This window comes from Salvelinus alpinus, chromosome 20 (assembly GCF_045679555.1).
Source record: "Salvelinus alpinus chromosome 20, SLU_Salpinus.1, whole genome shotgun sequence".
NCBI classification, from domain to species: Eukaryota; Metazoa; Chordata; class Actinopteri; order Salmoniformes; family Salmonidae; genus Salvelinus; species Salvelinus alpinus.
This window is the reverse complement of record NC_092105.1, coordinates 14,878,391-14,991,741: the sequence shown is the minus strand read 5'-3', so window position 1 is coordinate 14,991,741 and position 113,351 is coordinate 14,878,391. Positions and strand designations below refer to the sequence as shown.

The window sequence follows — 113,351 nt, the reverse complement described above, 5'->3', positions numbered from 1 at the left end:
CATTCAGAGTATTTCTACCGCACCTGCTGTCTCTAGAGAGTTGAAAACAGCAGGTCTGGGACAGGTAACATGTCCAGTGAACAGGTCAGGGTTCCATAGCCGCAGGCAGAACAGTTGAAACTGGAGCAGCAGCACGACCAGGTGGACTGGGGACAGCAAGGAGTCATCATGCCAGGTAGTCCTGAGGCATGGTCCTAGGGCTCAGGTCCTCCGGGAGGGGAGGTAGAGGGAGAGAGAGAGAATTACAGGGAGCATACTTAAATTCAAACAAGACACCGGATAAGAAATACTCCAGACATAACAGACTGATCCTAGCCCCCCGACACAAACTATTACACCATAAATACTGGAGGATGGTACAGGATGGGTTGGGAGACACTGTGGCCCCGTCCGATCATACCCCCGGACAGGGCCAACCAGGCAGGATATAACCCCACACACTTTGCCAAAGCACAGCCCCTACAACACTAGAGGGATATCTTCAAACCACCAACTCACTACCCTAAGACAAGGCTGAGTATAGCCCACAAAGATCTCCCCCACGGCACAAACCCGAGGAGGGCGCCAAACCCGGACAGGAAGATCACGTCAGTGACTCAACCCACTCAAGAGACGCACCCCTTCTAGGGACGGGATGGAAGAGCACCAGTAAGCCAGGGACTTAACCCCCGTAATAGGGTTAGAGGCAGAGAATCCTGGTGGAGATTAGGGCACCGGCCAGGCAGAGACAGCAAGGGCAGTTTGTTGCTCCAGTGCTTTCCGTTCACCTTCACACCCGTGCCAGACTACACTCAGGCTAGCACTGGAGTAATATGATACCTTTTTTTGGTTCTAGTCAAGATTCTAGCAGCCGTGTTCAGCACTAACTGAAGTTTATTTAGTGCTTTATCCGTGTATCCAGAAAGTAGAGCATTGCAGTAGTCTAATCTAGAAGTGATAAAAGCATGGATTAACTTTTCTGCATCATTTTTTGACAGAAAGTTTCAGATTTTTGCAATGTTACGAAGATGGAAAAAAACTGTCCTTGAAATAGTCTTGATACGTTCGTCAAAAGAGAGATCAGGGTCTAGAGTAACGCTGAGGTCCTTCACGGTTTTATTTGAGACGACTGTACAACCATCAATATTAATTGTCAGATCCAACAGAAGATCTCTTTGTTAATTGGGACCTAGAACTAGTACCTCTGTTTTGTCCGAGTTTAAAAGTAAAACATTTGCCGCCATCCACTTCCTTATGTCTGAAACACAGGCTTTCAGGGAGGGCAATTTTGGGGCTTGACCATGTTTCATCGAAATGCACAGCTGTCTCCACAGAGACAAACTGATATCTTTCCGACAGTTAAGATCTAAACCAGGCCAGAACTTGTCCATGTAGACCAATTTGGGTTTCCAATCTCTTCAAAAGAATGTCATGATCGATGGTGTCAAAAGCAGCACTAAGATCTAGGAGCACGAGGACAGATGTAGAGCCTTGGTCTGACGCCATTTAAAGGTAATTTAAATCAAATCAAATCAAATTTTCACTTCCTGCTTGTTCTTGGGGCATTTTGCCTTCAGCAAGTGAAATTAATGCTCAATTGGATCCAGGTCAGGTGATTGACTTGCAGAACATTCCACTTCTTTGCCTTAAAAAAGTATTGGGTTGCTTTCGCAGTATGCTTCGGGTCATTGTCCATCTGAACTGTGAAGGACCGTCCAATGAGTTTTGAAGCATTTGGCTGAATCTGAACAGATAATATATCCCTAAACACTTATTTTGTCAGCAGTCACATCATCAATAAATACAAGGGAACAAGTTCCATTGGCAGCCATACATGCCAATGCAATAACACTACCTTCACCATGCTTCACAGATGAGGTGGTATGCTTTGGATCATGAGCAGTTCCCTCCCTTCTCCACACTCTTCTCTTCCCATCATTCTGGTACAAGTTGATCTTTGTCTCATCTGTCCACAGGACGTTGTTCCAGAACTGGACAGGTGTTTTAGATGTTTCTGGCAAACTCTAATCTGGTCTTCCTGTTTTTGAGGCTTACCAATGGTTTACATCTTGTGGTAAACTCTCTGTATTTACTCTGGTGAAGTCTTCTCTTGATTGTTGACTTTGACACAGATACGTCTACCTCCTGGAGGGCGTTCTTTATCTGGCCAACTGTTGTGAAGGGGTTTTTCTTCACCAGGGAAATAATTCTTCTGTCATCCACCACAGTTGTTTTCCGTGGGGTTCTGGGCCTTTTGTTGTTCCTGAGTTCACCAGTGTGTTCTTTCTTTTTAAGAATGTACCAAATAGTTGATTTGGCCACACCTAATGTTTTTGCTATCTCTCTGTTGGGTTTGTTTTGATTTTTCAGCCTAATGATGGCTTGCTTCACTGGCAGTGACAGCTCTTTGTACTTCATATCGAGGGTTAACAGCAACAGATTCCAAATGCACACTTGAAATCAACTCCAGACCTTTTGTCTGCTTACCTGTAAATTAACTAACGAGGGAATAACACACACCCGGCCATGAAACAGCTGAGCAGACAATTGTCCAATTACTTTTGGTCCCTTTAAAAGGGGGGCACATATGTGCAGTGCTGTAATTCCTACACCGTTCACCCTCAAATTAAAGCTGAAAGTCTGCACTTTCAGCTCATATTCATTATTTAATTTCAACTCCAATATGTTTATGGTAGACAGCTAAAATAAAATAATGGTCCATGTCCAAATATTTATGGACCTGACTGTATATAACCCAAGAAACTGCAATAACCTTTACCCCCTCCACACCTCACATAGTCAATTCTCTGTCAGATACAGAGGTACCATACTCTGAAACTTTTATTTTTACATTACCATCTCTCAATAACTTCAAGTGAAGACTGAGGGTCAGCCTGATGAACCAAACTACACAGTAATCTCCATATAGGCTAACTCTCACACACATTTAAACAACACACTTTTTTTGTGTGTGATTACTGCACAAATCATTTATAATTAGGTTTTGTTTTAACCATTTTTATTTTTGTACTTATGTATTGTAAAACAAATTGTGGGGGGTGTGGTTTTCAAAAAAAACCTTGGGCTTCCAACAACACCTGCACACCGTTTATACTTTTTGTATTGTTCTCGATCACTTGTTTATTTGGTGCAAATAAATTCAACTAAACTGTCTCCTCTCACACTTCTCCCCAGCCTAATCTAATGGCCCCCCGCTCCTGCTCCAGATCTGGCTTTTCTCTTCCTATCTCTTTACACCAGCTGTTGAGTTCTGTTTGTATTGTTTGTTTGTCTAGGATCTCTAGAGGATCAGTATAAATAAAGACTGACTCATTGCTCAGCCTCACATTATTGACTAACCTTCCCACCTCCAGATTGGAACTACCAGAATAGTAACACCAAGGTTTTAGAAGTGAGACACACACACGGGAGACATTTATTGGAAATATTTTATTAAAATAGCATTTTCACCTAAAATTGATTATATAAGATTTCTGGATTTCCGATTTGACAGTAGAGCTTTCACAAAGGTTATCCCAAAAGTTACTCAGAACCACAAGACACACACACACACAGTGACACAGAAACACACTCTTGAGTGGCGTGTGTGTGTCCAGGCTTACAGCTCACTGCACAGCACCAGAGCAAGTTTAGAAGGGGGCGGGGCCTAGCACACCCATCTGAGGCTTTGAACAAACGAACTCACTCTCCTTCACCTCTCCTCGCTTCTCCTCTCCGCCAATGTTGCAATGGTTGTAATACAAAAGAAGTCTTACGTAAGAGCCAGGAATCAATGCAGGTAATAAAATAGATCACAGCAACCGAACAAAACAAATGACACAAACTGCACAGTGTAAACAACGCAACAAAACACTTCACTCAAGCCTGATCTTAAATAACAGCCTGTATTGACAAAAACAAACCAGAGTGCAAGACTGGGTTCTGATCGTTGTCAGTTTTTTTAATTATCTGTTTGTGATTCTACTCTTGCTTTCAGGCACGTTTGTGACTGAAAAGCATCGCCCCGCGGGAGTGTAAAAACCACAGCAGACACAGGAACATTTCTTCTTCGCGTCAAACTCAAGAGAGTTCTCTGAGGGTCCTGGGTCCTCCGGTGTCCCAGCAGCCTTTGGGGATGGTGTGACCCTTGACCCCTTGAGCTCAATTGTGTTGTCTTGGTCGTCCTTTCTTCTGGCGGGCTGCCTTGGGCTTGGGGATGTACTGGTTGTTGGCCTGGTGCTCCAGCTCCCGGCTGAAGTACTGGATGGTCTTGTTCAGGCCCTCCTCTAACGGCACCTGGCAACACAACAACACACACGTCTTACAGAACATCATCGTATGTGTAGTAGACGTATGATTAAATGCATTGAGAGTGTGTGTCTGTCTAGCCGCATGTGTGTATTTGGCTAAGGCGTATGTAAACTTCCGACTTCAAATATATATATATATTACATACGCCTTAGCCAAATACATTTAAACTCAGTTTCACAATTCCTGATATTTAATCCTAGCAAAAATTCCCTGTCTTAGGTCAGTTAGGATCACCACTTTATTTTAAGAATGTGAAATGTCAGAATAATAGTAGAGCGAATTATTCCTTTCATCACATTCCCAGTGGGTCAGAAGTTTGCATACACTAAATTTGGTAGCATTGCCTTTAAATTGTTTAAATTGGGTCAAATGTTTCAGGTAGCCTTCCACAAGCTTCCCACAGAAAGTTGGGTGAATTTTGACCCATTCCTCATGACAGAGCTGGTGTAACTGGTGTTTGTAGGCCTCCTTGCTCGCACATGCTTTTTCAGTTCTGCCCACAAATGTTCTATGGGATTGAGGTCAGGGCTTTGTGATGGCCACTCCAATACCTTGATTTTGTTGTCCTTAGGCCATTTTGTCACAACTTTGGAAGTATGCTTGGGGTCATTGTCCATTTGGAAGACCCATTTGCGACCAAGCTTTAACTTGATGTCTTGATGTTGCTTCAATATATCAACATAATTTCCCTTCCACATGATGCCATCTATTTTGTGAAGTGCACCAGTCCCTCCTGCAGCAAAGCACCCCCATAACATGATGCTGCCACTCCCGTGCTTCACGGTTGGGATGGTGTTCTTTGGCTTGCAAGCCTCCCTCTTTTTCCTCCAAACATAACGATGATCATTATGGCCAAACAGTTCTATTTTTGTTTCATCAGACCAGAGGACATTTCTGCAAAAAGTACGATCTTTGTCCCCATGTGCAGTTGCAAACTGTAGTCTGGCTTTTTTATGGCGGTTTTGGAGCTGTGACTTCGTCCTTGCTGAGCGGCCTTTCAGATTATGTTGATGTAGGACTCGTTTTACTGTGGATATAGATACCTTTGTACCTGTTTCCTCCAGCATCTTCACAAGGTCCTTTGCTGTTGTTCTGGGATTGATTTGTACTTTTCGCACCAAAGTACGTTCATCTCTAGGAAACAGAACGCGTCTCCTTCCTGAGCGGTATGACGGCTGCGTGGTCCCATGGTGTTTATACTTGCGTACTATTGTTTGTACAGATGAACGTGATACCTAAAGGCATTTGAAAATTGCTCCCAAGGATGAACCAGACTAGTGCAGGTCTACAATTGTTTTTCTGAGGTCTTGGCCGATTTATTTTGATTTTCCAATGATGTCAAGCAAAGAGGCACTGAGTTTGAAGGTAGGCCTTGAAATACATCCACAGGTACACCTCCAATTGACTCAAATGATGTCAATTAGCCTATCAGAAGCTCCTAAAGCCATGACATAATTTTCCAAGCTGTTTAAAGGCACAGTCAACTTAGTGTATGTAAACTTCTGACCCACTGGAATTGTGATACAGTGAATTATAAGTGAAATAATCTGTAAACAATTGTTGGAAAAATTACTTGTGTCATGCACAAAGTAGATGTCCTAACCGACTTGCCAAAACTATAGTTTGTTAACAAGAAATTTGTGGAGTGGTTGAAAAATGAGTTTTAATGACTCCAAACTAAGTGTATGTAAACTTCCTGACTTCAACTGTATATATGAAGTTGTGTATGTACGCACGTGTGTGTCTAGTGTGTGTATCCAGTGTGTGCGTGTTTGTACTGACCACAGGTTCCCAGCCCAGCATCATCTTGGCTTTGCGAATGTCGGGGCGGCGTCTCCGAGGGTCGTCCTGCGCCTCTGGAAGGAACTGGATCTGACTGCGGCTCACTAAGTGTGTGTGTTTGGCGGGAGGAAGAAGGGAGGTAGAAAAGGGTACAGTTAGGTACAATCCAGACAGAGAACAGCAGCGATCTGGTATATTTGAAGAGAAAGGGGAAGAAAGAGTGAAAGAAAGAGTAAGAAAGCAAAGGAAGAAGTGGATGAGTGGTCTGTTGATCTGACACTCACCGACCAGACTCCTGATGAGCTCAGCAAACTCCAATATGGTGTGTTCTTCCGGGTTCCCCTACAGGCAGATTACATGAACCAACACAGAAGATCAACACACACAGGAAGACGAAAGTACACACACACCCTTTCAGAAGCAATTTAGCTGAGTGTTGCAAAAAACGTGTGTGTGAAAGCAGGACAATTTGGTGGATCAGAGCGACAGTGTGTGTCAGTAATGTACGTCAGTCAGCCTCTCTACAAGACCTCTCCTACTACTCTGAGATCTCCATCCATTCCATTTACAGACAGGTACTACAGAAAACTGGTTGGTTGTACTGCTACAGCATGACTGAAAAACATCAACTATTCTACTCTGGCCTAGCTAGTTCTGTGTGTGGAGAGGTCTTAGGTTACCATATAAATGTAGTCAATATCAAAAATGGATAAAAGTAGGACTCTAATATGGTATTGTTTTTTTTAGCCAATCATCAGACATGTATCAGTACTTTTTGACAATTTAAAATACATGTAATGACATAGAGGAAACCGGCAGGTTGGATTTACCAGGTTGACTGGGCTGCTGATGTTACTGTTCATCAACGACACCAGACCATTCACTAGATCACTAGAGAGAGGGGGGAGAGAGCGAGAGAGGGGGGGGAGGAGAGAGCGAGAGGGGGGGAGGGAGCGAGAGGGGGGGAGCGGGGGAGAGAGGGGGGAGAGAGCGAGAGGGGGGGGGGGGGGAGAGCGAGAGAGGGGGGGAGAGAGCGAGAGAGGGGGGGGGAGCGGGGGAGAGAGGGGGGGGGGGAGAGAGCGAGAGAGGGGGGGGGGGAGCGGGGGAGAGAGAGAGAGAGAAATAATCAGTTATAGAACCCATTGCCCTTTATGGTTGTGAGGTCTGGGGTCCACTCACCAACCAAGAATTCACAAAAATGGGACAAACACCAAAGTGAGACTCCGCATGCAGATTTCTCCAAAACATCATCTGTGTAAAACACCAAATAATGCATGCAGAGAAGAATTAGGCCGATACCCGCTAATGATCAAAATCCAGAAAAAAAGAGCCGTTAAATTCTACAACCACCTAAAAGGAAGCAATTCCAAAAATAGCAAAGCCATCACCTACAGAGAGATTAACCTGGAGAAGAGTCCCTATGCAAGCTGGTTCTGGGGCTCTGTTTACAAACAGACCCCACAGAGCCCCAAGACAGCAACACAATTAGACCCAACCAAATCATGAGAAAACAAAAAGAGAATTACTTGACACATTGGAAAGAATTAACAAATATACAGAGCAAACTAGAATGCAATTTGGCCCTAAACAGAGAGTACACAGTGGCAGAATACCTGACCACAGTGACTGACCCAATATTAAGGAAATATTTGACTATGTACAGACTCAGTGAGCATAGCCTTGCTATTGAGAAAGGCCGCTGAAGGCAGACCTGGCTCTCAAGAGAAGACAGGCTATGTGCACACTTCCTACAAAATTATGTGGAAACGGAGCTGCACTTCCTAACCTCCTGCCAAATGTATGACCATATTAGAGACACATATTTCCCTCAAATTACACAGGCCACACACAGAATTCGAAACAAATTCAATTTTGATAAACTCCCATATCTATTGGGTGAAATACCACAGTGTCGAATTACAGCAGCAACATTTGTGACCTGTTGCCACAAGAAAAGGGCAACCAGTGAAGAACAAACACCATTGTAAATTCAACCCATATTTATGTTTATTTATTTTCCCTTTTGCACTTTAACCATTTACACATCATTACAACACATTTCAAATGTCTTTATTCTTTTGGATCTTTTGTAAGTGTAATGTTTACTGTAAATGTTTTAATGTTTATCTATTTCACTGTCTTTGGCAATGTAAGCATATGTTTCCCATGCCAATAAAGCACGTTAAATTGAATTGAGAGAGAGCGAGAAGTGAGAGGTGTGACAGAAAGATGAATAGGCTGTGGTTTGAAAACAGAGATCACACTCAGTACAATGTTACATCAACTGCCATGGTGCTAAGATGAATACCCATTCACTGTTTCAACGCTCCTAAACGGCATTGGCTTCGCTTTGACCAGAAAGAATCTGTCAAGGCCGGTAAAAGCTTGTTATTATCTCCAGATAAAACATTCAGACATTAGCAGGTATGTAGATAGCACACAGTACATTCAGACATTAGCAGGTATGTAGATAGCACACAGTACATTCAGCCATTAGCAGGTATGTAGATAGCACACAGTACATTCAGACATTAGCAGGTATGTAGATAGCACACAGTACATTCAGACATTAGCAGGTATGTAGATAGCACACAGTACATTCAGCCATTAGCAGGTATGTAGATAGCACACAGTACATTCAGCCATCAGCAGGTATATAGATAGCACACAGTACATTCAGCCATTAGCAGGTATGTAGATAGCACACAGTACATTCAGACATTAGCAGGTATGTACAGTGGGGAGAACAAGTATTTGATACACTGCCGATTTTGCATGTTTTCCTACTTACAAAGCATGTAGAGGTCTGTAATTTTTATCATATGTACACTTCAACTGTGAGAGACGGAATCTAAAACAAAAATCCAGAAAATCACATTGTATGATTTTTAAGTAATTAATTAGCATTTTATTGCATGACATAAGTATTTGATCACCTACCAACCAGTAAGAATTCCGGCTCTCACAGACCTGTTAGTTTTTCTTTAAGAAGCCCTCCTGTTCTCCACTCATTACCTGTATTAACTGCACCTGTTTGAACTCGTTACCTGTATAAAAGACACCTGTCCACACACTCAATCAAACAGACTCCAACCTCTCCACAATGGCCAAGACCAGAGAGCTGTGTAAGGACATCAGGGATAAAATTGTAGACCTGCACAAGGCTGGGATGGGCTACAGGACAATAGGCAAGCAGCTTGGTGAGAAGGCAACAACTGTTGGCGCAATTATTAGAAAATGGAAGAAGTTCAAGATGAAGGTCAATCACCCTCGGTCTGGGGTTCCATGCAAGATCTCACCTCGTGGGGCATCAATGATCATGAGGAAGGTGAGGGATCAGCCCAGAACTACACGGCAGAACCTAGTCAATGACCTGAAGAGAGCTGGGACCACAGTCTCAAAGAAAACCATTAGTAACACACTACGCCGTCATGGATTAAAATCCTGCAGCGCACGCAAGGTCCCCCTGCTCAACCCAGCGCATGTAAAGGCCCGTCTGAAGTTTGCCAATGACCATCTGGATGATCCAGAGGAGGAATGGGAGAAGGTCATGTGGTCTGATGAGACAAAAATAGAGCTTTTTGGTCTAAACTCCACTCGCCGTGTTTGGAGGAAGAAGAAGGATGAGTACAACCCCAAGAACATCATCCCAACCGTGAACCATGGAGGTGGAAACATCATTCTTTGGGGATGCTTTTCTGCAAAGGGGACAGGACGACTGCGCCGTATTGAGGGGAGGATGGATGGGGCCATGTATCGCGAGATCTTGGCCAACAACCTCCTTCCCTCAGTAAGAGCATTGAAGATGGGTCGTGGCTGGGTCTTCCAGCATGACAGCGACCCGAAACACACAGCCAGGGCAACTAAGGAGTGGCTCCGTAAGAAGCATCTCAAGGTCCTGGAGTGGCCTAGCCAGTCTCCAGACCTGAACCCAATAGATAATCTTTGGAGGGAGCTGAAAGTCCGTATTGCCCAGCGACAGCCCCGAAACCTGAAGGATCTGGAGAAGGTCTGTATGGAGGAGTGGGCCAAAATCCCTGCTGCAGTGTGTGCAAACCTGGTCAAGAACTACAGGAAACGTATGATCTCTGTAATTGCAAACAAAGGTTTCTGTACCAAATATTAAGTTCTGCTTTTCTGATGTATCAAATACTTATGTCATGCAATAAAATGCAAATGAATTACTTAAAAATCATACAATGTGATTTTCTGGATTTTTATTTTAGATTCTGTCTCTCACAGTTGAAGTGTACCTATGATAAAAATGACAGAACTCTACATGCTTTGTAAGTAGGAAAACCTGCAAAATCGGCAGTGTATCAAATACTTGTTCTCCCCACTGTAGATATCACACAGTACATTCAACCATTCATATCAAAACACTACATTAAAAGGCCTGTCATTTTTTATATCAATATTAAACAATTTGTGGGTAACAATTAAGTACCTTACTGTAATACATTTCCATTCAAATGGGTAAAAATGACCTTTCTCAAGCAAGACTTTTGGACTATCTGGGAGTGGTCTGAGTGGGGAGGGGAAAACTGAAAACTAGCGGTTATTGGCAGAGGTTTGGAACTCTCTTTGTTATTGGTCTATTAACCACCATGATGTCACCATGGAAAGCCGAAACTCCCGCCCATACAAACCTGCTGATTAGAAGGTTCTGTGTAGATTGTATTTTCAACCAGCAACTATCAGGAATTAACACTGATCAACATTTTTTACACTTTTACAGTGTTAGTTTCATCATCTGATGTACAAAATGATACAAAACAATTTTGACTGGACTGGGCTTTCAATGAGGTCCTAATGATACACAGTGCCTTCAGAAATATTCACACCCCTCCATGTGTTGTTGTGTTACAGCCTGAGTTCAGAATGTACTATCTACAAAAAAATACCCCATAATGACAAAGTGCAAACATGTTTTTAGACATTTTTGCGTCTTACTACATTGTACAGTCTGAAGAATACCCCCTCACCCCTCTCCGTTCGCTCACCTCACCCCTCTCACCTCACCCCTCTTTCACCTCACCCCTCTCACCTCACCCCTCTTTCACCTCACCCCTCTTTCACCTCACCCCTCTTTCACCTCACCCCTCTCACCTCACCCCTCTCACCTCACCCCTCTCCGTTCTCTCACCTCACCCCTCTCACCTCACCCCTCTCCGTTCTCTCACCTCACCCCTCTCCGTTCTCTCACCTCACCCCTCTCACCTCACTCACCTCTCTCACCTCACCCCTCTCACCTCACCCCTCTCACCTCCCTCTTCCTGTGCCGGTGAAGGACAAAGGAAGATGCTATAGAAAATCCTCACACTCCATCTCTGTGCTTTGTCCACAGTAGAGATGAGAGAATAGCAGAAAAGCACAAAGACAGACAGACAGGAAATAGACTGAGAAAGAGTGTGTGTGTTGTCAAGGACAGTGCAGTGGTACAGTATGTCAGGAGGAGCCAAGAGACAAGACACACTGTATTGATTTATGCCAGTCATTAGTCTGGTTCCATTTTCACCCTGAGCTGCTCATTACCCTTAAAGGGATAATCCACCCTCTAAAATCAGAAACTCCTGTAAATTTTGTGAAAGCCCATGTTCTATCAGTGGGTAAAATAAAATGTTTCCCCATGATTTAACTTCTAAGTGGTCCATCTGTGAAATTGTGTAGGAATAGCTACATTGTTTTCATTACTGGAGATCGTGTATTATCCCCTATCACAACGCTTTTTAAAACAATTACCTGCACTCCATATTGCCAAATCAGCCAATAGATGGTATGGGCATACTTGTCCAGAACACATCAAATCAGTTTATATCATTGTGACAAAGTATATATTTTGCTCGGATGTGCTCAATCTAAACAGTGTACCGAATTATTCAATTCAGTTTATCCTACAGGTACCATCTTGCAATGCGCCAAGTGTGGAAAAGGGCCATTGTTGCCATAGCAATATAGTCTGCACTGGCTCTGGGCAGAGAGGACCTGCAAGCTGAACTCGGTGAGATAGACTCCTAAATTGATAGTGCAATTTGTTCATGCGGTTTTACAGCTAACTAGCTACTTTAGATGCTGATATTGACCTTGGTATTATTGTGTGTAACTAGCTAGACCAGCCAGCCCAGAGAGAAAGCATTGCATTGTGAGTTTTGCAGTCGACTTGAGCTGCAACAGATTTCCACAATGATTTTCACGTTGGTGCCAATCTTGTTAAAACGACAAAATGAAACATTTGTTGACCAAAAATACACAATATATACAAAAGTATGTGGACATCCCTTCAAATTAGTGGATTTGGCTATTTCAGCTAAACTTGTTGCCGACAGGCATATACAATCGAGCACACAGCCATGCGATCTCCATAGACAAACATTGGCAGTAGAATGGCCTTACCGAAGAGCTCCGTAACTTTCAACGTGGCACCGTCATAGGATGCCACCTTTCCAACAAGTCAGTTGGTCAGATTTCTGCCCTGCAAGAGCTGCCCAGGTCAACTGTAAGTGCTGTTATTGTGACATGGAAACATCTAAGAGCAACAACGGCTCAGCCACGAAGTGGTAGGCCACACAAGCTCACGGAATGGGACCGCCAAGTGCTGAAGCTCGTACAATGTAAAAATCGTCTGTCCTCGGTTGCAACACTCACTACCGAGTTCCAAACTGCCTCTGGAAGCAACGTCGGGATTTATGAAATGGGTTTCCATGGCCAAGCAGCCGCACATAAGCCTAAGATCACCATGTACAATGCCAAGCGTCGGCGGGAGTGGTGTAAATCTCGCCGGCATTGGACTCTGGAGAAGTGGAAACGCATTCTCTGGAGTGATGAATCACGCTTCACCATGTGGCAGTCCGACGGACAAAGGTGGGTTTGGTGAATGCTAGGAGAACGCTAAATGCCCCAATGCATATTGCCAGCTGTAAAGTTTGGTGGAGGAGGAATAACGGTCTGGGGCTGTTTTCATGGTTCCAGTGAAGGGAAATCTTAACGCTACAGTATACAATGGCATTCTAGATGATTCTGTGCTTCCAACTTTGTGGCAACAGTTTGGGGAAGGCCCTTTCCTGTTTCAGCATGACAATGCCACCGTGCACAAAGCGAGGTACATACAGAAATGGTTTGTCGAGATCGGTGTGGAAGAACTTGACTGGCCTGCACCGAGCCCTGACCTCAACTCCATCAAATATCTTTGGGATGAATTGGAACGCCGACTGTGAGCCAGACCTAACAGCAGTGCTTGACCTCCCTAATGCTTGTGGCTGAATGGATGCAAGTACCCTCAGCAATGTTCCAGCACCTAGTGGAAAGCCTTCCCAGAAGAGTGGAGGCTGTTATACAGTGCCTTCGGAAAGTATTCAGACCCCTTGACTCTTTCCACATTTTATTAAGTTACAGCTTTATTCTAAAATGTATTAAATTACTTTTTCCCTCATCAATCTACACACAATACCACATAATGACAAAGCAAAAACAGTTTAAAAACCCCCCAGAAATATCACATTTACCTAAATATTTAGACCCTTTACTCAGTACTTTGTTAAAGCACCTTTGACAGCAATTACAGCCTCAAGTCTTATTGGGTATGACGCTACAAGCTTGGCACACCTGTATTTGGTGAGTTTCACCCATTCTTCTCAGCATATCCTCTCAAGCTCTGTCAAGTTCAATGTGGAGCGTTGCTGCACAGCTATTTTCAGGTCTCTCCAGAGATGTTCGATCGGGTTCAAGTACAGGCTCTGGCTGGGCCACTCAAGGACATTTAGAGACTTGTCCCGAAGCCACTCCTGCGATGTCTTGGCTGTGTGCTTAGGGTGGTTGTCCTGTTGGAAGGTGAACCTTCCAAGTCTGAGGTCATGAGTGCTCTAGAGCAGGTTATCAAGAATCTCTCTGTACTTTGCTCCATTCATGCTGCTGCCACCACCATGCTTCACCATAGGGATGGTGCCAGGTTTCCTCCGGACTTGACGCTTGGTATTCAGGCCAAAGTGTTGAATCTTGGTTTCAACAGACCAGAGAATCTTGTTTCTCATGGTCTGAGTCTTTAGGTGCCTTTTGGCAAACTCTAAGCAGGCTGTCATGACTTTTTACTGAGGAGTGGCTTCCGTCTGGCCACTACCGTAAAGGCCTGATTGGTGGAGTGGTACAGAGATGGGGAGGCCACTGTGTTCTTACCTTCAATGTTGCATACATTTTTTGGTATCCTTCTCCAGATCTGTGCCTCGACACAATCCTGTCGCGGAGCTCTACGGACAATTCCTTCGACCTCATGGCTTGGTGTTTGCTCTGACAGGTGTGTGCCTTTCCAAATCATGTCCAATCCATTCAATTTACCACAGGTGGACTCCTGTCAATCATAGGAATTAGTGGTTTGGGGTGGATTATCCCTTTAATTCTTTCCCTGAGGCCTGGACAGCCCCGCCTCTTTCCCTGAGGCCTGGACAGCCCCGCCTCTTTCCCTGAGGCCTGGACAGCCCCGCCTCTTTCCCTGAGGCCTGGACAGCCCCGCCTCTTTCCCTGAGGCCTGGACAGCCCCGCCTCTTTCCCTGAGGCCTGGACAGCCCCGCCTCTTTCCCTGAGGCCTGGACAGCCCCGCCTCTTTCCCTGAGGCCTGGACAGCCCCGCCTCTTTCCCTGAGGCCTGGACAGCCCCGCCTCTTTCCCTGAGGCCTGGACAGCCCCGCCTCTTTCCCTGAGGCCTGGACAGCCCCGCCTCTTTCCTTGAGGCCTGGACAGTCCCGTCTCTTTCCCTGAGGCCTGGATAGTCCTCCCTCTTTGCGTGGATCACACATATTGATTACTACAACCATGGCGATTCAGAATAACTGCTTTCCATTCCATCGCGTGTGTGTACGATTACCCTGAACAGACTGGTGATGACGAGGTAACTGACATGTCGAGGAGACGGAAGTGGAAACCAACGCGAGTTTAACACACGTCTCAGAGTAATTAAGATTGATGAACGCATTAGGCACAGCTCGTTAAGGACACTGGTTTGCATATGGATAGAGCAGATGATGGTGACCCCTCACTTCCCCTCCACCACTCCTTTATTCATTAGGTGACTTCCTCTCCTGCTCCAGGTGCAGTTTCATAGTGTGACACCGTTGACAGCGGTGACAGAGGCGGCCTAGGGGAGCTGTGATGCTGTTTCGGCATATTGACACTGATGATTATCTCTCTGCCTCTCCAGACCCAGACAGCTAACCTCCAATGATAGTGTTTTTTAGTGTGCGTTTGTGTGTGTGTGTGTGTGTGTGTGTCCGTCCACAGGAGTCATGTGATTCTCTTTAAACTAAGCTGCTTCCGTCTTCTCCTCCTCTCAGCTCTCACGGGTCAGAGAGCCTGTCTAGGTCTGGCTCAGGTATCTGGGTCTGGTATCTGGGACTTCAGTGGTCCAACAACACAGCAGTCCACTGGCTGTTATGCCAGAAGAGTCATGAGATGAGCTGAGTGCATCAGGGGGAAGCAACTCAGGCTTATTACTGCACTCTATAACACACTCTCTTAATTTAGTAAACACTTACACCATTCTAGAACACACACAGACACAGTGACCCACACAAGTGCAAGCATGTGCTAACACACAAGTTCACAATGCACACACACACGTTAGTCATTTAGCGGACGCTCTTATCCAGAGACTTACAGTTAGTGTATTCATCATAAGATAGCTAGGTGGGACAACCACATATCACAGTCATTATCAGAGGGCACGCAAGTTAAGCATTTCACTGTACTTGTGCATGTGATAAATTAATCAAACTTGCACACACACACACACACTCAGCCTCGCTTCCAACAGATGGGGAAAAATGTGGAATCCTCTGAGGGGACAGTTTTGAATACAAATGTCTATCATTAAAGCCAGATTTATTAGTCTGATTTGTGAAAATCTACTGAGAGATATAAAACAGGATGGACCAGAGAAGTTAACAAAATACAGAGATAATAAACAGACACGTTCATCACAGAGATCCAACACAAACACACACAGTCAAAAGTACCATGGAGATGAGAAGTGTGTGTGCTCGCATATGTGGATCTATAAATGCTTGTGTGTGTGGTTGTGTTTATGTGGGAGAATGTGTTTGATGTGATTGAGTGTGATGTCACTGTTTGTGTGTGTGATTGTGTGTGTGTGTGTGTGTATATATATAAGCGCCCAAGGCCTGCTTCAGTTATCACACGTGGCCAAACACATGGTGTTGTGTCAGTGAGATAGAACACGCAGGTGGCAGACAGACCCTAAAGCACCAAGAGGCTTTGGGTGGAATTAGAACTCAGGGAACACACACTCTGTCGACGGGAGATAAAAACACACCCGGCAACACACAATCTAGACAACATTTACCTTTTGTCTGCTTCTTGATCCCAGGGCAAGAAAAGTACTGTCTGGAGATAAAGCTCACAATATGCTACAACACCTTGGAGCTGGAGGAAGAACCAACACCAGACAATATACCATAACACCTTGGAGCTGGAGGAAGAACCAACACCAGACAATATACCATAACACCTTGGAGCTGGAGGAAGAACCAACACCAGACAATATACCATAACACCTTGGAGCTGGAGGAAGAACCAACACCAGACAATATACCATAACACCTTGGAGCTGGAGGAAGAACCAACACCAGACAATATACCATAACACCTTGGAGCTGGAGGAAGAACCAACACCAGACAATATACCATAACACCTTGGAGCTGGAGGAAGAACCAACACCAGACAATATACCATAACACCTTGGAGTTGGAGGAAGAACCAACACCAGACAATATACCATAACACCTTGGAGCTGGAGGAAGAACCAACACCAGACAATATACCATAACACCTTGGAGCTGGAGGAAGAACCAACAACAGACAATTTGCTATAACACCTTGGGGATCAAATCAAATCAAAGTTTATTTGTCCCGTGCGCTGAATACAACAGGTGTAGACCTTACAGTGAAATGATTACTTACAGGCTTTAACCAATAGTGCAAAAAAGGTATTAGGTGAAAAATAGGTAAGTAAAGAAATAAAACAACAGTAAAAAGACAGGCTATATACAGTAGCGAGGCCATAAAAGTAGCGAGGCTACATACAGACACCGGTTAGTCAGGCTGATTGAGGTAGTATGTACATGTAGATATGGTTAGAGAGTTCATCATAGCCCCGCCTCTTTCCCTGGGGCCTGGACAGCCCCGCCTCTTTCCCTGGGGCCTGGACAGCCCCGTCTCGTTCCCTGGGGCCTGGACAGCCTCGCCTCGTTCCCTGGGGCCTGGACAGCCCTGCCTCTTTCCGTGGATCACACATATTGATTACTACAACCATGGAGACTCAGAATAACTGCTTTCCATTCCGTCACGTTGTGTGTGTGTTCGCGTGTGTGTGTGACGATTATCCTGAACAGACTGGTGATGACGAAGTAACTGACACATCGGGGAGATAGAAGTGGAAACCAACGCAAGTTTATCACACATCTCAGAGTAATTAAGACTGATGAACGCATTAGGCACAGCTCGTTAAGGACACTGGTTTGCATATGGATAGAGCAGATGATGGTGACCCCTCACTTCCCCTCCATCACTCCTTTATTGATTAGGTGACTTCCTCTCCTGCTCCAGGTGCAGTTTGTCATAGTGTGACACCGTTGACAGTGGTGACAGAGGCGGCCTAGGGGAGCTGTGATGCTGTTTCGGCATAGAGACACAATCATCAGTGTCAATATCTCTCTGCCTCTCCAGACCCAGACAGCTAACCTCCGATGATAGTGTGTGTGTTTGTGTTCTTTAGTGTGTGTATGTGTGTGTGTTTAGGCTCGGCCTATTTAGTAGGCTATTTTGCAGCATTAAGCTATACAATATTTGTAAGCATAAAGTTGAGTGACTCACTGTATTTATTTTGATCCAAAGCCACGAATGAGTATGTACCAACATTCTTTCTGATAGGCTTTAATAAAGGAATGTTTTGAACAAGTTAACCTGCTTATGCTGTGTGTGTTCAATTATTTGTGACATTATGGTTACAATGAATGTAAAATAAATAAATCCTGGCTTTTCTCTGAAACCACACATCCATCTGTAGGGGACGCCTTGTCCTTTAGAATCACAGTTAAACCACACATCCATCTGTAGGGGACGCCTTGTCCTTTAGAATCACAGTTAAACCACACATCCATCTGTAGGGGACGTCTTGTCCTTTAGAATCACAGTTAAACCACACATCCATCTGTAGGGGACGCCTTATCCTTTAGAATCACACAGTTACCAGGTGGACAGTAGGCGTCTTGAAGCAGTAGAGGAAATCAACAAGATCCACAAGCTTTCTTTCACAATAGCTGGCTTTATGTTATCTGCAGTTTTGAGCTGCAGTTTTAACTACCGATAGATGCTGTGGTCAGTCAGAGTTGAGTCCTATTGTAAAGTGTTGCCTAATGGACAAGAAAGGGAAAACTTTCAATGTATTCGATGCTTAAGACCTCTAAAGTTTTACATTTCTAACTCAATATCACATTCCATATATATTTTCCCTAATGAAAAATGCATCAACCCCTACAAATATATTAATTTATTATAATCCACATAATAATTGAAACAAAAGTATCTGTAGCGAGAGGAGAGACTGCATGCTAAAGATAATCACAAAGAAGTTGTCTTTAACCCTGCATTATAATGTAACTTATTTTGAATGAAAGCCAGGAATGAGTGAGTCACTCAGCCCTATGCTGTTCCTGCTTCTGCAACCTATTTGAGTGTTTGTTTAACATCCTGTGGATTCTGTGACCACCAAGCCTCATGCAACAGTAAAATGTTGGATAAAGCCATTTCACAAATCCAGCTGGTTTTAAACTTTGCTATGCTGTATTAAAGGCTTCACAATGTTTTTCATTAGAACAGACTCTCTGGTATTACTTCTACTGTATTTAGTATTGTTTACACTGTTCCAAACTGGCAGATCGATTACAATATCATTTAACAGTTTGTTACGCAACAGTATCTCTTGCGCTTTTGACAATGATTTTACATGAGGCTTAATTCACATGATATATGCCTAAAATATATCCACTAGCCTAATAAATAATAAAACATTTCCATTTGATTATTTAATTAACTTATATCAAGTTATCCCTTTGGAGCACATACGACAGTGATTTGGAGTTGTTGAATGGGACAAAATGTATTACAATTGAATTTGAATGAACTGAATGCTGAGGATGAAGAAGAGAGTGATTGAATTTAGAACAATAGTGTTAGAATTGTTCTTCCTCGGTCCCGCGTGTTTCTACTTTGTCAGAAGACGCCGTAACTGGACCGTAGCTTATTACTTACTAAAACGGTTGTTACACTGTAAGGTTTTTATTCTAAGACAAACGAAAATGGTCTGTATATTCCATTATATTCTTAAAATGTGTACTCAAGTGATGTCTGCTAAATTAACAAGTTGATGGCAAAGCCATAAAGCCTCAGCTACCTAGACCCACTCCAATTTGCATACCGACCCAACAGATCCACAGATGATGCAATCTCTATTGCACTCCACACTACCCTTTCCCACCTGGACAAAAGGAACACCTACGTGAGAATGCTATTCATTGACTACAGCTCAGCGTTCAACACCATAGCACCCTCAAAGCTCATCACTAAGCTAAGGATCCTGGGACTAAACACCTCCCTCTGCAACTGGATTCTGGACTTCCTGACGGGCCGCCCCCAGGTGGTGAGGGTAGGTAGCAACACATCCGCCATGCTGATCCTCAACACTGGAGCCCCTCAGGGGTGCGTGCTCAGTTCCCTCCTGTACTCCCTGTTCACCCACGACTGCGTGGCCAGGCACGACTCCAACACCATCATTACATTTGCAGATGTCACAATAGTGGAAGGCCTGATCACCGACAATGACGAGACAGCCTATAGGGAGGAGGTCAGAGACTTGGCCGTGTGGTGCCAGAATAACAACCTATCCCTCAACGTAATCAAGACAAAGGAGATGATTGTGGACTACAGGAAAAGGAGGACCGAGAACATCCCCATTCTCATCGACAGGGCTGTAGTGGAGCAGGTTGAGAGCTTCAAGTTCCTTGGTGTCCACATCAACAACAAACTAGAATGGTCCAAACACACCAAGACAGTCGTGAAGAGGGCACAACAAAGACAATTCCCCCTCAGGAAACTAAAAAGATTTGGCATGGGTCCTGAGATCCTCAAAAGGTTCTACAGCTGCACCATCGAGAGCATCCCGACTGGTTGCATCCCTGCCTGGTACAGAAGGCACTACAGGGTAATGCGTATGGCCCAGTACACCACTGTCAGAGGGAGGCCCTAAAAATTGTCAAAGACCTTGGCGCTCTGGTACCGCTTGCCAGAGAGATTTGGCAGAGAGATTTGCCAGAGAGATTTGGCAAGCGGTACCAGAGCGCCAAGTCTAGGACCAAAAGGCTTCAACAGCTTTTACCCCAAAGCCATAAGACTCCTGAACAGGTAATCAAATGGCTACCCGGACAATTTGCATTGTGTCCCACCACCCCTCTTTTACGCTGCTGCTCTCTTTTCATCATCTATGCATAGTCACTTAACTATACATTCATATACATATTACCTCAAATTAGCCCGACTAACCGGTGCTTGTATATAGCCTCGCTACTGTTAAAGCCTCGCTTCTGTTATTTTCACTGTTGGTTTTATTTCTTTACTTATCTATTGTTCACCTAATACCTATTTTTTACTTAAAAATTGCATGGTTGATTAGGGCCTGTAAGTAAGCATTTTACTGTAAGGTCTACACCTGTTGTATTCGGCACATGTGAAAAAATATACCTTGATTTGATTCTAAGCACAGATTTAAAAAAAATAAAGGTTTCGCATATTTTCCCGACCTGAGCTATTTAATGTAGGTGTTTTATTTATTACATTTACTTGTGGAATGTTACCGAATAGATAACAACAATAGAAATAATAATCTGGTGGCATTGGTAGAGAGTGGAGTGAAAGTGTACTGTAAGGACACAATGCCGTGGGCCTGGTGGACATGGTTTAGCAGCCTTAACACACTGGAATACAAAAGAAGCCATCCACACTTGATGGGCTATCAGCAAGACATAAGACTTGCCGAGTTTAGGGACTTTAAATGTATTAATGGATGCTTGCGAGGCATGTCACTTCACCCATCTCTTTGCATAGCCCACCACATGCACTGTTTCTAACCCTATCTGAATGGATCCATAATAAATTACTATGGGAAAAAATATCACGGAATTACAGAAATACTGGAGTAAAGTAGACTAATGCAATTGAAGACAACAAATGGTTTCTTACTGAAAAACCCAAAAGTCATCCAATTGTTCTAATAGGATTTGAAGCAATAGCCTACCCACGTGTGGTCAACTATTTCAGCAACGTTTCGCGCTGCTCTGAGACCAGCATGGGGACTGGTCTTGATAAATCAAATCAGATTTTTATTTTCACTGAACCTCCATTTGGGTATAGGTTAGCCTACAATTAGGGTGTGGAAATGTTCGGTTTATTTTGCTCTTCACTCGGAGTTGCTTAGTAGCCTAGGCCTACTCCCGAACCGGTCTCGTTGTGCAGCGCCATTTTTTCCTAAGGGAAACGCTGAGGCCTACATAGGCTACTGTAAAATGTTTGTTTTTCTTAGAATAGAAACACCATAATATTATTCAATTTAATTAAGCTATATTTCTAATTGTATAACCAGCACAACAAATACAATAATCATTTACAAACTAATTATAATCAATCCCATATAGTCTGTTCTAACAAAAAAGGTCTTAAAGTCTCTATTACAGCCAATATTAAAAACAGTCAAATGCATTCATAAAGTCAATCTCTTTAGCCGACATGTTGCGGCTGATTCAATGTTTAATTATTCAAGGCTCCATTTGTTATTTTGTTTTATAACTAAAATGCTTGACTGTATTTAAAGACATGGATGACTTGTATGCTGTGTGATGACATGCACAAATGAATGAATGGTTGATTGATATACTGTATATTGATGTAGGCCTTTATGACAATAAGTAAGTTACACTAAAACAGCTACAGTAAACAGGACTCTTAGGTCTACAGCTCCATGTTATTTCAATAACTTAACTTCTCAAAGATGCCCTCTGGTGGTCAAACTAGTATTAAACGGCAACAATGGCTGACAGTAAAATACTATGACTTCGTGCCATCCCTTACCGCAGCACCCTGCAAGCTGCGCTGCAGTATGACGCAACTTTTAAAGGAAGAACCACTGTACAGTATGTGCATGTGCCTGTGAGTGAGTGTGTGGGTGCGCCTGTGCACGCGTGCGTGTCTGCTCAACACATACAGTTCCAATCAAACGTTTGGACACACCTACTCATTCAACGGTTTTAATTTATTTTTACAATTTTCTACATTGTAGAATACTAGTCAAGACATCAACACTACGAAATAACACATATGGAATCATGTAGTAACAAAACAAGTGTAAAACAGAACAAAATATATTACTTCAAAGTAGCCACCCTTTGCCTTGATGACAGCTTTGCACACTCTTGGCATTCTCTCAATCAGCTTCACCTGAAAAGCTTTTCCAACCGTCTTGAAGGAGTTCCCACATATGCTGAGCACTTGTTGGCTGCTTTTCCTTCACTCTGCGGTCCAACTCATCCCAAACTATCTCAACTGGGTTGAGGTCGGGTGATTGTGGAGGCCCGGTCATCTGATGCAGCACCCCATCACTCTCCTTCTTGGTCAAATAGCCTTTACACAGCCTGGAGGTGTGTTGAGTCATTGTCCCGTTGAAAAACAAATGATAGTGCCACTAAGCGCAAACCACATGGGATGGTGTATCGCTGCAGAATGCTGTTGTAGCCATGCTGGTTAAGTGAGCCTTGAATTCTAAATAAATCACAGACAGTGTCACCAGCAAAGCACCCCCACACCATCACACCTCTTCCTCCATGCTTCACGGGGGGAAACGCATGCGGAGATCATCCGTTCACCTACTCTGCGTCTCACAAAGACACGGCGGTTGGAACCAAAAATCTCAAATTTGGATTCATCAGACCAAAGGACAGATTTCCACCGGTCTAATGTCTATTGCTTGTGGCCCAAGCAAGTCTCTTCTTCTTATTGGTGTCCTTTAGTAGTGGTTTCTATGCAGAAATTCGACCATGAAGGCCTGATACACGCAGTCTCCTCTGAACAATTGATGTTGAGATAGGTCTGTTACTTGAACTCTGTGGAAGGATGGCTACTTTGAAGAATCTAAAATATATTTAGATTTGTTTAACACTTTTTTGGTTACTACATGATTCCATATGTGTTATTTCATAGTTTTGATGTTTTCACTATTATTCTACAACGTAGAAAATAGTAAATATAAAGACAAATCCTGGAATGAGTAGGTGGGTCCAAACTTTTGACTGGTACTGTATGTGTGTCTCAGCCACTGTAGCATAATTAGCGGCGGTAGGTCCCCGTGGCTTGCTGCATGGAAAGGAATGTAGTGGCCTTTAAAAAGCCACTGAAGTTTACCAGGCTGTATGTTTGATCACACTAACAACCACTATGCTCCTACTGGGAACAGGCTCAAACTGGTCTGATTACATTAACAACCACTATGCTCCCACTGGGAACAGGCTCAAACTGGTCTGATCACATTAACAACACTATGCTCCTACTGGGAACAGGCTCAAACTGGTCTGATCACATTAACAACACTATGCTCCTACTGGGAACAGGCTCAAACTGGTCTGATCACATTAACAACCACTATGCTCCCACTGGGAACAGGCTCAAACTGGTCTGATCACATTAACAACACTATGCTCCTACTGGGAACAGGCTCAAACTGCTCTGATCACATTAACAACACTTTGTTCCTACTGGGAACAGGCTCAAACTGGTCTGATCACATTAACAACACTATGCTCCTACTGGGAACAGGCTCAAACTGGTCTGATCACATTAACAACCACTATGCTCCCACTGGGAACAGGCTCAAACTGGTCTGATCACATTAACAACACTATGCTCCTACTGGGAACAGGCTCAAACTGGTCTGATCACATTAACAACCACTATGCTCCCACTGGGAACAGGCTCAAACTGGTCTGATCACATTAACAACCACTATGCTCCCACTGGGAACAGGCTCAAACTGGTCTGATCACATTAACAACCACTATGCTCCTACTGGGAACAGGCTCAAACTGGTCTGATCACATTAACAACCACTATGCTCCCACTGGGAACAGGCTCAAACTGGCCTGATCACATTAACAACACTATGCTCCCACTGGGAACAGGCTCAAACTGGTCTGATCACATTAACAACACTATGCTCCTACTGGGAACAGGCTCAAACTGGTCTGATCACATTAACAACCACTATGCTCCCACTGGGAACAGGCTCAAACTGGTCTGATCACATTAACAACCACTATGCTCCCACTGGGAACAGGCTCAAACTGGTCTGATCACATTAACAACATTATGCTCCTACTGGGAACAGGCTCAAACTGGTCTGATCACATTAACACAAATCAAATCAAATTTTATTAGTCACATACACATGGTTAGCAGATGTTAATGCGAGTGTAGCGAAATGCTTGTGCTTCTAGTTCCGACAATGCAGTAATAACAACAAGTAATCTAACCTAACAATTCCACAACTACTACCTTATACACACAAGTGTAAAGGGATAAAGAATATGTACATAAAGATATATGAATGAGTGATGGTACAGAACGGCATAGGCAAGATGCAGTAGATGGTATAGAGTACGGTATATACATATGAGATGAGTACTGTAGGGTATGTAAACATAAAGTGGCATAGTTTAAAGTGGCTAGTGGTACATGTATTACATAAAGATGGCAAGATGCAGTAGATGATATAGAGTACAGTATATACATATACATATGAGATGGGTAATGTAGGGTATGTAAACATTATATTAAGTGGCATTGTTTAAAGTGGCTAGTGGTACATTTTTACATCATTTCCATCAATTCCCATTTTTAAAATGGCTGGAGTTGAGTCAGTATGTTGGCAGCGGCCGCTAAATGTTAGTGGTGGCTGTTTAACAGTCTGATGGCCTTGAGATAGAAGCTGTTTTTCAGTCTCTCGGTCCCTGCTTTGATGCACCTGTACTGACCTCGCCTTCTGGATGATAGCGGGGTGAACAGGCAGTGGCTTGGGTGGTTGTTGTCCTTGATGATCTTTATGGCCTTCCTGTGACATCGGGTGGTGTAGGTGTCCTGGAGGGCAGGTAGTTTGCCCCCGGTGATGCGTTCTGCAGACCTCACTACCCTCTGGAGAGCCTTACGGTTGTGGGCGGAGCAGTTGCCGTACCAGGCGGTGATACAGCCCGACAGGATGCTCTCGATTGTGCATCTGTAGAAGTTTGTGAGTGCTTTTGGTGACAAGCCGAATTTCTTCAGCCTCCTGAGGTTGAAGAGGCGCTGCTGCGCCTTCTTCACAACGCTGTCTGTGTGGGTGGACCAATTCAGTTTGTCCGTGATGTGTACACCGAGGAACTTAAAACTTTCCACCTTCTCCACTACTGACCCGTTGATGTGGATAGGGGGGTGCTCCCTCTGCTGTTTCCTGAAGTCCACAATCATCTCCTTTGTTTTGTTGACGTTGAGTGTGAGGTTATTTTCCTGACACCACACTCCGAGGGCCCTCACCTCCTCCGTAGGCCGTCTCGTCGTTGTTGGTAATCAAGCCTACCACTGTAGTGTCATCCGCAAACTTGATGATTGAGTTGGAGGCGTGCATGGCCACGCAGTCGTGGGTGAACAGGGAGTACAGGAGAGGGCTCAGAACGCACCCTTGTGGGGCCCCAGTGTTGAGGATCAGCGGGGTGGAGATGTTGTTACCTACCCTCACCACCTGGGGGCGGCCCGTCAGGAAGTCCAGGACCCAGTTGCACAGGGCGGGGTCGAGACCCAGGGTCTCGAGCTTGATGACGAGTTTGGAGGGTACTATGGTGTTAAATGCTGAGCTGTAATCGATGAACAGCATTCTCACATAGGTATTCCTCTTGTCCAGATGGGTTAGGGCAGTGTGCAGTGTGGTTGCGATTGCGTCGTCTGTGGACCTATTGGGTCGGTAAGCAAATTGGAGTGGGTCTAGGGTGTCCGGTAGGGTGGAGGTGATATGGTCCTTGACTAGTCTCTCAAAGCACTTCATGATGACGGAAGTGAGTGCTACGGGGCGGTAGTCGTTTAGCTCAGTTACCTTAGCTTTCTTGGGAACAGGAACAATGGTGGCCCTCTTGAAGCATGTGGGAACAGCAGACTGGGATAAGGATTGATTGAATATGTCCGTAAACACACCAGCCAGCTGGTCTGCGCATGCTCTGAGGACGCGGCTGGGAATGCCGTCTGGGCCTGCAGCCTTGCGAGGGTTAACACGTTTAAATGTTTTACTCACCTCGGCTGCAGTGAAGGAGAGCCCGCAGGTTTTGGTAGCGGGCCGTGTCAGTGGCACTGTATTGTCCTCAAAGCGGGCAAAAAAGTTATTTAGCCTGTCTGGGAGCAAGACATCCTGGTCCGCGACGGGGCTGGTTTTCTTTTTGTAATCCGTGATAGACTGTAGACCCTGCCACATACCTCTTGTGTCTGAGCTGTTGAATTGCGACTCTATTTTGTCTCTGTACTGGGACTTAGCCTGTTTGATAGCCTTGCGGAGAGAATAGCTACACTGTTTGTATTCGGTCATGTTTCCGGTCACCTTGCCCTGGTTAAAAGCAGTGGTTCGCGCTTTCAGTTTCACGCGAATGCTGCCGTCAATCCACGGTTTCTGGTTTGGGAATGTTTTAATCGTTGCTGTGGGTACGACATCGTCAATGCACTTCCTAATGAACTCGCTCACCGAATCAGCATATTCGTCCATGTTGTTGTTGGACGCAATGCGGAACATATTCCAATCCGCGTGATCGAAGCAGTCTTGAAGCGTGGAATCAGATTGGTCGGACCAGCGTTGAACAGACCTGAGCGCCGGAGCTTGTTGTTTTAGTTTCTGTTTGTAGGCTGGAATCAACAAAATGGAGTCGTGGTCAGCTTTTCCGAAAGGAGGGCGGGGGAGGGCCTTATATGCGTCGCGGAAGTTAGTATAACAATGATCCAGGGTTTTACCAGCCCTGGTAGCACAATCGATATGCTGATAGAATTTAGGGAGTTTTGTTTTTAGATTAGCCTTGTTAAAATCCCCAGCTACGATGAATGCAGCCTCAGGGTGTGTGGTTTCCAGTTTACAAAGAGTCAGATAAAGTTCGTTCAGGGCCATCGATGTGTCTGCTTGGGGGGGAATATATACGGCTGTGATTATGATCGAGGAGAATTCCCTTGGTAGATAATGCGGTCGACATTTGATTGTGAGGAGTTCTAGATCAGGTGAACAGAATTACTTGAGTTCCTGTGTGTTGTTATGATGATCACACCACGTCTCGTTAATCATAAGGCATACCCCCCCGCCCCTCTTCTTACCAGAAAGATGTATGTTTCTGTCGGCGCGATGCGCGAAGAAACCAGCTGGCTGCACCGACTCCGTTAGCGTCTCTTGAGTTAGCCATGTTTCCGTGAAGCAGAGCACGTTGCAATCCCTGATGTCTCTCTGGAATGTTACCCGTGCTCAGATTTCATCAACCTTATTGTCAAGAGACTGGACATTGGCGAGTAGTATGCTAGGGAGTGGAGCGCGATGTGCCCGTCTCCGAAGCCTGACCAAGAGACCGCTACGTTTGCCCCTTTTACGGCGTCGCATAGGGTCCCCGGCTGGGATCAGATCCATTGTATTGGGTGGAAGGCAAAACACTGGATCCGTTTCGGGAAAGTCATATTCCTGGTTATAACGATGGTGAGTTGACGTTAATCGTATATTCAGTAGTTCCTCCCGACTGTATGTAATGAAACCTAAGATTACCTGGGGTACCGATGTAAGAAATAACACATAAAAAAACAAAATACTGCATATTTTCCAAGGAACGCGAAGCGAGGCGGCCATCTCGGTCGGCGCCATCTTGTCAACAACCACTATGCTCCTACTGGGAACAGGCTCAAACTGGTCTGATCACATTAACAACACTATGCTCCCACTGGGAACAGGCTCAAACTGGTCTGATCACATTAACAACCACTATGCTCCCACTGGGAACAGGCTCAAACTGGTCTGATCACATTAACAACACTATGCTCCCACTGGGAACAGGCTCAAACTGGTCTGATCACATTAACAACACTATGCTCCCACTGGGAACAGGCTCAAACTGGTCTGATCACATTAACAACACTATGCTCCTACTGGGAACAGGCTCAAACTGGTCTGATCACATTAACAACACTATGCTCCTACTGGGAACAGGCTCAAACTGGTCTGATCACATTAACAACACTATGCTCCTACTGGGAACAGGCTCAAACTGGCTACCTGCTCATCAGCCATCCATCAATATAGACCTCCATCTTCTCTTCATGTTTTATTCATGTTAAATTGACTAAAGAAAATAGTTTTTAATAAAAAAACTAATGATGCAAAAATCATTCACAAAACGCTCCTGTGATATTATGCAAAGTGTTTTCTGAGCACCAGTACTAATGAACTCAGAAAGACTAAGCCCCTATAAATAATAACACAATAACAAATCTACGCTGGTGGGATGAAACCAGAAACTGCTACAACAGATAAATACCTCCGGGTTCATTGATGAAATACACAGACAATGCTGTAAGGATCTGTATAGATGAGAAAACTCCTCTGTAGATTTAGTTTGCAGGGCTACAGGGCAAGACAACATTCATGGATTATAAACTAATGCTTTAGTTTACGGCACCACCTAAAATAAATAATGGTCTTAAAGCAACAAGACAGTACTCACATCTAGTAGCAGACCAGAGAAAGGAGAGACAAAGACAGCACTAACAAACTAATTAAAAAGTGCTGTGATAAAAACAGTTCTTATTCCACCTGCCACCATCATATAAAAAGGTCCAAATATCTCCCACAATTCCAAGTGACACCGCGCCCAAATCAGCATTGTCAGGTGCTAAAGTATCGGAGTCAACATGGTCTCCCTCTGGCTCTCCGAGGCCTCAGCCGCGTAGGTGAAATGCATCGTGGGAAGTGACGAAAGGTTTGCCATCTTGAATTCGTGCTAGACAGAGGCATGTCTGCGAGGCACAATAAGTCTGTGAGGTAGGTCTGTGAGGGAGGTCTGTGAGGGAGGTCTGTGAGGTAAGACTGAGGGCCGACAGTCGTATGTGTAATAATGGTGGGTTACAATAGCATGCTATGCTGGTCTTAGACGTTATCAAAAGTTTGAACATGACTTTTACTTTGAGGGTGACATTTCATTGAAGAAGTATTTTTGAATAATTGCAGCGATGCTCTTTTTAACATTTCACAGCTACTTAGTGCTCTGCCCGTGTTCTTTCAGAAGAATAAAATGTTGCCCAGAGTCTTGGCTTGGCAATGTAACGCCGTGGGTAGGGAAATGAAGTAAGTCCACCAAATCCACTGATTCACAGACTATGGAAGTCATTAAGCAAAGTCAGGCTGTCATAGGACCTGGTTGAGAGAGGAGAAAACTTGGTAGAGGGGTTGCATCAAGCTCTCCCTCTGTGTATACAAGCCTAATTAAAGACATTCACGTTCCAGGTAAATGGCTGCTCAAAGGATGATAGGAGAGCTTCAAATACCCACCCTCCTCTGATCTCGCTCCTTCTAAATTGCAGCGCGTGTGTGTGTGTGTGTGTGTGTGTGTGTGTGTGTGTGTGTGTGTGTGTGTGTGTGTGTGTGTGTGTTGTGTTGCGAGATCAGACTGCACAGTCGATGAAAGCAGGGCTGATTAAATTATTCTCCAAAGATCATTCAAACACACACACACACACATGCACACAGCAATCTCCAAAACCTCTGAAATCTGAGGATGTGGATGAGGCGGTGTGTGTGTGTACGTGATGAAAAGAGAGAGAGGGGTGTTAGTATTTTATCCCACCACCTTTGTAATCTAAAGCAAATATTACCTTTCTCTCCCCTAAAAAAACTTGTGGCCGGAGTTCCCATGTCCAGCCAGCCGCCTGTCCATTGCCTCCAGATTCCTGCGAGTGTTACAACGTTGATATATGCAGACCCCTACGCCCCTCCAACCGAGCCCAACTATCAGTCTGTGTGAAAAGCAAACACTGCCGCCTTTCAAATGAACAAAGCCATTTCCACCTTTGAAATACTGTTCTTTGAATTCAATTACTAGAAAGAATTAGTGATATTTGGGAAGATTCCCTCCCTGGTTATCCATCCCTCCCTTAGAAGAGAGAACATGCATGCTTAAGGGTCTGGGCCTTCAGAGCCCATAGAATATTAACGCTACCACATACCACCACAATGTTCTGCTTAGAGACAGACAACTGCATGCACACACGCCCATATCTGCGCACACACTCATAGACACACAAAGTGATGATAACCATATTGCTCGGTCATTTATTTTTTCTTCCCCTTTCCATGAGCGACATCGTGTCTTCAAGAGAGAGCGACATTTAAGCTACCCAGCGGGCTGTCGGTCTTCTGCCCGTATCCACAGAATACAGAACCTGAACACACAATTCTAATCCAATCTGTCGGACACATTCACAGAAACAGCATGCAGAGATACACAGACATCAACAAATGGAGAGCAAGATAAAAATGTAAGCTTCTGTGAACAGTGTGTTAGATGTGTTTGGTCAGGCTTACCTCACATACTGGAAGGCCCTCGTCTGGGATCCACTACCATACACCTATACAAACAAGGTGATATGAAACAATCAGAATCAGATTCTTGACATATTCAGAGAAAGACAGGTAGGTGCTACATGACGGATCAGAGAGACAAGTCTGTCTGTCTGTCCATCTGTCTGACTGAGTGAATGAGTGATGGTAATACTACAACTGGTAGAGTGTGTGAGATTGAGAGCAAACGTATGGGTGAGGAGACAGTGAGAGTGGTAGAGAGTGATGGCGTGAGAGTGACAGAGAGAGATGGTGATTTAGAGTGAGAGTGACAGAGAGAGAGATAGTGATTTAGAGTGTCAGTGACAGAGAGAGATAGTGATTTAGTGTGAGAGTGAAAGAGAAAGAAGTAACAGTGGCAGCAGTAACCGTAGTAAGTGGCAGCAGTAACAGTGGTAACAGTGGTAGTAGTACCAGTAGTAACAGTGTAGGAGTAGTAACAGTGTAGTAGTAGTAACAGTAGTAACAGTGGTAGTAGTAACAGTGGTAACAGTGTAGTAGTAGTAACAGTAGTAACAGTGGTAGTAGTAACAGTGGTAACAGTGTAGGAGTAGTAACAGTGTAGTAGTAGTAACAGTAGTAGTAACAGTAGTAGTAGTAACAGTAGTAACAGTGTAGTAGTAGTACCAGTGTAGTAGTAGTAACAGTGATAACAGCAGCAGTAGTAACAGTAGCAGTATTAACAGTAGTAACAGTGGTAGCAGTAACATATGGCAAAAGTGTAACAGTGGTAGGCGTAGTAACAGTGGTAGGAGTGGAAGGAGCAGTAACAGTAGTAACGGTGGCAGTAGTAACAGTGGTAGAAGTGACAGTGGTAGAAGTAACAGTGGTAGTAGCAACAGTAGTAACAGCGGTAACAATAGTAACAGCGGTAGTAGTAACAGTGGTAGTAGTAACATCGGTAGTAGTAACAGTGGTAGTAGTAACAGTGGTAGTAGTAACAGCGGTAGTAGTAACAGCGGTAGTAGTAACATCGGTAGTAGTAACAGTGGTAGTAGTAACAGCAGTAGTAGTAACAGCAGTAGTAGTAACAGCGGTAGTAGTAACAGTGGTAGTAGTAACAGTGGTAGTAGTAACAGTGGTAGTAGTAACAGCAGTAGTAGTAACAGCAGTAGTAGTAACAGCGGTAGTAGTAACAGTGGTAGTAGTAACAGCGGTAGTAGTAACAGTGGTAGTAGTAACAGTGGTAGTAGTAACAGTAGTAACAGCGGTAACAATAGTAACAGCGGTAGTAGTAACAGTGGTAGTAGTAACAGTGGTAGTAGCAACAGTAGTAACAGCGGTAACAATAGTAACAGCGGTAGTAGTAACAGTGGTAGTAGTAACAGTGGTAGTAGTAACAGCAGTAGTAGTAACAGCGGTAGTAGTAACAGCAGTAGTAGTAACAGTGGTAGTAGTAACAGCGGTAGTAGTAACAGCGGTAGTAGTAACAGCAGTAGTAGTAACAGCGGTAGTAGTAACAGCGGTAGTAGTAACAGCGGTAGTAGTAACAGTGGTAAAAGTAACAGTGGTAGTAGTAACAGCGGTAGTAGTAACAGTGGTAAAAGTAACAGCGGTAGTAGTAACAGCGGTAAAAGTAACAGTGGTAGTAGTAACAGTGGTACTAGTAACAGCGGTAACAGTAGTAACAGCAGCAGAAGTAACAGTGGTAAAAGTAACAGTGGTAGTAGAAACAGTGGTAGTAATGTAACAATGTAACAGTGGTAGTAACATTGTTAGCAGTAACAGTAGTAACAGTGGCTACAGCAGTAACAGCGGTAGTAATAACAGTAGTAACAGTGGTAGTAGGAGCAGTAGTAACAGTGGTAGTAGTAATAACAGTGGTAGTAGTAATAACAGTGGTAACAGTGGAAGTAGTAACAGTGGTAGTAGTAACAGTAGTAACCGTAGTAAGAGTGGTAATTATAGTGGACGTACGGTGAGAGGCTCTCCCTGTAGAGCCTGCAGTATGAAGTTGCTGACCACGCGGCCATCGTTCATGTGCATCCGGGACCCAAAGGTGTTAAAGATGCGTGCCACCCTCACCTCCACTCCTTCCTGTGGGCACAGGAAGAGGAAATAGAGGGGTGAGTAGAAAAGTACACAAATCCTAACGTGGCACAGGACAAAAGGGGGTTATGGTTTGTGTCAAAGACCTACCCTAACGCAATGATGAAACAACCTCATAGGTCGAGGACATTATGTAATTCATGAGTTATTAGCATGTAATTACCATTGTGTTATTTCTAATACATGGTGAAGAGGAAACCATAAAGTAAACCAACATAACCAAAAAAGTCAGATTTGAGTTGCTCCTGGCTCTATGATTTACAGGCTTCAGACTAGTAAAATGGCAAATGTTTCACGGGCAAATCCATATCTTTGGGGGCTTAAAATCACCATGCACAACATTGGTACCCTTTCTAAACCTGTACGCAGAACATCAAAGATGGATAAACACAACCCAATCATTACATTAAGAAAACAACAAGCCATCTGTTGCGCTAGTTATGCTAAATTCTACTCGAAAAGCTGATTCTAACACGCTTGCGTCATTTGGCAGTTTTTAAAGTCAATAGAAAATAATAATGTCTTCGCGGGATCTGTTCTCCTCTCGGATCGGTCTGTCTAACGCAAAATGTTTGGTTGCGATCTGTACACCAGATGAATGTATGTAAGCAGAAGCAGAGCACATTATATTCTGAGGAGGTGTGTGGAGGGATTAGCAACATTTACACACAAAGCCCCATCGACTGGGCAAGCTTTATCGCTGGTACACATACACAGCTCCTTGGTCCACCAGGGGCCTGTTGCACAAAAGTAGAATTAAGACATCCGGGATAAATGACTCAGCTGAGCTCAATGAAGCCAAAACATGTGCGTCCAGGCTTAATTGGTTGCACAAAGACCAAGCCAGGATGAGCAGACACGGATTCATTAAGCCAGGTGAAACCAATCCTGGATAGGTGCGCGCTCACGGCTCACTCAAATAGACCCCGCCACAGATCACAGATTAACTGATTTACCATGGCAACTAGAGCCGCGTACTTTTCCCCGTCGGAAGCACAAATCCTCATGGAGGCATACGAGGAGGTAAAAGATATAATTAAGAAGAAAGGCAACACCGCCACAGTGATAAAGCAAAGAGAAAAAGCGTGGCAAAGTATTGCAGACCGCCTGAATGCGTAAGTAGTGCACAATTACACACTCACCGCTCCGCTGAAACATCACAATTACAATTCAAATATTTAATTCACATCTCCAAAAATGCAGTTGTACTGTAATTATGAAACGGTTAAATTTTTTATTGAAATGCACTGCAGATATGAGTGAAATTGTGTAAAGTAACTCCATCACACTGTATAAAGCTATGATACATTTTTTGATATTTTTACTGAAAACAAGACAAAAATACCAAGTAATTTTTTGCAGTGTGACTCCATTAAATGTGTGTGTGTGTGTGTGTGTGTGTGTGTGTGTGTGTGTGATTAAACATGAACGGGCCAAAACGGACATGGCAGCAGGTCAAAATCAAATACAAGAACATTCTGCAGAATGGTATGGTCCCTGACTAATATTTAACAAAGCACAAGCATATATTGTACCCAGAAGGTGCCTGCTCACACAGTCTGTACTGTTTTAGCAGTGAAAAAGAATACCCACAGACAAGGCACGGGTGGTGGGTCACCAAAGGCTGACCTTACCCCAGCAGAGGACATGGCCTTGGAGCTAAATAAAGGCAGGCCCGTCTTAGAGGGGATCCCTGGGGGGAAAGAGACGAGCATAGGTTCCTCCCAAGATGCCACCCGCTTCATTCAAGGTATGTCCTTCCATCTCTACATGGGATACAACCACATTCATATTGAATCAATTTGGACTGTCTGACTTTGGTTTACCTATTGCCTTGCAGTGTCTGGCAGCACTGTGTTCCTGTTAGAGCCACCAGCACAAGCACCAGACGATGCTGATCCAGTGAGTACTCCATCAAAGGCATACTGTAGGCCTGGCATGTCTTGTCTACTAGCTTCAATATGAATCCGATTAAATGTGATAGGGTGAAGGCCCCAGTGCAGCAGCAACAGCACATGATGGAGACGATGATGAGGAGGAGACCATCTCTCTGGATTCCAGAAGGCATGAGGTATCATGTTAAGACTGTGAAAGTACTATTTACTCTACAATGGTGAGGAGTCCTCATCAAAATCAAAAAATCTAATTTCTTTTACAGGACCCAGATGCTATACAGTGGGAAAACCAGCCTGGCAACATAGTGCGTATTAATAAAAGGACACCACATCCTGCCAAATTCCAGCTGCGCTAATTGTATTGTGTTCACAGAGCTCACAAGCTATCAGAAAGTTGTATGGCAACCACCTCCGGCGCCAAATAGAACTGGCAGACATAGACATTCAGTACAAGAAGAAAAAGATGGAAAATCTTGCACTGGAGTCCGAAATAAAAAAGAGGACAATTAGGAAACTGGACCTTGAAATAAAAAAACTTGAGAGGGAGGTGAGATATGCCTTCAATGTACACTGTATGCTAACTGTAACACAAATGTATTAATCATTATTTTTCTTTCCTCCCCCAGCTCCAAGAAGATGACACAGCTCAAAATAAAAATTAGGTATATTCTCGTAAAGTCAAGTGAGCCATGACATATGAGCTCTTATTGTGAGCACACAGGACGGTGGCATCTTTCTAAGGTTTTTTTTATTTTCCCAGCAATCAGTACAACCAAGTCATCGTTATAAGGCATCGCCCTCTTTTGCCCACCCCCCCAGCACCAGGTGTGGCCACTAGCCTATATGAAGGCCCAAAATTGTGTGTTCCTTTCTGCTCTGACAATGGCATGCCCATTCGTGCGAGATGTGGTGGATGAAGAAGCACTTGTGCTGAGGAGAGCCTTCAGGCGAGAAAGGGTCTTCAGGGACCGGTTGGACCCACTGGCCTTCCCTGATGACCATCTATATGAAAGATACAGGTTTTCTGCAGATGGCATCAGGTATCTATGCAGACTACTGGGTCCCAGGATTAAGCACCGCACTGCACGGAGCCATGCACTGAGTGTGGAGCAAATGGTTTGTGTGGCCTTGCGCTTTTTTGCTAGTGGAGCCTTCCTGTACTCAGTGGGGGATGCAGAACAGCTGAACAAGGCCACAATTTGCCGCACAATAAGGAGTGTGTGTCTGGCTATCAAAGCATTAGCAGATGTCTTCATCTCCTTCCCTGGCCACAGAAGACTCTGTGACATCAAAGAGGAGTTCTATAGGATTGCAGGTAAGAGGATCTACAAATTACAGGACAACTGTTAACACATAGTAGGATACTCATTACTTTGTGTGACAGGTTTCCCCAATGTCATTGGTGCAGTGGACTGCACACACATAAGGATAAAAGCCCCCTCAGGTGCCCATGAGGCCGATTTTGTGAATAGGAAATCCTTTCACAGCATTAATGTTCAGGTGAACATAACTTTTTGATATTGTCCATTGACGAACACTCTGCATTGCCAGTGATGTGCATTGATTGGTGTAATATTCCTCATCTTATGATTTCAGATGGTCTGCAATGCTGACTGTGTGATCAGCAATGTTGTGGAAAAATGGCCTGGCTCAGTCCATGACTCCAGAATCTTTCGGGCCTCTGAAATCTATCAGTGCCTATCACAAGGTAAGCCACACAACCCCTATTTATAACCATCATGGCTGTGTCAAGAATATCACTGTGTTTATGAGGTAGTAATGATGAGATTTTGTGTTGACAGGTGAATTCTCTGGTGTGTTGCTGGGAGACAGGGGGTATGGCTGCCAGCCTTTTCTCCTGACACCTTTCACAGACCCCCAGGAAGCACAGCAGGCCTACAACCATGCCCATGCCAGGACCAGGGCCAGAGTTGAAATGACCTTTGGCCTCCTGAAGGCACGCTTTCACTGCCTTCACAAATTAAGGGTCAGCCCTGTTAGGGCATGTGATATTACTGTGGCTTGTGCTGTCCTCCACAATGTGGCCTGCCTGAGGAAGGAGAGGGCCCCCAGAGTGCCACCAGCCATGGACTGGGACAATCCGGCAATCTTCCCTGATGACGACAGTGGTCGGCTGCTGAGGGACCAATATGTGTTGAATTATTTTAGTTAGTATGTGTGCTTTCAATTTTGGTTAAATATGTCCTGCGGTGGCAGAGGAATTTGGGTTTTTTTGGGTTCGTTTTTTGACGAATTTGGCCTCTTATGATGTTTGTGCGGTATACTGTGTGTAATACAAGGCTGCAGGGAGGCTACTGCATCCATTCATTTGTCTGTTCAGTTGATGTGTATGGATTTGTCCTGCATTTATTTTAGTGTGCAGACATGCAGGGTGTGTTATATACAGACCTTTGAATGTGTATGTATCATTTTGTATAATATGCTTGGATTCTGTGCTTTCCATCTTGTAGAGTCACTGTGACTTCAGTTTCGAAAGGAGCTGATGGTTTACCTGCTTTGTTTTGTCCTTATTCAATAAAGGAACATAATGTTACACATTGTGTTTTTATATTCATATGGAATGTGTATTTGTTTATATGACAGAGTACTAGGGCCACACTGAAGAAAAAGGATAAAGTCATAAATTTATGAGGCTGGTTCTTTCTGCAGAAAAGCTACATATTGTTTTTACAGTTTTGATACTTATGACAATGTGATACTTAATATTCTGGCACATCAGCATGTCTTTGTTTATGAAACCATACTGAAGTACAATTTCACGAAATGCCCCACATCTGTCATTTTAACAACTGTCCTCCTTTAAAACAACTGGTTACAATATTATGACTTGTGTTTTTTTCCCCTCTGTGGCCCTAATATTCTATCATTTTATATATAGCCTTATAGTCTATGGGAAACTGTAAATTATCTAATGATAGCAACATCATCTAAAAATCATTTTTTATCCAAAATCATTGAAATTAATGATCACAAACGTTTAAATAATAACAGTGGGTCTAGTTATATGTGATAACAATGTATAGTGAGCAGTGAAATAACTATTGGTTTCCATTTGTGGTGACTGCTGACTGACATTAGGGATGAGATTAAATAGATCCTGGAATTTAGCCTGGTCTGGAGCAGGCTAGCTCCACAGAATAAATCTCCATGGTAATTTATACCATAACATATCCTCCTGCCCCCTATCCATCTTTAGTGCAACCGGATTACGGATCAATTGAGCCAGGATCACCAAGATATCCTGGCTTAATCCCTTATCCTAGTTTTGTGCAACAGGCCCCAGGTGACAAACAAACAAAACGATTACAAAAATCTCACACAAACAAAAATACACACAAGAATTGTTAGTTCTGTGTGCTGGATGATTTCTCAGACAGGTTTGGAAAGTTTGGCCTACTGGAAGTACGTGCCTTTGCTCCAGCCCAACACACTAGTGTTGGGGAGGAACAAAACTCAGTAGCTCTTCAGGACCGGCACTGGCCACTCCCGGCCCACAATCTCATACTATCCCTGCATGGAAAATCCTGACCTAACCTGATGGATAGACAGTTGCACCTAAGTGATAACCAATCAATCACACAACCCAGGTCACACTCAGAGTGAGTACATATTGATCTGATAGCTTTTAAAAACTCTGTTTGGCCTCTTTTGGCCCATCCTAAGCATGGTCTGGACCAACTAGGGCAGTGTATGAAATGGCACCCTATTCCTTATATAAAAGGCGCATTACTTTTGACCAGCGCCCTATGTGGGATGTCAACTGAGGTCCTCTGTTCTCATTAACCAGGTGTTTTAACTCCAGCAAATCCATGACATTAGCCAGGTGTTTGGCCTCCAGCGTATCCATGACATTAGCCAGGTGTTTGGCCTCTAGCGTATCCATGACATTAGCCAGGTGTTTGGCCTCTAGCGTATCCATGACATTAGCCAGGTGTTTGGCCTCTAGCGTATCCATGACATTAGCCAGGTGTTTGGCCTCTAGCGTATCCATGACATTAGCCAGGTGTTTGGCCTCTAGCGTATCCATGACATTAGCCAGGTGTTTGGCCTCTAGCGTATCCATGACATTAGCCAGGTGTTTGGCCTCTAGCGTATCCATGACATTAGCCAGGTGTTTGGCCTCTAGCGTATCCATGACATTAGCCAGGTGTTTGGCCTCTAGCGTATCCATGACATTAGCCAGGTGTTTGGCCTCTAGCGTATCCATGACATTAGCCAGGTGTTTGGCCTCTAGCGTATCCATGACATTAGCCAGGTGTTTGGCCTCTAGCGTATCCATGACATTAGCCAGGTGTTTGGCCTCTAGCGTATCCATGACATTAGCCAGGTGTTTGGCCTCTAGCGTATCCATGACATTAGCCAGGTGTTTGGCCTCTAGCGTATCCATGACATTAGCCAGGTGTTTGGCCTCTAGCGTATCCATGACATTAGCCAGGTGTTTGGCCTCTAGCGTATCCATGACATTAGCCAGGTGTTTGGCCTCTAGCGTATCCATGACATTAGCCAGGTGTTTGGCCTCTAGCGTATCCATGACATTAGCCAGGTGTTTGGCCTCTAGCGTATCCATGACATTAGCCAGGTGTTTGGCCTCTAGCGTATCCATGACATTAGCCAGGTGTTGGCCTCTAGCGTATCCATGACATTAGCCAGGTGTTTGGCCTCTAGCGTATCCATGACATTAGCCAGGTGTTTGGCCTCTAGCGTATCCATGACATTAGCCAGGTGTTTGGCCTCTAGCGTATCCATGACATTAGCCAGGTGTTTGGCCTCTAGCGTATCCATGACATTAGCCAGGTGTTTGGCCTCTAGCGTATCCATGACATTAGCCAGGTGTTTGGCCTCTAGCGTATCCATGACATTAGCCAGGTGTTTGGCCTCTAGCGTATCCATGACATTAGCCAGGTGTTTGGCCTCTAGCGTATCCATGACATTAGCCAGGTGTTTGGCCTCTAGCGTATCCATGACATTAGCCAGGTGTTTGGCCTCTAGCGTATCCATGACATTAGCCAGGTGTTTGGCCTCTAGCGTATCCATGACATTAGCCAGGTGTTTGGCCTCTAGCGTATCCATGACATTAGCCAGGTGTTTGGCCTCTAGCGTATCCATGACATTAGCCAGGTGTTTGGCCTCTAGCGTATCCATGACATTAGCCAGGTGTTTGGCCTCTAGCGTATCCATGACATTAGCCAGGTGTTTGGCCTCTAGCGTATCCATGACATTAGCCAGGTGTTTGGCCTCTAGCGTATCCATGACATTAGCCAGGTGTTTGGCCTCTAGCGTATCCATGACATTAGCCAGGTGTTTGGCCTCTAGCGTATCCATGACATTAGCCAGGTGTTTGGCCTCTAGCGTATCCATGACATTAGCCAGGTGTTTGGCCTCTAGCGTATCCATGACATTAGCCAGGTATTTGGTCTCCAGCGAATCCATGACATTAAATCAGGGCCGGTTTCTCAAAAGCATCTTAAGTCTAAGTTCATCGCTATACATAGAATGAAGATGTTTATCTGTCTCTCTGTGACTGCCGAAAAAGTCATAGTTGAATATCAATAGCCTAAATAGTTTACAATGTTATAAACAAATAAAACCGAGGTAACCAAATTATATGACAGCTAGATTAGGCTACATATTGACATCACTTTCATGTATGTGCAATCGATAGACCCATCTAGTTTTAAGCTATTAGGTTACACTGGAGCCGCTTCAATATATTGATTAGACCAGTAGGCTACTATTATCTAACAGCTCACACATTTCACTGTAGCTCAACCAATAACCTAAAGGTCAACACATTAGGTCTACGGCAATTAACTTGTAGCCTAGGCCTAGACTAGGCTACTTCATGTTCAATTATTACATTTTATAATATTTTTAGGTCTACTTGTAGCTTATTTCATGGCTGCCATTAGGCTACAATCAATATTTCATTTTTCAATTACGAAGGATTTTGTCATTTTATTTTTAGGTCACGTTCATATTTTATAAATAGTGAAAAAGAGCGACTGACATTGGCTTTATTATTTCTTCCTCACAGTTTACACAATCTACATTTACATAATTCACACAATCAAACAAGGCATACAAAATAGCACGAGAAAACACTTAGAATAGATAACACTATTGGAAAACAAACTCTGCCCTTTTTCAGGACCCTGTCTTTCAAAGATAATTCGTAAAAATCCAAATAACTTCACAGATCTTCATTGCAAAGGGCTTAATTTAAACACGGTTTCCCATGCCTGTTCAATGAACCATAAACAATTAACGAACATGCACCTGTGGAACGGTCGTTAAGACACTAACAGCTTACAGACGGTAGGCAATTAAGGTCACAGTTATGAAAACTTAGGACACTAAAAGAGGCCTTTCTACTGACTCTGAAACACACTAAAAGAAAGATGCCCAGGGTCCCTGCGTGAACGTGCTTTAGGCATGCTGCAAGGAGGCATGAGGACTGCAGATGTGGCCAGGGTAATAAATTGCAATGTTCGTACTGTGAGACGCCTAAGACAGCGCTACAGGGAGACAGGACGGACAGCTGACCGTCCTCGCAGTGGCAGACCACGTGTAACAACACCTGCACAGGATCGGTACATCCGAACATCACACCTGCGGGACAGGTACAGGATGGCAAAAACAACTGCCCGAGTTACACCAGGAACTGGACTGAGGGCTTGTAGGCCTGTTGTAAGGCAGGTCTTCACAAGACATCACCGGCAACACCGTCGCTGGACCAGACAGGACTGGCAAAAAGTGCTCTTCACTGACGAGTCGCGGTTTTGTCTCACCAGGGGTGATGGTCGGATTCGCGCTTATCATCGAAGGAATGAGCGTTACACCGAGGCCTGTACTCTGGAGCGGGATCAATTTGGAGGTGGAGGGTCCGTCATGGTCTGGGGCGCTGTGTCACAGCATCATGTGTTACAGGGAAGATCCTCCTCCCTCATGTGGTACCTTTCCTGCAGGCTCATCCTGACATGACCCTCCAGCATGACAATGCCACCAGCCATACTGCTCGTTCTGTGAGGGATTTCATACAAGACAGGAATGTCAGTGTTCTGCCATGGCCAGCGAAGAGCCCGGATCTCAATTCCATTGAGCACGTCTGGGACCTGTTGGATCAGAGGGTGGGGGCTAGGGCCATCTCCCCCAAAAATGTCTGGGAACTTGCAGGTGCCTTGGTGCAAGAACTGGCAAATCTGGTGCAGAGGAGATGCACTGCAGTACTTAATGCAGCTGGTGGCCACACCAGATACTGACTGTTACTTCTGATAATTGACCCCCCCCCCCCCCTTTGTTCAGGAACACATTATTCAATTTCTGTTAGTCACATGTCTGTGGAACTTGTTCAGTTTATGTCTCAGTTGTTGAATCTTGTTATGTTCATACAAACATTTACACATGTTAAGTTTGCTGAAATAAACGCAGTTGACAGTGAGAGGACGTTTCTTCTTTTGCTAAGTTATAATACAATAATATAATATAAACACTTAAATACATAATAAGGCTACAGAACATTTCTTCTCTTGATGGGAAAACTGTATTGTGTAAAATAAAATTTAAAAAAAGATAACTGAATACATTGAACCTTTTACACTCGTGGGAATTGGCCTGTAGGGATAGGGATATATTGAAAGGTTTCTTACAGAAGAAATATGGAGGGCATATTCATAACCATGGTAGAAATGAAAAGGGAACAGTTTGGAGATTATGGGACATTTTCTAGACTAAAGGTGAGGACACAACAGTTCACCTGACAAGACTGAACCCAAACATTACATTTACTGTACTTTTCACTACACTTGATGACTAAATCTGAAAATACTCCGGATACATGATACGAACATGAAACGAACATGATACGAACATAACAATATTCTAGGAAAATTCGGGTTAGGTGCAACAAAAGACAAAAAAGACAACAAAACATTTTCCAATAATATTCTTATCATGTTCGTATCATGTTCTTATCATATATCCGGAGTATTTTCAGATTTAGTCATCATCAAATGTAGTGAAAAGTACAGTAAATGTAAAATGCACATAAAATGTCATGTTTGGATTCAGTCTTGTCAGAGATAGGTTAAACTGGTTTCTCCAAGTGGCCACACCCCTCTCCAAAGTGCTAAGTAATCTGAATGCACTTTTATGATTCAAAGAGTCTTCAACTATAAAATGTACTTTTTTTTTCTTTCTCTCTCCTAGCTGTGTCGTTGAGGAACTAGAGCAAGCACACCTGCTGTCGTTTTGTTTGGAACACAGCCCTGCATTACCGTCATCACACAATTACTGATATTGTTTGCGCAAGCCACAAACGATGCATTATAAATCGCAATCTGGGTCATGTGGGCATAATTCGAAAGCTTGTTTTATTGCCAACATGACTAGTTAAATAATAAAGCCTCCCGAGTGGCACAGCAGTCTAAGGCACTGCATCGCAGTGTTGCGGCTTCCAGACAGCCCGGGGGTTCGATCCCAGGCTGTGTCACAACCGGCTGTGACCGGGAGTCCCATAGGGCGGTGCACAATTTGCCCATACATTAATTTACAACATTTCCCTCACTCAGGCAACAAAAAAATTGTAAAAGTTGCCCAATTAGCGGGAGGGATGTGGGCAACTTCTTGTGACATGCGGTTCTAAAGTTCAGAACAGCTGTCAGTCAAAATCAGGCTGTATCCCATCTGGCCGTGATTGGGAGTCCCATAGGGCGGTACACAGCTGGCCCAGTGTTGTCCGGGTTTGGCAGGGGTAGGCCGTGATTGGGAGTCCCATAGGGCGGTACACAGTTGGCCCAGTGTTGTCCGGGTTTGGCAGGGGTAGGCCGTGATTGGGAGTCCCATAGGGCGGTACACAGTTGGCCCAGTGTTGTCCGGGTTTGGCAGGGGTAGGCCGTGATTGTAAATAATAATTTGTTCTTAACTGACTTGCCTAGTTATATAAAGGTTAAATAAAAAAGAAATACAAATAAATAGAAAAACATACAGAGCTTGATCTCTGACGTCATGTACAGTACAGCATGTTACTGCACAGCATGTTACTGCACAGCATGTTACTGTACAGCATGTTACTGTACAGCATGTTACTGTACAGCATGTTACTGCACAGCATGTTACTGCACAGCATGTTACTTTACAGCATGTTACTGCACAGCATGTTACTGTACAGCATGTTACTGCACAGCATGTTACTGTACAGCATGTTACTGTACAGCATGTTACTGCACAGTCACTGTGTTCCAATAATTAAGGCACTTATCAAAGACAAAATCTGCCATTTTCAACCCGTATACGGGAAGACGGGCTGTGAGTGGAAAGGGCACTAGCGAATTGATGACCTTAACCAGGTGTTTGGCCTCAAAAGCTTGTATGAAAATATCTTCTGGATAGTACAGACTAGATGGGAAGAATAGAAGGAAGGAACTAAAGCTGTGCACTTAACGTATTCTATATGGAAAGGAGATAACTCCTCATTCAAGAGAGGGATCTAGAGAAAACCAGAGATCCACACACACTGTCATCACCACCACACACACACTTTATATAAACCATTCAAATACAAGCAGACAACACACACACACACAACCAAAAACCCACATATAATTGATGATCTGTAGCCTATCTCGATACACCACCTTTATAACAAGGATAGTCACCCCTCTTCATCTCCAAAGCTACGACACCTACGAGTTCTATTTTTAGTATCAAAACATGAATAAAAACATGAAGACCTTATATAACAGGCTACATTGAAAATGTAGGGCATGCTAAAAGGCTGGTAATACAGTGGGGCAAAAAAGTATTTAGTCAGCCACCAATTGTGCAAGTTCTCCCACTTAAAAAGATGAGAGAGGGCTGTAATTTTCATCATCGGTACACTTCAACTATGACAGACAAAATGAGAAAAAGAAATCCAGAAAATCACATTGTAGGATTTTTAATGAATTTATTTGCAAATTATGGTGGAAAATAAGTATTTGGTCAATAACAAAAGTTTATCTCAATACTTTGTTATATACCCTTTGTTGGCAATGACAGGGGTCAAACGTTTTCTGTAAGTCTTCACAAGGTTTTCACACACTGTTGCTGGTATTTTGGCCCATTCCTCCATGCAGATCTCCTCTAGAGCAGTGATGTTTTGGGGCTGTTGCTGGGCAACACGGACTTTCAACTCCCTCCAAAGATTTTCTATGGGGTTGAGATCTGGAGACTGGCTAGGCCACTCCAGGACCTTGAAATGCTTCTTACAAAGCCACTCCGTTGCCCGGGCGGTGTGTTTGGGATCATTGTCATGCTGAAAGACCCAGCCACGTTTCATCTTCAATGCCCTTGCTGATGGAAGGAGGTTTTCACTCAAAATCTCATGGCCCCATTCATTCTGTCCTTTCAGTCGTCCTGGTCCCTTTGCAGAAAAACAGCCCCAAAGCATGATGTTTCCACCCCCATGCTTCACAGTAGGTATGGTGTTCTTTGGATGCAACTCAGCATTCTTTGTCCTCCAAACACGACGAGTTGAGTTTTTACCAAAAAGTTCTATTTTGGTTTCATCTGACCATATGACATTCTCCCAATCTTCTTCTGGATCATCCAAATGCTCTCTAGCAAACTTTAGACGGGCCCGGACATGTACTGGCTTAAGCAGGGGGACACGTCTGGCACTGCAGGATTTGAGTCCCTGGCGGCGTAGTGTGTTACTGATGGTAGGCTTTGTTACTTTGGTCCCAGCTATCTGCAGGTCATTCACTAGGTCCCCCCGTGTGGTTCTGGGATTTTTGCTCACCGTACTTGTGATCAGTTTGACCCCACGGGGTGAGATCTTGCGTGGAGCCCCAGATTGAGGGAGATTATCAGTGGTCTTGTATGTCTTCCATTTCCTAATAATTGCTCCCACAGTTGATTTCATCAAACCAAGCTGCTTACCTATTACTGTTGAAGGGGATTGCCAACCCATAACCCACCAAGAATCTGGGTGTTGCGGTTTGTACCATTGTAATTCAATACTTACAAACATTAGTTTGGGAGGGAAAGGGAATAGGGAAATACATCAACAAGTTATTGCATGACATTGAAATAAACTTTATTTTCTGTGGTACATACAGTGCCTTCAGAAAGTAGTCATACCGTTGACTTATTCCACATTTTGTTGTGTTACAGCCTGAATTCAAAATGGATTAAATACATGATTGTTTCACCCATCTATACACAATGCCCCATAATGACAAAGTGGAAACATGAGTCAATACATGTTAGAATCACCTTTGGCAGTGATTACAGCGCTGAGTCTTTCTGTGTAAGTCTCTAACAGCTTTACACACATTCCTTTTTTGGGGGGGGGGGGGGGTTCTTCAAGCTCTGTCAAGTTGGCAGCTGATCACTGCTAGACAGCCATTCTTCAAGCCGGATACAAAGGAAAAGTGCTCAGGCAGTCGGAGATGGTCAAGACACCATGATGGAAAAAAAGTCTCCCTCTCACCTGAGCTAACTGCTAAGAATCTACAAACAGCTGGGCAATTGGCAGTTGCTACAGGAACTTTTGGACTTCTAAATTAATGATATGTACAGTATGCACTGATTCTTGAAGAAAATAACTTTAAGTTAAGAACTAATAAGTTTTAGTTCAACTGTCACACAAAATATAAGCTTGTTTTACTCTGTAAACAAAGAACATTTTAATAAACACCGTATAGCCACAAAACATGGTTAAAACTATAATTTTGATATCTTGGACAGTCAGCGCTGGCATAAATAGTGCAGTCTATTCATTTTAGAGTGGTTACATTTCTACATCTCCATCCCTCAGCTTCTTAGCACAACAGTGGTGGGGCTTTGCTATACATTCCACGTTATATAGAGTGTTTCCCCCCTCCTGCATTTGTAAAATGGCTGGGTAGAGTTGGGTTTTATGTGCTAATAAAATCGCCACTATTCACTTTCAATTGTAGTTGCTCCTGCTGTCTTTTTGTTGTATTGCTCCTGTATTGGATTTTTAGACATTCTTCTACTTCCACTCTACCCATGTGTACCCCTCTGTACCATTGTGATGTGTGATTGCTAGCTGCTCTCTCTACTCTGGGTAATTACAGTGTACAAAGCCAGCTAAAAGGTGCCGCAGAATCACCTTTGACTCATCTAGAGAGGAAAAAGGATAGGAACTGATCATTTAAAAGCAAGAAAGAACACAGAGTACCCAAACAAATGGAAATATTGTCTTGTAGAACCAAACTGATAATGAGGTAGGTGCCTGTCATGCTGTGGCCTAAGAGCTAAAAGCCTGCCTTCCCCAGTATCTCTGAATATCATACCTGTCTGGCATGGCAACTCTGCACTGGGTTTCCTATCACAACGCAGGGAGAGATAACCTGTTTCTCTGGGGGGAGGAGAGAAAATCTCATTCTCTCAGAGAGAATAGAGTCAGGACATTGCAAAACATACTTTCTTTTCACTTCTGCTCAAGTTTTGTTCCGCCCAGCTTTTAGACCCTGCACTCTGATGTGGTGCAGTGTACACACACTGGCAAAACCCTGTCACCGTAATAACAGCAATAAGGTCTGAGGTAACTGCAGTGTTTTAATACCATCCTCCAAAACACACACCAATCCTAAAGTACCGGCACTTACACCTGAGGAATGGAAATGAAGGGGACAACACTGAGGGAACATTAATAGAACAACAATAAGAGTACAATCTGTCATTAACCATCACGCAAAAGCTAAGTCGCCCGCTTTGAGGAAAACATTGAGCCGCCGACCAAGGCCCCCTCCGCTCACGAGGATTATGCACTCTCGTTCTCCATGGCCGACATGAGTAAGTCATTTAAGCATGTTAACCCTCACAAGGCTGCCGGCCCAGACGGTATCCCAAGCATCGTCTTCAGAGCATGTGCAGACCAGCTGGACATATTAAATCTCTCCATATCCCAGTCTGTTGTCCCCACTTGCTTCAAGATGTTCACCATTGTTCCTATACGCAAGAAAGCGTAACTGAACTAAATGACTGTCACCCCGTAGAACTCACTTCATCATGAAATGCTTTGAGAGGCTAGTTAAGGATCATATCAACTCTACCTTACCTGACAACCTAGATCCAGTGTGCAGTGCAATAGCCATTGAACTGAACACTGCCCTATCCCACCTGGACAAGAGAAATACCTATGTAAGAATGTTGTTCATCAACTTCAGCTCAGTCTTCAACATCATAGTGCCCTCCAAGCTCATCACTAAGCTCAGGGGCCTGGGTCTGAACCCCTCACTGTGCAACTAGGTCCTGGACTTTCTGACAAGCTAACCCTAACTGGTGAGGGTAGGCAACAACACCCCGCGACGCTGATCCTCAACACTGGGGCTCCGCAGGAGTGCGTACCCAGCCAACTCCTATACTCCCTGTTCACCTATGACTGCGTAGCAACGCACGTCTCCAAATCAATCATCAAGTTTGCTGACGACACAGCAGTGGTAGACCTGCTTACCAACAATGATGAGACAGTATACAGGGAGGAGGTGAGGGCCCTGGTGGAGTGGTGCCAGGTAAATAAATAACCTCTCTGTCCTCACATTCCTGTTGTCCAGGAGGGTGAGGGCAGTGTGCAGCGCAATGGTGATTACGTCGTCCATGGATCTGTTGGGGCAGTAGGCAAATTGGAAGGTGGAGTGTGTCGGGGAGGGAGGTGGTTTTGTGGTCTTTGACTAGTCTCTCAAAGCACTTCATGATGACGGAAGTGAGTGCTACAGATTGGTAGTCATTCAGTTCAGTTGCTTTCCCTTTCTTGGGTACGGGGATGATAGCAAATATCTTGATAACGGCTTGAGCTAGAGAGAGATGCACACAGCAGCTAGGTGGTCTGCTCTGAGGGCGCGGCTAAGGATACCGTCTTGGCTGGCAGCTATGACTTACATAGGTATCCCCATTACCTTTCCTTACTTATGTCCTCTGTGGAGCCGGTAAGCACATAGCTCACGTGGTCCTCAAAGTCTCTCATCGGCAGCTCAGAGTTGTTATGTTTGAAGCGTGAGAAAAAAGGTGTTTAGCTCGTCCGGTAGGCCGTTATTGGTGTCCGTGGCTTTCTTTTTGTAATCCGTGATCGTTGGAAGTCCCTACCACATACGCCTTGTGTCTGACCTGCTGAATTGAACTGTTCTAGCTATACTTGTGTCTAGCCACCCTTGATCGATATGCGTAGGTCGTATTGGTGCTGTTTAAACATACGGCAAGGTGACCGGTGACAAATTGTGTTTATAAGCAGCATCTCTCTTCTACAGCTTCCCGACAAGGCTGCCATCAATCCACGTTTTTTGATTTGGGTAAGTTTTGAAAGACACCATTGGTATCATATCAATGCTTTTTTTTTTATGAATCCGATGACCGAGTCGGCGTATTCATTGATGTTATCCCCAGGAGCGACCCGGAACACGGTCCAGTCCACATGATGACAACAGTCTTGGAGCATGGATTCTGATTGGTCAGACCAGCGGTGTACAGACGCCAGAACATCCCTTGAGTATTTGTTTGTAGCCGGGAAGGAGCAAAATGGAGTTGTGGTCCGGTTTATCGAAAGGAGGACGGAAGAGGGCCTTATACCTGTGTAGAAAAGACGTGTAGCAGAGGTCAAGCGTGGAGTTTCCGCAAGTTGGATAGTCAATATATTGATCGTAATTGAGGAGCACAGTCCTCAAATTACTTTTGTTAAAGTCCCCAGAGACAATTAACGCTGCCTCCGGGTACGTAGTCTCTAGTTTGTTCAGGGTCCAATGAAGATGTTTGAGAGCAGTTGGGGTTTCAGCTTGGGGAGTGATGTACACGGCCGTGGTGATAATCCCTGAGAAATCTTGGAAGGTAAACTCTCCCGTAGGACTCCCAGGTGTCCCACCGAAGAGGCTAGACCATCCAGGAATTCTGGAAGGTCTGATGGACAGTGGAGACAGGAGGAGAAGACAAGTAGGAGGAGGTGACAGTACAGGTACATCAAAGCTGGGACAGAGAGACTAATAAACAGCTTCTACCTCCAGGGCATTAGACTGTGAAACAGTCACCGCTAGCCAGCCTCCACCCAGTTCCCTGCCCTGAACCTTAATCACTGTTACTAGCCGGCTACCACCTGGTACTCTACCATGCACATTAGCAATTGCTTTGCCCTATGTACATAGAGTCATTGAACACTGGTCACTTTAATAACGCTTACATACTGTTTTACACATTTTATATGTAAAGTATTCAGACACCATGACTTTTCCACATTTTGTTACATTACAGCCTTATTCTAAAATTGATTAAATCGTTTTTCCCCTCATCAATCTATACACAATACCCCATAATGAAAAACAGCATTTTTGAAATTGTAAAAAAAAAATAATAATAACAGAAATATGACATTTACATAAGTATTCAGACCCTTTATTCAGCCCTTTGTTGAAGCACCTGTAACAGCGATTTCAGCCTCGAGTCTTCTGTATTTAGGGAGTTTCTCCCACTCTTCTCTGCAGATCCTCTCAAGCTCTGTCAGGTTGGATGGGAAGCGTTGCTGCACAGCTATTTTCAGGTCTCTCCAAAGATGTTCGATTGTCTTCAAGTACGGGCTCTGGCCAGACCACTCAAGAACATTCAGAGAAGTCCCGAAGCCATTCCTACATTGTTTTGGCTGTGTGCTTAGGGTTGTTGTCCTGTTGGAAGGTGAACCTTTGCCCCAGTCTGAGGTCCTGAGCGCTCTGGAGCAGGTTTTCATCTAGGATCTCTGTCCTTGGCTCATCTTTCCCTCGATCCTGTCTAGTCTCCCAGTCCCTGCCGCTGAAAAACATTCCCACAGCATGATGCTGCCACCACCATGCTTCACCGTAGGGATGGTGCCAGGTTTCCTCCAGACGTGCTGCTTGGCATTCAGACCAAAGAGTTCAATCTTGGTTTCCTCAGATCAGAGAATCTTTTTTCTCATGGTCTGAGAGTCCTTTAGGTGCCTTTTGGCAAACTGTAGTGCCTTTTACTGAGGAGTGTCTTCTGTCTGGCCAATCTACCATGAAGGCCTGATTGGTGGAGTGCTGCAGAGATGGTTGTCCTTCTGGAAGGTTCTCCCATCTCCACAGAGGAACTCTGAAGCTCTGTCAGAGTAACCATCGAGTTGCTCAGTTTGGCCGGGCGGCCAGATCTAGGAAGAGTCTGGCCGCCCGGCATTAAAGGTCACTGTGTTCTTGGGGACATTTAATGCTGCAGAAATGTTTTGGTACCCTTCCCCAGATCTATGCCTCGACACAATCCTGTCTCTGAGCTCTACGGACAATTCATTCAACCTCATGGCTTGGTGTTTGCTCTAACATACACTTTCAACTGTGGGACCTTATATAGACAGGTGTGTGCCTTTCCAAATCATATCCAATCAATTGGACTCCAATCAAGTTGTAGAAACATCTCAAGTATGATCAATGCCAACAGGATGCACTGAGCTCAATTTCGAGTCTCATAGCAAAGGGTCTGAATACTTACATAAATATGGTATTTCAGTTTTTTATTTTTAATACATTTGCAAAAAATTATAAAAAGCTTTTTTCACTTTGTGATTATGGTGTATTGTGTAAAGATTCATGAGGATATTTTTATTTAATCCATTTTAGAATAAGGCTGTTACATAACAAAAAAGGCACTGTATAAGCAGTGGCGTAACACGCACCTACAACATTGTATATATTTTTTTCGGTATTGAAAATCATACCGGCCCTATTTCAAAATACTTCATCAGTATACGGTATATCACCCAAGCCTAACGCATACTCCCCTGTAATATCACACATTACATAATATTTACATTACACCAACCTGACACTAATGCTTTCATCTTATGCTATCTATTAGAGCCAATTACAGAGGTGACTGAGAAGTGAGGTTTTGAAACCCTGGGGGTCCAACCAATAAAAGTCCACACCCCTGGTCAATGTCTGGTCTGGTCAGAGTCTAACTAACCACCATCTACCATATAACCAAAAAGAGACCACTCGGCGACACGTCTGTCCAATCATCCTCTACCACTACCACTCAGTTGGTAGAACATGGCGCTTGCAACGCCAAGGATCCTGGGTAAGCACGCGGTAAGTCGCTTTGGATAAAAGCATCTGCTAAACGGGTATATATTATCACTGATAACCTTCTGTCCACGGAGGTAGAGAAACATGCCTCCCTGCCTCTTCCCAACCTATACTCATCTCGTCTAAAATGTCAACGCGTTTAAATTAAAAGGGGGCCGGCTGACAGATGTAATTTGGCATATTCAAATTCCACCTGCCTCCGAGAAGGAAGACAACATAATGGGAGGCCAGGGATGAGGAGAGGGATGAGGAGAGGGATGCAGGGACGAGATAAAGAAATATCACCTGGCCCACACGAAAGGCCAGCAGCATCAATGGAATAAGATAGTCAAAGGCTGGTGTCAATCAGGAGGGAAAGAGAAAGGGGAAATATTCATAAATATGTCCAAAGGATGGTGTGCTAATAGCAGAGGAAGAGTGGGGGTCCATCTATCCATCTATCAATACATCCGTCCATCTATCTACCAAAAACTAAAAACTTTAAGTGAGAAGTAGGCATTGGTCTGAAGCCAAAAAAGAAAGGAAATTCACGAGCACCACAATGCCTACTCCATCCATGCTCTTTCAAGGTTTGTTTTTAGCACACTGCTTTGACTTACAGTAGCTTTGTTGGTCTATGTCAGGCGTTTCCCAAACTCGGTCCTGGGGTCCCAAAGGGGTGAACGTTTTTGGTTTTGCATTACACAAATGATTCAGATAATTAACTAAATCATCAAGCTTTGGACATTTGAATCAGCTGGGTAGTGCTAGGGCAAAAAAAATAATAGGTGCACCCCTTGGTGTCTTGAGGACTGAGTTTGGGAAACGCTGGTCTATGCTATGTTTAAGAAAGTTTGAATCCTAAGCAACCTGCATACACATTGTTTTTTGGCTTCAGACCAATGCCTTCTTCTCACTTAAAACTTTGTTTTTTAAATGTCTATGGTCTTTACACCGGACTGTGATTTTCTGTTGAAAGGTGCATTATACAACATTTCCACATGCGTAGGCTGACTTTGTTTTAGCATCCAAAAGTCTGTCATTGGCAGTGCTATTGTAACCTTTACTTCGGCCTCTGTCAAAAGGTCTGGGGCCCCATTTATAACTGTTGTGTAAATTTCCCACTAAATATCTGCGCGCGCATTTCTGAAAAACACTGCGCACTTGCAAAAATATTGAGATTTATAAAAACTTGGCGCATGCCATACATACGCATGTTTCCAATTAAAAATCAGATCCGCCCTGAAACTGTGCGTGTGTGAACAATCATTATAACTCCACATCATTCCCCATTTATGATGACTTATTTGCTATATACTTTGAAAGCATTGGAAATAGGCCGAGGCAGTTTCTAAAGGAAATAGCAATGGCGAACTTGATCAAATGTCTTTGGAGGTTTGATGGCAGAATGTTAAACTTTTGCAGTGACATTTGCGGTTGGCCTATGTTATCTGACAGACAAAAAAACATCTGAAAAACAAAAACAATTGCAAATTGCTGTGGACCTGTGAACAGACGGTTTGATCGTTTGTAAGGGCATAATGTTTCACATTTACTTTTTCTCAAACATATATGCTGCACACTGCCCACGAATTCTGAAACATTGTCTACTTACAGTGGTAGCCTGCACACTTCAATGCAAAATATCAACTGTCTGTTCACCTGTAAAATTCAACTCTGTTATAAACCACGCTACCTATCTTATTTATAGAGAAAAATACTTGAAATAAATACTTTAATCTAATAGGCCCAATTAAATGATACATGTGTCTGGTAATTTGTTGTAGTATACATTGGGAATATGCCAGAAAATATTAGGAATTTATTCTGCAAAGGTTATGAAAATATGTATTATGTCTACAAATGAAATATTGTCTACTCGAGAAATGTGAAATTACAGTATTCTGACATACAGAAAGAAACAGTCTACTATCATCCGTTCTATCGTTAATAAACTGCGCTCCAGATCGGATGGCCTAGAGCAAAATGCCTGAAAAACTTAACTATTTACTACTGTGAAGTGGGTGCAATTAAATGAGAGACGGGAAGAATGGTATCTTAACTTGTTGAAGGCCTATAGGTTGCCTCGTGTGAAAAATGATTCTGCAATGATGGAACTTAAATAACATAGCCTAGGAAATAGATGCCCATTTCTAATTATTTTAGAATACAAAGAAAATAAACTGATGTTCTCTCTTCTCACTATGGCAAATTATTGCATTTTGTTATTAACCTGTTATTTGTTATGAACAAACGTGTCCATCTTAACCCCCATCTGCACAAAATACTAGACTACTTGCCTGGTTGCAATGCAATACTTAAACCACTAGAAACTGTGTGTACGCATAGAGTTTGAAATTCCCATTGAAAGCAAAGTAAAAGAAAATTGTTTTAAGCAATTTACTTTTGTAGGCCGTATAACTCAGCCATCAAATACAATTGTATTCGTCACATGATTCGTAAAGAGGTCTAGAAAACGCTGGTCAGCGCATGCTCTGAGTACACGTCCTGGTAATCTGTCTGGCCCTGTGGCCTTGTGAATGTTAAACTATTTAGCGGTCTTACTCACATGAGCTACAGAGTGCATGATCACACAGTCATCCTGAAACAAATATCTACATACGGTTAACCGTGGGGAAGACATCGTTGATGCACTGGAGTGGCCTAGCCAGGCTCCAGATCTCAACCCCATAGAAAATCTTTGGAGGGAGTTGAAAGTCCGTGTTGCCCAGCAACAGCCCCAAAACATCACTGCTCTAGAGGAGATCTGCATGGAGGAATGGGCCAAAATACCAGCAACAGTGTGTGAAAACCTTGTGAAGACTTACAGAAAACGTTTGACCTCTGTCATTGCCAACAAAGGGTATATAACAAAGTATTGAGATACACTTTGGTTATTGACCAAATACTTATTTTCCACCATAATTTGCAAATAAATTCATTAAAAATCCTACAATGTGATTTTCTGGATTTTTTTTCTTCTCATTTTGTATGTCATAGTTGAAGTGTACCTATGATGAAAATTACAGGCCTCTCTCATCTTTAAAGTGGGAGAACTTGCACAATTGGCAGTCTGGACTCGAACCCAGAATCTCTAGTGGCACAGCTAGCACTGCAATGCAGTGCATTAGACCACTGCGCCACTCGGGAGGCCAAAAATGTTTTATTTAATCCATTTTAGAATAAGGCTGTAAATGTAACGAAATATGGAAAAAGTCAAGGGGTCTGAATACTTTCCGAATGTATTGGCTTAGATATGATGGTAGGGAGATTTAAATGTAACATTGAGCTCGGCGTGACAATAATCCATCTATCTGTCTAGAATCAAACATGACATTTTTGGAAATGTTTGATTCTCCTTGACTGTCTAGTTTTTATTTAGGTGATTGTTAGTTCTTAAAGGTGATCTTATATATTATTTTAAATACTCCATTATCTTTTCTACATACTTTATATCTGGTTTTAGTCGTGTAAGTTTACATTGAAAATGTTTGAGCCGCTGCTAAATGCATATAGGGGAAACACTGCGTTTGTGTCAAGTCACCAAGACAGAACTGAGCAACTGACCACAGTCAGCATACATCTCACACAATCCCACACTGTGGCGAAGACGCACTGGCACGTCTCTCCACGTGTACGCTCCCTCGCCAGTTGAGAGTGCTTTGTTTCCACATTGAACATTTTTGCAAGTTAAAAATGATTTTTGATAAATCCATATCCCATATTATACTACAGCAGTTATGTGTAACCATTCCATTCCCTTACCGTTTATTGCAACATTTGAGACATTTCAGATTCATCTTTGATTCAGGCTTGAGATGCTCACGGGTCCAAAAAGTTGAGACAGAGAGATGAGACCAAGAGATCTGTCAATCACAGATCTGACAATCAGAGAGGGAGGAGGAAGAGGGGGAGGACTAGGAAGTGGAAGAGAGCAGTAGCATTCAGAGGAGTGTAGAGGACGACGATGGCATTACAGCCTTCTCATCCTACAGTATAGTTCCTAGTGTTCTACAACAATACAGCTTCTACATCTGCATTGCCCTCTGTTTGGGGTTTTAGGCTGGGTTTCTGTATAGCACTTTGTGACATCTGCTGATGTAAAAAGGGCTTTATAAATCAATTTGATTGGCTTTATAAATATTTTTCCCCTTATTTGATTTGTCCAGCTCTTCAGATTCAGTGCTCTATGCCAGACTTGAGCTCTGCAGGGACCTCCAAATCAAATCATACCCTGTGAAGCAAACTACTCATCTAAATCAGAAATGTAATGGTCATACAAAGACAGAACTTTGTCTGGGGGGAAAAGGAAATAACAGAAAATGATTGCCTTCTGCCAGTTTGTCAGCTCAATGTACAGTACAATAATACACTCCAATCACAATTCAATCATAGCCGAGTGCTCTGAAGGGTCATTAAAATGCACATACAAATATCCAGACATTTCATAGTCTGGGTAATAAACATAGAAATACCAATTTCATAGACTGGGTGGATGTTATCTTTCTCTAGACGTACCTGGGTTTACTGCCCACTCTATGTCATGAGAAACCACAGTAGAAGTCTGGACAGCAGTTGTTCAGTGTAGGTTTGTGTGTGTCCACATGCGTGCATGTGAACATGTGTGTGTATGTAAGTATGTGTGTTTGTATATGTACGTATGTGTATGTGCGTGCGTGTGTGTGTGTGGGGGGGGTCACATCCAGGCACAATGACAGCGGTGTTACAGGTTTGATATATTCTCCTCTGTGCAGTAATACCAGCCGTAGGATAACACATCAATTAGAACACTACAGTCATACCAGCCGTAGGATAACATCAATTAGAACACTACAGTAATACCAGCCGTAGGATAACACATCAATTAGAACACTACAGTCATACCAGCCGTAGGATAACACATCAATTAGAACACTACAGTCATACCAGCCGTAGGATAACACATCAATTAGAACACTACAGTCATACCAGCCGTAGGATAACACATCAATTAGAACACTACAGTCATACCAGCCGTAGGATAACACATCAATTAGAACACTAGTCATACCAGCCGTCGGATAACACATCAATTAGAACACTTAGAACACTATAGTCATACCAGCCGTAGGATAACACATCAATTAGAACACTACAGTCATACCAGCCGTAGGATAACACATCAATTAGAACACTACAGTCATACCAGCCGTAGGATAACACATCAATTAGAACACTATAGTCATACCAGCCGTAGGATAACACATCAATTAGAACACTACAGTCATACCAGCCGTAGGATAACACATCAATTAGAACACGACAGTCATACCAGCCGTAGGATAACACATCAATTAGAACACTACAGTCATACCAGCCGTAGGATAACACATCAATTAGAACACTACAGTCATACCAGCCGTAGGATAACACATCAATTAAAACACTACAGTAATACCAGCCGTAGGATAACACATCAATTAGAACACTACAGTCATACCAGCCGTAGGATAACACGTCAATTAGAACACTACAGTCATACCAGCCGTAGGATAACACATCAATTAGAACACTACAGTCATACCAGCCGTAGGATAACACATCAATTAGAACACTACAGTCATACCAGCCGTAGGATAACACATCAATTAGAACACTATAGTCATACCAGCCGTAGGATAACACATCAATTAGAACACTACAGTCATACCAGCCGTAGGATAACACATCAATTAGAACACTACAGTAATACCAGCCGTAGGATAACATCAATTAGAACACTACAGTCATACCAGCCGTAGGATAACACATCAATTAGAACACTACAGTAATACCAGCCGTAGGATAACATCAATTAGAACACTACAGTCATACCAGCCGTAGGATAACACATCAATTAGAACACTACAGTCATACCAGCCGTAGGATAACACATCAATTAGAACACTATAGTCATACCAGCGTAGGATAACATCAATTAGAACACTACAGTCATACCAGCCGTAGGATAACACATCAATTAGAACACTACAGTAATACCAGCCGTAGGATAACACATCAATTAGAACACTACAGTAATACCAGCCGTAGGATAACATCAATTAGAACACTACAGTAATACCAGCGTAGGATAACATCAATTAGAACACTACAGTAATACCAGCCGTAGGATAACACATCAATTAGAACACTACAGTAATACCAGCCGTAGGATAACACATCAATTAGAACACTACAGTCATACCAGCCGTAGGATAACACATCAATTAGAACACTACAGTAATACCAGCGTAGGATAACATCAATTAGAACACTACAGTCATACCAGCCGTAGGATAACACATCAATTAGAACACTACAGTCATACCAGCCGTAGGATAACACATCAATTAGAACACTACAGTCATACCAGCCGTAGGATAACACATCAATTAGAACACTACAGTCATACCAGCCGTAGGATAACACATCAATTAGAACAGGGATACAATTTCCAGAGAAAAAAAAGAGAGCGAGGAAAAGAGAGTAAGAAAGCCGGAACTGTTATGAAAAGTATATCAGTTCAATTCATCACTCGCAGCAAAGTGATGGAATATTACACAAGGCTATTTTCATAGATCTAGTCTTCTATTACACACACACAACCTATAATACTTAGCTACCAGTGCCAGTCTACCTTCTCGTAGTTCTGCACTACATATATTTCTTATAGCACACAGATCACACTCAGAAGTGGGAGTGTCTCCCATACCTGCTTCATGTAGGCGTAGCACATTGTCTCAGCGACGCGTTTACCCTCGTCGTAGCAGGCCCGGGGGCCGATAGGGTTCACATGACCCCAGTACTCCTCATTCTGGGGGTGCACTTCTGGGTCTGAGGGGGGGGACAGACAGAAATACAGGTGTAAGTCACCAGGAATACAGTCACCTGTTATATATGATGTCAAATCCACTGAAACACAATCCTCCCATTAGTAGTCGTTGTTCAGGATGAAAAATAAAGAAATAATTCTTGCAACAAGCTGAAATGTATCCCACATAAACAGTAAACAAGATCTATATGATTGAAGGACACGCTTAGGGAAAAGTAATTTTGTGAGAAGTTGCACACACTCACACGTACGCAAGCATGCATACAGTTGAAGTCGGAAGTTTACATACACCTTAGCCAAATACATTTAAAATCAGTTTCACAATTCCTGACATTTACCCCTAAGAAAAATTCCCTGTCTTAGGTCAGTTAGGATCACCACTTTATTTTAAGAATGTGAAATGTCAGAATAATAGTAGAGAGAATGATTTATTTCAGCTTGTATTTCTTTCATCACATTCCCAGTGGGTCAGAAGTTTACATACACTCAATTAGTATTTGGTAGCATTGCCTTTGTATAACTTGTTTAAAATTGTTTAAATTCAGTCAAATGTTTTGGGTAGCCTTCCACAAGCTTCCCACAATAAGTTGGGTGAATTTTGGCCCATTCCTCCTGACAGAGCTGGTGTAACTGAGTCAGGTTTGCAGGCCTCTTTGCTCGCACACACTTTTTCAGTTCTGCCCACATATTTTGTATAGAATTGAGGTCAGGGCTTTGTGATGGCCACTCCAATACCTTGACTTTGTTGTCCTTAAGCCATTTTGCCACAACTTTGGAAATATACTTGGGATCATTGTCCATTTGGAAGACCCATTTGCGACCAAGCTTTAACTTCCTGACTGATGTCTTAAGATGTTGCTTCAATATATCCACATAATTTTCCTACCTCATGATGCCATCTATTTTGTGAAGTGCACCAGTCCCTCCTGCAGCAAAGCACCCCCAAAACATGATGCTGCCACCCCCGTGCTTCATGGTTGGGATGGTGTTCTTCAGCTTGCATGCCTCCCCCTTTTTCCTCCAAACATAACGATGGTCATTATGGCCAAACAGTTCTATTTTTGTTTCATCAGACCAGAGGACATTTCTCCAAAAAGTATGATTTTTGCCCCCATGTACAGTTGCAAACCATAGTCTGGCTTTTTTATTGCGGTTTGGAGCAGTGGCATCTTCCTGGCTGAGCGGCCTTTCAGGTTATGTTGATATAGTACTTGTTTTACTGTGGATATAGATACTTTTGTACCTGTTTCCTCCAGCATCTTCACAAGGTCCTTTGCTGTTGTTCTGGGATTGATTTGCACTTTTCGCACCAAAGTACGTTCATCTCTAGGAGACAGAACACGTCTCCTTCCTGAGCGGTATGACGGCTGCGTGGTCCCATGGTGTTTATACTTGCGTACTATTGTTTGTACAGATTAACTTGGTACCTTCAGGCATTTGGAAATTGCTCCCAAGGATGAAACAGACTTGTGGAGGTCTCCAATCTAAGGTGTTGGCTGATTTCTTTTGATTTTCCCATGATGTCAAGCAAAGAGGCACAGAGTTTGAAGGTAGGCCTTGAAATACATCCACAGGTACACCTCCAATTGACTAAGATTATGTCAATTAGCCTATCAGAAGCTTCTAAAGCCATGACATATTTTTTTTTGAATTTTCCAAGCTGTTTAAATGCACAGTCAACTTAGTGTATGTACATTTCTGACCCACTGGAATTGTGATACAGTGAATTATAAGTGAAATAAATCTGTCTGTAAACAATTGTTGGAAAAATTACTTGTGTCATATACAAAGTAGACGTCTTAACCGACTTGCCAAAACTATAGTTTGTTAACAAGACATTTGTGGAGTGGTTGAAAAACTAGTTTTAATGACTCCAACCTAAGTGTATGTAAACTTCCGACTTCAACTGTACATACACAAAGTTAAGTGGGTGTAGTCGAGTGTGTTGTGTTCTCTGGCTTTGACAGCAGCGCAACAGCAGGCCGGTTCATTAGTTCAACACTGTGGGGAGCATGTGCTGTACACAGCTGACCTTTCTCACTACAACAAAACCCAACACACCATTTTAACCATATACTGGGGTATCTGGAAATAGCCACGGGAAGGTTTTTCAATACCATCAATACCATTGGAACTATTTTAGAGATGTGAATATTTGTAGCCACCTTTCAAGTAAATACCTGCAGTCAACTGTGCAATATGTTAGGAGACAAAGAAGATTGCGTTTTTCATTTCACCTGTCACGTAAATGTTCATAATGAAGCTTGCCGGTAGTCTCCAGTCACATAGTATTTGTTTACAAGGAACACAACAACGAGAGACCGGAGCCTTGCTAGTCACTCACTGTTGTGCAACAGTTGGCATGTGATCTAGTTACAGTAAAGAGTTCACAACCTAATGTTTGCCAGCTAGATATCACAATTCATTATTATAACTCTGGTACCCCAGGGAAGGCTCACACGAACGCATGCACGCGTGCAATGCTGTTATTGGTTCCTCAGAGCACTGTTGTCTTTATCCAGAGACGTGGTGAGCGGAGTTGAGGACAGTTACAAAGGAATACCGCGCTAACAAACAATAACAGCCGCAACAGCTTCTTCTTTCCTGTTACTGCTGTGGCTAAAGTTACTGAACTGTAGGAAAACAATACAATGTTAATTTGCATAAGAAAGAGACATGTTGGCAAGCTTTAACTAAGGTTTGAGGGGTTTCACAGTCATAACTCTATGAAACACCCAGTCCTCCAGGCCGAGCATTGCTGTTAATGTTAGCGCTTTCCGTCAACAGTTGGCACCAGTGGAGGAGGCTACTGTAGTGGTGGTGCGATAAAGGTCTGTCTCGCTAGCGTAGCCTACATCGCTAGCTTCACATAAATCATTAACCTCTTGAAGCTAGGGGGCGGAATTCTTATGTTTGGAAAAATAATGTTCCCATTGTAAGCTGCCTATTTCTCAGGTCCAGATGCTAGAATCTACATATAATTGACAGAGTAGGATAGAAAACACTCTAAAGTTTCCAAAACTGTCAAAATATTGTCTGTGAGTATAACAGAACTGATTTTGCAGGCGAAAACCTGAGAAAATCCAACCCGGAAGTGACTTCTATTTTGAAAAATCCCTGTTCCATTGCTTGCCTATCCTCCATTTAAAGGGATATCAACCAGATTCCTTTTCCTGTGGCTTCCTCAGGGTGTAAACAGTCTTTAGACATAGTTTCAAGCTTTTATTTTGAAAAATGAGCGAGATTTATCAAAACGCGTCAGTGGATACACGGATGTCCCTCCATTAGTTGATGCGCTCGACACTGTTTGCTCGATATTTTCTTTCTCTCCAGTATTGAACAGTTTACAGTCCAGTTGAGATATTATATTTTATTGATGTTAAAAACAACCTGAGGTTTGATTATTAAAAACGTTTGACATGTTTCTAAGAACTTTACGGATATACTTTGGAATTTTCGTCAAGCCTTGATGACCTGTCTAAGGCTGTGGAATACTGAACATAACGCGCCAAACAAATGGAGGTTTTTGAATATAAAAATAATCTTTATCGAACAAAAGGAACATTTATTGTGTAACTGGGAGTCTCGTGAGTGCAAATATCCGAAGATCATCAAAGGTAAGCGATTAATTTTATTGCTTCTCTGGCTTTCGTGACCAATCTACACTGCTGCTAGGTGTTCTTAATGTTTTGCCTAGTGATCGATAAACTCACACAAATGCTTGGATTGCTTTTGCTGTAAAGCATATTTTCAAAATCTGACATGACAGGTGGATTAACAACAAGCTAAGCTGTGTTTTGCTATATTGCACTTGTGATTTCATGAATATAATTATTTTTTGCATTTTTTTATTTATTTGGCGCTTTGCAATTTAGCGGTTGTTGATGAAAATAAAGGGATCCGTGCGTCAAGAAGTTAATAAAGGGGTCGGGCAGCGTACCTAAGCCTAGAGATCAATAAAGGGGGCAGGCGGAAGGCTCTGGCAATTAGCGGTGAACTCTCTAGGCAATGGGCTCATGTCAGCCACTCGCGTAGTCGACTTCGGGTGGTAGACAGAGGGAGAAGGAAATAGAGTGAGAAAGAGAGTGCATCGGAAGATTGACTAAATCGATCATTGTTTTTGTGTGTGTGTGTACTGTATGCTCATTGGTGCGTACATGCGTATGAATTCAGGGTGTTTATGGAGATAGCCGGTAGCTTGCAGACCCTGAGGACCTCGCTCCGGCCAGGAGTGGACAGCAGCCCAGCCCAGACACTTTATCCTCCCTCCCCCAGAGACATCCCGCTGACCTGTGGCTGAACCTCAATTAGCCACAACAACAGCAGACACTGTCTCACCAGTTGTCTGTACACAGAACACCAGTTGTCAGTCAGGGAGAGAAAGATGATGTCATAATAAAATGTCCACGCTGGGTAAACGGTGTGTGTGTGTGTGTGTGTGTGTGTGTGTGTGTGTGTGTGTGGTGTGTGTGTGTGTGTGTTACCTCCGTACACCTCAGACGTAGACGCCAGCAGCAGACGAGCTCCAACACGCTTCGCCAACCCTGGAGACATACAAGACAAGAGCAATAAGACCCAGAGCCAAAAACCCTGGAGAGGCAGACCAGATCAATCAAACCCAGAGCCTGTCCTGGGGAGAGCCACAGACTAGATCAATCAAAGCCAGAGTGGAGCCTGGGGAGAGAGTCAGGCAAGAGTAATAAAGCCAGGCGTCACACCTGTGGAGAGGCAGACAAGATCAATCCAACTCAGAGTGGATCCAGCAGCGGGACAGAGCAGAGAGAGCAGGATTAGTATAGAAGGAGAATCTGGGAGGGGTAATCAAACCAAAGCAGCGGGACAGAGCAGAGAGATCAGGATTAGTATAGAAGGAGAATCTGGGAGGGGTAATCCAACCAAAGCAGCGGGACAGAGCAGAGAGATCAGAGCAGGATTAGTATAGAAGGAGAATCTGGGAGGGGTAATCCAACCAAAGCAGCGGGACAGAGCAGAGAGATCAGGATTAGTATAGAAGGAGAATCTGGGAGGGGTAATCCAACCAAAGCAGCGGGACAGAGCAGAGAGATCAGGATTAGTATAGAAGGAGAATCTGGGAGGGGTAATCCAACCAAAGCAGCGGGACAGAGCAGAGAGATCAGGATTAGTATAGAAGGAGAATCTGGGAGGGGTAATCCAACCAAAGCAGCGGGACAGAGCAGAGAGATCAGGATTAGTATAGAAGGAGAATCTGGGAGGGGTAATCCAACCAAAGCAGCGGGACAGAGCAGAGAGATCAGGATTAGTATAGAAGGAGAATCTGGGAGGGGTAATCCAACCAAAGCAGCGGGACAGAGCAGAGAGATCAGGATTAGTATAGAAGGAGAATCTGGGAGTGGTAATCCAACCAAAGCAGCGGGACAGAGCAGAGAGATCAGGATTAGTATAGAAGGAGAATCTGGGAGGGGTAATCCAACCAAAGCAGCGGGACAGAGCAGAGAGATCAGGATTAGTATAGAAGGAGAATCTGGGAGGGGTAATCCAACCAAAGCAGCGGGACAGAGCAGAGAGATCAGGATTAGTATAGAAGGAGAATCTGGGAGGGGTAATCCAACCAAAGCAGCGGGACAGAGCAGAGAGAGCAGGATTAGTATAGAAGGAGAATCTGGGAGGGGTAATCCAACCAAAGCAGCGGGACAGAGCAGAGAGAGCAGGATTAGTATAGAAGGAGAATCTGGGAGGGGTAATCCAACCAAAGCAGCGGGACAGAGCAGAGAGAGCAGGATTAGTATAGAAGGAGAATCTGGGAGGGGTAATCCAACCAAAGCAGCGGGACAGAGCAGAGAGAGCAGGATTAGTATAGAAGGAGAATCTGGGAGGGGTAATCCAACCAAAGCAGCGGGACTGGAACCAGATACACTTACAGACAAGTGGGAAAAGGACAATCCAGCATAGTGTATCTAATCAAAGAGTTCAACTTCGCCAGCCTGGTCCCAGATCTGTATGTGTTTAAGCCAACTCCTCTGACTATACATGTTGGCAAAACACTTCCCAGCCCAGATCTGGGACCAGGCTTTCACTTGGCAAGGAAGACTTCCAAGTCTGTGGAGAGAGGAATCTAGGCCCCTCGTATGTCCTACTAACCTGCTGTATATCACACCCCAATTACCCAACAACCTCCGTTGCCACTCTAAAACACTGAACACTAAATTGGTGTGGGGGCGATGGCATGAGATGTTCAAAGTGAAAATGCATGTGATTAAAATGCCATGCTGATGACAAATACATCCCGGCGCCTCCAACCTCTCACACGCAATGCATTTCATAGTTTTCTGTGCCATAAATGTTTCTACTAAGATAATTACCAGACAGTTGTGGTCAGTAATTGTCCAAGGATGAATGACACCTGTAAATGCACATGAAGGTGCCACACAGTGCAGACAACACATCGAATGCCTCTTCACTCTCAACATGGCAATCGCATGTGAAATTACTACACACTCTCACGAAGAGATGGCTCTTGCAGTCTCTTTATTACCAGTGTGGATCATAAAGATGTGTGTGCGCGTGTCCGGTCTGTCTGTCAGCAATGGTACTGTAGGGCCTGCAGGGTTTTGTTCTATACCAGCACTAACAGATCCAAAACATATCATCTTGTTCTTGAAGCAGATTAGGTGAAAAGCGATTGGTCAATATATGGCGGTAACTCACACACACCAGAATGCAGCTGATCATGCTCTTCTCATGAGTCAGTGTGCGCGTCTATATGTGTGTCATGGCTGAGAGAGTAAGAGATCTACAAGCCTGCTCAGTCTTCACTGTGGAAGGTATGTGGACTGTAAGATAACTGGTGGCCTTGAGCTGATCTCATGCATTTACTCTGCTATGTGATGGAGGGATGTGAGCTTAATACAACCACTATCACACACTAGACAGAGGAGGAGGATCAGCTGCAATCTGGGGAGGAGGGGGCCAAGGAGAGAGAGGGACGGAGAGGGAGAGGGATGGAGAGAGGGAGCGAAAGGTGTAGAGATTATTGGCAGAGGTGGAGGGAGAGAGGTGAATGGAAAGGTAGGTGGAGGGAGAGAGAAGGTAATTAGAGGGACCAGTCTTCCGTGTTATTTGTTAATTTTCCTCCCTCATGTTCCGTACCCCTTGACGACTGACTGTCAGAGAAACCTGCCTCGTCACCAGTCCATTAATTATAATCATCAGCCTATCATATCTGCCTGTCAAACAGTGGCAAGGGAGTTTCTGTGAAGATGGTTGTCACCATCGTTTTGGAGATCAGATTCTACCATTCAATCTGTAGAAATTACAAAACCACAAAACAAAAACTATGCAAAGAAAAGTCCTTACTGTTACATCCAAACTAGTCTAAAATAAAAGACTGCACTGCTGTTAACCCAGTCTGTGTAATTCTTGACTCACCCAGCATGTTGAGGGTTCCTATAGTGTTAGTCTTCAGGGTCTTGATGGGATTGTACATGTAGTTGGGAGGAGAAGCAGGAGAAGCCAGGTGATAGATCTGGTCCACTATAGGGGGGAGGAGAAAGTGTGAGAGAGAGAGAGAAAGCGAGAGAGAGAGAGAGAGAGAGAGAGAGAGAGAGAGAAAGAGCGAGAGAGAGAGAGGAAGGGTGGAAAGAGAAAATAGGGGGGAGAGAGATGAATGTAATTATTTGCACACCTGCAGAAAGAATAAGTTAATGACATGGTACTGTAAAGGCACAATGAATAACAGTGGTTGGTGTCTGGTAGAACACCATACTGAAGGATGTTATGATCAGCTGCTACTGCACTAGAAGGATGTTATGATCAGCTGCTACTGCACTAGAAGGATGTTATGATCAGCTGCTACTGCACTAGAAGGATGTTATGATCAGCTGCTACTGCACTAGAAGGATGTTATGATCAGCTGCTACTGCATTAGAAGGATGTTATGATCAGCTGCTACTGCACCAGAAGGATGGTATGATCAGCTGCTACTGCACCAGAAGGATGGTATGATCAGCTGCTACTGCACTAGAAGGATGTTATGATCAGCTGCTACTGCACCAGAAGGATGGTATGATCAGCTGCTACTGCACTAGAAGGATGGTATGATCAGCTGCTACTGCACCAGAAGGATGGTACGATCAGCTGCTACTGTACTAGAAGGATGGTATGATCAGCTGCTACTGCACCAGAAGGATGGTATGATCAGCTGCTACTGCACTGGAAGGATGCTAAGCCGATGTGAGCTTAGCATCTGCTTCATCTGACCACTTTTTTATTGATTGAGTCACTGGTGCTTCCTGCTTTATTAACACTGAAACATGCATGAGAACACCAGCTGTTCCGGAAGACTGTGTGATCACGCTCTCCGCAGACGATGTGAGTAAGACCTTTAAACAGGTCAACATTCACAAGGCCGCAGGGGTTACCAGGACTCGTACTCAGAGCATGAGCGGACCAACTGGCAAGTGTCTTCACTGACTTTTTCAACCTCTCCCAATCTGAGCCTCTAATACCAACATGTTTTAAGCAGACCACCATAGTCTCTGTGCCCAATAACACTAAGGTAACCTGCCTAAATGACTACCGACCCGTAGCACTCACGTCTGTAGCCATGAAGTGCTTTGAAAGGCTGGTCATGGCTCACACCATTATCCCAGAAACCCTAGACCCACTCCAAATCGCATACCGCCCTAACAGATCCACAGATGATGCAATCTCTATTGCACTCCACTGTGCCCTTTCCAACCTGGACAAAAGGAACACCTATGTGAGAATGTTATTCAATGACTACAGCTCAGCATTCAACACCATAGTGTCCTCAAAGCTCATCAATAAGCTAAGGACCCTGGGACTAAACACCTCCCGCTGCAACTGGATCCTGGACTTCCTGACGGCCGCCCCCGGGTGGTAAGGGTAGGTAACAACACATCCCCCACGCTGATCCTCAACACAGGGGCCCCTGAGGTATGCGTGCACAGTCCCCTCCTCTACTCCCTGTTCATTAATGACTGCACGGCCAGGCACGACTCCAACACCATCATCAAGTTTGCAGATGACACAACAGTGGTAGGCCTGATCACTGACGACGAGACAGTCTATAGGGAGGATGTCAGAGACCTGGCCATGTGGTGCCAGGACAACAACCTCTCCCTCAATGTGATCAAGACAAAGGAGATGATTGTGGACTACAGAAAAAAGAGGACCGAGCACGCCCCCATTCTCATCGACGGGGCTGCAGTGGAGCAGGTTGAGAGCTTCAAGTTCCTTGGTGTCCACATTACCAACAAACTAACATGGTCCAAGCACACCAAGACAGTAGTGAAGAGGGCACGACAAAACCTATTCCCCCTCAGGAGACTGAAAAGATTTGTCATGGGTCCTCAGATCCTCAAAAGGTTCTACAGCTGCACCATCGAGAGCATCCTGACTGGTTGCATCACTGCCTGGTATGGCAAACAGCCATGCTTCCTGCCATCCTGACTTCTGTAATCGAAAAAGCCTTGGTTTCATGCATGTTAACATCAGAAGCCTCCTCCCTAAGTTTGTTTTACTCACTGCTTTAGCACACTCCGCCAACCCTGATGTCCTTGCCGTGTCTTGGCTTAGGAAAGCCACCAAGCCACCAATCAAAATTCTGAGATTTCCATACCCAACTACAACATTTTCCGTCAAGATAGAACTGCCAAAGGGGGAGGAGTTGCAATCTACTGCAGAGATAGCTTGCAACGTTCTGTCATACTTTCCAGGTCTATGAGCTTCTTAAAAATGAATCTCTTCAGAAATAAGTCTCTCACTGTTGCCGCCTGTTATAGACCCCCCTCAGCTCCCAGCTGTGTCCTGGACACCATATGTGAATTGATTGCCCCCCATCCATCTTCAGAGTTTGTTCTGTTAGGTGACCTAAACTGGGATATGCTTAACACCACAGCAGTCCTACAATCTAAGCTAGATGCCCTCAATCTCAAACAAATGATCAAGGAAACCACCAGGTACAACCCTAAATCCGTAAACATGGGCACCCTCATAGATATTATCCTGACCAACTTTCCCTCCAAATACACCTCTGCTGTTTTCAATCAGGATCTCAGCGATCACTGCCTCATTGCCTGCATCCGCTATTGGTCCGCGGTCAAACGACCACCCCTCATCACTGTCAAACGCTCCCTAAAACACTTCTGCGAGGAGGCCTTTCTAATCAACCGGGCCCAGGTTTCCTGGAAGGATATTGACCTCATCCCGTCAGTCGAGGATGCCTGGTCGTTCTTTAAAAGTAATTTCGTTAACCATCTTAAATAAGCATGCCCCTTTCCAAAAAAAATTGAACTAAGAACAGATATAGCCCTTGGTTCACTCCAGACCTGACTGCTCTTGACCAGCACAAAAACATCCTGTGGCGGACTGCAATAGCATCGAATAGTCCCTGCGATATGAAACTGTTCAAGGAAGTAAGGAACCAATACACACAGTCAGTCAGCAAAGCAAAGGCTAGCTTTTTCAAGCAGAAATTTGAAAACTCCAAAAAGTTTTGGGACACTGTAAAGTCCATGGAGAACAAGAGCACCTCCTCCCAGCTGCCCACTGCACTGAGGCTAGGCGACACGGTCACCATCGATAAATCCATGATAATCGAAAATTTAAGTAAGCATTTCTCTACGGCTGGCCATGCTTTCCTCCTGGCTACCCCAACCCCGGCCAGCAGCTTTGCACCCCTTGTAGCTACTTGCCCGAGCCTCCCCAGCTTCTCCTTTACCCAAATGCAGATCGCAGAAATTCTGAAAGAGCAGGAAAATCTGGACCCGTACAAATCAGCTGTGCTAGACAATCTGGACCCTCTCTTTTTAAAATTATCCGCCGCCATTGTTGCAATCCCTGTTACCAGTCTGTTCCAACTGTCTGTGGCTGTCCGTCTGTCCGTCTGTGGCTGTCCGTCTGTGGCTGTCCGTCTGTCCGTCTGTGGCTGTCCGTCTGTGTCTGTCCGTCTGTGGCTGTCCGTCTGTGGCTGTCCGTCTGTGGCTGTCCGTCTGTCCGTCTGTGGCTGTCCGTCTGTGGCTGTCCGTCTGTCCGTCTGTGGCTGTCCGCCTGTCCGTCTGTGGCTGTCCGCCTGTCCGTCTGTGGCTGTCCGTCTGTGGCTGTCCGTCTGTCCGTCTGTGGCTGTCCACCTGTCCGTCTGTGGCTGTCCGCCTGTCCGTCTGTGGCTGTCCGCCTGTGTCTGTCCGTCTGTGGCTGTCCGTCTGTGGCTGTCCGCCTGTGGCTGTCCGCCTGTGGCTGTCCGCCTGTGGCTGTCCGTCTGTGGCTGTCCGTCTGTGGCTGTCCGTCTGTGGCTGTCCGTCTGTCCGTCTGTGGCTGTCCGTCTGTACGTCTGTGGCTGTCCGTCTGTACGTCGGTGGCTGTCCGTCGGTGGCTGTCCGTCGGTGGCTGTCCGTCGGTGGCTGTCCGTCGGTGGCTGTCCGTCGGTGGCTGTCCGTCGGTGGCTGTCCGTCTGTGGCTGTCCGTCTGTGGCTGTCCGTCTGTGGCTGTCCGTCTGTGGCTGTCCGTCTGTACGTCTGTGGCTGTCCGTCTGTACGTCTGTGGCTGTCCGTCTGTACGTCTGTGGCTGTCCGTCTGTCCGTCGGTGGCTGTCCGTCGGTGGCTGTCCGTCGGTGGCTGTCCGTCGGTGGCTGTCCGTCGGTGGCTGTCCGTCGGTGGCTGTCCGTCGGTGGCTGTCCGTCGGTGGCTGTCCGTCTGTCCGTCGGTGGCTGTCCGTCTGTCCGTCGGTGGCTGTCCGTCTGTCCGTCGGTGGCTGTCCGTCTGTCCGTCGGTGGCTGTCCGTCTGTCCGTCGGTGGCTGTCCGTCTGTCCGTCGGTGGCTGTCCGTCTGTCCGTCGGTGGCTGTCCGTCTGTCCGTCGGTGGCTGTCCGTCTGTGGCTGGCTGGCTGCCCGTACGTGGCTGGCTGCCCGTCCGTGGCTGGCTGGCTGTGGCTGGATGGCTGGCTGGCTGTGGATGGCAGGCTGGCTGTGGATGGATGGCTGGCTGTGGATGGCTGGCTGTGGATGGCTGGCTGGCTGTGGATGGCTGGCTGGCTGGCTGTGGATGGCTGGCTGTGGATGGATGGCTGGCTGTGGATGGATGGCTGGCTGTGGATGGCTGGCTGTCTGTGGCTGTCTGTCTGTGGCTGGCTGTCTGTGGCTGGCTGTCTGTCTGTGGCTGGATGGCTGGCTGGCTGTGGATGGCTGGCTGGCTGTGGATGGCTGGCTGGCTGTGGATGGCTGGCTGGCTGTGGATGGATGGCTGGCTGTGGTGGATGGCTGGCTGTGGATGGATGGCTGGCTGTGGATGGCTGGCTGTGGATGGCTGGCTGGCTGTGTGTGTCTGGCTGGCTGGCTGTGTGTGTCTGGCTGTGTGTGTGTGTCTGGGGCTGGCTGTCTGGGGCTGGCTGTCTGGGGCTGGCTGTCTGTCTCGGGCTGGCTGTCTGTCTCGGGCTGGCTGTCTGTCTCGGGCTGTCTGGCTGTCTCGGGCTGTCTGGCTGTCTCGGGCTGTCTGGCTGTCTCGGGCTGTCTGGCTGTCTCGGGCTGTCTGGCTGTCTCGGGCTGTCTGGCTGTCTCGGGCTGTCTGGCTGTCTCGGGCTGTCTGGCTGTCTCTGTCTGTCTGGCTGTCTCTGTCTGTCTGGCTGTCTCTGTCTGTCTGGCTGTCTCTGTCTGTCTGGCTGTCTCTGTCTGTCTGGCTGTCTCTGTCTGTCTGGCTGTCTCTCTGGCTGTCTCTGTGGCTGGCTGTCTCTCTGGCTGTCTCTGTGGCTGGCTGGCTGTCTCTGTCTGTCTGGCTGTCTCTGTGGCTGGCTGGCTGTCTCTGTGGCTGGCTGGCTGGCTGTCTCTGTGGCTGGCTGGCTGGCTGTCTCTGTGGCTGGCTGGCTGTCTCTGTGGCTGGCTGGCTGGCTGGCTGTCTCTGTGGCTGGCTGGCTGGCTGTCTCTGTGGCTGGCTGGCTGGCTGGCTGGCTGTCTCTGTGGCTGGCTGGCTGGCTGGCTGGCTGTCTCTGTGGCTGGCTGGCTGGCTGGCTGTCTCTGTGGCTGGCTGGCTGGCTGGCTGGCTGTCTCTGTGGCTGGCTGGCTGGCTGGCTGGCTGTCTATGTGGCTGGCTGGCTGTCTCTGTGGCTGGCTGGCTGGCTGTCTCTGTGGCTGGCTGGCTGGCTGGCTGTCTCTGTGGCTGGCTGGCTGGCTGGCTGTCTCTGTGGCTGGCTGGCTGGCTGGCTGTCTCTGTGGCTGGCTGGCTGGCTGGCTGTCTCTGTGGCTGGCTGGCTGGCTGGCTGTCTCTGTGGCTGGCTGGCTGGCTGGCTGTCTCTGTGGCTGGCTGGCTGGCTGGCTGTCTCTGTGGCTGGCTGGCTGGCTGGCTGTCTCTGTGGCTGGCTGGCTGGCTGGCTGTCTCTGTGGCTGGCTGGCTGGCTGGCTGTCTCTGTGGCTGGCTGGCTGGCTGGCTGTCTCTGTGGCTGGCTGGCTGGCTGGCTGTCTGTCTCTGTGGCTGGCTGGCTGTCTCTGTGGCTGGCTGGCTGGCTGGCTGTCTCTGTGGCTGGCTGTCTGGGGCTGGCTGTCTGTCTCGGGCTGTCTGTCTGTCTCGGGCTGTCTGTCTGTCTCGGGCTGTCTGTCTGTCTGTCTGGCTGTCTCTGTCTGTCTGGCTGTCTCTGTCTGTCTGGCTGTCTCTGTCTGTCTGGCTGTCTCTGTCTGTCTGGCTGTCTCTGTCTGTCTGGCTGTCTCTCTGGCTGTCTCTGTGGCTGGCTGTCTCTCTGGCTGTCTCTGTGGCTGGCTGGCTGTCTCTGTCTGTCTGGCTGTCTCTCTGGCTGTCTCTCTGGCTGGCTGGCTGTCTCTGTGGCTGGCTGGCTGGCTGTCTCTGTGGCTGGCTGGCTGGCTGGCTGTCTCTGTGGCTGGCTGGCTGGCTGTCTCTGTGGCTGGCTGGCTGGCTGGCTGTCTCTGTGGCTGGCTGGCTGGCTGGCTGTCTCTGTGGCTGGCTGGCTGTCTCTGTGGCTGGCTGGCTGTCTCTGTGGCTGGCTGGCTGTCTCTGTGGCTGGCTGGCTGTCTCTGTGGCTGGCTGGCTGTCTCTGTGGCTGGCTGGCTGTCTCTGTGGCTGGCTGGCTGGCTGGCTGTCTCTGTGGCTGGCTGGCTGGCTGGCTGGCTGTCTCTGTGGCTGGCTGGCTGGCTGGCTGTCTCTGTGGCTGGCTGGCTGGCTGTCTCTGTGGCTGGCTGGCTGGCTGGCTGGCTGGCTGTCTCTGTGGCTGGCTGGCTGTCTCTGTGGCTGGCTGGCTGGCTGGCTGTCTCTGTGGCTGGCTGGCTGGCTGTCTGTCTCTGTGGCTGGCTGGCTGGCTGCCTGCCTCTGTGGCTGGCTGGCTGGCTGGCTGTCTCTGTGGCTGGCTGGCTGGCTGTCTCTGTGGCTGGCTGGCTGGCTGGCTGGCTGTCTGTGGCTGGCTGGCTGGCTGGCTGTCTCTGTGGCTGGCTGGCTGGCTGGCTGTCTCTGTGGCTGGCTGGCTGGCTGGCTGTCTCTGTGGCTGGCTGGCTGGCTGGCTGGCTGTCTGTGGCTGGCTGGCTGGCTGGCTGTCTGTCTCTGTGGCTGGCTGGCTGGCTGTCTCTGTGGCTGGCTGGGCTGTGGCTGGCTGGCTGGCTGTCTCTGTGGCTGGCTGTCTCTGTGGCTGGCTGGCTGGCTGTCTCTGTGGCTGGCTGGCTGGCTGTCTCTGTGGCTGGCTGGCTGGCTGTCTCTGTGGCTGGCTGGCTGGCTGCTGGCTGGCTCTGTGGCTGGCTGGCTGTCTCTGTGGCTGGCTGGCTGGCTGGCTGTCTCTGTGGCTGGCTGGCTGTCTCTGTGGCTGGCTGGCTGGCTGGCTGTCTCTGTGGCTGGCTGGCTGTCTCTGTGGCTGGCTGGCTGGCTGGCTGTCTATGTGGCTGGCTGTCTCTGTGGCTGGCTGGCTGGCTCTGTGGCTGGCTGTCTCTGTGGCTGGCTGGCTGGCTGGCTGTCTCTGTGGCTGGCTGGCTGGCTGGCTGGCTGTCTCTGTGGCTGGCTGGCTGGCTGTCTCTGTGGCTGGCTGGCTGTCTCTGTGGCTGGCTGGCTGTCTCTGTGGCTGGCTGGCTGGCTGGCTGGCTGTCTCTGTGGCTGGCTGTCTGGGGCTGGCTGTCTGGGGCTGTCTGTCTCGGGCTGTCTGTCTGTCTGTCTCTGTCTGTCTGTCTGTCTCTGTCTGTCTGTCTGTCTCTGTCTGTCTGTCTGGCTGTCTCTGTCTGTCTGGCTGTCTCTGTCTGTCTGGCTGTCTCTGTCTGTCTGGCTGTCTCTGTCTGTCTGTCTGTCTCTGTCTGTCTGGCTGTCTCTGTCTGTCTGGCTGTCTCTGTCTGTCTGGCTGTCTCTGTCTGTCTGGCTGTCTCTCTGGCTGTCTCTCTGGCTGTCTCTGTGGCTGGCTGTCTCTCTGGCTGTCTCTGTGGCTGGCTGGCTGGCTCGGTCTGTCTGTCTGTCTCTGTCTGTCTGTCTGTCTGTCTGTCTCTGTCTGTCTGGCTGTCTGGCTGTCTCTGTCTGTCTGGCTGTCTCTGTCTGTCTGGCTGTCTCTGTCTGTCTGGCTGTCTCTGTCTGTCTGGCTGTCTCTCTGGCTGTCTCTGTGGCTGGCTGTCTCTCTGGCTGTCTCTGTGGCTGGCTGGCTGTCTCTCTGGCTGTCTCTCTGGCTGGCTGTCTCTGTGGCTGGCTGGCTGGCTGGCTGGCTGTCTCTGTGGCTGGCTGGCTGGCTGGCTGTCTCTGTGGCTGGCTGGCTGTCTCTGTGGCTGGCTGGCTGTCTCTGTGGCTGGCTGGCTGGCTGGCTGTCTCTGTGGCTGGCTGGCTGGCTGGCTGTCTCTGTGGCTGGCTGGCTGGCTGGCTGTCTCTGTGGCTGGCTGGCTGTCTCTGTGGCTGGCTGGCTGGCTGGCTGGCTGTCTCTGTGGCTGGCTGGCTGGCTGGCTGGCTGTCTCTGTGGCTGGCTGGCTGTCTCTGTGGCTGGCTGGCTGGCTGTCTCTGTGGCTGGCTGGCTGGCTGTCTCTGTGGCTGGCTGGCTGGCTGGCTGTCTCTGTGGCTGGCTGGCTGGCTGGCTGTCTCTGTGGCTGGCTGGCTGGCTGGCTGTCTCTGTGGCTGGCTGGCTGGCTGGCTGTCTCTGTGGCTGGCTGGCTGGCTGTCTCTGTGGCTGGCTGGCTGGCTGTCTCTGTGGCTGGCTGGCTGGCTGGCTGTCTCTGTGGCTGGCTGGCTGGCTGGCTGGCTGGCTGTCTCTGTGGCTGGCTGGCTGGCTGGCTGTCTCTGTGGCTGGCTGGCTGGCTGGCTGTCTCTGTGGCTGTCTCTGTGGCTGGCTGTCTGGCTGGCTGTCTCTGTGGCTGGCTGGCTGGCTGGCTGTCTCTGTGGCTGGCTGGCTGGCTGGCTGTCTCTGTGGCTGGCTGGCTGGCTGGCTGTCTCTGTGGCTGGCTGGCTGGCTGGCTGTCTCTGTGGCTGGCTGGCTGGCTGGCTGTCTCTGTGGCTGTCTCTGTGGCTGGCTGTCTGGCTGGCTGTCTCTGTGGCTGGCTGGCTGGCTGGCTGTCTCTGTGGCTGGCTGGCTGGCTGGCTGTCTCTGTGGCTGGCTGGCTGGCTGGCTGTCTCTGTGGCTGGCTGGCTGGCTGGCTGTCTCTGTGGCTGGCTGGCTGGCTGTCTCTGTGGCTGGCTGGCTGTCTCTGTGGCTGGCTGGCTGGCTGGCTGGCTGGCTGGCTGGCTGGCTGGCTGTCTCTGTGGCTGGCTGTCTGGCTGTCTCTGTGGCTGGCTGGCTGTCTCTGTGGCTGGCTGGCTGTCTCTGTGGCTGGCTGGCTGTCTCTGTGGCTGGCTGGCTGGCTGTCTCTGTGGCTGGCTGGCTGGCTGTCTCTGTGGCTGTCTGGCTGGCTGTCTCTGTGGCTGTCTGGCTGGCTGTCTCTGTGGCTGTCTGGCTGGCTGTCTCTGTGGCTGTCTGGCTGTCTGTGGCTGTCTGGCTGTCTGTGGCTGTCTGGCTGTCTGTGGCTGTCTGGCTGTCTGTGGCTGTCTGTGGCTGTCTGGCTGTCTGTCTGTGGCTGTCTGGCTGTCTGTCTGTGGCTGTCTGGCTGTCTGTCTGTGGCTGTCTGGATGTCTGTCTGTGGCTGTCTGGATGTCTGTCTGTGGCTGTCTGTCTGGCTGTCTGTGGCTGTCTGTCTGGCTGTCTGTGGCTGTCTGTCTGTCTGTCTGTCTGTGGCTGTCTGTCTGGCTGTCTGTCTGTGGCTGTCTGTCTGTGGCTGTGTCTGTCTGTCTGTGGCTGTGTCTGTCTGTCTGTCTGTCTGTCTGTCTGTCTGTCTGTCTGTCTGTCTGTCTGTGGCTGTCTGTCTGTCTGTCTGTGGCTGGCTGTCTGTCTGTCTGTCTGTCTGTGGCTGTCTGTCTGTGGCTGTCTGTCTGTCTGTGGCTGGCTGTCTGTGGCTGTCTGTCTGTCTGTGGCTGGCTGTCTGTCTGTCTGTCTGTGGCTGTCTGTCTGTCTGTGGCTGGCTGTCTGTCTGTCTGTGGCTGGCTGTCTGCCTGTCTGTGGCTGGCTGTCTGTCTGTCTGTGGCTGGCTGTCTGTCTGTCTGGCTGTCTGTCTGTGGCTGGCTGGCTGTCTGTCTGTGGCTGGCTGTCTGTCTGTGGCTGGCTGTCTGTCTGTGGCTGGCTGGCTGTCTGTCTGTGGCTGGCTGTCTGTCTGTCTGTCTGTCTGTGGCTGTCTGTCTGTGGCTGGCTGTCTGTCTGTCTGTGGCTGGCTGTCTGTCTGTCTGTCTGTCTGTGGCTGTCTGTCTGTGGCTGTCTGTCTGTCTGTCTGTCTGTCTGTCTGTCTGTCTGTCTGTCTGTCTGTCTGTCTGTCTGTGGCTGTCTGTCTGTGGCTGTCTGTCTGTCTGTCTGTCTGTGGCTGGCTGGCTGGCTGTCTGTCTGTGGCTGGCTGTCTGTCTGTGGCTGGCTGTCTGGCTGGCTGTGGCTGGCTGAGGCTGGCTGGCTGGCTGTGGCTGGCTGGCTGGCGGTGGCTGGCTGTGGCTGGCTGGCTGTCTGTCTGTGGCTGGCTGGCTGTCTGTCTGTGGCTGGCTGTCTGTCTGTGGCTGGCTGGCTGTCTGTCTGTCTGTTGTTGGCTGTCTGCGGCTGGCTGGCTGCGGCTGTCTGTCTGTCTGTCTGTGTCTGTCTGGCTGTCTGTGTGTCTGTGGCTGGCTGTGTCTGTGGCTGGCTGTCTGTGTGTCTGTGGCTGGCTGTCTGTGTGTCTGTGGCTGGCTGTCTGTCTGTCTGTGGCTGGCTGTCTGTCTGTGGCTGGCTGTCTGTGGCTGGCTGGCTGTCTGTGGCTGGCTGTCTGTCTGGCTGGCTATCTGTCTGTCTGTGGCTGGCTGGCTGTCTGTCTGTGGCTGGCTGTCTGTCTGTCTGTGGCTGGCTGTCTGTCTGTCTGTGGCTGGCTGTCTGTCTGTGGCTGGCTAGCTGTCTGTGGCTGGCTGGCTGTCTGTGGCTGGCTGGCTGTCTGTGGCTGGCTGGCTGGCTGTCTGTGGCTGGCTGGCTGGCTGTCTGTGGCTGGCTGGCTGGCTGGCAGTGGCTTTCTGGCTGGCTGGCTCTCTCGAAGTATGCTCTCTCTAATTCTCTCTCTCTCTCTTTCTCTCTCTCTGAGGACCTGAGCCCTAGGACCATGCCTCAGGACTACCTGGCCTGATGACTCCTTGCAGTCCCCAGTCCACCTGGCCGTGCTGCTGCCCCAGTTTCAACTGTTCTGCCTGCGGCTATAGAACCCTGACCTGTTCACCGGACGTGCTACCTGTCCCAGACCTGCTGTTTTCAACTCTCTAGAAACCGCAGGAGCGGTAGAGATACTCTTAATGATCGGCAACGAAAAGCCAACTGACATTTACTCCTGAGGTGCTGACTTGCTGCACCCTCGATAACTACTGTGATTATTATTATTTGACCATGCTGGTAATTTAGGAACATTTGAACATCTTGGCCATGTTCTGTTATAATCTCAGCCAGAGACTGGCCACCCCTCATAGCCTGGTTCCTCTCTAGGTTTCTTCCTAGGTTTTGGCCTTTCTAGGGAGTTTTTCCTAGCCACCGTGCTTCTACACCTGCATTGCTTGCTGTTTGGGGTTTTAGGCTGGGTTTCCGTACAGCACTTTGAGATATCAGCTGATGTACGAAGGGCTATATAAATAAATTTGATTTGATTTGGCTGGCTGTCTGTCGGTGGCTGTCTGTCTGTCTGTCGGTGGCTGTCTGTCTGTCGGTGGCTGTCTGTCTGTCGGTGGCTGTCTGTGGCTGTCTGTCTGTGTGCATTATGTGTACGCCTAAAGCGAAAGGCATAAATGAATAGATCCTAACAGAGTAAAACAGTATCAATCCCCTTTCTATTTACCCTGTCGTTTGGTCTCTCTGTTTTACTCCACATTCTGCCTCTCTTTAAACAGCCCTCTAGAGAAAGAGAGGGGAAATGTTTTATTTATTTTACCATTATTTAACTAGGCAAGTCAGTTAAGAACAAATTCTAATTTTCAATGACTGCCTAGGAACAGTGGGTTAACTGCCTTGTTCAGAGGTAGCGTTCAGAGGCTCTAACCACTAGGCTACCTGCTGCCCCAGGTAGAGGGAGAGAAAGAGAGGGGAAATAGAGAGAGAGAGAGAGAGAGAGAGAGAGAGAACGAGACCTAGAGAGAGAGAACGAGAGAGAGAGAGAACGAGACCTAGAGAGAGAGAACGAGAGAGAGAGAGAACGAGAGAGAGAGAGAACGAGAGAGAGAGAGAACGAGAGAGAGAGAGAACGAGAGAGAGAGAGAACGAGAGAGAGAGAGAACGAGAGAGAGAACGAGAGAGAGAACGAGAGAGAGAACGAGAGAGAACGAGAGAGAGAACGAGAGAGAGAGAGAGAGAACGAGAGAGAGAGATAGAGAACGAGAGAGAGAACGAGAGAGAGAACGAGAGAGAAAGAGAGAGAGAACGAGAGAGAGAACGAGAGAGAGAGAGAACGAGAGAGAGAGAGAACGAGAGAGAGAGAGAACGAGAGAGAGAGAGAACGAGAGAGAGAGAGAACGAGAGAACGAGAGAACGAGAGAGAACGAGAGAGAACGAGAGAGAACGAGAGAACGAGAGAACGAGAGAACGAGAGAGAGAGAGAGAGAGAGAGAGAGAGAGAGAGAGAGAGAGAGAGAGAGAGAGAGAGAGAGAGAGAGAGAGAGAGAGAGAAGGAACTACGGAGGTCAAAAAGAAGCATTAAAGTTGTAATTGTAGTGCTTTGATGGTTATGAGTAGAGCGCGGCTGGCTCTGTAGGGGAGATGGGTGTGTAGTGACGTGTTCCTGATAAGACTTGAAGGCACAGCAGGGTAGGCCCTGTTATCAACGCTCCTTCTATCCCGCTCACCAAGGTCAATGAGTGGAGAAGTGGATCAGGTTTTAGGCTTCTTTTAAGGCCTTCTGTCAGGGGAAAATAGATTCCCCTCAACGTATTATCTCAGGGACACAAGTCATCTAACAATCAGCTTTGCCCAGCAGACCACTGTGACCTGAAAGCTCTGTGTCAGTGGGCACAATGTGGCCCCCTTATCTCTTTTTCATGACCTGATCAAGATGCTATGGGGATTATGTCATATTTTGGTTGTTATCTGGTCAGACTACAACCAGATAAAGACAATTTTGTTGTTGTTTACAGACAGACTATTTCACTGTATCACAATTCCAGTGGGTCAGAAGTTTACATACACTAAGTTGACTGTGCCTTTAAACAGCTTGGACAACTCCAGAAAATGATGGCATGGCTTTAGAAGCTTCTGATAGGCTAATTGACATCATTTGAGTCAATTGGAGGTGTACCTGTGGATGTATTTTAAGGCCTACCTTCAAACTCAATGCCTCTTTGCTTTACATCATGGGAAAATCAAAAGAATTCAGCCAAGACCTACAAAAATGTAGAAGTCCACAAGTCTGGTTCATCCTTGGGAGCAATTTCCAAATGCCTGAAGGTACCAAGTTAATCTGTACAAACAATAGTACGCAAGTATAAACACCATGGGACCACGCAGCCGTCATACCGCTCAGGAAGGAGACGTATTCTGTCTCCTAGAGATGAATGTACTTTGGTGCGAAAAGTGCAAATCAATCCCAGAACAACAGCAAAGGACCTTGTGAAGATGCTGGAGGAAACAGGTACAAAAGTATCTATATCCACAGTAAAACGAGTCCTATATCGACATAACCTGAAAGTCCACTCAGCAAGGAAGAAGCAACTGCTCCAAAACCGCCATAAAAAAAGCCAAACGACGGTTTGCAACTGCACATGGGGACAAAGATCGTACTTTTGGAGAAATGTCCTCTGGCCTGATGATACAAAAATAGAACTGTTTGGCCATAATGACCATCGTTATGTTTGGAGGAAAAAGGGGGAGGCTTGCAAGCTGAAGAACACCATCCCAACCATGAAGCACGGGGGTGGCAGCATCATTGTTTTGGGGGTGCTTTGCTGCAGGAGGGACTGGTGCACTTCACAAAATAGATGGCCTCATGAGGTAGGAAAATTATGTGGATATATTGAAGCAACATCTCAAGACATCAGTCAGGAAGTTAAAGCTTGGTCGCAAACAGGTCTTCCAAATGGACAATGACCCCAAGCATACTTCCAAAGTTGTGGCAAAATGGCCTAAGGACAACAAAGTCAAGGTATTGGAGTGACCATCACAAAGCCCTGACCTCAATCCTATAGAAAATTTGTGGGCAGGCGCCGTTACACCAGCTATGTCAGGAGGAATGGGACAAAATTCACCCAACATATTGTGGGAAGCTTGTGGAAGGCAACCCGAAACGTTTGACTCAAGTTAAACAATTTAAAGGCAATGCTACCAAATACTAATTGAGTGTATGTAAACTTCTGACCCACTGGGAATGTGATGAAAGAAATAAAAGCTGCAATAAATCACTCTATTATTATTCCAACATTTCTCATTCTTAAAATAAAAAGTGGTGATCATAAATGACCTAAGACAGGGCATTTTTACTAGGATTAAATGTCAGGAATTGTGAAAAACTGAGTTTAAATGTATTTGGCTAAAGTGTATGTAAACTTCCGACTTGTACCTCGGCGCCACAGGTAACTTCCACAAAGCTGTGAACAATCTGAGAGACAAAACAAGAGGGGCATCCTACGCCATCAAAAGGAACATAAAATTCGACATAACAATTAGGATATGACAAAAAATACTTGAATCAGTTGTAGAACACCTTGCCCTTCATGGTTGTGAGGTCTGGGATCCGCTCACCAACCAAGAATTCACAAAATGGGACAAACAACAAGTTGAGACTCTGCATGCTGAATTTGGCAAAAATATCCTCTGTGTACAATGTAAAACACCAAATAATGCACGCAGAGCAGAATTAGGCAGATACACGCTAATTATTAAAATCCAGAAAAGATCTGTTCAATTGTACAACCACCTCAAAGGCAGTGATTCCAATACTTTCTGTCATGTCTACTCCCCCTCACCTGCGCTCGACGTCGCTGGTCTAACCACCGGTCCTGGCAACAATCATTGCGCACACATAAGACCCTTTACACAGTACTTTGTTGAAGCACCTTTGGCAGCGATTACAGCCTTGAGTCTTCTTGGGTATGATGCTACAAGCTTGGCACACCTGTATTTGGGTAGCTTTTCCCATTCTTCTCTGCAAATACTCTCAAGCTCTGTCAGGATGGAAGGGAGCATTGATGCACAGCTATTTTCAGGTCTCTCCAGAGATGTTCGGTCAGGTTAAATTCCGGGCTCTGCCTGGGCCACTCAAGGACATTGAGACTTGTCCCGAAGCCACTTGAGCGATGTCTTGGCTGTGTGCTTAAGGTCGTTGTCCTGTTGGAAGGTGAACCTTCACCCCAGTCTGAGGTCCTGAGCGCTCTGGAGCAGGTTTCCATAAAGGATCTCTATACTTTGCTCTGTTCATCTTTCCCTCGATTCTGAATAGTCTCCCAGTCCCTGCCACTGAAAAACATCCCCACAGCATGATGCTGCCACCCCCAAACCTGGCACCGTAGGGATGGTGCCAGGTTTCCTCCAGATGTGACGCTTGGCATTCAAGCCAAAAAGTTCAATCTTGGTTTCATCAGACCAAAAAATCTTGTTTCTCATGGTCTGAGTCTCCTTTAAGTGCCTTTTGGCAAACTCCAAGCGGGCTGTCATGTGCCATTTACTGAGGAGTGGCTTCCGTCTGGCCACTCTACCATAAAGGTCTGATTTGTGGAGTTTTCCTTCTAGAAGGTTCTCCCATCTTCAGAGAGAAACTCTGGAGCTCTGTCAGAGTGACCATCGGATTCTCTGTCACCTTCCTGACTAAGGCCCTTCTCCCCTGATTGGTCAGTATGGCCTGGCGGCCAGCTCTAGGAAGAGTCTTGGTGGTTCCACTTATGACCGAAGTCAGTTTGCATGCGCCCGGCCGCCACAATGAGTCGCTAGAGTGCGATCGGACAAGGACATCCCATCCGGACAAACCCTTCCCTAACCCGGACAACGCTGGGCCAATTGTGCGCTGCCTCATGGGTCTCCCGGTCGCTGCCACCTGTGACACAGCCCGGGATTGAAACCGGATCTGTAGTGACACCCCTAGCACCGCGATGCCTTAGACCTCTGCACCACTCAGGAGGCCCTATTAATTTGGCACTGAATAAGCCGTTACTATAGTAATTTATTGAACCTCTTGATGGGAAAACCTCGAACATTTGCTCTTTATGACAGAATGTTAAAACTAGATGAAATCAAACTTATTTTTTCACCAAGTTACACATCTCGAAAGTCACCGAATTGGTGGAACAGCCCAGAAGTCTGTTGGACAGACTGACTGATCAAATATTGATCAAATGTTACAGGGGTGAAAGAGAGAGGTTTCAGTCTATCTAGTGGTACATTCTCACACCTGGTCTTCTAACACAAGCAGGAGATTACAGTACTGTGTGGCAATCAGTGTCTATACCGTGTCTATTCAGTGTCCCTATTATATGTGGCACTATATGTGATTGTACGTGTGTGTGTTTCTGTGCGTGTGTATCTGTGTCTGTGGGCGTCTTCACTCACCCTCGATGTAGAGCGGCTCCACCACGTCGTGGTTGATGAGCTCAAAGTTCTCGTGGCCGATCCAGTGCTCCACGTTCCTCTTGCGGCCCGTGAAGAAGTTGTCCACCACCGTCACCTCATGGCCGTCCATCATCAGCTTATCTGTCAGATGGGAGCCAACGAAGCCTGCGCCGCCCGTTATCTAGGGGATACAGGGTTACACCATGAGGGGGTAGGGAGAAAGACAGAGAAAGAGACGAAGACCACCCTGCCTATGATCTAGACCAGGGGATAGAGGACCACACCACGAGAGGGCGGAGGGGGAGATAGAGGGCACAGAAAACATCTAGACAGAGTAAGATGGATCTAGTTCAGGATAACCATAACAGAGTAAGATGGATCTAATTCAGGATAACCATAACAGAGTAAGATGGATCTAATTCAGGATAACCATAACAGAGTAAGATGGATCTAATTCAGGATAACCATAACAGAGTAAGATGGATCTAATTCAGGATAACCATAACAGAGTAAGATGGATCTAGTTCAGGATAACCATAACAGAGTAAGATGGATCTAATTCAGGATAACCATAACAGAGTAAGATGGATCTAATTCAGGATAACCATAACAGAGTAAGATGGATCTAATTCAGGATAACCATAACAGAGTAAGATGGATCTAATTCAGGATAACCATAACAGAGTAAGATGGATCTAGTTCAGGATAACCATAACAGAGTAAGATGGATCTAATTCAGGATAACCATAACAGAGTAACATGGATCTAGTTCAGGATAACCACGACAGAGTAACATGGATCTAGTTCAGGATAACCACGACAGAGTAACATGGATCTAGTTCAGGATAACCATAACAGAGTAACATGGATCTAGTTCAGGATAACCATGACAGAGGGAAGAAGGGAGAGAGAGCAAACTTTCAGTGTGTCCGAATTCTGGTAAAATCTTAACTTCCGATACAAGAGACAACTTGGGACATCTAACTTGGGGGAGCATAACATGGGGGAGAAAGAGAATAATAGTATAGGCTGAGGTTAATAGAAAGCTGTTTATATTGAGATTGGGTAAGCACCATTTCAGTCAGACAGACCTGCCCTGCAGCATAGGCCTAATCCCTAGTGTGCCTTCAAGCTAGTTGCAGTTGGTTGTCCATTAAAGAGCAAGTTTAATATGTTTGGATAAGGGTCTAGCAGCCAGCACGCTAGACAGACACAACAGACCTGTCCTAAAGTGTAATCCCTAATGGGAAATGATCAGGTGTATAAGACAGGATGTGTTTAGTATGGAACTCTGGATGGGGTTTGCCAGCCAGACAACTGTGGGGAGTCGACTCAAGTGTCCAGTGAGTGGTGGCTTACGCAAGCCCAGGAAATCATGACCCTGTTGGGGCTCTCAGCCTCAGAGCAGCACTACAGGCACTGAAGTTACTGCCACAGGCGTACAGTAACGTACACACACTCTTCTCACACAAGTCACGTCACACACACACGTCACACACACACACACACACACACGTCACACACGTCACGTCACACACGTCACGTCACACACGTCACGTCACACACACGTCACACACGTCACACACACACACACGTCACACACACACACGTTCCCTGACATGGTCCAGAGCAGAGATCTGATCAAAAAGTATGATTCTCCACAGCGCAATATATGTCTACCTCAGATATATATATAATTTTTTTTTCATTTAAAAAGAGTGTCAAGCCAGGGAAGAATTACAACCAGAGAGAAAACATTTCATTGAAAAGTAATTGGACATCTAAGAGGGCTGACTGACTGAGGGAAGCAGGAAAGGAGGATGGGTAGAAGAGGTGGAGATGGCACCGTGGAACAGATGAATGCTTTAAGTCCAGGGTTGTGACCTCAGAGGTAAGAGAGGAACGTGTGTGATTGTGTGTGGGGTGCATGCATTTTGAAACACTCACCAAAATCCTTTTCCGATCCTTCTCCGAGAGGAACTTCACAGGGGGGTATTTCTGAGAGAAACTGGAAATCAGGATAAACATTCCAGAAATTAAACCTTTGATAGGAGGAAAGTACATTAATACAAAATCAAAGCCATGAAATCCATCTATAAGTCATGTGTGAGCATCATGTTGATGAGAGCTGTAAGGCTACTGGGTCTATCATGCTGAGAGATGAGTAACAGTCCAGAACAGACAGTAGAGGACTTCTTTAGGGACATCATCTGGGCTTATAATTAGGCTTGGCCCCACTGGCCTGTGGGTTAATACTGATTGTGTCAGGGAGCAGTGTGTGTCGTGGCAGGGAGCCGTGTGGGGCGTGGCAGGGAGCCGTGTGGGGCGTGGCAGGGAGCCGTGTGGGGCGTGGCAGGGAGCCGTGTGGGGCGTGGCAGGGAGCCGTGTGGGGCGTGGCAGGGAGCCGTGTGGGGCGTGGCAGGGAGCCGTGTGGGGCGTGGCAGGGAGCCGTGTGGGGCGTGGCAGGGAGCCGTGTGGGGCGTGGCAGGGAGCCGTGTGGGGCGTGGCAGGGAGCCGTGTGGGGCGTGGCAGGGAGCCGTGTGGGGCAAGGCAGGGAGCCGTGTGGGGCGTGGCAGGGAGCCGTGTGGGGCGTGGCAGGGAGCCGTGTGGGGCCGATATGTTACCTAACAGAACAGGAGTCATTCCCCCCTCCAAGGACTGATTGAGGTCAGGGCAATGTGATGGCCACTGCAATACCTTGACTTTGTTGCCCTAAGCCATTTTGCCACAACTTTGGAAGTATGCTTGGGGTCATTGTCCATTTGGAAGACCTGTTTGTGCTCAAGCTTTAACTTCCTGACTGATGTCTTGAGATGTTGCTTCAATATATCCAAATATATATTTGTGAAGTGCACCAGTCCCTCCTGCAGCAAAGTGCAAGCCTCCCCCTTTTTCCTCCAAACATAATGATGGTCATTATGCCCAAACAATTCTATTTTTGTTTCATCAGACCAGAGGACATTTCTCCAAAAAGTACGATCTTTGTCCCCATGTGCAGTTGTAAACCGCAGTCTGTTTTTTTATGGCGGTTTTGGAGCAGTGACTTCTTCCTTGCTGAGCGGCCTTTCAGGTTATGTTGATATAGTACTCGTTTTACTGTGGATATAGATACTTTTGAACCTGTTTCCTCCAGCATCTTCAAAGTCCTTTGCTGTTGTTCTGGGATTGATTTGCACTTCTCACACCAAAGTACGTTCATCTCTAGGAGACAGAACGCATCTCCTTCCTGAGCGGTATGACGGCTGCGTGGTCCCATGGTGTTTATACTTGCATACTATTTTTGGTACAGATGAATGTGGTACCTTCAGGCGTTTGGAAATTGCTCCCAAGGATGAACCAGACTTGTGGAGGTCTACAACTTTTGTTCTGAGGTCTTGGCTGAATTCTTTTGATTTTCCCATGATGTCAAGCAAAGAGGCACTGAGTTTGAAGGTAGGCCTTGAAATACATCCACAGGTACACCTCCAATTGACTAAAATTATGTCAATTAGCCTATCAGAAGCTTCTAAAGCCATGATATCATTTTCTGGAGTTGTCGAGGCTGTTTAAAGGCACAGTCAACTTAGTGTATGTAAACTTCTGACCCGCTGGAATTGCGATACAGTGAATTATAAGTGAAATAATCTGTCTGTAAACAATTGTTGGAAAAATGACTTGTGTCATGCACAAAGTAGATGTCCTAATCGACTTGCCAAAACTATAGTTTGTTGACAAGAAATTTGTGGAGTGGTTGAAAAATGAGTTTTAATGACTCCAACTTAAGTGTATGTAAACTTCAACTGTATGCATGTATGTATGCATTGGTATGTATGTATGTATGTATGTATGCATGTGTGTATGTGTGTATGCGAGTGTGTGTGGGCGAGTGAGCAGTCTTTGTTGGGTCCTACAGTAGCCAGATAGTTTTTCCAGGAAAAAGAGGCAGGATCGAATCTGGGCAGCGCCTGCTATTCAGCACACCACTACAAGGCAGGAAAAAACCTGTTCTCAGTCCTTCTCGCTCACTACTGATTTGTCACCCTCACTACTTATCTCTGAAAAATTAGATTTCCATCCAATTTGGCCGTGTTTGGTCGAGACGGCATGGTGAGAGTCTTTAAGAGGTGTACCCAGGAAGCTGGGTGAACTTAAAGTGGGGCAGACAGGTGCTCAGAGAGGCAGTGATATGGGATTTAGTTCCATGATTAATCATGCCTGGGGACCTTCTGATGACTGTGTGTGTGTGTGTGTGTGTGTGTGTGTGTGTGATCATTTTTGAAAATTTGGCTGTATCTCCAACCCACCTCACGTGTATGGCGCCGCGTGAACAGAGTGCCCCATGGTGGCAGTGGGGTTATGGTATGAGCAGGCACAAGCTACAAACAACGAACACAATTGCATTTTATCGATGGCAATTTGAATGCAGAGATACCGTGACGAAATCCTGAGGCCCATTGTTGTGCCATTCATCCCCCACAATCACCTCATGTTTCAGCATGATAATGCACTGCTCCATGTCGCAAGGATCTGAACACAACTCCTGGAAGCTGAAGATGTCCCAGTTCTTCCATGACCTGCACACTCACCAGACATGTCACCCATTGAGCATGTTTGGGATGCTCTGGATCGACTTACACGACAAGCGTGTTCCAGTTCCCGCCAATATCCAGCTACTGCACACAGCCATTGAAGAGAAGTGGGACAATATTCCACAGGGCACAATCAACAGACTGATCAACTCTATGTGAAGAAGATGTGTTGCGCTGCATGAGGCAAATGGTGGTCACACCAGATACTGACTGGTTTTCTGATCCACGCCCCTACTTTTTTTTTAAGGTATCTGTGACCAACAGATGCATATCTGTATTCCCAGGCATGTGAAATCCATAGATTAGGGCCTAATTTATTTATTACTTATATGAACTGTAACTCAGTAAAATCTTTGAAATTGTTGCATGTTGCATTTATCTTTTTGTTCTGTATCTTGTCTTAGAAGTTTTTTGATTTTTTTTAATAAAATGTGAATATTTGTAGCTACCTTTTTAGTAAATACCTGCAGTCAACTTGTGCAACACATTATGAGATTGCATTCTTCATGTCACCTGTCACATCATTTTTCATAATGAAGCTTACCGGTAGTCTCCAGTCACATAGTGTTTGTTTACAAGCACACAACAATGAGAGACCAGAGCTTTGCTAGTCACTCACTGTTGTGCAGCACTCGGCAAGTGATCTAGTTACAGTATAGAGTTCACAAGGAAATGTTTGCCAGCTAGATATCTCATAACTATCAAGTTAACTGTCTAAAATGTGATAAATGCTCTGCAGTTGTGCATTTGGTATGCTAATTTAGTAGATAGTTAGATATCTAGCTAAGTGGATAGCTTCTTCTAAAACAGGGGTGTCAAACCCATTCCATGGAGGGCCTGGTGTCTGCAGATTTTTGGTATTTCCTTTCAATTAAGACAAACAACCAGGTGAGGGGAGTTACGTAATAATTAGTGACCTTATTAAAAAAAAATTAAAGTACAAGGAGGAGAGAAGACCGCAGACACTCAGCCCTCTGTGGAATGAGTTTAACACAGGTTCTAAACTCAAGCTTCAAGGTAACATCAGAGAACCCCCTCCTGGATCAAGAGCCTTGCGGTCTAATATTTGTTTTGTCCGTGCAGCAAACTGCGAGTAGCATTTTTTTAAGTTACTTGTATAAATTTGACCTGGAATGCCTGTCCTGCAAATACTTTAGGCCAGAGACTGTTAGCTTTTAGCGTTCTCTGTGGGATTTTACAAGTGCTTGTTAGCATTGCTAACCTTTGGATTTCGAAGGCTCATTGGTGGTTGAAAATAGCGCCTTCTGTGTTCAGTGCCGGTATTACCGAATATCCCGGTATGGCACAAGGTCATTATGAAGGTATGAAAATAATAAAGTAATCAAATAAAAACGAAGTCATTTACACAACTGAAATAGTGTGTTATTTCCTAATAATTTTTCTATTGATGTCTACCCAATGTTTAACTGACAAAGACAATGGAATATTTTCAATGTTTTGGGCAATTGAATGTTCACTATTTTGGGTTTTGGAATTTCCACTTACAAATATTTTTACTGTCATTATTTCATAATTCATTTAACCCGAACTGAACCAACCTCAAAAAACACTAATCGCTCAGCACTACCACCTGGGCGTCAGTAGTGAGGAAGGAGAAAAGTAGTTGTGTTATCCGGAAAGCAATGATGGAGCCGAGTGACTTGGTGTATAGAGAGAAGAGAAGAGGATAGGGCCTAGAACCGAGCCTTGGGGGACACCAGTAGTGAGAATACGTGGTGCAGACACATATCTTCTCCATGGAGCGACATGCCAGGTAGGATGCAATGCAAGAATGTGCAGAGACGCCCAGCCCTATCTGCGGATAGATCTAGGACAGGGGTTTCCAACCATTTTTTAGCTACTTAAAAAAAAAATGCGAGCTACTCATTCTTCTCTTCTCTACTGTTCATCTCTTCCCCAGGTCCTTGGTGTACAATATATGTGTTTTCTGTCATTATACCAGGTAATATAATGGTTAATAAACAGTATTTGGCATGACAGGCCCCATAACTTTTATTTTGTATTTTCTCGAATTCTGTTTTCTTAGTTGTAATTTTCGTGGTTTTGGATTTTTGCTCTGAATATACCAATTATTCATAAAGAAACAACAAAATTTTGATATTTTCTAGGTCTGGAAATAACCGAACAAATGTTTTTATTTTTTTATTTTTTTTGTTATTTAACTAGGCAAGTCAGTTAAGAAAAAAATCTTATTTACAATGACGGCCTAGGAGCAGTGGGTTAACTGCCTTGTTCAGGGGCAGAACATAGTTTTTATTTGATTACTTTATTCTTTTTCATTCCTTAAAGTCATTATCTCATCTCTGCTCAGGCAGTAGCAACCAGCCATCCATCCATGTAGGGTTACCTCCGTGCTCCCCATACTGTACTGTCTTTAGTCATCCTATTTAGCTAGCCTGCCTAAGTATGCTGCAGAGCTGTCTGACAAATTAATTTTATTAGTTTTTCAAAGAAGGCATACTTTCACAAACTCTCTCTATCCCTCCCTCTCGTTGTTGTGTTGTGCACGTTCCTCTCTCATGCGGTCTGTGTGTATCTAACCTAACGTTGCAGGTGTAAAAGTGTATCCATCTCTGTCAGAGCCTGAAAGAACAGGCGCAATGGATTATGGTCATTGTAGTTAATTACCACGTTTCTGCAAAGAGCTAGGTTGAATATTTTGCTTAATGAAAACTACAACTCTCTTCAGCCCAGCATCTTACATAGTTCTTGATTTGATTTCTCTCGTGAATGATCCGAGTTCTCTCGTGAATGATCCGAGTTCTCGTGAATGATCCGAGTTCTCTCGTGAATGATCCGAGTTCTCTCGTGAATGATCCGAGTTCTCTCGTGAATGATCCGAGTTCTCTCGTGAATGATCCGAGTTCTCTCGTGAATGATCCGAGTTCTCCCGTGAATGATCCGAGTTCTCCCGTGAATGATCCGAGTTCTCCCGTGAATGATCCGAGTTCTCCCGTGAATGATCCGAGTTCTCCCGTGAATGATCCGAGTTCTCCCGTGAATGATCCGAGTTCTCCCGTGAATGATCCGAGTTCTCCCGTGAATGATCCGAGTTCTCCCGTGAATGATCCGAGTTCTCCCGTGAATGATCCGAGTTCTCCCGTGAATGATCCGAGTTCTCCCGTGAATGATCCGAGTTCTCCCGTGAATGATCCGAGTTCTCTCCTGAATGATCCGAGTTCTCTCCTGAATGATCCGAGTTCTCTCCTGAATGATCCGAGTTCTCTCCTGAATGATCCGAGTTCTCTCCTGAATGATCCGAGTTCTCTCCTGAATGATCCGAGTTCTCTCCTGAATGATCCGAGTTCTCTCCTGAATGATCCGAGTTCTCTCTAGAGAAACAGAACATTGGGCTCTGGACAACAAATCAAATTTCATTGTTCACATACACATGGTTTGCAGATGTTATTGCGAGTGTAGAGAAATGTCATTCTCTGCAAACATCAAAGCTGTGACTTGCCCCTGCAGGTTCATGATCTACAACAGCCGCAGAGTATGACCCTACCTCACTCAGGAAGCGGCGCAGATTTCAATCAAGGCTTTTGTCAACTCCCGTCTAAACTATTGCAGCTCTCTGTTGGCTGGGCTCCCTGAGCTACCTTGTGCCATCAAACCTCTGCAACTTATCCAGAATGCCACAGCCTGCCTGGTGTTCAACCTTCCAAAGTAACCCCATGTCACTCTGCACACTCCACTGGCTACCAGTTCAAGCTCACATCCACAACAAGACCATGGTGCAAGAGAAACTAACCCTCCCTACCTTCAGGCTATGCTCAAACCCTACACCTCAACCACTTCGTTCTGCCACCTCCAGTGTCTCAGACACACCCTCTCAAACACACACACACCCTCTCAGACACACACACACACACACAGTCCCTCTCAGAGACACAGTCCCTCTCAGAGACACAGTCCCTCTCAGAGACACAGTCCTTCTCAGAGACACAGTCTCTCTCAGAGACACCCATAGCTCCATTTATGTATTATTATATATGAAATATTATAATAGCTGTTTACCAAAACTGAGGCGGGGTGGCCCGCATTATTATTGTTTGACCTGCAGATTGCCCGTTTAAGATATGGAGCATCTGCAGCACAGTAGACCACAGTTATGAATAAACATGCCACTGCATGTGTGTGTTTGCATGTATATACTGTATTCTTCTGTATTCTAGTCAATGCCGTCCTGACGTTGCTCGTTCTAACATTTCTATATTTCTTTATTCCATTTTTTTACTTTTAGATTTGTGCATTGTTGTGAATTGTTAGATATTACTGCACTGTTGGAGCTAGGAACACAAGCATTTCGCTACACCCGCAATAACATCTGCTAAATAGGTGTATGTGACCAATAACATTTGATTTAATGTGTTTGTGCGTACGTATGTACGTGCGTGCGTGTGTGTGCGTGCGTGTCTGTTTGCAGGTGTGTGATGAAGCAGACATACCTCAGCTCCAGATCCCGGATCTTCTCTCTGAGGGGAGCAACTGCCTGTGAGAAAGAGAGAGAGAGAGAGAGAGAGAGAGAAGAATATAAAGACAGATTAGACTGATCCTGCAGGGATAATGTGTTACCATGGGATTATCCTGCTGTAAGGACACACACAGTGTAAAGGTAATGCTAAATAGTCATTCAGAGCAGTTTGGTTTGGGCTGCTCATCTGCTGAGGAGTGTGTGATTTCATGTGGAACTGTTTTGCCTGCCGGGTTTACAAACGCACCCGATGACAAGACTAAGTGACACAACAATCATTTAGTTTGTTGTATTCCCTTAAGCTTGCAATGTACGCGCACACACACACACACACACACACACACAGTTGTGCTTGTTACATTTCTAGACAACACCTTCACCCCCATTGGTGTGAGACATCTAATCAGAGATCAGTGTGTCTGGGGAGAAATGTCACCCTGGATAAAAGCCTGCGCAGACACCCAGAAATGAGTCTTCAGAGCCACTTTGAACCGTAAGGTCAGCCAGATACAAAAGAGCCCTATTCTAATGAGGAAATTGACAGAGATAAAGACGCCATTTTGATTCAGTAACAGACTGATAATTCTCTCTCTCCCGCACAGTGATAGCCAATCCATATTCACTACCTTGTAGTAATACTTGTAGTAACAAACCGTCCACAATGCTAAACACATCCCAGGGTGACACAATGTCCAGTATACAGGACAACTAGAATCAGGTGTGTTTAGTGCTGAGCTGAACAGAAGCACAGTGCGGCCCGCCAGGAGGAGGAGGCTCTAGACATCCATTCCTGCTCTAAATCATCATTAGTAATGCCTCCCATTGTCAGTCTGTCTATATCGGCATCATTTACAGCTCTCCCTCAGCGGGTGTTTGGGCCTTCAGGATAAATATAACAAAGAGACAGATGAAGAGGATAAAAACTGAACTTCGCAGCACAACGAGAAAAGCGGCGAGATGTTTGAACACCTCAGGTGTCAGGCCTCTGACTGGGAGTATGAATTAAAATGCCTTCACACACAGCGACATGTCAGTGTGTGTACACTGTGTGTGTGTGTGTGTGTTGGACAGAGGATTTTGTGCTGGGGACATTATATTATTCATATTGATCATACATTGCATGATGGGAAAAACAGTGAGGAAGAGAGAACTCACCTCGTCAATCCTTTCCTCAATCTTCATCTCTCCATGTTCCTGTATGGATCTAGAGAGATAGACATACAGTGAGGCGCGAATGAAACTCTAATCTCTTCAGCCCAGAGTCAATAGCTTACCACACAAAGCCCGCTTTTAGGTACCCACGCTGCCTCCGTATGTCTATCTGTCCCCCACCTCCTCTCCCCCGTCTGTCTCCTCTCCCTCCAATCAACCTCTCTCTCCTTCAATCTCCCTCTTTCTCCTCCAATCTCCCTCTTTCTCCTCCAATCAACCTCTTTCTCTCCCTCCAATCTCCCTCTTTCCTCTCCTTTCTTGCACATTTTGTTACGTTACAGCCACATTCTAAAATGGATGAAATAAAAAATCATCAATCTATACACTATACCCCCATAATGACAAAGCGATGTTCTCAAAATAAAAAGATACCTTATTTACATACAATGGCTTGCGAAAGTATTCCACCCCCCTTGGCATTTTTCCTATTTTGTTGCCTTACAACCTGGAATTAAAATTATTTGGGGGGGGTTGTATCATTTGATTTACACAACATGCCTACCACTTTGAAGACACAAAATATGTTTTATTGTGAAACAAACAAGAAATGAGACAAAAAAAAAACAGAACACTTGAGTGTGCATAACAACTCACCCCCAAAGCCAATGCTTTGTAGAGACACCTTTTGCAGCAATTACAGCTGCAAGTCTCTTGGGGTATGTCTCTATAAGCTTGGAACATCTAGCCACTGGGATTTTTGCCTATTCATCAAGACAGAACTGCTCCAGCTCCTTCAAGTTGGATGGGTTCCGCTGGTGTACAGCAATCTTTAAGTCATACCACAGATTCTCAATTGGATTGAGTAGGCCATTCCAAGACATTTAAATGTTTGGACTATTTTGTGTATATCCATTACATGAAATCCAAATTAAAATCCACTTAAATTACAGGTTGTAATGCAAAAAAATAGGGAAAAAGCCAAGGGGTGAATACTTTTGCAAGGCACTGTAAGTATTCAGACCCTTTGCCATGAGACTCAAAATTGAGCTCAGGTGCATCTTGTATCCATTGATCATCCTTGAGATGTTACTACAACTTGATTGGAGTCCACCTGTGGTAAATTCAATTGATTGGACATGATTTGGAAAGGCACACACCTGTCTATATAAGGTCCCACAGTTGACAGTGCATGTCAGAGGAAAAACAAAGCCATGAGGTCGAAGGAATTGTCCGTAGAACTCCGAGACAGTATTGTGTCGAGGCACAGATCTGAGGAACGGAGCTCTTCAGACAATTCCTTTTGTAAACACAGTGTATAAGCCTATGCAGAAGCTCTAACATGCATATGGGTGTTTGAATTAGTCATCACGTTTGAAAGAGCTGTCTATTTGCTGTGTTAGGCTTTGAAACAACATCGACAATAACTATGTTTCAACCTCTTCAAATTGATCATCACAGTGAGGTTTTTCAAAGCATTATACTGTTTTGATGATAAGTGTTTGATGTGATTTTCCATTGATTTCAGAGTGGTTAGAGGGACAATAGAGTCCTGAGTACCAGGCAATTAGCGACCTGACGGTCGTTAGCAAGTTGGGTGCTACCAATGCATGTCCAGAGTGCATAAAAGGAGATTACCGTGACTCAACGGTCACGTGGAATTTTACTGCGGTCACGAATCTTGACTGCCAGGGTGGCGGTAAGATGATCACCACAACAGCCCCCTCCATGTCAATACAATCACAGTGAAAGACCCACATCACCCTCCCCTCAGCATGACAGTGCATCTTTCCATCCCTGACTTCGGACCGACCCACAGACACACCTAAGAATCAGACACACATAATACACACACAAAGGCTATGATGGATCAGGAGAGAGAGACAAAGAGTGAGAGACCCACAGTGAGACAGAGATAGAGAGAAAGAGAACATAAGAAGACAGAAAAACAGGGAAATCCAGAGTGCATGCACGCGTGTGCTTTCTACACCCCTGGTTATATAATCTGCACTGCTGGTCCTACATGGTTGCTCTTCTCTCTCCTTTGTCCATTTATATATCAAATAGTAGCACACCTGGTTGGTCACATCAACAACCAACTCAGTGATGTAACATGGTTAATTGGCTAGCTAAGCCAACTCATGTGCTGTTTACAGTCTGAATCCAACCCCGATTACAAGCTATAAGAATCAAAACATGAACACTAGCATCCAGGATAAAAATAATTGAAAGTGCTTTTGGTGCATTCCTTCTAACCTAACTAAGATTGTTGAGACTGAGTATAACTCCCTAACAGTCCTGAGTTGTTGAGTGTGTTTTGAGTTTATCCAATGTAATTAAGGGTGAAGGGAGTAAAGTGGGTAGGACAAAAAATAGCATGAAATATAAAAAAGGAACGGCATGAAAGAGGGGACTGACAGTGTAGTAATTTCATGGTATCCATGCATTTGTTTTATGAAGAAAGGAAATAGTCATTAAAGCATACTGTACCTCATATTGGTGTAGGTTCCCCAGACAGCTACAATGAAGGATGAGAGAAGGGGAAGAAAACATTAACTAAAAGGTGCTTTTCAAAATCTCTCATCATGGCTAGACAGCAGTTTTCAAGTCTTGCAATAGATATTTAAAGCAGATATAAGTCAAAACTGTAACTTTGGTGGTAAGCAACTCCAGTGTAGATTTGGCCTTATGTTGTAAATGACTGTCCTGTTGAAAGGTGAATTCCTTTCCCAGTGTCTGATGTAAAGCAGACTGAAGCTGGTTTTCCTCTAGGATTTTGCCTGTGCTTAGCTCCATCCCGTTTCTTTTTATACTGAACAACTCCCCATTCTTTGCCAATGTCAAGCATGCCCCAAAAATAAGGCTTTGTTTGCATGTCCTTTCCTGACTTGCCTAGTTAAATAAAGGTTGAAGAAAAAAAGAATAATTTGCATTTAGGGCAAAAAGTGTATTCCTTTGCCGTGCTTTTTTCCCCCTGCAGTAATAATTTAGTGCCTTGTTGCATAAAGGATTTTGCATATTTGTGTCATTATTGTGGAGTCACTAGAATGTTGTTGATCCATCCTGTTTTCTCCCATCCCAGCCATTGAACTCTGTAGCGGTTTTAAAATCACCAATCATCATCATGGACATCTCTGAGCAATTTCCTTCCTGTCCTGAGCTCAGTTCAGAAGGACGACTGTATCTTTGATGTATCTGAGTGGTTTAATACATCCTCCACAGCAACATTATTAACTTGACCATGCTTAAAAAGAATATTCAATGTCTGACTTGTTATTGTTACCCATCTACCAATCACTGCCCTTCTTTATGAGGCTTTCGAAAAGCTCCCTGGTCTTTGTAGTCAAATCTGTGCTTGAAATCCACTACTTGACTGAGGAACATTACACAGCTGTTGTATATATGGGGAAAAGAGGAAGAGGCAGTCATTAAAAAGTCATGTTAACCCCTATTATTTCATACTGAGTCCATGGAACTTATGTGATTTGTTTAGGCAAATTTTACTCCAGAACTAAAATAGGCTTGTCTAAACAAAGGGGGTGAATACTTATGCAACGACTATATTTTTGTTACTTAATTTGTATTATTTTGTAAAAATAGAAATAGAAAAAAAACTGAATTAAATGTAATTGAATCACACTTTGTAACGCAAAACAAAATGTGGAAAATATCTGAGGGGGGTGAATACTTCTGATACCCACTGTAATTGGACTCCTCATGTCATACTCATTATTAGGAATAATTATGGTCCAAATCAGATGTTAGGTAGTATATTTATTTACAATTATATGAATCCAATTAATTAAAATGGCCAATTTGGGTGCAATCAATTAGCTCAATATCTCAGATCAAATATATGTAATCAAAATAATGTTTCAGAAATGCTAATCTGTTTCTGACTACAGAAACAACTTCAGAACAATCTGAGATGGTGGGTGTCAAACCTCTGTAAATAAATCAATATGGCTAAGGCAAAGGAGAAATCTCCCCCAAATCTCTCTCTGGTTTGTGTATTTCTGAGTGTATCTTATAGGTACACACACATACACACACACACACACACACACACACACACACAACAGTATGACCTGCTAGTGGCCTGTGACAGTTTGATAGCCTTGTTCGTATAAACAGGGATACTCTGTATTCAGCTCGCCTGCAGTTCACTCTCCTCCTGTTTCCGATTCTAGCCTTCTCTTGTGCTTCTCTGCCTCACAAAACCAGGAGACACAGTCTAGTCCAGTCTTGGTGCCAGGGCATGCCTGAGGCAGGCAGGCAGGGAGAGAGGAGAGAGACGGAGCGAGGCAAACAGGGCACAGGGGAACATGAGAGATAGCAACAGCCTACTGTTACAAATAGCCAAACTCCAGATGTAATAAGGAAACTGTAGCAATAACTGTCACTTATACTTATCTGCCATACCCATCTATCCATCTCTCTCTCCAGTCATAAACAACCCAGGGCAAGTGTGTCTCTTCCCCCTCCCTGCCAAACAACCTGCCATCCAACTGGGGCTTATCTATCTGGCCTACTTGGAGTAGAGTGGCTGGCCCTGAACTTGATCTAACTCCATCTCTAGTCTCTACCATGGCCAGCGGCTAACCTAGCTTATGCTATATGTGTTGTCGCAGCCAGCCACTTAGTGTACAAGCAGCAGTTGGCCTTCAGGATCTCCACGCGAATGGACTAGAGCCTCAAAAGGAAAGGCAGAGACATGGAGAGGTAGGTGAGAGAGCAAGAGATGATATGGAAGGGAAATCCACACTTTGTACCCTGTGACAAACAACATACGCCATTGACTAGCCTAAGTCTTAGCGGTGTGTGTGTGTCTGTGTGTGTGTGTGTGTGTGTGTGTGTGTGTGTGTGTGTGTGTGTGTGTGTGTGTGTGTGTGTGTGTGTGTGTGTGCATGCATGAGAGAACGCAAAACAATAAAAGACAAAGCACTTCCAATGTAGTGCCAACTGGATCAAAGTGGCTTAGGAACACCCTCAATTGTGATCGATGTCACACATTCACAACCCATTCAACCAGTACGTGTGCAAGCAAATATTGATTGAAGCATACAATGTCTTTAATTGAAAGAGGAAAAATCCTTTGCGATGGGTTGTTGAATGAGACTCCCAAGGGCAGTAAGAAGCTGTCTCACATGAACACTGACTGACTGGGTGGGTGGGTGGCTGTTGGAGTGAGTAATGCTGAAAGTGCTAGCGGGGGTGTATGTTTTATGATTAAACGACTCATGGTGTAATTGTAACAACATACAGGAACTCAAGTCCTTTTGTTCACCTGACATAGAATTCCTCACAATCAAATGCCGACCGTATTATCTCCCAAGAGAATTCTCTTCCGTTATTATCACAGCCGTGTATAACCCCCCTCAGGCCGATACCACGACGGCCCTCAAGGAACTTCACTGGACTCTATGCAAACTGGAAACCATATATCCTGATGCTGCATTTATTGTAGCTGGGGACTTGAACAAGGCTACCTAAATTCTATCAGCATATCGTCTGTAGCACTTGCGCAGGAAAAACGCTGAGAACAAGGCTTGAGAACAAGGCTACCTAAATTCTATCAGCATATCGTCTGTAGCACTCGCGCAGGAAAAACGCTGTACCACTGTTACTCTAACTTCTGCGATGAATACAAGGCCCTCCCCCGCCCTCCTTTTGGCAAATCTGACCACGACTCTATTTTGCTCCTCCGCTCCTATAGGCAGAAACTCAAATAGGAAGTACCCGAGCTGAGGACTATTCAATGCTGGTCTGACCAATCGGAATCCACGCTTCAAGATTGTTTTGATCACGCAGACAGGGATATGTTCCGGATAGCCTCAGAGAATAATATTGACGTACACGCTAATTCGGTGAGTGAGTTTATAAGGAAGTGTATAGGAGATGTTATACCCACTTTGACTATTAAAACCTACCTTAACCAGAAACTGTGGATAGATGCACAAAACTGAAAGTGCGTACCACCACATTTAACCATGGAAAGGCAACTGGCAATATGGCCGCAAGGCAATAAAACAAGCAAAACGTGAGTATAGAGACAAAGTGGAGTCACAAGTCAATGGCTCAGACACGAGACGTATGTGGCAGGGCCTTCAGACAATCACGGACTACACAAGGAAAACCAGCCACGTCACGGACACCGACATCTTGCTTCCAGACAAACTAAACACCTTCTTTGCCCGCTTTGAGGATAATACAGTGCCACCGACGCGGCCCGCTACCAAAGGACTGTGGGCTCTCCTTCTCTCGTGGCCGACGTAAGACATTTAAACGTGTAAACCCTCGCAAGGCTGCCAGCCCAGACGGCATCCCTAGCCAGGTCCTCAGAGCATGCGCAGACCAGCTGGCTGGTGTGTTTACGGACATATTCAATCTCTCCCTATCCCAGTCTGTTGTCCCCACATGCTTCAAGATGGCCACCATTGTTCCTGTATCCAATAACTAAATTAACTGAACTAAATGACTATTGCCCTGTAGCACTCACTTCTGTCATCATGAAGTGCTTTGAGAGACTAGTCAAGGTTCATATCACCTCCAACTTACCTGTCACCCTAGACCCACTTCAATTTGCTTACAGCCCCAATAGGTCCATATACTATGCGATCGCCATCACACTGCCCACTGCCCAATCCCATCTGGACAAGAGGAATACCTATGTAGAATGCTGTTCATTGACTACAGCTCAGCATTCAACACCATAGTAGCCTCCAAGTTCATCATTAAGCTTGAAGCCCTGGGTCTCAACCCGCCCTGTGCAATTGGGTCCTGGACTTCCTGACGGGCCAACCTGAGGTGGTGAAGGTAGGAAACAACATCTCCACTTCGCTGATCCTCAACACTGGGGCCCCACAAGGGTGCATGCTCAGCCCCCTCCTGTACTCCCTGTTCACCCATGACTGCGTAGCATGCACGACTCCAACTCAATCATCATGTTTGCAGACAACACAACAGTAGTAGGCTTGATTACCAACAACGATGAGACAGCCTACAGGGAGGAAGCGAGGGCTCTTGGAGGGGGGGGGGTACTATGATATGGAATCATTAAGGTCATACCAACATTAGGTGTTCCTAATGTTTTGTACAGTCAGTGTTTTTTATATACATGTATATATATTTATATTCCAGTCTCTGACATTGCTCATTCTGATATTTCTTCATTTCTTTTTTGGGGATCTATTTGCTTGCTAACAAGGTAGAACAGTCTAACTGTTATGAATACACCCTCCTGTCCGTCTTCAACTGTTTGAACAACACGGCCTGTTCACTTTGTATAGACGTTGAAATCATGTGACCTACCTGGATAAGAAGATGCTTAATTCTCAGAACAAAAACGAGTTGCTAATTCCTCATATGAAAGCGTATTTTTATGCTCATTGCACATTTATATAACACAGACTAGACAGCTAGCACATAAGTCTGTGGCTAATGCTGCAAGCGGTAAGTACATTGTAGTGCAGACCTTTAGTACATGGTACCGTGCGCGACAGAAACTGAGGCTTAATTTTCCACAATCATGGTTATTGACACTCCCGCTTTAGTAGGATCAGCCCTGTTCTAAATTTTAGGAGTTGAGACATAAAAAGGGTACTGTTAGACAAGTTAACTTCTCCTCTACTACAGTAAAATAATGTCTTAACTTCTTATGGCCGGGGGCAGTATTGAGTAGCTCGGATGAATAAGGTGCCCAGAGTAAACTGCCTGCTACTCAGTCCCAGAAGCTAAGATATGCATATTATGCATATATTTGGATAGAAAACACTCTGAAGTTTCTAAAACTGTTTGAATGATGTCTGTGAGTATAACAGAACTCATATGGCAGGCAAAAACCTGAGAAAAAAATCAAACCAGGAAGTGGGAAATCTGAGGTTTGTAGTTTTTCAACTCATCGCCTATCGAATATACAGTGGGATATTGGTCATATTGCACTTCCTAAGGCTTCCACTAGATGTCAACATTCTTTAGAACCTTGTTTGATGCTTCTACTGTGAAAGAGGGGGGAATGAGGGCTCTTTGAGTCAGGGGTCTGGCAGAGTGCCATGAGCTGTTCACGTGATAGTTAGCTTGCGTTCCATTGCATTTCTGAAGACAAAAGAATTCTCCGGTTGGAACATTATTGAAGATTTATGATAAAAACATCCTAAAGATTGATTCTATACATCGTTTGACATGTTTCTGCGGACTGTAACGGAACTTTTTGACTTTTCGTCTGCACCTAGTGATCGCGCCTCATGAATTTTGATTACTGGGCTAAACTCGAACAAAAAGGAGGTATTTGGAAATAAATGATGGACTTTATCGAACAAATCAAACATTTATTGTGGAACTGGGATTCCTGTGAGTGCATTCTGATGAATATCATCAAAGGTAAGTGAATATTTATAATACTATTTCTGACTTTGTTGACTCCACAACTTGCTGGATATCTGTATGGCTTGATTTGTTGTCTGAGCACTGTACTCAGATTATTGCAGGGTGTGCTATTTCGGTAAAGCTTTTTTGAAATCTGACACAGCGGTTGCATTAAGGAGAAGTGGATCTATGATTCCATGCATAATAGTTGTATCTTTTATCAATGCTTATTATGAGTATTTCTGTAAATTGATGTGGCTCTCTGCAAAATCACTGGATGTTTTGGAACTACTGAACATAACGCGCCAATGTAAACTCAGATTTCTGTATATAAATATGAACTTTATGGAACAAAACATACATATATTGTGTAACATGAAGTCCTATGAGTATCATGATTCTTTTGATACAGGCAATTGGTTCATTGCGCCAAATTAATCTAATGACCCTTAGGAAAAAGTTTGCAGTAAGAGTGCAGTGTAACTGCAGTATGCGGCAAATACTGCGTCCAAAATAACACTGTTTTTTTACTGCAGTAATTTTGCAATGTAACTGCAGTTATTCTGCAAAATTACTGCATCCAAAATACCAGTCGACTCAACTGCAGTTACTGCACCTTTACTGCAGTTTCAAAACGGCAATATTTTTTTGTAAGGGATTGCCCAGCCCTAGTCCTAAAAGCAGCTGGGGCTTTACTCTCCCTCCAAAACCCTGGCAGCTTGCCAAAGGCCACACACAGTGGCTAATTGGAAAATAAATTCTCAAAGAAAATAATTGAATGAATCTTGTTCTGTGAATGTGACTGTGTGTTTTTTCAATTCTATCCATTTAAAATGCCAGGGTATGTGATTATAATGAGATGGGTTCCAATGTTCTGTTAATTCAGAGGTGTTGTTTTTTACATGAGCTGTGGAGAACAAAGCAGTGCATTAGGCCTAGAGGCAAAAACAAAACAAGTGTAACAACAACAAGCCTAATTAACATCCAGATACTGCCACACTTTTTATATTAGGCAAAATATGAATCCCTACGCTTCCAAGGCTAACTCCTAAACAAATCTCAAAAAATGTGAAAACCACTCCACACATTTCTTGTTCACAAACTATAGTTTTGACAAGTCTGTTAGGACATCTACTTTGTGCATGACACAAGTAATTAATCCAACAATTGTTAACAGACAGATTATTTCACTTATAACTCACTATATCATAATTCCAGTAGTTTACATGCACTAAGTTTGGAGAATTCCAGAAAATGATGTCATGGCTTTAGAAGCTTCTGATAGGCTGATTGACATAATTTGAGTCAATTGGAGGTGTACCTGTGGATTAGAGGTCGACCGATTATAATCTTTCAACGCCGATACCGATTATTGGAGGACAAAAAAAGCCGATACTGATTAAAATCGTCCGATTTATAAAAATTTTAAAAAAAACTGTTTTATATATATATATATATATCACACACACACATTTTTGTAATAATGACAACTGCAACAATACTGAATGAACAATGAACACTTTTATTTTAACTTAATATAATACATAAATGCACACACACACACACACACACACACACACACACACAGCTCTGAAGTGACAATGATACTGAAGAGTCTGCTTAGGAGACAAATACTCTCAACTGTTTGAATAAAAATAGAGTTTAAGTTACCTGTGATGAATGTTGAAAACAAAAACTGTCATTTCTATATGCAGGAAATCCTATTTTAATAATGGGCATGGTAAGAATTGACGACCAAAGTGCGAGTCATAATTCCCATGACACCTTCTAGCAAAATCTGAAAGTGGTTCCTTCATTTATTCCATAGGATATTTTTAGATTCACTTAAAATAAGGTCTGTGTTTCGTGTAGGCTTACACCACCTTGCCAATTTTATAACTGTGTAGATATCCATAGGACAAGGTAACTCTGATCAATATTGGCTAAATATAAGCAAAGATCATTTTTTTGTAGAGTGGATTTATGAAAATATGTTGACAAACGTTACCTTATCCTAGTGAGATTTACACGGGTATCAAAACGTCGAGGCGGTTTAAGCCTGCACGAAACACAGACCTTATTTGAAGTAGATCAAGACATTCTCTATGGAAGACATGAACGGTAAAATAACGAAGGAACCCCTGTCAAGTTCAGCCGCAAGTTATTACAGGAATTATAACGCGTCGACTATTTCTCTCTAAACCATATACAGTGGGGAGAACAAGTATTTGATACACTGCCAATTTTGCAGGTTTTCCTACTTACAAAGCATGTAGAGGTCTGTAATTTTTATCATAGGTACATTTCAACGGTGAGAGACGGAATCTAAAACAAAAATCCAGAAAATCACATTGTATGATTTTTTGGTAATTAATTTGCATTTTATTGCATGACATAAGTATTTGATACATCAGAAAAGCAGAACTTAATATTTGGTACAGAAACCTTTGTTTGCAATTACAGAGATCATACGTTTCCTGTAGTTCTTGACCAGGTTTGCACACACTGCAGCAGGGATTTTGGCCCACTCCTCCATACAGACCTTCTGCAGATCCTTCAGGTTTCTGGGCTGTCGCTGGGCAATACGGACTTTCAGCTCCCTCCAAAGATTTTCTATTGGGTCCAGGTCTGGAGACTGGCTAGGCCACTCCAGGACCTTGAGATGCTTCTTACGGAGCCACTCCTTAGTTTCCCTGGCTGTGTGTTTCGGTTCGTTGTCATACTGGAAGACCCAGCCACGACCCATCTTCAATGCTCTTACTGAGGGAAGGAGGTTGTTGGCCAAGACCCATCCATCCTCCCCTCAATACGGTGCAGTCGTCCTGTCCCCTTTGCAGAAAAGCATCCCCAAAGAATGATGTTTCCACCTCCATGCTTCACGGTTGGGATGGTGTTCTTGGGGTTGTACTCATCCTTCTTCTTCCTCCAAACACGGCGAGTGGAGTTTAGACCAAAAAGCTCTATTTTTGTCTCATCAGACCACATGACCTTCCCCCATTCCTCCTCTGGATCATCCAGATGGTCATTGGCAAACTTCAGACGGGCCTGGACATGCGCTGGCTTGAGCAGGGGGACCTTGCGTGCGCTGTAGGATTTTAATCCATGACGGCGTAGTGTGTTACTAATGGTTTTCTTTGAGACTGTGGTCCCAGCTCTCTTCAGGTCATTGACCAGGTCCTGCCGTGTAGTTCTGGGCTGATCCCTCACCTTCCTCATGATCATTGATGCCCCACGAGGTGAGATCTTGCATGGAGCCCCAGACCGAGGGTGATTGACCATCATCTTGAACTTCTTCCATTTTCTAATAATTGCGCCAACAGTTGTTGCCTTCTCACCAAGCTGCTTGCCTATCGTCCTGTAGCCCATCCCAGCCTTGTGCAGGTCTACAATTGTATCCCTGATGTCCTTACACAGCTCTCTGGTCTTGGCCATTGTGGAGAGGTTGGAGCCTGTTTGATTGTGTGGACAGGTGTCTTTTATATAGGTAACGAGTTCAAACAGGTGCAGTTAATACAGGTAATGAGTGGAGAACAGGAGGGCTTCTTAAAGAAAGACTAACAGGTCTGTGAGAGCCGGAATTCTTACTGGTTGGTAGGTGATCAAATACTTATGTCATGCAATAAAATGCAAATTAATTACTTAAATATCATACAATGTGATTTTCTGGATTTTTGTTTTAGATTCCGTCTCTCACAGTTGAAGTGTACCTATGATAAAAATCACAGACCTCTACATGCTTTGTAAGTAGGAAAACCTGCAAAATCGGCAGTGTATCAAATACTTGTTCTCCCCACTGTACCTCTGACTAATCCGGAAACTATCACCTCGAAAACAAAACGTTTATTCCGTTCCGTATTTTATCTAACGGGTGACATCCATGAGTCTAAATATTCCTGTTACATTGCACAACCTTCAATGTTGTCATAATTACGTAAAAATCTGGCAAATTAGTTCGCAAAGAGCCAGGCGGCCCAAACTGTTGCATATACCCTGACTCTGCGTGCAATGAACGCAAGAAAAATGACACAATTTCACCTGGTTAATATTGCCTGCTAACCTGGATTTCTTTAAGCTAAATATGCAGGTTTAAAAATATATACTTGTGTATTGATTTTAAGAAAGGCATTGATGTTTATGGTTAAGTACATATTGGAGCAATGACAGTCATTGATTGATTGTTTTTTATAAGATAAGTTTAATGCTAGCTAGCAATTTACCTTAGCTTACTGCATTCGCGGCACAGGCAGGCTCCTTGTGGAGTGCAATGTAATCAGTGTTAGAGCATTGGACTAGTTAACTGTAAGGTTGCAAGATTGGATCCCCCGAGCTGACAAGGTTAAAAATCTGGCAGAACGTTCCTAGGCCGTCATTGAAAATAAGAATGTGTTCTTAACTGACTTGCCTAGTTAAATAAAGATTAAATAAAGGTGTAAAAAAACAAAAACATTTTTAAATAAATAAACCTCCAAATCGGTGCCAAAAAATACCGATTTACGATTGTTATGAAAACTTGAAATCGGCCCCGATTAATCAGCCATTCCGATTAATCGGTCGACCTCTACTGTGGATGTATTTCAAGGCCTACCTTCAAACTCTGTGCCTCTTTGCTTGACATCATGGGAAAAGAAATCAGCCAAGATCTCAGAAAAAAAAAATGTAGACCGCCACAAGTCTTGTTCATTCTTGGGAGCAATTTCCAAACGCCTGAAGGTACCACGTCCATCTATACAAACAATAGTACGCAAGTATAAACACCATGGGACCACGCAGCCGTTATACCGCTCAGGAAGGAGACGTGTTCCGTCTCCTAGAGATGAACGTATTTTGGTGCAAAAAGTGCAAATCACTCCCAGAACAACAGCAAAGGACCTTGTGAAGATGCTGGAGGAAACAGGTACAAAAGTATCTATATCCCCAGTAAAACGAGTACTATATCAACATAACCTGAAAGGCCGCTGAGTAAGGAAGATGCCACTGCTCCAAAACCACCATAAAAAAGTCAGACTACGGTTTGCAACTGCACATGGGGACAAAGATCGTACTTTTGGAGAAATGTCCTCTGATGAAACAAAAATAGACTGTTTGGCCATAATGACCATCATTATGTTTGGAGGAAAAAGGGGAGGCTTGCAAGCCGAGGAACACCATCCCAACCGTGAAGCACGGGGGTGGCAGCATTATGTTGTGGGGGTGCTTTGCTGCAGGAGGGACTGGTGCACTTCACAAAATAGATGGCATCATGAGGCAGGAACATTATGTGGATATATTGAAGCAACATCTTAAGACATCAGTCAGGAAGTTAAAGCTTGGTCGCAAATGGGTCTTCCAAATGGACAATGACCCCAAGCATACCTCCAAAGTTGTGGCAAAATGGCTTAAGGGCAACAAAGTCAAGGTATTGGAGTGGCCATCACATTTCCCTGACCTCAATGCTATAGAAAATTTGTGGGCAGAACTGAAAAAGCGTGTGCGAGCAAGGAGGCCTACAAACCTGACTCAGTTACACCAGCTCTGTCAGGAGGAATGGGCCAAAATTCTCCCAACTTATTGTGGGAAGCTTGTGGAAGGCTACCCGAAACGTTTGACCCAAGTTAAACAATTTAAAGGCAATGCTACCAAATACTAATTGGGTAGTGCGTACGGCCCAGTACATCACAGGGGCTAAGCTGCCAGCTATCCAGGACCTCTACACCAGGCGGTGTCAGATGAAGGCCCTAAAAATTGTCAAAGACCCCAGCCACCCCAGTCATAGACTGTTCTCTCCGCTACCGCATGGCAAGCGGTACCAGAGTGCCAAGTCTAGGACAAAAAGGCTTCTCAACAGTTTTTACCCCCAAGACATAAGACTTCTGAACAGGTAATCAAATGGCTACCCGGACTATATGCATTGTGTGCCCCACAACCCCTCTTTTTACACTGCTGCTACTCCCTGCTACTCTCTAACCCTAACCCTAACCCTTACACTGCTGCTACTCTCTAACCCTAACCCTATCATATATGCATAGTCACTTTAACTATACATTCATGTACATACTACCTCAATTGGGCCGACCAACCAGTGCTCCCGCACATTGGCTCACCGGGCTATCTGCATTGTGTCCCGCCACCCACAACCCCCTCTTTTACACTACTGCTACTCTCTGTTCATCATAAATGCATAGTCACTTTAACCATATCTACATGTACATACTACCTCAATCAGCCTGACTAACCGGTGTCTGTATGTAGCCTCGCTACTTTTATAGCCTGTCTTTTTACTGTTGTTTTATTTCTTTACTTACCCATTGTTCACCTAATACCTTTTTTGCACTATTGGTTAGAGCCTGTAAGTAAGCATTTCACTGTAAGGTCTACACCTGTTGTATTTAGAGCACAAGACAAATAAACGTTGATTTGATTTGTATGTAAACTTCTGACCCACTGGGAATGTGATGAAAGAAATAAAAGCTGAAATAAATCATTCTCTCTACTATTATTCTGACATTTCACATTCTTAAAATATAGTGGTGATCCTAACTGACCTACAACAGGGAATCTTTACTAGGATTAAATGTCAGGAATTGTGAAAAACTGAGTTTAAATGTACTTGGCTAAGGTGTATGTAAACTTCCGACTTCAACTGTACATATACAGTGCCTTCAGAAAGTATTCACACCCCTTGACTTTTTCCACATTTTGTTGTGTTACAGACTAATTTTTAAATGGATTAAATTAAGATTGTTTTGTCACCGGTTTATACACAATACAAAAAAAGGGAATTATGTTTTTTGAAATTGTAACAAATTAAATTAAATATTTAAAGCTGAAATATCTTGCGTCAATAAGAATTCAACCCCTTTGTTATGGCAAGCCTAATTAAGTTCAAAAGTAAACATTTGCTTAACAAGTCACACATGTTCCATGGACTCACTCTGTGTGCAATAAGTGTTTAACTTGATTTTTGAATGACAACCTCATCTCTGTACCCCACACATACAGATAATTGTAAGGTCCCTCAGTCGAGCAGTGAATTTCAAACACAGATTTAACAGCAAAGACCAGGGAGGTTTTCCAATGCCTCACGAAGAAGGGCACATATTGGTAGGTGGGTAAAAATAAAAAAGCAGACGTTGAATATCCCTTTCAGCATGGTGAAGTTATTAATTAGACGTTGCAACTCAGTTGCCGGAGATGAAGGAAACCGCTCAGGAATTTCGCTATGAGGCCAATGGTGATTTTAAACGTAGAGTGGAATGTCTGTGGATGTTAACCTGTTTAAAGAATTGTGAGAATGTCAATACATATCGGGCACCTAAGTATAGTGATAATATCGCATCTTTAGGTCCCTGGCAGTTCTATCACTGAATGGACTAGTGTGCTCTGCTCACACCCTCAAACAACCCTCCCAGTCATAGAGCTACGAAGGGGAAATAACAAGGCCTAGAGCCTTCTATTGACTAGACCTATATTGTTATTCATGTGAGGGTGCTCTGACCCTGCCCATTGACCTTCCAGCAGTAGAGACTTGAGATGAGACCCATATTAGCCTACTCACTGTACACATACTCCATTGCATAGACACTCAGGAAGACAATATTCAGACAGTTAGACCTGAATTGTCTTCATCATCATTACCACCATAACTACAGTCACCACCATCAAAACTACCATCACCAGCATTATTGTATACCATCCTGATTATTGTATAAGTGGGATACTACCACCCACTGTTCAGGCCATTTTGGCAATGTAAACAAAAGTTAGTCTTGCCATTAAAGTCTGTTGTTGGATTCGAGAGACTGAGAACCAGACACAAGAGGTATTGATTGAGCTAAGCTACTGCAACACAGTAGGCCTATACAATAGTATTGCAGACATACTGTACTCACAGGCAATGTAGGCGATCAAAGCGAGGGCGACCAGTAGCTTCATCATCCTTCTGTTTAGTCCTGAGATCACCCAGATGATCCGCTTCATCATCTGCTCAACGCAACATCGAACCCGGAAGCACGCGAGGCTCCGGTTTATAACATTTCAGAACTATGGACCAAAACGCGCGCTCCTTCTAGATTACGACTTGTTTTGAATATCTAATATATATCCTGCTAAAGGAACACTTTGTAGCTAGTATGTTACAAGCAGGAATTAGGCACCTACGACTGGACAGAGGTTCATACGTGGCTACCTCCTGTCCTGTAAAAGCACAGCTAATTGTTAGCTAGTTAGCTTAGCATGCTACGTTAAACTCACTGCCACTTGTGGCTATTCATCTCTCTGGGTCGTGGTACGACTTTCATTATCAGTGCAGAAAACCCTCGCCAGCTTTCAATTCAGAATGTACTTAATACACACAGTAGATTGCTGTACAACCACTGAATATTAGCTAGCTAGCTTTCTGCCTGGTCACACGTAAGATTAGCAATTTCTTGATGAGCGAGACCTGCTATCTTTCATTACCATTACTTTCGCATAGTTTTCTAAAACGTAACAACCTTATAATCAAAACAAGTTAGGAAGAAATATAATATCTTCTTAATGTTTAACTTATACGCATAAAATTGTACGAAATTCAGAGTTTATTCCCCTACTTGGCCGATAGCTGTCCAGGGTGATCGAGTATTCCTGACCTTGATTGAGCAGCCTGCCGCGATAGCACATATTCAACATCTGATTTTTGTAAGTGAAGACGTGTCATTTTTTGCATTTATTTGCGTACATAAATATCTTAGAATTATATTATACATGTACAATATTCCCACCCAAAAGTTACAACTGCTATATTTAAAAAACAAATCGCGATAGTGTATGATGAACTTTAACCTTAGGTGTTAATCACGCAGAGAATGTCGATCACAGAATCATTCACCGCATGCACAGTGGCTCATTCATAAACCTATGCACAGTTGAGTAATTGTCCACACCCATTCAAGGCGCTTCTCTGTTCCATGCGTTATTATAAAATATACTTTCTTTCCCCTGTCTATACCGGTAAGGGTCTTACGCTGGTCCTAGTACCCCTGGTTGAGACCAACTGCTTTAGTTCATGGTGGCTGCTTTTTAAAAGGAGCCATTACTGTCTGGTGGTGATGTGGATGTGTGTTCTCTGGGGAAAGTGATTCAGCTTTAACACTGGGTCTATTGCAATGAACATAAAAAGAAAAGGAACTAGCTATGAAGTCAAAACATTGAATAGATCTTCAGCAAAGCAGAATGAGATTAAGTGTTTTCTGAATATCACTTCTACACAGAGAGAAGTCGTGTGTTTATATAACCTTCATATCTAGTACATTTATATTTGCAGAATAACACTTGATGAATGATCAGTGGTTAGATTATTTCAACAGATTAATAATTAAACCTATCCATGACTATGACTAAAGCCATTTTATTTCCTACAGTGATATTTTCAATTCCAGAGTTATAGTTACAGTGCATTTGGAAAGTATTCAGATCCCTTCACTTTTTCCAAATTTTGTTACATTACAGCCTTATTCTAAAATGGATTATATTTTTTCCCCATCAGTCTACACACAATACCTCATAATGACAAAGCAAAAATAGGTTTTTAGAAATTTGTGCAAATGTATAATTATATATATTTTTTACAGAAATATTACATCTACATAAGTATTCAGACCCTTTACTTAGTGCTTTGTTGAAGCACCTTTGGCAGCAATTACAGCCTTGAGTCTTCTTAGGTATTATGCTGCAAGCTTAGCACACCTGTATTTGGGGAGTTTCTCCCATTCTTCTCTGCAGATCCTCTCAAGCTCTGTCAGGTTGGACGGCGAGCGTTGCTGAACAGCTATTTCAGGTCTCTCCAGAGATGTTCGATCGGTTTCAAATCCAGGCTCTGGCTGGGCAACTTAAGGACATTCAGTCACTTGTCCCGAAGGCACTCCTGCATTGTCTTGGCTGTGTGCTGTGTGCTTAGGGTTGTTGTCCTGTTGGAAGGCGTTGTCCTGTTGTCCTGTTGGAAGGCGAACCGTCGCCCCAGTCTGAGGTCCTGAGAGCAGTTTTTCATCAAGGATCTCTGTTCTTTGCTCCGTTCATCTTTCCATCGATTTCCATCGATCCTATTAGTCTGAAAAACATCCTAATGGCATGATGCTGCCACGACCGTGCTTCACCGTAGGGATGGTGACAGGTTTCCTCCAGACGTGGAGCTTGACATTCAGGTCAAAGAGTTCAATCTTGGTTTCATCAGACCAGAGAATCTTGTTTCTCATGGTCTGAGAGTCTTTAGATGCCTTTTGGCAAACTCCAAGTGGGCTGTCATGTGCCTTTTACTGAGTAGTGGCTTCCATCTGGCCACTACCACAAAGGCCTAATTGATGGAGTGCTGCAGAGATGGTTGTCTTTCTGGAAGGTTCTCCCATCTCCACAGAGAAACTCTTGATTCTGTCAGAGTGACCATCGGGTTCTCTGTCACCCCCCTGACCAAGGCCCTTCTCCCCCGATTGCTCAGTTTGGCCAGGCAGCCAGCTCTAGGAAGCGTCTTAGTGGTTCCAAACTTCTTCCATTTAAGAATTATGGCGGCCACTGTGTTCTGGGGACCTTCAATGCTGCAGAAATGTTTTGGTACCCTTCCCCAGATCTCTACCTCGACACAATCCTGTCTCGGATCTCTACAGACAATTCCTTCGACCTCATGGCTTGGATTTTGCTCTGACATGCACTGTCAACTGTGGGACCTTATATAGACAGGTGTGTGTCTGTCCAAATCATGTCCAATCAATTGAATTTGCCACAGGTGGTCTCCAATCAAGTTGTAGAAACATCTCAAGGATGATCAATGGAAACAGGATGCACCTGAGCTCATTTTCAAGTCTCATAGCAAAGGGTCTGAATACTTATGTAAATAAGGTATTTCTGTTTTTTTTATTTAATACATTTGCAAAAAAAATCTAAAAATATGTTATGGGGTATTTTATGTAGATTGCTGAAATGTTTTATTTATTTAATACATTTTAGAATAAGGCTGTAACGTAACAAAATGTGGGAAAAGTCAAGGGGTCTGAGTACTTTCCGAAGGCACTGTATATATTTCCTGACTGACTCTAACATTGCTCTGATCTTGCTCGCTCTGATATTTCTTCATTTCTTGGGAGGTTTTTTCATTTTTGGATTATGTGTGTATTGTTATTGTATTGCTAGATATACTGCACTGTTGGCGCTAGAAACATAAGCATTTTGCTACACTTGCGATCTTCAATTCTGTGTACGTGAATATTCAACTTTAATTTGATTTAACCCATTGCTGAAGAACATTATTTGTGCAGGGCTCCCTTGTAAAATATACCTTGGTCTTAATGGTACTCCACTCTGATAGGATGAAGGTCAAATAAAGTATGTTTGAAAATGTTTTTGTCCATAAGTATCATTTGCAATGCCTTATCACATTAGCCTTATGTAGGCCGATATATTGAGTGCGGTTTTATACATGCATGATTTTGCCTGCCTATGGCAGCAGTGGGAAGTCCATTTCAGGACCGTCTCAGCCCTGCTCTGACTTCTACCTCATTAACCTACCCCTCTCTCTGTCCTGGGTTTACCCTCTGGGGATTAAGCGACAGAGTAGGAATGGGTGTTGAGTATAGAGTGTTCACTATAGAGTGTTCATTGTTTAATCCCTTAACAAACGTAGAACATCAACTCTGCTTCAACATATCAACTCATCCTAATCTTAGTTGTATCAGGTGTGTTTGTGCCGGGCTGGAAGAAAACCTTACACCCACTGCGTTTCCTAGTGTGATATTTTCTAATGTAAAAATGTTCTAATGCAACATCATAGAAAGAATTCCACTGTAAGAAAAGAAGTCTCAGGCGTGGGTACATCAAGCACTGCTCCTGCACCAACCCAGATGTAATAAGCAACCTGCTGCTGTTGCATTTCTCTCAGATGTGTAATTTACTAAGCATTTACATTTACATTTAAGTCATTTAGCAGACGCTCTTATCCAGAGCGACTTACAAATTGGAAAGTTCATACATATTCATCCTGGTCCCCCCGTGGGGAATGAACCCACAACCCTGGCGTTGCAAGCGCCATGCTCTACCAACTGAGCCACACGGGACCACAAGCACACACGTTGAGCCTTTGTACAGAACATGCCCTAAACCACTGAGA

General features: G+C 44.9%; 2 protein-coding genes across 5 annotated transcripts; one reads left to right on the top strand and one right to left on the bottom strand.

The window, feature by feature from the left end:
• Positions 1–3,410: 3,410 nt before the first annotated feature.
• On the bottom strand, positions 3,411–109,851 carry uxs1 (UDP-glucuronate decarboxylase 1). The gene is made up of 15 exons (XM_071354622.1): positions 109,111–109,851; positions 95,369–95,396; positions 92,885–92,933; positions 91,704–91,747; positions 84,614–84,674; positions 82,667–82,847; positions 66,085–66,189; positions 63,162–63,221; positions 58,558–58,679; positions 32,741–32,860; positions 30,788–30,831; positions 6,903–6,963; positions 6,357–6,414; positions 6,073–6,176; positions 3,411–4,275 (listed from the first exon to the last, which is right to left on the bottom strand). The coding sequence occupies exons 1-15, from the start codon at positions 109,199–109,201 to the stop codon at positions 4,141–4,143; spliced, it is 1,263 nt and encodes a 420-aa protein (XP_071210723.1). The 5' UTR covers positions 109,202–109,851; the 3' UTR covers positions 3,411–4,140.
• LOC139546336 (putative nuclease HARBI1) lies at positions 33,605–37,342 on the top strand. Of its 4 annotated transcripts, XM_071354621.1 has the most exons (10): positions 33,605–34,360; positions 34,446–34,622; positions 34,713–34,774; positions 34,857–34,943; positions 35,031–35,072; positions 35,141–35,314; positions 35,394–35,429; positions 35,528–36,082; positions 36,364–36,475; positions 36,570–37,342. In XM_071354621.1, the coding sequence occupies exons 1-7, from the start codon at positions 34,297–34,299 to the stop codon at positions 35,427–35,429; spliced, it is 642 nt and encodes a 213-aa protein (XP_071210722.1). In that variant the 5' UTR covers positions 33,605–34,296; the 3' UTR covers positions 35,528–36,082; positions 36,364–36,475; positions 36,570–37,342. The 4 variants fall into 4 exon arrangements, with proteins under 4 accessions (XP_071210722.1, XP_071210720.1, XP_071210719.1 ...); XM_071354619.1 differs by having other exon boundaries at positions 35,141–35,429; XM_071354618.1 differs by having other exon boundaries at positions 35,141–36,082.
• Positions 109,852–113,351: the final 3,500 nt, after the last annotated feature.

What these genes read in the sequence shown, in the direction of transcription:
- LOC139546336 (XM_071354617.1), top strand. Translation starts at nt 35,611, where the DNA reads ATGAAGGCCCAAAATTGTGTGTTCCTTTCTGCTCTGACAATGGCATGC. An exon ending in TTCACAGCATTAATGTTCAG is followed by an intron (nt 36,268 to 36,363) that starts GTGAACATAACT and finishes TTATGATTTCAG; the next exon opens with ATGGTCTGCAATGCTGACTG. An exon ending in CTATCAGTGCCTATCACAAG is followed by an intron (nt 36,476 to 36,569) that starts GTAAGCCACACA and finishes TTGTGTTGACAG; the next exon opens with GTGAATTCTCTGGTGTGTTG.
- uxs1 (XM_071354622.1), bottom strand. Translation starts at nt 109,201, where the DNA reads ATGATGAAGCGGATCATCTGGGTGATCTCAGGACTAAACAGAAGGATG. An exon ending in TTGAGGAAAGGATTGACGAG is followed by an intron (nt 91,748 to 92,884) that starts GTGAGTTCTCTC and finishes TCTTTCTCACAG; the next exon opens with GCAGTTGCTCCCCTCAGAGA. An exon ending in ATCCGGGATCTGGAGCTGAG is followed by an intron (nt 84,675 to 91,703) that starts GTATGTCTGCTT and finishes CCTGATTTCCAG; the next exon opens with TTTCTCTCAGAAATACCCCC.